General features: G+C 44.9%; 6 protein-coding genes across 8 annotated transcripts in view; 3 read left to right on the top strand and 3 right to left on the bottom strand.

The window, feature by feature from the left end:
* Positions 1–6,813, top strand: part of LOC149320317 (uncharacterized) — an 8,391-nt gene extending 1,578 nt beyond the window's left edge. Inside the window, exon 2 of the mRNA XM_089501113.1 lies at positions 4,976–6,813. Within this exon, the coding sequence (XP_089357239.1) occupies positions 4,976–6,813 (1,838 nt within the window). The remainder of the gene's footprint in view (positions 1–4,975) is intronic.
* Positions 6,814–16,847: 10,034 nt separating this feature from the next.
* On the top strand, positions 16,848–30,032 carry LOC149320316 (uncharacterized). Its single transcript, XM_089501402.1, has 3 exons — positions 16,848–17,001; positions 20,774–20,891; positions 26,948–30,032. The coding sequence occupies exons 2-3, from the start codon at positions 20,795–20,797 to the stop codon at positions 28,462–28,464; spliced, it is 1,614 nt and encodes a 537-aa protein (XP_089357528.1). The 5' UTR covers positions 16,848–17,001; positions 20,774–20,794; the 3' UTR covers positions 28,465–30,032.
* Positions 30,033–33,836: 3,804 nt separating this feature from the next.
* Positions 33,837–39,268, bottom strand: LOC149320315 (zinc finger BED domain-containing protein 4-like). The gene is made up of 2 exons (XM_089500857.1): positions 36,881–39,268; positions 33,837–35,828 (listed from the first exon to the last, which is right to left on the bottom strand). The coding sequence occupies exon 1, from the start codon at positions 39,227–39,229 to the stop codon at positions 36,908–36,910; it is 2,322 nt and encodes a 773-aa protein (XP_089356983.1). The 5' UTR covers positions 39,230–39,268; the 3' UTR covers positions 33,837–35,828; positions 36,881–36,907.
* Positions 39,263–48,196, bottom strand: LOC149320314 (uncharacterized; the record flags this gene model as incomplete). The annotated part of the gene is made up of 4 exons (XM_089499462.1): positions 47,909–48,196; positions 43,958–44,070; positions 43,456–43,582; positions 39,263–39,912 (listed from the first exon to the last, which is right to left on the bottom strand). Coding segments are annotated over exons 1-4 (924 nt in total), but the record flags the coding sequence as incomplete, so codon positions are not given.
* An 11,228-nt stretch (positions 48,197–59,424) lies between these two features.
* LOC149320312 (uncharacterized) lies at positions 59,425–126,870 on the top strand. Of its 3 annotated transcripts, XM_089500914.1 has the most exons (7): positions 59,426–59,523; positions 63,989–64,052; positions 66,394–66,508; positions 106,010–106,131; positions 107,328–107,454; positions 108,391–108,477; positions 120,545–126,870. In XM_089500914.1, exons 3-7 carry the CDS (start codon positions 66,415–66,417, stop codon positions 122,221–122,223), a joined length of 2,109 nt encoding a protein of 702 aa, XP_089357040.1. In that variant the 5' UTR covers positions 59,426–59,523; positions 63,989–64,052; positions 66,394–66,414; the 3' UTR covers positions 122,224–126,870. The 3 variants fall into 3 exon arrangements, with proteins under 3 accessions (XP_089357031.1, XP_089357040.1, XP_089357047.1); XM_089500921.1 differs by lacking the exons at positions 59,426–59,523; positions 63,989–64,052; positions 66,394–66,508 and adding an exon at positions 102,333–102,566 and having other exon boundaries at positions 120,542–126,870; XM_089500905.1 differs by lacking the exons at positions 106,010–106,131; positions 107,328–107,454; positions 108,391–108,477; positions 120,545–126,870 and adding an exon at positions 79,963–82,091 and having other exon boundaries at positions 59,425–59,523.
* LOC149320313 (uncharacterized) lies at positions 94,315–100,057 on the bottom strand. The gene is made up of 2 exons (XM_089501669.1): positions 99,875–100,057; positions 94,315–96,224 (listed from the first exon to the last, which is right to left on the bottom strand). Exon 2 carries the CDS (start codon positions 95,961–95,963, stop codon positions 94,674–94,676), a length of 1,290 nt encoding a protein of 429 aa, XP_089357795.1. The 5' UTR covers positions 95,964–96,224; positions 99,875–100,057; the 3' UTR covers positions 94,315–94,673.
* Positions 126,871–143,657: the final 16,787 nt, after the last annotated feature.

Here is a 143,657-nt window from a genome sequence, read left to right as displayed (position 1 = left end):
TGGACACAATGAGACCTACCCAAAGCAGCATAGAGGGCCAAAACATACTGCAGAAATAATCCACCTTGAGACCACTTTAACTGCCCTGGCTCAGTGCTAGGGAATTTTGGGAAATGTAGTTTTGAGAGGCATTGATCCTTCTCTGTTAGAGAGCTCTAATGCCACAACAAACTACAATTCCCAAAATTCCCTAGCACTGAGGCAGAGTAGTTAAAGTGGTCTCAAAATGAATTATATTCACAGTCAGCTTTGGCCCAGAGTGGTGCTATTACTTTCCTCAATCTAAATACTCTTTTATTGATGCAACCTAGAATCATGTTGGCTTTCTTAGCTGTCACATCACATTGCTGGCAGAATTCAGCTTATGGTCCTCTAAGACTCACATGTACTGCTATAAAGCCAGGTGTCACCCATCCTGTAAGTGTGCATTTCATTTTTGTTACCCAAGTTTAGCATCCTACATTATTCCCTGTTCAAATTCATTTTGTTGGTTTTGTCCAAGATTTATAATCTTTTAAGGGCATTTTGAATTCTGATCCTGCCCTCTGGAGTAATAGCTGTTCCTGCTAATCTACAGATTTAATAAGCATGTTCTCTATTCCGTCATTCAAGTCATTGATAAAGATGTTGGATAGAATCATAGAGTGGGAAGAGACCACAAGGGCCATCTAGTCCAATCCCCTGCCATGCAGGAACTCTTGATCTAAAGCACCCCCTACAGATGGCCATCCAGCATCTGCTTAAAGACCTCCAAGGAAGGAGACTCCACCACACAAATATATCACAGCTGTTGCAGGTGATTTCAGTAGGTCCCTCGCTGTCCATATTCAGTCAGAAGTAGGCACTGAAACAGAACTCTGGGTCTCCAAAAATGGTCTTCATACCCAACTCCTTTATCATGTACCTGGCAAATTTGGCCCAAAACAAGATGGCATCTTTTCCCATTTCAAGGATAGATTGGCATTCCAGTCTTAAATGAAGGGCACAGTCTTACACACTTTTAGGTATGCAGAGTTTGCCACTGGTTCCAGAGCACAAGGCCACCAGAGGCTGGACCCTCACTGTCAGGATGGCTGTGATACCCCTAACTTGAGGATCAGCTGGAGATGTTTCCATCCCATCATGTACAGGGATTTTATAGGGTAGAAAACCAGACTTTCAGCAGTACCCAAGGAAAGCTTTATGCAGAAACTATTGCTGTCTACCACAGATGTGTATTGTCAGGACTAAGGAACCAGCATTAGCAAGGCATGATTAAAGTATACACAAATTAACAATTTCAATGGGCTGACATTTTGTCATTAAACAAGCTGCTCTCCTTTCCTCACTTTTCCACCCCTCCTGCTGCTCTCACCCCATCAGTTATTGTTAGAGAAAAAGATCTTTGGGATGGTTGATGTCTCTTGTTACCGGTGGTTCTGGACTGGTACCAACTGGAACAGATGCAGTCTTCTCAGCTACTCAATATCAAAGTAACTTCCACACAGATTTTCACTCAAACGAGGGTTTATTAACTTTGTTGCTATTTACACTTTACAGCAGGCTACTTTACATCTATACTCTTTCAGAGTCCATGCTAGAAACTCGAATGTGACATCAGTCTTTGTTCTCTCAAAAGATCAACCTTCCCACCAGTTGGACACACCTCTTTCCCATGAAGTCACCACACTACACAAAACCATAACAATAATACATTTTGTTTATATTATGTCTCAGGCAATGTCCTTGAAGACTTGTTCTTCCAGGCCTAGTCTTTCTGGCCTGCAACAGGAACCATTTTAAACCTTAGTTAACCATTGACACATCTGAACATTTTCAATACTATTTAGAAATATATTTTAACAGTTATCATGAGACTGGTCTTGAGTCTCCAGGCACAGCTTCAACTCCCTTCTCACCTGCCCATTAACCACAAAGGAATCTGGGCAACAGTATCAGCAGTCAACAGATTACTACCCATCATTTAGCAGCAGAGCTCTAGAATACATTCTGGGCAACTAATAAATAATAATAAATAAAATCTTTATTTCTATACCGCTTTTCCTGGGAGATCAAAGTGGTTTACAAGTTCAGAAAAGATATATATCTCAACATACTATGATACAAGGTACAATCACAAATACACTTCCATAAAACATCATATAAAAATAGTTTAAAATCTCACAATCACAAGTTAAACATCTTGAGGTACACTTCAATTGGAGGATAACTTTCTCTATAAAGAATCAGGAGCTAAGCGGAAAAGATAGGTTTTCAACGCTTTCTTGAAGGCATACAGAGAAGAACTGAGTCGAATCTCTTCAGGGAGTTTATTCCAGTACACAGGAGCTATAGCTGTAAATGCTGGTTGGTGAGCTTTGACAAGCAAATCCAGCTCTCTTTACCATGAGAGGCAAGGTGATGGACTCAGCTCCTGACATTTCCTCTTGTCTTTTGGGATGGGTGGATATACAGTGGATACTTGTTATACGCAGGGGATCCGTTCCGGACCCCCCCACGTATAACAAAATCTGCATATGCTCAAAGCATATTTGTCCCAATGGCGGCGTGCGTGCACGCGCGCCGCCATTGGGACAAAAGTCCCTTCACCCACCCCTCCCTCGCTTCCCTCCTCCAGCAGCGCCAGAGGCCTGCGAAGCCTCCAGCACCGACACCCGCCCCTTCCGCGGCGCTGAGGAGGCCGGATGCTGGTGCTTCAAGGCCTCCGGCGCTGCTGCCCTCCGCGCCTCCTCTTCTCCACCTCCACGCCTTTTTTTGGGCATGGAGAGGGGGAAGAGGAGGCGCAGAGGGCAGCAGCGCCAGAGGCCTTCAAGGCCTCCGGCACCGACACCCGGCCTCCTCAGCACCGCGAAAGGGGCGGGTGTCAGTGCTGCAGGCCAAGAGGCCCCAGCACTGACACCCGCCCCTTCCGCGGAGGCCTGGAGGAGGCTGGGTGTCAGTGCTGGAGGCCTCGCAGGCCTCCGGCGCTGCTGCCCTCCGCGCCTCCTTTTCCCCACCTCCGCGCCTTTTTTTGGGTGCGGAGGTGAGGAAGAGGAGGCGCAGAGGGCAGCAGCAGCAGAGGCCTGCGAGGCCTCCAGCACCGACACCCGCCCCTTCCGCAGCGGCGGCGGCCTGGAGGAGGCCGGATGCCGGCGCGGGAGGCCTTAAAGGCCTCCGGCGCGGCAGCCCTCTCCCTCGCCACCGCTGTGGCAAAGGCCCGGTGGCGGTGCTGTTGGGGGCCAAGAGGCCTCCAGCACCGCCATCGCGCCCTTGCATGGCGGCGGCGAGGAAGCCGAGGCTTGGCCTCCGCCGCCACCCGGCTTCCCTGCAGCGGCGGCGGCGGAGGCCAAGCCGCTCCACCGAGCGACTTAAAGGTAAGGAAGGGAAGGGAGGGTGGCAGGGAGGAGAAGGAAATTGTCGCCAATGGCGGCGCGCGTGCACGCGCGCCGCCATTGAGGACAATTTCCCCATTTGCCATCCGTGGATGCTCAAATCCGTGTATGGCAAATCAGCGTATGGGGAGGTTCGACTGTAACAGCACACAGAAGTGGAATGCCTCAATATTTTATAGTAAAGAGTGATGGGTAAGCCTCTTCTCCCTGGAAGAATTTCCCAAACCAGATCATATATCTAAGCTATGAAGGGGGAGAAATTCAGCAGGTCTCTACCTCTGTGTGCATTTGAAGCTACAAAATGTTCATGGAGGAGGGTTCATAATGCTAGTGCCCAGAGGGAGAGGTACGTTATTTATAAACCATTAATTTACCTGTCAGTCTGAAAGGCCATTCCAAAACAGCCACTTAATAGTCAGGAGAGCAAGAATCAGTGACAGGAGCCAATCTGACAGGTATTGAGAATCAGTTGTGCAAAACTTTGATTGCATTTTCGAGTAAGATGGCCAAGATTGATTTCACGGGATGCTTTATTTACATCGGTGACTGCTTATGAGGATTACTCCCCATTTTTAATAGACCAAACCACCTTCAATGGAGTCTTCCTTCCAAAGGAAATTACTTTTGCAACATTTTCCACCAGTAACTTAAGTTTAACTTGGTTTAGAAGGATTGGATTATTTGTCCTTTGTGTGCAAAAGACCAAGACAAAAATGTCCCTGTGCTAATCTTAGAATCATAGAAGAATTGTTTTGCCATGACATAAATCAAAGCACCCCAAACAGATGGCCATCCAGCCTCTGTTAAAAACCTCCAAAGAAGGAGACTCCACCACTCTCCAAGGAAGCATCTTCCATTCCTTACTGTCAGGAGGTTCCTCCTAATGTACGCATTGCTCTGGGTCCTATTCTCTGGAGCAGCATAAAACAAGATTGCTTCCATCCTCAGCATGATACCCCTTCAAATATTTAAACAGGGCTCTCGTGGCACCTTTCAACCTTCTCTTCTCCAGGCTAAAATACCCAGTTCCCTATTTCCAGACTTTACACCACTGTGGTCACCGTTCTTTGCACACAGTCCAGTGTGTTAAAAGCTGTCTTGAATTGTGGTGCCCAGAACTGGACACAGTATTCCAGGTGAAGTCAAAGCAGAATAGAGTGACACTATTACTTCTCTTGATCTAGAAACTCTATGTATATTGATGCAACCCAAAATCACATTGGCTTTTTAAGCTACCGCCTCACACTTTCACCATTCCTTTTGTATCTGTCCAGGTAGCTTGGGGTTTGTTTGTTTTTTGTGTCCCAGCCGGGGCAGTCTTCTTCTCCTAGACTTGGTACAGCTGTGGTTTTTCTCACATAGACACACTTTTCATAATATTACAGAAATAGGTCCTACCTTGTATGACCAGGAAGAGAAAGAGACATGCATCACTGCCTAGTGGGATTAAGTGTGAAATTTACCCAGACAGAATGTATCTGCTATGTCATTAGCATACTCAAAAAGAAATGTAGATTTCACAATGGAATAGTAAGAGGAAAGGGGGAGTCTCTGAGATAAAGAAGGAATTGCTACTAATGAGATCTTTCCCCTTTTTCCTCAAGGAGATAATGCTCAGGAGAGTGAGACCTATCACAAGCCAGATGTAGCATCACAGGAAATAATTAAGCTTGTCATAGAAAAAGAGGAATTTGGAAATCAAAAGGGACCAAAAATGCAGAAAGGAAACCTATCAAGGGACAGAAAGAACTTTCCTTCTCTGGAAGCTGATGTTTCTGAACCTCTGAATTCACAGGCAAAACAGATCCAATGTCCTGTGTGTGGGAAAACATGCAAAGATACATCACACTTCAACATACACTTCAGACTTCACACAGGAGAGAAACCGTACAAATGCACAGAATGTGGAAAGACTTTCCGTCAGAGTGGACATCTTTATTCACATCAGAGAAGCCACGCAGGGGGAAAATTACATAGCTGCATGGAATGCACAAAGAGTTTCGGTGATTGTGACTCATGTACTCATCATCAAAGGACTCACACAGGAGAGAAACGATACAAATGCATAGAATGTGGAAAGAGCTTCAGTAATAGTGGACATCTACATTCACATCAAGTAACTCATACAAAGGAAAGACCATATACATGTATGGAATGTGGAAAGAGCTTCGCTCGTAGTAATAGTTTATATTCACATCAAAGAATACACACAGGGGAGAAACCATATCAGTGCATGGAATGTGGAAACAGCTTTAATCAGACTTCAAATCTAAATTCTCATCAAAGAACCCATACAGGGGAGAAACCATATAAATGCTTGGACTGTGGAAAGAGCTTCAGTGCAAGTGGACATCTACGTTCACATCAAAGAATCCACACAGGGGAGAAACCTTATAAATGCATGGAGTGTGGGAAAAGTTTCAGTCAGAGTGGAAATTTACGCTCACATCAAAGAACTCACATAGAGGATAAACCATATAAATGCCTGGAATGTGGAATGAGTTTTAGTGCTACTGGACATCTACGTTCACATGAAAGAACCCACACAGGGGAGAAGCCATATAAATGCATGGAGTGTGGAAGATGTTTCAGTCAGAGTGGAAATCTACGCTCACATCAAAGAACTCACATAGAGGAGAAACCATATAAATGCATAGAATGTGGAAAGAGTTACAGTCAAAGTGGACATCTACGTTCACATCAAAGAACCCACACAGGGGAGAAACCATATAAATGCATGGAATGTGGAAAGAGCTTCAGTGATTACGGAGCTTGTGCTAAACATCAAATAACACACACAGGGGAGAAACCATATAAATGCATGGAATGTGGAAAGAGGTTCTCTCGCGGTGACAGTTTACGTTCACACCAAAGAAGCCACACAGGGGAGAAACCATATAAATGCATGGAATGTGGAAAGAGCTTCAGTGATAGTGCATGTTTACATTCACATCACAGAACCCACACAGGGGAGAAACCATATAATTGCATAGAATGTGGAAAGAGTTTCAGTCAGAGTGGAAGTCTACGCTTACATCAAAGAACGCACATAGATGATAAACCATATATATGCATAGAATGTGGGAGAGGTTTCTCTCGTAGTCAATATTTACGTTCCCATCAAAGAACCCACACGGGAGAGAAACCATATAAATGTATGGAATGCGGAAAGAGCTTCAGTAATTATGGAACATGTACTAAACATCAAAGGACTCACACAGGGGAGAAACCATATAAATGCATGGAATGTGGAAAGAGCTTCTCTCGTAGTGACAGTTTACATTCACATCAAAGAATTCACACAGGGGAGAAACCATATAAATGTGCGGAATGTGGAAAGAGCTTTAGGCGGATTGGACATGTACATTCACATCAGAGAACCCACAGACGGGATAAAGCCTTACTGAAATCAGGGCAGACTACTTCTGCTGTGTTCCTTTGATCAACAGAGGATTTAAGTGTATATAATAATATAATAATAATAATAATAATAATAATAATAATAATAATATTTATTTATACCCCACTCTTCAGCCAAGGCTAAGTTTTGCGGGGAAGAGAAATTACTGACAGCTATAGAAAAAGAAGGGCTGTTGGCTCCTCTCCCAAACCAAGGCAACAAACTGGATGTGGGTTGGAATGGGAGTAAATGGGGCTGATTGTGAACAAGATGTAGGGAACTGGGGAGGAAGGAGGTATGAGAACTGTTTGGTCCTGTCCCTTGGGATATGTAGGAGCAAAGACACTGTAACCAGTCCTCTTCTCCCTCCCTTTGTCTATTTGGTCTTATGATTTCTCCCCTGTGCTGGGGCTTCCCAAACCATCTTGAAATGACTAGTAATACATTTCTTCAAAAGAGAGAGAGAGAAATGCTTCTCAGCACAAACACACTGACTCTTATGGCATGTAACTGAGGTCACCTGGTGCCTATATGAACCTATATATCCACCTATGTACATATATTCAGAACATATGTACATGTTTCTCTGTAAGACTGAAAATTCCCTCAGAATATACCTTATGCCCTGAATTACATGCACTTGTTAAAGGGGGTGGTGAGGATTCCCCTCATCTCCCTGAAAGGAATTTCCATTTTAACATGGAGGGACTTCCACTTGGATTACCTCCTGCCGTTTGCATGGCACTCAAGAATGAGGAGTCAAAGAGAAGCTCTTTCAGCAGAAGAGGTTTCTGGCAGGTTCATATATAAGAAATCAGACAAAGCTGGCCATCTGGTATGTACAATTTAATTGACACCTGGCCAACTCAATTGACACTGGCCAATTCAATACACCTCTGGACAATTCACTTGATCCCTGGAACCATACAAGTCTCTTTCTTTTATAGGCAGAAAACAAACAGGAAGAATGCAGCATGGCTGGTTAATCATCTGTGCCTCGACCTTTGGATTTGTATACTTGTAACAGTTAACCTGTTTTCATCCTCAGATGAGAAGCGCCAGATTAACTTTGCACTTCATGTCTAACTAGTAGGAAATTCTCCTGTGTTAATCTGAAAGACAAGCACTCTCATGTTTGTATGAGTGCAAAGGCAATGTCTGTGAGCACATATGGAAAAATTATCCTACACTCATATTCCTCTGATTCCATCTTAGTCCACAGTCCTGTGTCCATCAATGGGAGAGATGATGTGCCCAAGAAGCCCACTGGCTTCCTAAGTGAGATCCAGAGATAGGCTGCACCTGAAAATGGAAGTACTTCCATCCACATTTAATCGTAAATGAAATAGATAGACTATCTGGAATGTAGATCAGGAGTAAAGAACTTTCAGCTGAGCTACATAAAGGATATGTACAAGAAGTGGAGAAGGGGAAATGACCAAAGTGAAATTCAAACAAATAGCCTAGATGTGCATGGAGAAAGCCAGACAAGCCAAAGTGCAGAACAACCTCGGGCATGCTAGAGAAGTTAAAAACAATAAAAAGGCCTTTTTAGTTCTTTCCGTAACAAAAGAAATGATCATAGAGTTGGAAGAGACCACAAGGGCCATCAAGTCCAACCCTTCCTGCCATGCAGGAACTCGCAGCCAAATCACAAGGATAGGGCCACTGCATGGATAAGAGAGTGAAATGCTAACAGGGAATCAAGAACACCATCTTCTTTTATTATTTATTTATTTAATTAATTTTATTTCTATCCTGCCTTTCTCCCTGAAAGGGACCCAAGGTGGCTCACAAATAAAAATTCTAAAAACATATTATATTAAAACAATTAAAACATTATCTAAAAACAATATAAAATTACAAACATTAAAACCACACTGAAATCATAATATCCATCCTATATAACAAAGACGCAAGCCACCTAATGATTATACATTAAAAACCTGCCTGAATAAAGACATTTTTGCTTGCCGACGAAAGGCAAGGAGGGGGCAAGCCTTGCTTCTCACGGAAAGGCATTCCAGAGGACAGGAGCAGCCACCAAGAAGGTTCTCTCTTGTGTCCTCACCTGGCAAGGTTGTGATGGTGGAGGGACCAAGAGAAAGCCTTCCCCAGAAGATCTTACGGCTCTAGTAGGTGTCTCCAATAATCTGGACCTAAATTGTATAGGGCTTTATAAGTCGTAACCAGCACTTTGAATTGTGTCCGAAAACGAACTGGTAGCCAGTGAAGCTGTTTCAGCAAGGGAGTTATGTGGTCTCTATAACTGGCCCCAGTCAGCATTCTGGCAGCGCTTCACACACTGAAGTTTCCGAACTGTTTTCAAAGGCGGCAGCCCCATGTAGAATGTGTTATAATAGTCTAAATGGGATGTAATCAAGGCATGTGTCGCTGCAGCCAGATCTGAGCTCCTGCATGGCAGGGGATTGGACTGGATGGCCCTTATGGTCTCTTCCAACCCTATGATTCTATGAATGGGTGCAGCTGGCTCACAGGTTTTAGCTGTATAAATGCACTCCTGGCCACTGCTGAAACCTGGGCATCCAGGCTCATTGCTAGGGAATTCTGGGAACTAGCTTTGTGAAACATTTAGCCTTCTCTGTCTGGTTCCACAATGAACTACAGTTCCTAGGATTCTCTAGCTCTGAGCCAGGACAATTAAAGCGGTATCAAATGGCATTATTTCTACAGTGTGTTTTGGACCTCAGACCCACTGGCAATAATCTCTGAGAATTCCTGGAGAAGAGGAAAGACCCAGCAGACTGGAGAAGGGGAAATGTTGTCCCCATTTTCAAAGAAGGAGAAATAGGGACTCCGCAGCTCGGGTGCTCAGGACTAGACTCTGAGCCTGGATGCATAGGCTTCAGCAGTGACCAGGAGTGCTTTTGCACATTGAAAGCTAGTGCAACCATTCCTGGAGACGCTGGATCTAGCCACAGGAGTACACACCTTGGTTACATCCAGTTTGGATTACTGCAATGCACTCTACGTAGGGCTGCCTTCGGAAAGTGCTCAGAAACTTCAACTGGTCCAAAGAGTCGGAACCAGGTTGTTTACTGGGGCTGACTACAGAGAGCATACAACTCCTTTGTTGCAATAGCTCCACTGGCTGCTAGTGTGTTTGCAGGCACAATTCAAAGTGCTAGTTTTAGGTCCAGGTTATTTGAAGGATCGTATCTCCCTTTACCAGCCCACTAGAGCTCTAACACCATCCAGAGAGGCCCTTTTTTCTGCCCCATCTCCTTGTTAAAAATGCTTGGTGGGAACACAGGAGAGGGCCTTCTTGGTGGCTGCTCCCAGGCTCTGGGACTCCTTCCCTAGAGATGCCAGACTGGTCCCATCCCTGTTCTCCTTTCGGGAGTAAGTAAACGTATTTGTGGCAACGTGCTTTTTCAGACTGACAATGGTTGGGTTTTTATGAACTGTGCAATTCAGTTGTCAAGCTTTGTGTCTGTTTAATTTTTCAATTTTTTTTAAACTTTATACTTTTTAATGCTTTTGTATTACTTTTAATTTGTGCTGTTTGAAATCAGTTGTTAGCTACCTTGAATCCCTATATCAGGGGAAAAGTGGAATGAAGATGATGATGATTATGATGATGACGACGATAATAATAATAATCATAGAATCATAAAATCGTAGAGTTGGAAGAGACCACTAGGGCCATCCAGTCCAACCCCCTGCCATGCAGGAAATCCAAATCAAAGCATCCCTGACAGATGGCCATCCAGCCTCTGCTTAAAGACCTCCAAGGAAGGAGACTCTATCACCTTCCGAGGGAGTGCATTCCACTGTCGAACAGCCCTTACTGTCAGGAAGTTCCTCCTAATGTTGAGGTGGAATCTCTTTTCCTGGAGCTTGCATCCATTGTTCCGGGTCCTGTTCTCTGGAGCAGCAGAAAACAAGCTTGCTCCCTCTTCAATATGACATCCTTTCAAATATTTAAACAGGGCTATCATATCACCTCTTAACCTTCTTTTCTCCAGGCTAAACATCCCCAGCTCCCTAAGTTGTTCCTCATAGGGCATGGTCTCCAGACCCTTCACCATTTTTGTCGCCCTCCTTTGGACACGCTCCAGTTTCTCAATGTCCTTTTTGAATTGTGGCGCCCAGAACTGGACACAATATTCTAGGTGGGGCCTGACCAGAGCAGAATACAGTGGCACTATTACTTCTCTTGATCTAAACACTATACTTCTATTGATGCAGCCTAAAATAGCATTGGCCTTTTTAGCTGCCGCATCACACTGTTCACTCATGTTCAACTTGTGGTCTACTTGGACTCCTAGATCCCTTTCACACGTAGTTTCATTCAGCCAGGTGTCACCCATCCTATATCTGTGCATTTTATTTTTCCTCAATACTTCTCTAAGTTTACTGAAATTCGCTCTCCTAAAGTCTAGGATGCGTGTCTGACTCTGCCTGGCTTCTCCTTTCCACTGTATTACAAACTCCAGGAGAACATGGTCACTTCCACCTAATGATCCCACCACTTGCACCCCATTAACCAAGTGATCCTTCTTGTTTAGGATCAGATCTAAAATAGCTGACCCCCTTGTTGCCTCTTCCACCTTTTGGACCATGAAATAGTCTCCAAGGCAAGTGAGGAATTTGCTAGACCTTGAGGATTTTGCTGAGTTTGACTTCCAGCAAATATCAGGGTAGTTGAAGTCGCCCATCACTACTACATCTCTCTTTTCTGACTGTGTGGTCATCTGTTCTAGAAAGATACATCCAATTCCTCAGTCTGACTTGGGGGTCTGTAGTAGACTCCCACCGTAACATCCTTGTTGTTTCTCTCCCCTTTGATTCTTATCCAGATGCTCTCCACCTGGCTTCCAGGATTGATGTCCTGGATCTCTTCACTGGTGTAAATATCTCTGACATATAGTGCTATTCCTCCTCCTTTCCTGTTTGACCTATTCCTCTTAAAAATGTTATACCCCTCTAATAATAATAATAATTTTGCTGCTGCTGCTGTGTGTCTTCAGGTTGTTTCCAGTTTCTGAGAACACTAAGATTTCTTGGCAAGTTACTTCTGAGTGGGTTTGCTATCGCCATCCTCTGAGGCTGAGAGAGTGTGACTTGCCCAAGGTCACCCAGTGGGTTTCCATGGCCAAGCTGGAAATCAAACCCAGGTCTCCAGAGTCGTAGTCCAACAATCAAACCACTATAATAATACCATCTCCATAAGTAAGTGAGAAGGAATAATCTTATTTTCCCTTGATCTTGGAACAGCCCCTCGAGACAAGATTTTATGTATAGAAATCAGACAAAGCCATCTGCCATCGGGTATGGACAATTCAGTTGACCCTGGAATGAGACAAGTCTCTTTCTTTTAAAAGCAGAAACAAACAGGTAGGAAAAATGAGGCATGGCTGGTTAATCATCTGTGCTTCGACCTTTGGATTGTGTACAGTCAGCCCTCCTAACCCACGGATCTCAGATCTGCAACCTTGGAAATCTGCAGAGGAGCAAACTCCACTATTTTTAATGGGTTGCGCCCCTGCACATGTGCGCACAGGCATGTGCACAGGCACGCACCCCATTCAAGCCTATGGGGGCTTGAATATGCGCAAAGCTCCATTTTCGCAGGGGGAGTGGTTCCAGAATTGATCCCCCACAAAAATGGAGGGGCAACTATACTTGTAATTACTCAGATGGGAAGAGCCAGACTAACTTTGCAGTTTATGTCTAACCAGTAGAAGAGTTTCTCCTGTTTAATCGAAATAAAAGTACTGAAGTGGAAAACAGGACGTAAATGTCTATAAGACTTAGGTAAATCAAGTTCAGCAGTAACATCATTTATGAACATCTTGACCTCAAAAGGCCCAATATATTTTGGTCCCAATTTTTTAAAAGGATGGCGGGGTTTTAAGTGCTGTGTAGACAAGTACACTTTGTCTCCGGGCTTAATATCCCACCCTTCACATCTCTTTTTGTCAGCAAAATGTTTATATTCCTTCTTGGCCACTTCTAAGGCTGTCACAATCTTAGGCCATCCCTCTTTAATTTTAGCAATCCATTGCAACACCAAAACAGGATCAGAGGGTTCAGGCGACAGCGAAGGCAAAGTTTTAGGTGCATAGCCATATAGGACCTCAAATGGAGAGCTGCCACTGCTCTGATGAATAGCACTGTTAAAACAACCTCAGCATGTGGCAATAAATCAACCCAATCGTCCTGAAGGTAATTTGTGTAACACCTTAGGTACCTAGCCAACGAAGACTTCATTTTCTCACTCTGGCCATCTGTCTCTGGATGATGGGATGTGCTCAAGGCAACCTCTACTCCCAATTTTTTCTGAGGACACCTCCAAAACTGAGAGGTAAAGGTGCTCCCTCAATCGCTCACTATTTTGTCTGGTAAACCGTGGTGTGTGTGTGTGTGTGTGTATATATTTCAGCCAATTTGGGGGCGTTGGGCACTCCCTTGCAAGCAACATAGTAGGCTTGCTTTGAAAACAAGTCTACCACTAACCCAGATGGCATTTCTCCCCTTGCTCTCTGGCAAGTTAGTTATAAAGTCTATGGCTATGTGTCTCCATGGCCCAGTCGGTGGTGTAGTAAGCCTCTGGGTTTTCCAGTTAATGGTTTAGCTCTGGGGCAAGTTGAGCATCCTTTCACATAAGTGTCTACCTCGCCCTGCATTCCTTCCCACCAATACCATTGGCAAATTTTATGCCAAGCTTTTAAATATCCCCAATGTCCAGCAGCTTTGGAGTCATGACACAGGTTTAAAATCTTTGCTCTCAAACTAGCAGGTACATAAATTTTGTTGTCTTTAACCCACAACCCTTGAGTGTTTTGTTGAAGTTGTTCTTTGTGTTTACACAGCCACTCATTCGTGGCAGAAGCTTGTTTGATTTCTTAGTATCGCATCTAGGATGTCAGAGGAGTCTGGTCGTGTGCGTTTGTCCTGACTACGAGTCACCACCGCTAGACCCAGTTGTTCCGGGGTGAACAGCATCTGTACTGGAGGCTGATCTTTTCCTGCATGTTGGGGGAGCCTAGACAAAGTGTCTGCCAACACATTTTGTTTCCCTGGAAAAAAATTGAGTTTGAACTTATATTTGTAAAAGTCCTTGGCCTATCTGCGCTGTTTGGGGTTAAGTTTCCTGGGGGTCTGGAGGGCATCTAGGTTACGATGATCAGTCCACACTTCAAATGGGAGTGTGGTTCCCTCCAGGAACTGTCTCCGTGACGCTAAAGCCCATTTAATTGCAAAAGATTCCTTCTCCCAAACAGGCCATGAAATCTCACTTTTTTTTTAATTTCCTGGACAAATAAGTGCATGGCCTTAAAGCTCCTGATTTATCCCATTGTAACAGCACTGCCCCAATGGCATAGTCACTAGCATCTACCTAGTGTACCACAAAAGTTTTGTCCAAGTCTGGATGTAACAGGATTGGTTCAGAACTGAACAGGTGTCTTAGTTGTTCAAAAGCCTTTTTGGCAGCAGTCAGACCAAGCCACAGGATTGGAGGGTTTGGTTTAGTCCCTTTTCCTATGCCTCCTGGCCCCTTCTCAACTGTCACCCCCTTGGTTTTTACAGATCAGTGATGGGTAAGGCAATTTCAGCAAAGTTAGGGATGAAATGTCTATAGAAATTGGCAAATCCCCAAAATTTTTGAACTTGTTTTCGAGTTTTGGGGGCTGTCCAGTCTAACACGGTTTGTACTTTGGTCAGGTCCATCTCAGTCCCTTGAGCCAACACCCTGTACCCCAAAAATTAAAGACGCTCTGTATAACTGATTGTCAAATAGTCTTTTTAACACCTCTCTGACCACTTTTACGTGGGATTCCAAGTCCTGGGAATAAATCAGCACAACATCCAGGTAAACTAGAACTCCCTCAAACAGTAGATCATGTAGGATCTCATTAACCAAACGCATGCAAACTCCAGGAGCTCCCGGGAGCCCAAAGGACATCATCAGGTACTCAAATGCTCCTAAAGGGCAATCGAAAGCCGTCTTATATTCATCTCCCTCTCTAATCCGCACCCGGAAGTAAGCATCTCTTAAATCCAGTTTAGGAAATATCTTTCCAGTCGCCAACCTGCCAAGCATTTCTTTTATTAAAGTTTTGGTTTGGGGAGAGGGGCTTCTGGCCCTATTTCGATGGTACAGTCTGTTTGTCAGTGGGGTGGCAGCCCATCACTTTCACGCTCCTCAAACACCTCCTTGAGGTCTTGATAGCAGTCAGGGTAGGCTGCCTCTGCCTCTGTCCTTTCGATGGTTGTCCCTTCCGGGGAAGGGGTTCCTCTTGTCTTGGCTTTCTGGCATGGGCTCTACTGCCCTCCCCCACATTGGTGAGCTGGGGCTCTGGTGCTTCTCCCCCCCCAGCTTTGAAATCTCAGTGGGTTTAAGATTAGAGGTCAGCACATGTTCTTGGCATATTGGATCATTAAACACCAGTTGTCTGGGTCGCCACTTAATAGCAGGATAGGTGATATTTGTGGGTGGGTCCCACCACCAGCCAGATCTTTTCTAGATCTTCCGTCACCGCAAGCCACACAATTCTAGGCTACAACAAGAGAAGTATAGTGTCTAGATCAAGGGAAGTAATAGTGCCACTCTATTCTACTTTGGTCAGGCCTCACCTGGAATATTGTGTCCAGTTCTGGGCATGACAATTCAAAAAGGTCCAGAAGGCTGCTGCTCCCTGGAGATGTTTAGCCAGACACCTCACCTTGGCCATGTCATTGAAGAAGGTGCCCCCCCACTCCTGCTTATGTCCAGCTACCTGGGAGAAAAAACCTGGCCACATCCAAGCGTCCCCGTCATACCAAACGCCTAGTTTTCAGGCCTGTGGATCCTGTGTGAGGTCAGGTGGCAGTCTCACAGGTTGTGGTGCTGGCTGCTCTACCTGTCCTGGCGCTGCGGGAGGGGGGGCCGTCGTACCCGCCGTGGCCCTGTCAGTCGTAGCCCTTACGCAAGTTCCTTCAGAGGAGGTTTGCCATTGTGAGCCTCTGAGGCTGAGAGAGTGTGACTTGCCCAAGGTCACTCAGTGGGTTTACATGTCTGAGCCAGGATTCAAACCGTCCTGGTCTCTGGATTCCTAGTCCAGCGCTTAAACCACTACATTACATGCACCTACACTGGATACGATACAGCTCAATGCCACTTTGACTGCTGTAGCTCCACCCGATGGCCTATTGGGATTATACTTCTGCAAGGCGTTTACCTTTCTCTGTCAGGGAGCTCTGGTGCCTTGCAAACACTGGAAGTCCAGGAATTCTTTAGGATGGAGCCATAGCAGTTAAAGTGGTTTCAGACTGCTTTATTGCTACAGTGCAGATGCACACTCTCTCTTTCTCTCTTTGTGCCTTTCCCGGTTTCTTGGCCCCAAGAGAGACGAAGTCAGGAGAAGATGGCTTGGAGGTGAACACACACACAGGAATGAGTCTGGAGGGGAAGTGGCTAATGCTCTGAAGGCTAAAGGAGAGCAGATTTTGACTCAACATTAGAAGCAAGACTCTTCAGACATGACCTGAAGACGCACAAGAACAACAGCCTCAGTCTGACGCCTGTAAGGGAGGCAAATTAAAAGCTTGTCAGCTGGGGCAGAGGGAGGGCAAATAGAGGGGCGGGGAGAGGAGTTTCCTGCCCCTCAGTCCTCCAGGAGCAGCAAGTTCACGTTCCTAGAGAGCTCCAGTCCTCCAGGAGCAGTGAACCCACTTCCTAGAGAGGCCCATAAAATAAGTACGCAGGAAGGGAGGGGGTTTCCGCCTCTCAGTCCTCCAGAGGCAGCGAGTCAGCTTCCTAGAGAGCCCTGAGTCCTCCAGCAGCAGTGAGCCTGTTTTTCCTAGAGAGGCCACTAAGGTTAACAAGCATGGAGTGAACAAGGGAGGACTTTGCTGCCTCTCAGTCGCGCAGGAGCAGAGAGCGCGGCTTCCCAGAGAGACCACCGACGTTAATATGGAGGACGGCAAACCCATATTAGGCGGGGCTTTCTGCCCTTCAGTCCTCCAGGAGCAAAGAGTTCAGCTTCCTAGAGAGGCTGCCAAAACAGAAGGCAGGCATTTTCTGCCTTTCAATCAGAGTCCCGCTTCCTAGAGAGGCCACTAAAAACATGAGGCAGAAGGGAGGCGCCTGGGGCTCTCATTCCTCCAGGAGCAACGAGTAGAGCTTCCTAGAGAGGCCTAAAGGGTTAATATGTGGGGAGAAGGAGGCTAGAAGAAGCCATATTTCCAAGAGGAGGAGGTTTTGGAGCAGTGGATAAAAGGGTAAGGAGGCGATTTGGGGGGTGGATAGGGGGCTTAATGGGGAAGAAGGCATCCCAAATGCGCTTGGTTTTGGGGAGCAGAGGGGAGAAAGGGGACATTTTGGGGTCATGGGTGTTTTGGGGGGAGGTGGGTGCAGGGGAGAGAGATTTGCGGGTGTTATGGGGCGGAAGACCCCCCCATAAGCTCTGAGACTCTCCTTCCTCCCTCCCACCCCATAACCCTCAAGTCCCATTAGGATCAATGCATTCCCATGGGGGGGGGCTGCATGGGAAGCAGCAGTGAGATTTAGGCTGCATCTGCATTGCAGAATAATAATAATAATAATAGTATTAATACCATAAATAATATGGCACCTTTGAGACTAACTGGGATAAACAGGTTGGCAGTATTTCCTCAGATGATTTAGGTCTACGAAAGCTTATGCTGCCAACCTCTTTCTTTCAGTGCTACAAAATCTCTCTACATGCTTATTCTACAGACTAACATGGCTATGTGTTTGAATAAATAATGTGTGTGTACCTATAATGTGTATATATACTACACTCATCCTTCCACATTCGTGGGAGTTAGGGGCACAAGCCCCATGAAAGTGGGGAAAACGCGAAAAACACAAACAGGTGAAGAGATAACACTTCTCTAGGAATCTGTAGGTCCTTCAGTGAAACCTTTGGTTAAAGTTGATCATAGATTTGCGTTGGGTGACCTAGATATTCCTAAAGAGAACATAGTAATCAAATCTGTCAACAATCAAAGTCACAAAAGTCAAAGCTGCAAATATGGAGGGACGAGTGTATATCATAAATAATATCATGTCATAAATAATGTGTGTGAGAGAGAGAGACAGAGCATATACTCATATGTATATACATAAAATCTCATACATAATATATCATAAAGAGTGGGGCTTCCTTGAGATAAATGGACTTGCAAGCTTCTTGCAAACGTATTGTATATCCTGTGGTGGAAATTAATACTCCTGTGGATAAATACTACTGCAGATATTTTAAAAGGCAATATCTGGAGTTTTACAAACAAGGCAGGCAGAAGCCAGGGTGCAATGACTCTGTTTGCGGCAGCTCCTCAGTGAGACAGTTCAAGGAAATGGGTGCAGTTTTCAAGGGTCGTTGCCAGGAAGATAATTGGGTGGTTTCCCTGAAGAAGGTGGCAGTAGTGGAGGAGGTGGTGACAGTAAAGGGGGAGGTGTTTGGGGTGATTGAATCATAGAGCTATATAATTATAGAATTACAAGGGTACCCAAGCGGTCTTCTAGTCTAATTCCCTTTTGCCGTGCAGGAATACACAGGAATACCACCCCTGAAAGAGGCCCATCCAGACTTTCTTTAAAGACGTCCAAAGAAGGAGAGCATCCCATTATATTCCCCTGATTGGAAAGCTGTTCAAGGTTTCTTTTTCCAAAAAGAAAAAGGGCAGAGAAGAGGAAATCATCACATGCACTTTTTTTAAAGGGGGAAAGATTTGTGCTGCTGCCACACCATGCATTTTGACACCACTTTATCTCAAGGCTCCTTCCTATGGAATCCTGCGATTTGTAATTTGATGTGGCACCAGAACTTTCTAATAGAGAAGGCTAAATATCCCACTAAAACTACGAATCCCAGAATTCCATAGCATTGAGTCATGGCAGTTAAAGCAGTGTCAAACTGCATGAATTCTGCAGTGTAGATGCAGCCTCCATGGGTCTGGTGCATGGACATGAAACAGCCCCTGCCCTAATTGGCTTCTTGAACCTCTTGTCTTAATAACAAAATGGTTTAATTCTATTTTTATTGTCACTTTTGTACATTTTAATTGCACTGTGCTTTTAGACTGTAAGCTGCTTGGAGTCCCAATTTTGGGAAATAAGTGGCATACAAATAATATAATATTTATTAGTTAATTATATTATTATTATTATTATTATTATTATTTACAATTAATAATATTATACACAAAACAAGGATACCTGTATTGGGCGAACCAAAATGTACACAATACATGTTGCAAGCTTTTGAAGCTCCACTGGTCCTAAGCCTCCTGCATTTTGGCAAACGTTGTCTTAATTTTTCCCCTTCCGGGATGATTTTTAACACTATTGCCTGATAAAAAAGCCGGGTGAAACTTCAAAAGCTTGCAGGATGTATTTTCTTCATTTTGGTTGGCCCAATAAAGATAACACTGTTTTGTTGTCTTTTTGATAAAATTGTCCTGTACCACATGGGCAATAAAGCTATCCCTGGATATGTTTTCTAGTAATAACAGTGATTCTAATGCTGCTTTTGTGAAGATGAACCCACATGAGGAAACAATTGGTTGCAATACACACACACACACACACATATATGTATATGTATATTTTAAAAAAGGTCCCTTGCTGCCAAAAATGGGGAGGAAATCGGAGAGCTACCACTGTATCCTTTTCTCTTTACAACAGTCCTTTGAGGAAGGCTCAGCTGAAGGTGCATCTGTTGTTGTTGCTGTTGTTGTAAGTTGTTTCCGGTTTATGGCTACCCTCAGGCAATCCTATTTTGGGCTTTCCTTGACATATTTGTTCAGAGGCGGGGGTGGGGTTGCCATTGCCATCTTCTGGGGCTGAGAGGGTGTGACTCAGCCAGGGTCACCCAGTGGGTTTCATGGCTATGCAGGGATTCAAACCTTGGTCTCCAGAGTCGTAGTCCAACATTCAAAAAACTATACCACACATCTACATTGTAGTAATCATGCAGTTTGGCACCACTTTAAGTGCTGCAGCTCCATCCTACAGCATCCTGAGATTTTTAGTTTTACAGAGTTTTATCCTTCTCTGCCAAAGAGTGCTGGTGCATCACAAAACTACACATCCTAAGATTCTGTGGAATGGAGCCATGGCAGCTAAAGTGGTGTCAAATTGATGTACTTCTGGCCTTCCTCTAAGGCTGACAGAGTATTATTTGCCCAAGGTGAGTTTCCCTGATTGAGCTGGGATTTGCACGCTGGGCTCCTAGTCCAGCTCTCAACCCATTCCACTATGCTGCCTCTCAAGATTTACTCAGATGAGATCTGCCTGTCCCTTGAAGGTGTGCAAAATTAAAACCGTTCAACACCACTTGAACTGCCATGACTCTTATCCTACAGAATCCTGGGATTTGTAGTTTGGTGAGGTGCCAGAGTTCTCCAACAGACCAGGCTGAATACTTTGCCAAACTACAAATCCCAGAATGGAGCCACAGCTGTTAAGAGTGATGTCAAACTCCTTTAATTCTGCAGTGTGGATGCATACACAGTGTGACTTGCCGAAGGGTTTCTGGGGGAATTTGAACCCTTCTCTTCCAGTGTTCTAGTCCATTGTTGAAACCACTAGCCCACACTGCAGAGATGAAAGATGTGCTTTCCTGGAGGTTTCCTGGCTCTGGAAAAAGATCCATTTTGCAGGGATGGAATGAGTTTAGCAGGGATCTATCGGTCGTGGGAATCCATGTTGATTTCAAGGCATGGGGTACAAAGAGAGATTATGGGCCAAACCACACTGCAGAAATAATGCAGTTTGAGACCACTTTACCTGCCCTGGCTCAATACTAGGGGGTCCAAGGAATTGTAGTTTGTGGTGGCACCAGAGCTCTCTGACGGAGGCAGCTAAATGTCTCACAAAACTACAGTTCCCAGAATTCCCTGGCATTTAGCAAGGGTAGTTAAAGTGGTCTCAAACTGGATTATTTCTGCAGTGTGTTTTGGCCCTCTATCTCTGTCTTGATCTATTTCTGAATCACAGTATCTTACTTGCTTTCCTTCCTTTCAGCTCCAGGTCCCTCTTGAGGTAATGACCATGTATTTCACCGAGGAGGGGTGGGATCTCCTGGATCCTGCCCAGAGGACTGTCTGCAAGGAAGTCAAGGTGGAGGATTATGGGAACGTGGGTAAGGGATCTGTTGTGCCTTTGGTGAATTCATCTCCTTGGGGATTGTCACTCTGCTCTAGGTCTGGCAGGGTAGAAGCAACCATCTCTCCTGGGCTACTTGGGCATGTCTTCGGTGCAAGGCAGATGCCTCTTGTAAATTTATTTTTTTAGATGTGAAAGTAAAGGGACCCCAAGGGACTGTCCAATCCAACGCCCTTCTGCCATACAGGAAGACACAATCAAGGCACCTACAACAGTAGGCCTTCCAGCCTCCAAATAAGGGGACTCCACCACCCTCCTAGGCAGCAGCATCTTCCACTGTCCAAGAGCTCTTACCCTCAGGAGGTTCTTCTTAATGTTTAGATGGAATCATACAGTTGGAAGGTATTCTCAAGGGCCATCCAGTCCAACCCCCTGCCATGCAGGAACACACAATCAAAGCACCCTTCACAGAATGCTACTCGGCCTCTGTTTGAAAACCTTCACAGAAGGAGACTCCACCAGTCTCCAAGACAGCAGCGTCTTCCACTGTGGAACAAAAGTTCTTCCTAGTGTTTAGGAGGAAACATAGAGTTGGAAGGGACCCCCAAGGGCCATCCAGTTCAAACCACAGGGCACATTCAAAGCACCCCTGACAGATGGTCATCTGGCCTGTTTAAAGATCTCCAAAGAAGAAGACTCCACCTTCCACTGTCAAACAGCCCTTACTATCAGAAAATTCCTTCTAATGTTGAGCTGGAATCTCTTTTCCTGCAGTTTGAATCCCCTGGTCCGTGTCCTAGACTGCATTTCCACTGCAGAATTAATGCCGTTTGACACTGCTTTAGCTCCTATAGTGGCTCGATACTATGGAATTCTGGGATTTGCAGTTTTGCAAGAGATTTAACCTGCTTTCTTAGACTACAAATCCCAGGATTTCATAGCATGGAGCCTTTGCAGTTAAAGTGGACTCAAAGTGCATTATTTCTGCAGTGTGCAGATTAAGCCCTAGTTTCTCCTCATAGGGTTTTATGATTTCTGGACCCTTCACCGTGTAAAGAGAGTCTTGTACAGAGAGACACTGGTAAACTATTTTAGTTGAAATTGTTCCTCCTCCTTGTGAAGCCCAGTTGTTTCAAAGAAGACAATTTGGAGAAGAAAAGGTTAAGAGAGGACATGATAGCCATATTTCAGTATTTCATAGAATCATAGAGTTGGAAGAGACCGCAAGGGCCATCCAGTCCAACCCCCTGCCATGCAGGAAATCCAGATCAAAGCATCCCCGACAGATGGCCATCCAGCCTCCGTTTGAAGACCTCCAAGGAGGGAGACTCCACTACACTCCGAGGAAGGAGTGTGTTCCACTGTCAAACAGCCCTTACTGTCAGGAAATTCCTCCTAATGTTGAGGTGGAATCTCTTTTCCTGCAGCTTGCATCCATTGCTCCGGGTCCTAGTCTCTGGAGCAGCAGAAAACAAGCTTGCTCCCTCCTCAATATGACATCCCTTCAAGTATTTAAATAAGGCTATCATATCACCTCTTAACCTTCTCTTCTCCAGTCTAAACATCCCCAGCTCCCTGAGTCATTCCTCATAGGGCAAGGTTTCCAGACCTTTCACCATTTTACTCGCCCTCCTTTGGACACGCTCCAGTTTCTCAATGTCCTTTTTGAATTGTGGCGCCCAGAACTGGACACAATATTCCAGGTGGGGCCTGACCAGAGCAGAATATAGTGGCACTATGACTTCCCTGGATCTAGATACGATACTTCTATTGATGCAGCCTAAAATCGCATTGGCCTTGTTAGCTGCCGCATCGCACTGTTGACTCATGTTCAGCTTGTGGTCTACTTGGACTCCTAGATCCCTTTCACATGTTGGAACAATGGATGCAAGGTACAGGAAAAAAGATTTCAGCTCAACATTAGGAAGAACTTCCAAACAGTAAGGGCTGTTCGATAGTGGAACACATTTCCTCAGAGCAGGGGTAGGCAACCATTTTGAGCCGGGGGCCGGGTTGCTGTCCCTCAGACAACTGGGGGGCAAAGCCAAAAAATAAATATTTAAAAAAAAAAAAAATTAAATAAATAAATAAACCGGGACAGATGTAGGATAAAAATTTCAAATGGAGGACGCATTTTTTTAAAAAATGGAGGACACGCAAAAAAATTGGCTGATTTTAAAAAAATGTTAATATAAATGCATGTTTCGGAGGCTTCTATAGACAGTTGTCCCCCTTGCCTCCCGCTTGCCCCCCCTTGCCTGCCTCCTCCTGATAGGCCAAAGGCTCCGGCGGCAATCAGCGGCAGGACCAGGCTGAGGCCGGTCCCAAGGCCTTGCCGGGCCGCATCTGGCCCGCGGGCTGCAGGTTGCCTACCCCTGCCTCAGAGTGTAGTGGAGTCTCCTGCCTTATAGGTCTTTAAACAGAGGCTGGATGGCCTTCTGTCAGGGATGCTTTGATGGTGATTTCCTGCATGGCAGGGGGTTGGACTGGATGGCCTTTGCGGTCTCTTCCAGCTCTATGATTTTAAGAAAGGCAGTGGTTTTGTGCGTGCGACTCTGGAGATTAGGTCTCAAACCCCAGTCATGAAACCCACTGGGAGACTTTAGGCAAGTCACTCTCTCTCAACCCCAGAGGAAGGCAATGGCAAACCTTCTCTGAAGAAATCTTGCCAAGAAAACCCCATGGATGGCCTCATTACACCTCACTAAACTACAGTTCCCAGAATCCCATGGCATAGCAAGGTGCTTGTTTTCCAGCTGAAAGGGTCAGGACTTCCACCCAGAAGGGCCACGCACCACCCTTCCTTGTCACGGCTTGGTTTTCCACAGGAGAGCCTAGCCACGACAAGGAGCTGGGCCAGGTTTGTGTCCCCTGCCCCTACTTGCTGTGGCTGCCGTGTGCCCTCAGAGATGGCTTCACATGCCAGAGAGGATACATGTGCCACAGGTTTGCCACCATGGCCTTAGGTCCTCCTTATCCATGGATCCAACCATCCACAGCTTGAAAATATTTTTGAAAATCATAAATTCCGAAAAGCAAACCTTGATTTTTGCCATTTTGTATGGGCAACACCATTTTACTATGCCACTGTATAATAATAATAATAATAATTATTATTATTATTATTATTATTATTATTATTATTATTTACATCCCGCCTCTCCATCAGGATCGAGGCAGCATACTATATGCATCAAAATACAACAATATAAAATAAATCCATTGTCCCACGAACACAACAGTTAAAGCTCCCTTATAACAATAAATAACATCCTAGGCATAAAGAAAGGGGAAAGCAGGTTAGTTTGCCTCACCATGTTTCAAAAAGCATAGATCTATAGGCTTGGCCATTGAAAACAAAAATTAAGTAATTAAGATCATAAGTTTAGGCAAAGTCAGAGTAAAGCATTTCAAGGTTAACAATAGGAAGTAATGAATGACTGTCGATAGGAATATTATCTATACTCTTTTCTTTTCCTGCACAGTCTATTCCTTTTCTCTCCCTTTTCTTTCTTTCTTTCGCTTCTCTCTCTCTCTCTCTATTGCCTTTCTCTCTCTTTTTTTTACATTTCTTTCTTTCCTTTCCACCTTTGCTCACTTGAGTAAAGTTATGTGTATGTGTAGGATATGAATGTTTTATATTGTGTTTTTAAAATGCATTAATAATTTATTTTAAGAAAAAGAAAACAAATATCATAACAAAACTAGAGGCTGGTAACAGAAATAAATCCTCCTTGAATACATGTTTGACAAGGCTATCAAGTGGTTCAAAATATTTTTCTTTACTTAGGAAAGATTTTACCTGGCCTGGTTGTTTCATTATCCGTGAGGGTTTTGTTAGTTTTGCATTCAAATGTTTGTTGAAACATGTTCATTTTTAATAGGAAATAGGATCCTGTCTCTCTCTCTCTCTCTTTTCCATATTATTTCTGCCTCTAGTGCCTTTCCGTATTTGTTCTGTCCCTAGTCCCTAATTTTTTGTGATTTTTAATGCAAAAAAAGTAATATCCAGGAACATGTCAATAGCACCTGCATTGTTTTGTACAGTACATCTATTTCTACTGTAAATGTTGTTATTGTTGTTGTGTGTCTTCAAATCATTTCCGACTTAGGGCGAGGCTAAGGCGAACTATCATGGGGTTTCTTGCCAAGATTAGTTCAGAGGAGGTTTGCCAATGCCGCCATCTGAGGCTGAGAGATGTGACTTACCCAGTGTCACCCAGTGGGTTTCATGGCTGTCTCCAGAATTGTAGCCCAGCACTCAAACCACTGTTGGCTGCCTACTGTACATTCAAAAATAACAATTTGTTGTTGTTATTTGCCATCATGTCAACTTTGACCCTATGAAAGAGAGACCTCCAAGTCTTAGTTTATGAGCTGCTATTTTAGATATTGCTGCTGTTTTGTGCCTTCAAGTTGTTCCTGACCTATGGTGATCCTAACGTGAACCCATCATACGGTTTTCTTGGGATGTTTCTTCAGAGAGGGCTTGACATTGCCATCCTGTGAGGCTGAGAGAGTGTGTCCAGGGTCAGCCAGGGGGTTTCCATGACCTTGCCAGGATTCGAACCCTGATCTTCCAGTGTACTAAGTTCACAGTTCCAACCACTACATCATCCAGGATTTCATTTTATTACCCCATGGGGGACAGGTCATAGAATCATAGAGTTGGAAGAAACTTCAAGGGCCATCCATTGCAACTCCCTGCCATGCAGGAACTCACAATCAAAGAATTACCAAAACATGGCCATCCAGCCTCTGTTTAAAGACCTCAAAAAAAGGAGGCTCCACCAAAATCTTCATTAAGGGAGTGTGTTCCACTGTTGAACAGCCCTTACTGTTAGGAAGTTCCTCCTAATGTTGAGCTGGAATCTCTTTTCCTGTAGCTTGCATCCATTTTTCCGAGTCCTATTCTCTGCAGCAGCAGAAAACAAGCTTGCTCTTTCCTCAATGTGACATCCCTCCAAATACTTAAACAGGGCTATCATATCACCTCTTAACCGTCTCTTCTCCAGGCTAAACATCTCCATCTCCCTAATTCTTTCTTCATAAAACATGGTTTCTGGTTTCCATGCCCTTCACCCTTTTGATGGCTCTCTTTTGGACATGCTCCAGCTTCTCAACATCCTTTTTTAATTGTGGTGCCCAGAACTGGATACAGTATTCCAGTAGTCCTTGAACCAAACCCCAGCACATACCAAGGGCCCACTGTATCAGTTAGATCGGCGCAGGAGAGACTGCCTGAAAAGGGTGGCCTGCTGGTGGCCTAATTTCCTCTGGAGGGAAGCCTCAGCTGCCAAACCGCGCGGCTTCCCTACGGAGGAAAAAGAACCCGGGGAAAAATGGGTTCTTTTTGAGCCGCAGGGGCAGAATAACCAGTGCGCTGCTGGCGCACTCATTATGTGAGCGCTGCGTGGCAAAGTGCAGGTGCTGCACAGCACTTACATAACAATGACAGCGCCCTTGTACACAGGGCACCGCCATTGTTACACCGCCCGCACAAAGAAGGGTTAGGGGCCGTGCAGTTGTCGCACGGTCCTTAACCCTAGAATTGGCACCGGTATGCTGCTTGTTGGCGGTATGTACCACACCATAGTTACTTAATATCAGTTAGCAAGTTGTGTTGCATTTATTTATTTATGTATTTATACCCCGCTCTTCAGCCCTAAAGGCTCTCAGAGCAGCTTACAGATAGTTATTCAGACATAGTTTTTTGTGGGTTTTTCAGGCTATGTGGCCATGCTGTAGAAGAGTTTATTCCTGACATTTCACCAGCATCTGTGGCTGGCATCTTCAGATGATCCTCTGAAGATGCCAGCCACAGATGCTGGCGAAACATCAGGAAGAAACTCTTCTAGAACATGGCCACATAGCCTGAAAAACCCACAAAAAACTATGGATGCCGGCCATAAAAGCCTTTGACTTCCCATTATTTAGACAGTTCCCTGCCCTCAGGCTTACAATCTAAAAAGACTTGACACAAATGGACAAGGGAATGGCAGTGGGGAAGGGGATCAAGTCCAGTGGTTCTTCTCTCCCTCTGAGGCCTGGATTTCTGCTTCTCTGTTGACCACTTGGTGTTCTCCCTTCAAGGTGGAGATGGACCGGAGGATGATGATGGAGGAGATTCATATACAACATTGCTTGAAAGAGCTGCGTATGAAGCGGATGAAGGGCAGAGAACAAACACCGACCTTCAAGAGGGGGAAAGCCCCACTTTCCATGAAGCAACTCACACAGGGGAGAGACCGTTCAAATGCCTCGAGTGCGGGAAGAGTTTCGTTCAGAAGACCCACCTCACCCGCCATCACGCAATTCACACTGGGGAGAAACCCTTTAAATGCCTGGAGTGTGGGAAAGCTTTCAGTCAGAAGTCACACCTCGCCAGTCACCAAGCAACTCACACCGGGGAGAAGCCGTTCCAGTGCCTGGAGTGCGGTAAAGGTTTCAGTCAAAAGACCCACCTCACCCGTCACCAGACAACTCACACAGGGGTAAAGCCGTTCGTGTGCTGGGAGTGCGGGAAGGGTTTCAGCCAGAAGACACACCTCACGGCTCATGAAGCCACTCATACAGGGGAGAAGCCGTTCAAATGCCTCGAGTGCGGGAAGGGCTTCAGTTGGACGACGGACCTCATTTCCCATCAAGCGACGCATGCAAGCGAGAAGCCCTTCGTATGCTTGGAGTGCGGGAGAGGTTTTAGTCAGAAGAAAAACCTCACGTCCCATGAGGCCACACACACTGGCATCAAGCCCTTTCAGTGCCTTGAGTGCGGGAAGAGCTTCAGCTGGAAGTTGAACCTCAACCGTCACCTCGCGACCCACACGGGCGAGAAACCATTTCTGTGCCTCGAGTGCGGGAAGAGCTTCAGCTGCACGACGGATCTCCTTCGCCACCAGGCGACCCACACAGGGGAGAAGCCCTTCAAATGCCTCGAATGCGGGAAGGGCTTTGGTTGGAAAAGCAGCCTGCGCTCCCATGAAGCAACACACACTGGGGAGAAGCCGTTCAAATGCTGGGAGTGTGGGAAGAGTTTCAGCCAGAAGTCGCACCTCACCGCTCATCAAGTCACTCACACCGGGGAGAAGCCGTTTCAGTGCCTCGAGTGCGGGAAAGGTTTCAGTCAGAAGTCACACCTCGCCTCTCACCAAGCGACCCACACGGGAGAGAAGCCATTCCAGTGCCTTGAATGTGGGAAGAGCTTCAGTTGGAAGCTGAACCTCACGCGCCACCAAGCCACTCACACGGGGGAGAAGCCGTTCAAATGTCTTGAGTGCGGGAAGAAGTTCAGCTGGAAGACAGACCTCATCCGCCACCATTCAACTCACACTGGGGAGAAACCCTTTAAATGCCAAGAGTGTGGAAAGTGTTTCAGTCAGAAGATAAACCTCACTCACCATCAAGCCACTCACACAGGGGATAAGCCGTTCAAATGCCTCGAGTGCGGAAAGTGCTTTATCTGCACAACGGATCTCATCCGCCATCAGACCACACACACAGGAGAAAAACCATATAAATGCCTGGAGTGTGGGAAATGTTTCAGTCAGAAGGTAAACTTCACTCATCATCAGGCAACTCACAAACGGGAAAAATCGAATAAAGGGCCCTAAAGATGAAACAGGTTTTATTCAAAAGACAGATTTCCGCCATCATCAGCTCAACTCATCCAGGGGAGAAGACATTTAAATGCTTGGAGCATGGGGAAGATTTCAGTCCAAAGAAATGTCTCACTTATTATCTATCAATTCATACTATCAAACTATATTATTTCTACAGTGTAGATGCACTATCAGACTTTGAAGGGGCAGAGTTTGATGCAGTTTGACACCATTTTAAATGCTGTAGTGCCATCCTGGGAAATCCTAGGATTTGTTGTTTTGCAAGGTCCCAAAAGTGCTGGTGCCTTGCAAAACAACATATCCCAGATCTGTGGGAAAGCACCAAGCGCCATATGTTATGACATTATCCATACATTCAAGATTCCAGCAAGAAAATCATGAAGGGGAAAAAAGGAGGAAAAAGTGTCCTGTGGAAAAAAATATTGAAATCATGTAAATTGCAGAATCCACATGAGGAGAAACCATATGGATGCTTAGAATGTAGAAAGAGCTTCAAGGAGAGTGAATATAGTTTTTCTTATTAAAGAAAACGACACGGAGAAACCATACAAATGTACAGAATGTGGAAAGAGGTTCTGTGATAGTGTATCTCACACTAAACATCATTAAACCCACATAGGATAAACTATATACAGTACAACCAATGTATCCATGAGGGATATATTCCCAGACTTACCGTAGAAACATAAAAGTGCGGATAGCAGTGAACCCTATTGAAATGAGCAACTTTTGGCTGATGTTGACCATAGAGTTGTACTGGAGGACCTAGAGATTCATAGCAAGAGCACCTTTCTAGGCATTTCTAGGTCCTCCCAAATGATTATGGTCAACTTCTGCTGGAAGCATACCATAGGATTGTGCTGGAGGACCTAGAAATGCCTAGAGAGGGCATTTTGGGGGTATGCAGGTAAGTGAAACGATGGGGATCAGTCCCACGGATACTGGAATTGTACTGTAAAGCCCTGAATGTGGCAAGAGCCTCTATGAGAAGGGGGGAATCTATGTTCCTTGTAATGCCTAGATGGGTGTTCTGTCAAGGAATCTCTAGGTCCTCCAGAGCAACTCTTAGGAATCCACACCAGGAGACATGGCAAGAGATTAAGTCAGCATGGACATCTATGTAGACATTAAAGTACCCACATGGGGCAGTAAAAGAATACAAATGTATGGAATGTGGTGAGTGCATCAATGATGCAAATGAACTATCATCACAGGGGACAGACATTATATATGCATTGAATATGGGAAAGATTTGAAAGCGCAAAAGAGCCCACAAAGCAGACAAGCCATATAAATATTTGGAGTATGGAATTTGCTCTAGAGTACAGAATATTGACTAACCATCCAATATCTCCCTCAGGGTGACAAAATAATCCTTACATATGGAATGTATTAATATAATATAATATGCACAATGCATAATCGAGCTTCAGTCTGAGAACTTGGTTAGACCTCGACTTGGTTTTGCATTTGCTGCTTTTGGGATGAGAAATTTCTTTAAAAATGTGCTTCTCAAATAAAATGTTGCATGGAACTAAGCAAAAAATAAAATAAATAGTAAACAGTTCTAGTCACAAGTGTCAGTTCAGTTCTGTCCAAATGTGTTGTTGAATCATAGAGTTGGAAGAGTATTTACTGCAGAGAGCAGCAAACATCTGTATTTCTCCCAGCCTCCTTCACCATCCTCCCAGTGCTGATGCTGCTTTAAAAAATCCAGCTCTGTGGGAAGAGGAGGAGGAGGAAGAAGTTGGGCTCAGTAGGTGTAAAAAGACTGTAAAAAGGAGCTTCTTTGTCAGGTATTGTACAAGTTAGCCCTCCAATCCACAGACTCAATGCCCATGGCTTGAAAAAAAACAATTTATTCCAAAAATATACTTTGATTTTGCAAATTCAAACAAAAATCTATCACAGAGTGGTACTTTTATTGGCCAACCAAAATGTATAATATACTTGTTGCAAGCTTTTGAGGCAAGATACCAAATGGGAGAAAACAAATGTTTTTTTATTTTGCTAGTTTAGATAATGGACACAATTTTACTACACCACAGGATTTGATGGGCCTTGACCATTGACAGATTTTGGTATCCACAAGGGGTCCAGGAAGCAAACCCAGCAAATACTAAGGGCCACTGTTGTCATCGTCATCACCACTTGTATATTATGGGACTTGAGCATCCCATGGAGTTTGCTATCCAGGGGGATTCCTAGAATCAAACCCCGGCTTATACAAAGGGCTCATGTCTAGAGCAAGAATTCAAAGAATAAGAGAAACAAATGGAATTGAGGACACACTTAACAAATTTGCAGATGGCATCAAGCTTGCTCCTTCCTCAATATGACCTCCCTTCAAATATTTAAACAGGGCTATCATATCACGTCTTAACCTTCTCTTCTCCAGGCTAAACATCCCCAGCTCCCTGAGTCGTTCCTCATAGGGCATGGTTTGCAGGCCCTTCACCATTTTAGTTGCCCTCTTTTGGACACGCTCCAGTTTCTCATCCTTCAGTTGTGCCCAGAACTGGGGCCTGACCAATAGAGTGGCACTATTACTTCCCTTGAACTAGACACTATACCTCTATTGATGCAGCCTAAATGCATTGGCCTTTTTTGCTGCCACATCACATTGCTGATTCATGTTCAACCTGCAGTCTACTAGGACTCCTAGATCCCTTTCACACATATAGGTCTCCAGGTGAATTTGATTAATATATTCTCTCCAGGTCCCAATAAGTCTCTGTCACTGCTTCCTCATAAAGAATTTCCTGGTGCTGATCCAGAAAATGGGACTTGCCCAGCGCCACCCAAAAGGTTCCCATGGCCGAGCGAGATTCAAATTCCGGTCCCGTCATAGTCTAACACTCCAAACCACTATGCCAGCACGGTTTTGTGTATAGCCAGCTCTAAATTGACACAACTGGCCTCGTCCACCCAGTGTTGGCTTTAAAGGGGCCTCTTCCTTGCCATTTACAGCTGACTCTTAGCAATGGCCTAAACAACAGTCTGACTTAGACAACCATGTTGTAAGTGATCGCTCACAGAACATCTCCTTCCTAAAAAGGCTGTCTTGGGCCTGGCTTCTGTTGTGGTATTGCCTCAGTAAAAAGTGAGGCCAAACTCAGGTTTCCGCTCCCCTCCTTGCAAAGGCAGAGAAGTTGCACATGTAACTCCTTGCAAACATGTTGTTTTCCACAGCTGTGGAAGTGGCTCCTGTAACTCCTTGCAAAGATGGTGGTGGAAATCAGAAACACAACTGTGTTAGTCTGGATGAATATACAAAGGGATCTTGCAGCACCTTTGAGACTCATTGAGAGAAAGTCAGTAGTGTAAGCTTTCATATATTTAAGTCTGCTTCAAAATCCAGGCAATCTTTCTTCCTCAGTGCAAATACACAGAAACCTCCCCAAAGGAGACCAGGTACTGAAAGGAAAAAGCAACAACCCTTCTGTCATTTGAAATCATCTCTGAATTGTTTTCTTACAAACTGAGAAGTACAGTCAGTCCTACATTTGTGGCTTTGATTATTTGAGAAATTAGAATCATAGAGTTGGAAAAGTTCAAATCTCAGTCTTAGAGGAAGGCAAGGGCAAACCCTCTCTAAATAAATATTGCCAAGAAAACTCCATAAGAGATGCCCCGTAAGTCAGATATGACTTGAAGGCACATAGCAACCATTAAGTACGCACCTGTAGATTTTATTTTTAAAAATCATTTTTATTGAATAAAAAGTACTTGACATATAAAAAAATAAGCAACCCAGTTAACACAAATACACTACACATTGCAAACTACAGACTACAGCTAGCAAAGAACAAAAGAAAATGACTTCCAACTATCTTTTCTGCAGGTGCATTTAGCCCTTAAATTCAACCCCTCACTCTCTTACCTAATTATTACATTTTCTTTATAGATTTGTTCATTTAACTCATATTAGTTAATAAAACCAACAAACATGAAACCACCCTTTATTTTTTCAAAAAGTCAACAATTTCCATTCTTTCAAAAAACCTTAATAATGAAATTTCTTTAATGAAAATAGATCATTTATCCATCTCCGCGAAGTTCTTCAGTTTTGATAGTCAATCTTCTTTACTAGGAGCTCTCTTCTGTTTATCAGCACATACAGGTTGAATCTCCCTTATCCAAAATTATACACATAGCCTGATGGCAAGTTTATACACAATATTTTGTGCATGAAATAAAGTTTATGTACACTGAACCATCAGAAAGCAAAGGTATCATGATCTCAGCAAACAATGTGAACCATTTTGGACTTTGGGGCGTTTCAGATTTTGGAATTTCGGATAAGGGCAATACAATCTAATATTTTTGAAGATGCTACCACACACCTGCAAATTTTAGAGCATCTCCCTCAGCTATAACCACTTTAGTTCGGCACCTTCAAAACACGAGACACCTTGGCCCAATGCGGGAGCAGTCCAGGACTCACCGATAAGTTCTATAGTTTTGCACATTCAATTGTGACCTTGTTAGCATTTTGCCCCTCTGGAGACTGAGCCAGGTGGGCATTTACTCAGAGCATCACTAGAGGGGTGCACAAGGAAGGCACTGGGTGGCACCTCAGAGCACACCTGCACCATTTGCCAGTAGGTAAGGGCCAAAATTAAAATAGGCTAAACTTCTTCAGGCTGCAGATAGGTTTTACTTAAATATTAATTAATATTTATTATATTAATTAATGTTAATTACAACCTCCTCTGCCCAGCCCTCTCTTCAGGAGAAAGCTGAGTGGCAGATGAGCTTTGCCGGTCCTCCTCCTCCTCCACCTGGACCTCTCCTCAGGAGAAGGCCAAGCGACAGAGGAGCCTTGAGGATCAAATGTTCACCCCTCTTCTTTCTCTGCTGCTCGGCCTTCTCAGGAGAAAGCTGGGCAGCCTTGCAGGCTAAGCATTTGCCCATCTTCCTTGGGAGAAAGCCAAGTAATGGAGGAGGCTTGCAGGGCAGAGTGCTTGCCTGTCATCCTCCTCCTCCTCCTTGGGAGAAAGCCAGGCAGCAGAGAAGCCATGAGAGGCAAGCATTTTCCCGTCCTCCTCCTCCACCACCCAGCCTTCTCCCCAAGAGAAAGCTGAGCAGTGGAAGAGCCTTGCAGGGCCAGTGTTCACCTGCCCTTCTCCCCCTCCTCTGGCCAGCCTTCTCCTCAAGAGAAAGTCAGATGGTGGAGGAGCCTTGCAGGGCAAGTATTCCTTCTCCTCCTCCACATGGCCCTCTCCTCTGAGGACTAGTGGTGGAGCCTTTAAGTTGTTCCCCATCCTCATGGGCTGCCTGAAATCCTGTCAGGCCACATGCAGCCCTCAGGCCATATGTTGTGCAGGCCTGCCTCAGAGGGAGGTGAGACGTTTGTTTCTTTCTATCCCAGGACAATCCTCCTGGCTGCCCACCTCTTGCCAACCAGGGTGCCTCTGTCACCCATCAGGTGCAAACACTGGTAGGGTAGGAGTGTTGCTTGTGCCCAGTAGCTCCTTCTGGGTCTGGTACGGCTGCTGAGTGAGCAGGAACAGCCGTTGGCGCTCTTTCTTGCCTGCCTAGCAGCAACACCAGACCCAGAATGGGCTTCCAGGTGGCAGCAGGACCACACACCCCATTAGCAGCTGCTGATCAGTGTGTGGTGCCTTCTGGATCTGGTGCAACTGTTGTGAAAACAGTCGCAACAGACCCTGAATGGACTGCCATACATACCATGCCATATTATGGCAGCCACCTGGCTTGTGGTGGAGGCTGGCTCAGAGGTGTGCCAACCAGACAGGAATGACGTAGAATCATAGAGTTGGAAGAGACCATAAGGGTCTTCACGTCCAACCCTTGACATGGAGAAATACCCAATGCACATCCACGCTAGTAGTGCCACTGGGCTTACCACAAGTAGTACAGTGCTCCTTCCCCATTGTAATTCCTATTCACCGTTTTGCTGCTTTTATGGTCATGCAGGACAAAGGCACTAGGGCTAGAAAATCTAGCGTTGGACTTTTGGCGCTGATATGTAAACAGAACACTCCCGCAATTTGCAAAATGGAAAATTACTTTCTTCATCCGAAGTGCTGAGAATTGACGTTTCCTAATATCAATCTGAATTCTCAAGTGTTATGGTCCAACTACTGCACTGCAACCATAGAAGCCAGCCCTTGGGATTGTCATTCAGTGTGTGTGTGTGAGAGAGAGAGAGAGGGTGTGAGAGAGAACACACTTTTTCATCTCATAGAGCCTTGTGCTATTTTGAAGGGGATTTATGTGATTATCTGTGCTACTGAGAGTGGGGGTGATGGGAGACATAAAACCTGGAGATCACAACATGCAACTCAGTGAATTATAGAGTTGGAAGGAGCTTCCAGGGGCTATTGAGTCAAATGCTACCTCAACTATGCAGGCACTTTTTTTAAATCAAGAGATTAGAAAGCTGGGACAAAATGAATTGCTACAAGGGGGAATGTAAGGTACTACACTTGGGCAGCAAAAATGAATTGCACAAATATAGGATGGGGGACACCTGGTTTAACAACAGTACATGTTGAAGGGATCTAGAAGTCTTAGCAGATCACAAGCTGAACATGAGGCAAGAGTGTGATGCAGCAGGTAAAAAAAGCAATATGACCGTAGGCTGCATCTATGAGGGTACAGTGTCTAGATTGAGGGAAGTAATAGTACCACTCTGTTCTGCTTTGGGAGACCTTACCTGAAATACTATGTCCAGTTCTGGGCATCACACTTCAAAAAGGATATGGACAAACTGGAGCGTGTCCAGAGGAGGGTGACCAAAATGGTGAAAGGTCTGAAAAGCATGTCCTAGGGCCTATGAGGAAAAAACTTAGGAGGCTGGGGATGTTTAGCCTGGAGAAGAGAAGGTTATGAGGTGAGATGATAGATTTGAAGGGGTGTCACATTGAGGATGGAGCAAACTTGTTCTCTGCTGCTCCAGACATTCAAACGTGGAGCAATGGATTCAAACTACAGGAAATGAGATTCTACCTCAACATGCGGAAGAACATGTAGATGGTGCAAGCTGTTTGGCAGTGGCAAATGTTGCCTTGGAGAGTGGTCTTCTTCTTTGGAGACTCTTAAGCAGAGGCTGGATGGCCATCTGTTGGGAGCGCTTGGATTGTGTATTCCTGCATGGCAGACCCAGGTTGGACTCTATGGCCTTTGAGATCTATTTTCCAAATCTGTGATTCTATGAAAACCTACAGTTCTAAAATCCTTCTGGAATAAAAGAGAAGTCTTTGCCTATGGTAACAGAAAATGAATGGGTTTGTGCATGATTAAAGGAGATGGATGATGACTGGTTAAGTTTAACATGGTATGGCAGGCCTATAGGGTGTCCAGACAGTCCAGGTATTGCCGTTGAGCTGTGGGGGGAAAAAGACAAATAAATGAAAGTTTTGTGTGCATTGTTTCCACATATACCTTTGGAGCCGACCCAACCTCACCCAAGTTTTTGATCCAGGTCAGTGACTACTACACTTGATCCGCTTTGGCAATCTCCAGGCTTGCTCCTTCTCTTCACGCTTACCTAGTGCTTTGAATATTCATTACTTCGGATCTTTTCTTCTAGCAGACTACAGTATAGACTCATGTATAAGTTTAGTAATGTGTTGGCCCCCCACATTTGCTGAGGTTGGGGGAACAGGCCCCCCCATTGAAGTGGGAAAATCACAAATAAAAACACTATTTTTTTTAACATGAGAGAACATCTCTCTAGGAATTTCTAGGTCCTCCAGGGCAACTCTATGATGAACATCTGCCAGAACATGACCATAGAATTGCACTGGAGGACCTACAAATGCCTAGAGAAGTGTTCTCTCCAGGAATCTCTGGGTCTTTTAGTAAGACTTTTGGTGGAAGCTGAACATGCTGGAGGACCCTGAGATTCCTTGAAAGAACATATTTAATCAAATCCGTGAATAATCAAATCTGCAAAAGTCAAAGCCATAAATGCGGATGGCTGATTGTAATTTATTTCGTCTGTGGGTTTATGTGTTTTTAACTGTGTTTTCTATTTAACATGCTGTACCCTGTCCCAAGCCTTGAGGAGAGGCATAAAAGAACTATCATCATCATCATCATCATCATCATCATCATTCCTCATCTGTTGCCAAGTTCTTGTCTAGGTAATTAAGATTAGAGAGAAGGAAACTCTCCAGGCTGACCAGAGTATCTAAAAAATTTTTTCAATGTGTATGCCAATTTTATTGTGATAACAGAATGTTAAGTTGTACCTTATTTAATACTGTACAGTTTTTTGTCATTTACATTAATGGGTCTATGGACTGTGACAATGCTGTTACATGCACCATTATCTTACACAATCTTGGCGTTGGAATGGCAGGTACCACTACCCCCTCTCCTGCAACGTGACCCTAGACATTGCTCTGTGTCCAAAAGCAAGTATCATACCTACCCAAACCAGCCTCGGCAGTGTTTGCCATCACTCACATTCGGTGTCTACCAAGGCAAACTCTACTTCAGTGTCCTCCTCCTCCTCATCTCCAAGGCTCTTTGATCTATCTTCTGCAGTGTCCATCTCAGGGGGAGGTGATAGATTTGTGCCGGGGATCCAACTTCTATTGGCCTGGATGAATGCCATTCTACAGACATTTTCTGGAGTGAGTCTGGTGCGCAGCTTGGTGACAATATTCTCAGTGGTCGAGAAAACACGTTCACTGGGAACGCTAGTTGGTGGGCAAGAAAGCAACCAAATTGCCGTTCTAGCTAATGAAGGCCAAATGTTGAGCTTCTGCTCCCAATATGATAGAGACTTAGTGTCTGGATTCATGTAGTGCTTGGGGAGCATCTCCCGGAGATATGCCTCCAGTTCAAGGCGAACTAGGCAGTTAGCCTCAGAGTCAGATGTTCTTTGCAGATATCTGGCTGTTTGGTTTGGAACAAGCCCTTGTGAAAACATAATGCGCATATAATTTGGTTGACGCAACACAGAATTCCCACTGGAAGGGCTGATGGTTGGCCTTGCCACCTCTGCAATTTGTTGCTGCTGTGACAAAACAGGATCCATGCTCCTCTTGTCAGTATCAATGCTTGCATGAGAAGTCTCTTGAGATCTGTTAAGTTTTCTGTAGAATTGCAGCCCACACTGCAGTATGTAGTCCTCAACGTCTTTGAGCTGAATGTCTGTGGAGGAGGAGAGGGCACCTGAACGGAGTTTCGCTATGGTGCTGTCCCTGTACAACAGCTCCAGGATGCTAGCTGCATAGAATTTCTTGTCCTTCTTGATTCCTGAGATGTGCCTACTTGACCGCAATGCTTGCAGCAGGTTCTGCGCAAAGACAATGGCAGGGCTGTCACTATGAATTCTTTGGCTTTGCGCACGGTCCAAAAACTCCACCAAGGAGTGCTCCATGATGGCAACAGATGGCAGGACTTGGCCAATGGTTGCATCTTCTGCACTGAGGACAGCGGTGGTTTCATCGAAAATCACCAAGATATCCACTAATCCTTGCATCACATCCCACTGCTCAGGATTCACATACAGGTTGAGTGCCGTGTGGTCAAGTAGGTACTCCATGACAACTCTCTTCTGCTCCACCAAGCGCTGAAGCATGTGCAGAGTGTTGTTCCACTTCCCTGGTGCATCAAACATAAACCTGTGCTCTGAGAGCCCATGCTTCACTTGCAGGCGATGGATAGCTTCACTGGCAGCTCGGGAAGTTTTGAAATGATGGCAAATACGGCGAGCGAGGTCAACCACCTTCTTTAATCCTGCATTTGCGCCATCCTTCAGGGCATTCCTGACAAGAAAGCTGATGCAGTGCGCCATGCATGGAATGTGGCTAACCGATCTTTGGCGTGCATATCTAAGGAAGCTGGAGCCACTGTAGGTGACCAGACATCCCAGTTCAAGTTTCTGGGGAGCAAGCCATTCCTGTACAACAGCCTGCAGTTTGTTGTCTATATTTGTGGCGCTGTGTGTCTCAGAGAAATGGGTCAACATGAGTGTGGCAGCCCGTCTTACTAATGTTCTCTTCCTGCGTGCCACACAGTGGGCTGTTACACATAGGTATGATTTACTCTGACTGCTTGTCCAGCAGTGACTGGTGAAGTGGACAACGCCAGCCACAGCACATGTAAAGTCTTTCCTTATCTCTGTCCGGATGTCTGTCTCGAGTGCAGGAAAGGCTGTCTGAATGAGATACTGTCTACCAGGTACCTCCCAACGGGGACACAGCTTGCGCACAAATTCCAGGAACGCCTCATCTTCTACAATAGAGAAGGGCACCATAGATATAGCTATATACTTAGCCAGGGCCTGGGTGCAGCGCAGGGCAGTACTGCTGTTGGGGCTTAAACCTGGTGCAATCATGAGGGACTCCCCAATCGGCAACTGTTTTTCAACAGCAAGATTTGTGGGCCTGGGTTCAGTAGCAGTTGGCACCTGACCTCCCATTCCACAATAGCTGAATGTGGACTGCAAAGAACCCAAGAGGGGACTGGTGACTGGTGGTCTCTCTGGGCCCATTTTCCTCTTGGCATTATAGAGAACAGGGTGCCGATGTTCGAGATGTCTTATCATGGAGCTCGTCCCCAAGCGCTTGCACCCTCCAGGCTTTCCAACTTTCACTTGAGCGTGGCAGTACCTGCAGATTGTCACGTGTGGGTTATCTGCAATGCGGTCAAAGTGGTCCCACACAAAAGAGTGGCGTCTGCCTGTGGCAGTAGATTTCGAATGCCCTTCAGTTGGTTCCTGTCCGGCCAGGGGTGCTGGCATTAATTCCATGAATGGACGGCTTGGCATGCTTGTCGGATGCGTAACCCCTGAAAGCCTCCATTCGTCTGCTGGTTCTTCTGGACAATTACCAATGATTTTTGGGGGAATATTACTTACTTTGGTAGTGGGCACTATGGGGCTGGTGTCATGATCTACAAGAATATGGTCCTGCTCTTGGTACTGTCTCCGAAAATGTGCATGCGAGTCAAAAGGAACTGCTCCTGTTCTGTTTTGTATTGCATTGCGGGAGTCTTGATCCCAGAAGGGGATGTCACCATTGTAAATTTTTCCCTGGGATTCCAGCTGCAATAGATTTCGGCACTCCAACACTGCCACAGAGGACTCTGGAAAATTGGCATTATACCCATTGGAGCACCAGCCAGATTCACTGACAGGGCCAAATTGCCAAGCAGCTTCTTCTGCGTTGTAGTGCAGTTTACAGTCAGGTAGACCTTCGCTTAGTGCCTTGCGCTTCTTTCTGGCTTTAGCAGGTGAAGATAAGGAAGCGGCAGCACCGGTTTCTTTGCTAGCATCTGGTTTTTCAGACACAGCTGAACGATTTGAAAAAGGCTTCCTACAAACAGATGGATTTGGCCGAATGCTTTCTGCAGACAGGTAGACCGATGTAACACGATGTGTCCCAGCATAGGCCATTGCAGGGCTTTTTTTCCTTGTTGGAGAGCAGGGCACAGAGGGTGGTAGAGGGTACACTGTGGGAAAATATGATAAAGAGAAGAAGGAAAGGGTTAGATTGGTGATGGTGGTGGCTACTGAAAAGTCTGGGCCTGAGATAGAATCATAGAGTTAGAAGAGACCAGAAGAGTCATCCAGTCCAACTCCCTGCCATGCAGGAACTCATAATCAAAGCATCCCTGACATATGGCCATTCAGCTTCTGTTTAAAGACCTCTAAGGAAGGAGACTCCACTACACTCTGAGGGAGTGTGTTCCACTGTCGAAGAGTCCTTACTGTTCATATCCTTTATCATATCACCTCTTAACCTTCTCTTCTCCAGGCTAAACATACCCAGTTCCCTAAGTCATTGCTAAGATTTTAGTATTGGCTCAGAATAATAGTAAGAAAAAGAGGGAGGAAGAGGAAGAGGTGGTGGGAAGGAAGGAAGGAAGGAAGGAAGGAAGGAAGGAAGGAAGGAGGGGGGGGAGAGAGTTTTTAAAAATGTGTTTCATTGCCATGTTTCATCCAAATCAAGTAACTGAAGCAGCTTGTGTGAACTGGGATGGCACCTGTTCTGAATTAAAGCTAGAGGAATAACAGAAAGAATGAGGCCCAAAATGAAGCCTGAGCACTAGTGATGTAAAGGATTCTCGTCAAAATTCGATAAACACACAAAATATATGTTATTCAAAGATTTCATAAGCTTTTTAAAGAGAATAAATTATTAGCACTTGTTGATCAACAGCAAGACTTTTGGTTTTTAATCCTTTCCAAATGAAGTGAACTGACTGGACCTTTCAGCTGACAATTCAATGGCCAGGATTTGCCTATTTTGCCTAAGCAAAGCTACCATTCATACTGGGTTTTACCAGAGGCTACTTCCTTTGTTAGGGTGAAGTCCCCCCCATCTTTGCCCACAGCTTTGCTTTGAAAAACAAAAGAGTACAAAAGGAGAGAGCATTTTGTGTGTAGGTGGTGGTGGATACTTTCAGACCTTCTCCCCTTTAGGTCATGTTCTCTCATTCAAATTCTCACAGAAGAGAAGAAGGGGGTGGGGGTGAAATCTTAGCATTGGAAGGGATTCCCATGGGTCATCTAGTCCAATCCCTTTCTACCATGAAGGAATACCTAGGATTTTAGTGTTGGACTTGGAGGCTGAGAGCATGTGACTTTCTATGGTACAGTGGGAGGATAGAGTTCTAATCCCAGCTCATCATGTAAATCCACCGGGTGACCTTGGGTAAGCCACACACTCTCAGACTCAGGGACATTCTAAACTCTCCTTGCCAAAAGAAAAATCATGAGAGGTCTGCCTTAGGATCACCATGAGAGAGTGAGTGTGCAGAGGTAGGTTTGTCGTGTCCTGCCTCTGAGGCTGAGAATTCTAGGTATTCCTTCATGGTAGAAGGGGGTTGGACTAGATGACCTCTGGGATCCCTTCCAAATGCTAAGATTTCTCCACGGCAGAATTCCTGCTTGGCAGAACAGCATTGCCATTTGCCACCCCACCCTGCCCCCTTCTTCTCTTCTGTGAGGATCACACTCTCTCAGCCTCAGGGGCAGCCCACGGCACAACTCCTCTTTATGCCAAGAAAACCCTGTGATAGGTTTGCCTTAGGATCACATCCTCCACTGCCATCGTGATATTGAACAGGGGGTCAGACTACATGTCCTCTAGGATCCTATGTATTCCTTCATAGCAGAAAGGGGTTGAACTGGATGGTCCTTGAGGGTCTCCCCAACTCTACCATTTCTTATTGGGACTGTAACCAAAGTTTATTTGCTGAGATTGGTGTGTGGGTGTGTGTTTTGTGCCTTCAAGTTTTTTCAAGTGGAGGGATGTTCTTTAAACCTCTGCCAAACTTCCTTTTGATACGCTAATTGAGTTTGAAATGCACCAATTAAATTATCACCAACACTTGTCATTGGGGAAATCTGTGACAATATAACCTTATGAAAGTGGGACTTTTGAAACGAATATTTTATTTTATTTTGAAATCGCATCTAGGTCTCAATGGACAAAAAAATTGGTTTGTCACAACACTACAGAGCCCTCTTAGTGATGTAAATTTGCTTTGCGAATTGTGGATTTCTTGGCCCCTTTGATTGCTTTCTGTAAGAGCTGAGAGATGTGTCACCTGATCCCCTGGATGTGAGAATTTACAGATGGTTTCCTTGCAAATGAATGAAAGGGGTGGGAAATTCCTTTTGAAGCTAGATCTTCTGGAGAAGAAGTGACCAGTGGGGTCCCACAGGGCTCTGTCCTGGGCCCAGTGTTATTCAACATCTTTATCAATGACTTGGAGGACAAAATTGGGGGCATACTTATCAAATTTGCAGATGACACCAAATTAGGGGGAATAGCTAATACTCCAGAGGACAGGATCAAGATTCAAAATGACCCAAACAGACTAGAAAACTGGGCCAAAGCTAACAAAATGAAATTCAACACAGAGAAATGTAAGGTACTGCACTTAGGGCAGAAAAATGAAATGTGTAGATATAAGATGGGGAACACCTGGCTTAAGGAGACATATATGTGTGAAAGGGATTTAAGAGTCCAAGTAGATCACATGTTGCACATGAGTCAACAGTGCGATGCAGCAGCTAACAAGGCCAATGCAATTTTAGGCTGCATCAATAGAAGTATAGTGTCTTCTAGATCAAGGGAAGTAATAGTGCCACTCTATTCTGCTTTGGTCAGGCCTCACCAGGAATATTGTGTCCATTTCTGGTCCCCATAATTCAAAAAAGATATTGAAAAACTGGAGTGTGTCCAAAGGAGAAAGGCCTGGAAACCATGCCCTATGAGGAATGACTCAGGGAGCTGGGGATGTTTAGCCTGGAGAAGAGAAGGTTAAGAGGTAATATGATAGCCCTGTTTAAATATTTGAAAGGATGTCATGTTGAGGAGGGAGCAAGCTTGTTTTCTGCTGCTCCAGGGACTAGAACGGGGAACAATGGATGCAAGCTACAGGAAAAGAGATTCCAGCTCAACATTAGGAGGAACTTCCTGACAATAAGGGCTGTTCGACAGTGGAACAAATTCCCTCGGAGTGTAGTGGCGTCTCCTTCCTTAGAGGTCTTCAAAGAGAGGCTGGATGGCCATCTGTCGTGGATGCTTTGATTGAGATTTCCTGCCTGGCAGAATAGGGTTGGACTGGATGGCCCTTGTGGTCTCTTCCAACTCTATTATTCTAAAGGCATGAGTCCCATAAAAATGCAGGGGTGCAAAAGGGTGTGAATTTTCACACACTAGTGAAGGTAAAGTTGTCTTCCCAATGAAGTGTTGAAATTGTGTGTTGTTACTCTTTTTGCAATGACTGGATTCAAATTTGACAAGCTAAAACAGAAAGTGTCCCACAAAGGAGGGGGAAGGGGAGGTATCTTCGTATAGTTTGGTCTACAAGTCTTATTGCTAGAAGGAAGATTGTGGGAACTGCAGTCTAAAAATTTTCCAAGCTCTTATTTTCTTTCTTGACCCTGCTGTCTTCAACACAGGCCCTGGTGGAATAGAAAATGTATTGGAAGTGCATTGCTTCATTACATATTGTCCTAATTGCAGAGGGATCCCTTACCCAGAGAAGCCACATTTTCGTAATTGTCCAGCATGACATCCTCATAAAGAGCCCGCTGGTTTGGTTCCAGGAGGTCCCATTCCTCATCAGTGAAATACACGGCCACCTCCTCAAAGGAGACCAGGGGCTGAAAGGAGGGAGAAAAGTTTAACTACAGCCTCTCTTACATGTCCCCCATTACAGAGAGAAACAATCCCAGTTTGACAGGGGGTGAGATAACCAATGACTCTGTGTACACTCAATGGGGCTTGCCATCCCAGATCAGCCTGCGGATACAGAGGTCTGACTGTACTGTGCTTTTAAACTGTAAGCTCTTTTGAGTCCCAATTTGGGGGGAGTGGGGGGTGGGGGGTGGGGGAGTGGGATAGAAATAAATATAAGAATAAAATAATATGATGTCACTATCTCATGGGGGCAATTTTGGAGTATTTCGGAATTTCGGATAAGGGAGACTCAACCTATATGAGAGATTAATGGAGTGAAAGAGAGAAGTCCATCTTACTTGGCCAACTTGATCTCTCCTGCCACTGTCAAGATTCAGGGAGACAGCAGCTTGTTCTGTTCCACCTCCAAAAAGGAATGGTTTCAATCCAGCCTCTAATGCCATTGGTCTTCCTGTGGGGGAGACAGAGAGAAGAGGTATAAGCAATACCAGTTTTAGGGGGCACTTAGAATACAGGGGAACCTGAGACTCATAACTGAGAAATGATGCCTCTGTGCAGCCTGTTGTAAGGGGATTAGTAAACTATTGGCATTTGCACCACTTGGCTTTCGTGGTTTAAATCAGTTGTTTGGGGAGCAGGGGTCCATTTTACCTTCTGGTCCCTCTTCCATGGGCCACAGCCCCATCTACAGCAAGCCCCAAATTCTTCTGCTTTCATTTGCTTTTGAAGCCCTTCTCAAAATGGCAACAGGACATGGCCTCCCATCATTCTCAGGCATTTTGGATAAAGGAGACTCATCCAGAATTAGGACTAGGCTTTTAAAAACTCCCCGCTCCCAGGTTTGTTTTCAATAGGAGCAGCTGGATTAGCCTTAATTCCAGCAAAGAAAGAACAAAGAACAGAAACAATAACCCAAAGGGGAGTGAAGGGAAACCCTGACATGGCTTCACATCACACTGCTGTTTCTTATCTTTCCTGGTGCTATGGAAATTCCTCCAAAAGTACTAGTTGTCATGCTGAGGATTATGTAGTATATTTTGTTCTCTACAACACCAAGAACCTGGGGAATGGGTGATGTGACAAGAACTAGGGAGTGGTTGTTTCCCTTACAAGAGGCTGCACATAACTAACAGACAGCTAGAAGTTTTGACTTCATTATTAGTTTCATGGAATTGAGTGTGTGCTTTGCAACAGTGACTTGGCAACTTTGGCAAACTATATTAGAAAGTACAATCCCGTGGCTCAGGGCTCCTGTTATTTTTTTGGATTCTGGTCTGTCAGGGTGGGAGACGTAAGTGCATCTCTTTCCCTAAATAAAGCTGGATCTTTCATTCACTTGCATGGGCTGCTCATCTTTTCTGGTGTGGCTGTGTAAAATGGAGTCTGGTGAAAGAAAAAGTTGTCCCTGGTTTTATTTTAGAGGGAAGCCTTCAAGTGGTCCCAAGGGTGTTCAAAATAGTTGCTTACTTCTGCAAGACTTATCTGGCCTGGTTGTTAGAATTTGCATGTGCATATTGCTAGTTTTGGATAAAACGTTTGCCCAAACACACAGAACTGCCTTTGGCTTTTTGCAGAGTGGGAAAGTATCCTTCATTCCATGTTATTCTGACTCTGGTCCCAAAGTTTCTGTTAAGGAAGCGATGCCCTGGGACGGCTCTTGTTCATGAAATGAAGTATGCCTGTGCTATGTAAAATGGGATGGGAAACCGTAAACCGGCTTATTGATACTTTCAGAAAAAGAAATAATGGTGTGAAGCTGAAAAAGTGTTTACCTTTCCTCCTGGGAACTGTCTTGTCCTTTTTATGGATGAAGGAATCTTCAGGAATGGTAAGGGAAGAGAGAGGAAGGAAGGAAGGAAGGAAGGAAGGAAGGAAGGAAGGAAGGAAGGAAGGGGTGGAGCGGGAAGGGCAAAAATGAGAGTGCTTTAGGAATGAACTGAAGAGATCCCTAAAAACCAGCAGCTTCCACAGACCTCCCAGTATGGGACTGAAAGAATGTCTCACAATACAAGTGAAAACAATATTTAGCCTAAACAAATAAAGATTTTTTAAAAAGCCATCAAACAAACAAATCCAAGTAAAACATTGATTTAAAACCATTTGAAACACAGATTGCCATGGTGTTTTTAATTAACTAGGACAACCTTTCGATTCTTGCGTTAACAGAAATAACAATGGTTATTATCCTCCCATCCAGACACTGCAATTTACAGAAGTTGTTGTTCCTACAACTGCTTTTGTTTTTTAAAAATATGTAAGTAGTAATACGCAGAAGGCTTTTATATGCAGTATGTCCTCCCTTATAAGCAGGACTAGTACCCACAATTTCACTTACCTGCATCCAAAAAACTAAGGTCTTTTGGGGCATTTGGAGATCCTCTAGCACAACTCAATGGTCAATTTCCAGGGGATACGTTCTCAGACTTACAGTGGATAATGAAAATGGCAGCTAATAGCGAACACTATGGCCTGTTACAGACTGCCAAAATAAAGCTGCTTCGGGTCTCTTTGGAGGTATGCTATTTAAATGATGTATGGGTCCTAAGAGTCCGGAGGTCTCACCAAAGCCACAATCCATTCCTAAGCACTGGAGTGCAGCTTTGGTACAGCTTCCGGATTCTTAGGATGCATGCATCATTTAAACAGCATACCTCCAAAGAGACCCCAAGCAGCTTTATTTTGGCAGTCTGTAACAGGCCAAAATTTCTGCTGGAAGTTGACCATAGAGTTACACTGGAAGACCTCCACATGCCTAGAAAGAACACCCCTCAAGGCATCTGGAGGTCCTCCAGCATGACTCTATGGTCAACCTCCTCCAAAATATAGGTTTTGCTATTATCTGTAATTTTCACTATCTACAGTATGGGAACATATTCGCTGGGAATATGGGAGTCGTAATAAACATATAATTTAACATTTCCAATATTCTGTTTTGCTTTTTATGAGTTTGATTGAATTTTACTGAATTTTATTGTATTTTACGGGATTTGGGGTTTTATAAAAAAATACCCACTGAGATGTATCATGCCCATTAAGAAGCTTCCTGATCCAACCAATGAAACCTGAAGGCCCGCCTAATAAACATGCAGAACACAGAGAGAGCGGACTGAGTTCAATAGACATGGGGCAGACACCCAGAAGGCCCTCTCCAATCTCCTCACCTGATAAGTCTGTGAGGCTGGTGGGATGGAAAGCAAAGCCCTCCACTGCGGATCACAAGACTTGGGTGGATTCATATGAGGAGTTACAGGTTTTCAGACTTTCTTGGGGAGGAGGCAGTGTGGGGGGGGGGGGAAGAGTCTTTGACATCTCTTGCCCTTCCAATGTGCAAGGAAGGGAAAGGCTATCTCAGGAAAACTGCATTAAAATTTAACTATTGATTGAATCAAGTCAACTTCTGACTTTATGAACAAGAGACCCTATTATACAAGTCTGCAGAACTGAGGGTCATAAAAACTTTTTTTAAAATGTATGCTGGGTTGTACAGGAATTTGGTATTCTAAATCCAAAAAAATGGCCTCAGATTTGACTTGCTTTGACATTTCTGTGTTGTAACAAATGACTGAAGGAAATTATTCTGCCAAGAATTATCCTGCAAAGGGTAAGAAAGGGGTTAAAGTCTTCTCAAAGACTTTTAAAAGATGTTAATCGGCTGATACGTTCAAAACACTCAAAGAAATCTCACTGGGACATTAGAGTCAAAGATGAATCACAACAGAATCAATTTTTAAAAATTGAATTTGTAAAAGAATGGTGTGTGGTACGACATTTGCATTGTGTTTTTCAAATTCCGCACCCCCCAAAAACATTAAAGCAGCTACAATATTAGGGAAAAGAATTCCCCTTCACAGGCCTGTCTCATGTAAACTCAGGGCTGTGGCTCCCTTGATTCAATCAATCAATCAATCAATTAAACTGTGAGAAGTCGAAGGCTTTCATGGCTGGCATCCATAGTTTTTTGCGGGTTTTTTGGGCGATGTGGCCATGTTCTAGAAGAGTTTATAACTGACGTTTCACCAGCACTGTGGCTGGCATCTTCAGAGGATGCTGACCTGGAAGAGGTTGACATGGGAATCACGTCTCCTTACCCAGGAGCACACAGTATATATACCCACTCTCTTCCAGGTCAGCACTCTCTGAAGATGCCAGCCACAGATGCTGCTGAAATGTCAGAAATAAACTCTTCCAGAACATGGACTCATAGCTTCTGACCGTTGCCCATGCCTGGTGTAGGGGGAAATGCCAGAAAGGAACTTAATTGCTTCATTATGTACTTTCCTAACTCTTACCCAGAGATGCCGCATTTTCATATTTCTCTAGCATGACCTTCTTGTAAAGAACCCTCTCCTCTGGATCCAGGATCTTCTACTCCTCCTCCTCCTCGGTGAAATTCCTCCTCAGGGTAGATCAGATGCTGAAAGGAGGGAGAAAAGTCCTTGTTTAACTAGTCTCTCCTTTACATATGCTCCCTTACACAGAGAAATAATCTCCTCACACCCTCCCAGTTTGTCACAGGACGGGCCAATGCCGTCCCTAGGGTCAGTGTATTATGGCTGATCTCAAGTAGTGATGTGAGCAAAAAATGTGCCACCTGATCACCTAGATGTGAGCATTTACAGATGGTTCTCTTGCAAATGAAATAAAGGAGCCAGAAATTCTTTTTGCTTTTAAGGCATTAGTGCCATAAAACGGCAGGGGTGCAAGAGGCTGTGAATATTCACACACAAGTGAAGGTAAAGCTCTCTTGCCAATGAGGTGTTGAGATTGTGTGTTGTTGTTTTTGCAATGACTGGATTCAGATTTGCCAAACTAAAACAGAAAATGCTACCCAAGAGAAGGGGGGGGGGTGAGGGGGAGGTAGCTTGGTACAGTTTATGAGGGAGATAGAAAAGCTGCAGCCCAACAACATCCTGATCTTGGAAGCTATGCAAGATCAGTCAACTTTGCCTCAACTTTAGGTGGTGTTGAGGTAAACTTTACCTCAAATTTATGCAGTGTTGAGATAAAACTTTACCACAACTTCAGGTGGTGTTTTACCTTAACTTTATGTGGTGTTGAGGTAAAACATTTTCCCTTAACTTTAGGTGGTGTTGAGGTAAAGCTTTACCTCAACTTTCACTAGTGTTGAAGTAAAACTTTACCTCAACTTTTGGTAATGTTGAAATAAAACTACCTCACTTTAGGTGGTGTTGAGGTAAAACTTTGCCTCAACTTTAATAATAATAATAATAATAAATTTTATTTCTACCCTGCCCTTCCATGGAAATGATCAGGGCAGCTTACAAAATTTATAAAACATATCAATACAGGATTAAAAATTCAATATAACAGTTAAAACCATTACTACAAAAAACAGGAACAGGAAACAGTAAAATAGGAAAATACACATATCAGGGGCAGAAGAAAAATGCAAAAAAGGTACATCGATCCAGGGTCAGAAGGGAAAGAAGGGGCAGGAAGAATAGACAAACAAATTAAGGTGGGAAGGCCAGCCGGAATAGATATGTTTTCAGCTGTTTTTTAAAAACAGCTAATGAGGCGGCGGAGCGAAGCTCTGCAGGGAGCTTATTCCAAAGTAAAGGGGCAGCAATAGTAAAAGCCCTCTGTGAGGTCCGGGTAAGGTTAGACCTAGGGACCTCCAACAATTTAGTCCCGGATGTTCTGAGTGTGCGGGGTGGATTATATGGGGAGAGGCGGTCCTCCAAGTACCCTGGGCCCAAGCCATTTAGGGCTTTATAGGTCAAAACCAACACCTTGTATTGAGCTCGGAAGCGAATAGGCAGCCAGTGAAGGTCTTTTAAAATAGGTGTTATATGGTCCGACCTGGAGGTACCAGCGACCAATCTGGCTGCCATGTTCTGCACCAATTGCAGCTTCCGAGTTTGGTACAAGGGTTGCCCCATGTAGAGCGCGTTGCAGAAATCCAATCGAGAGGTTACCAAAGCATGTACAACAGATTCTAGGTCCTTTCGGTCCAGGTAGGGACGCAGCTGGCGTATCAGCCGAAGCTGATAACAGGCACTCCTGACCGTCGCATCCACCTGAGAAGTCAGCTGGAGCGAAGAATCAAGGAGTACTCCCAAGCTGCGCACCGAGTCCTTCAGGGGGAGCGTGACCCCGTTCAGGGCCGGGTGACGGATCTCACCACCAGAAACCGGGGAACCTATCACCAGTACTTCCGTTTTCCCTGGATTCACACTGAGTTTGTTCTCCCTCATCCAGCCCATTACCGATGCCAAGCAGGCATCTAGAGGAGAGATGCCATCCTTAGTTACTGCATCAGTCGGAGACATAGAGAAAATTATCTGGGTGTCATCAGCGTACTGATAACACCGCGCCCCATGTCTCCGGATGATCTCTCCCAGCGGCTTCATGTAAATGTTGAATAGCATAGGGGACAGAATCGCTCCCTGAGGGACACCAGATGTCAGGGCCCTCGTATCGGAGCGACAGTCCCCCAGCTCCACCATCTGGGATCTGCCCGAGAGGTAGGAACGGAACCACTGTAAAGCAGTGCCCCCGATTCCCAACTCCCTCAGGCGTCCCAGAAGGATACCATGGTCGATGGTATCGAAGGCCGCTGAGATGTCCAAGAGCACTAACAGGGACACGCTCCCCCTGTCCATGCCCAGATGGAGATCATCAACTAAGGCGACCATGGCGGTCTCAACTCCATAGCCCGCCCGGAAGCCAGTTTGAAATGGGTCCAGAAAATCGGTGTCGTCCAAGATCGACTGAAGTTGGAAGGCGACTGCTCTCTCGATCACCTTCCCTAAGAAAGGTAGCAGCGAGATGGGTCTATAATTATTATGAAGCAGGGGGTCTAAGGAGGGCTTCTTTAGCAGGGGTTTAACCACTGCTAATTTTAATTTAGATGGAAACTGACCCTCACTTAGAGATGTGTTAATTATGTGATGTAACATTAGTCGCACCACATCTCCCCCCTGAGCTGCCAACCATGAGGGACAGGGATCAAGAGAGCAGGTCGTCCTCCTAACACTTCGGAGGATCTTGTCCACTTCATCGGTACTAACAAACTCAAAGTGATCCAGTATAACAGGGACCACGGACGCTTCGGACACCTCTCCTATAGGATCTGCACAAAAACTGGCGTCGAGATCAGCCCTTACCCGAGAGATTTTATCCGCAAAGAAGTTGTTAAAATCGTCGCAGCAGGCTTTAGATGGCTCCAAAATAGGGCTCAGGGTGGGAGGAAGCCGAGTTAGCTCCCTCACAACCCTGAACAGCTCTGCCGGACGCGACTCTGCGGATGCAATACGTGCAGCATAGAAGGAGTTCTTTGCTGCACGTATTGCCACTCCATAAGCTCTCAAATGAGAGCGAAGGAGTGTCCTGTCAGACAAGCGCTGATGTCTTCGCCATTTATGCTCTAGTCGCTGCACGACCCGCTTCCTTGCCCTGAGATCTTCCATATACCAGGGTTGTTTATTGGAAGCAGGCCGGAAAGGACGCTTGGGAGTGATACTGTATATAGCCCTAGAGAGATTAGTATCCCAGATGTCGGTTAGGGCATCAACAGAATCGCCGTCAGAGCCAGTCATATATCCCTCTAGGGCTTCTTGGAACCTTATGGGTTCCATCAGCCTTCGAGGGTGGACCATCCTAATAGGTCCGCCACCCCCGGGGGGGTTAATGGTAGGAGCCTTGATTCTAGCCTCAACCAGGAAATGATCCGTCCATGACAAGGGAGAGACATTAGAAATCTCTACCCACGGAGCCTCCATGTCCGTACTGAAGATCACATCAAGAGTATTACCAGCACAATGTGTTGGCCCTGAGACTAATTGAGACAGGCCCATGGCTGCCATGGTAGTCATGAACTCCCGAGCCGCACCTGTTGGAGTATCACTGGCCTCGAAAGGGATGTTGAGGTCCCCCAGGACAAGAAGCCTAGGGGACTCCAACACCAGTTCCGAGACCAGCTGTGTCAGCTCGGCCAGGGAGTCTGTTAGGGCACGAGGTGGTGTTGAGGTAAACTTTACCTCAAATGTATGCAGTGTTGAGATAAAACCTTACCTCAACTTCAGATGGTGTTTTACCTTAACGTTATGTGGTGTTGAGGTAAAGCTTTACCTCAACTTTTGGTAATGTTGAAGTAAAACTACCGCAACTTTAGGTGGTGTTGAAGTAAAACTTTACCTCAACCTAAAGTTCCTGGTGCAAAAGCATGAAGAGTTCTTGGGAAATTCAGTGTCATCCGCCTAACAAAAGGGGCCTGTGGCCTCACAAAGGATGGAGACATATTGGATAGCAAAGGATGTATCTTTATTGTGTTGCAAATGGATGTTAAATTTCCTGGACTTCTGAGAATCTCCCATTTGCCACATGGCCAGAAGGAGGAGGTGCCTGCCTGAAATAAATACCCCTTGATACCATCTGAATTGAGAACAGAAACAGCAAAATGGAGGCCTCCACCTTCAGACTTCTCCATTTTGAGACTGCTGTGGATGCTGGGCTTTGCTGCTTAAGAACAAAGAGGAGGGAAGGTTAGGGAGAGGAGCTTTTTGCAAATCCCATTCATTCCTCCCCCTCCTCCCACATTCTTTTTTCCCTTTCCTGAGGAAGAGTCCTGTGACACTCCAAAGCTGGCACAACTCCCAGGTCCTCTTTCTAAGAAAGTGCTGCCCTGCTGTGGATGCTGGGTATCCTATCCTATCTCTGTTCAGGGAGACAGGGGAGCTTTTTGCAATTCCACTCCATTTCTTCCCCCCCCCCTCTCCCATTTGCTTCTTTCCCTTTCCTGAGCAAGAGTCCTGTGACACTACAAAGCTGGCGCAACTCCCAGTTGCCCTTTCTCAGTGCTGCCCTGCTGTGGATGCTGAGCTTTGCAGTATTCTCTCTCTCCTTAGGGGCTAAGAGATAAATTCTTATTATTATTACAATACCCATTTATTTCTTCCTCCCTCCACCCTCTGCCTTGGTCTCCCCATGCCCCATGGAGACAGTCCCAACAGGACACAGGGGGGTTTCCAAAGGAAAGCAGGGGTGATTTTTTTTTGGGGGGGGAGCTTGCCAACATATAATCTCTCCCTTCAAATTGCATCCCCTTCTCCCCACATCTCCTGCCCCAGATCTCTGCAAAACTCACCAGAGCTTGCAGATTTACCTCTTCTTCATCCATGCACCAACCCTTTTGATGCTATTTCTCTCTAAGGAAGCTGAAGAGACCCTCCCCCTTTCCTGCCCCTTCTCTCCCCCCCAAATCCGCCCCCCTATATTTCCTTACTACGGCTCCTCCCCCCTTTTCTCTCTCTCTTTCAAATAGCATATTCCTTGCCATTCGTGGTTACTTTGACCTTCTTGTTGTTGGGTGCTTTCTATTAATTTCTGTCTGCCTGAACATGAGCCAGCGGTGTGATGCCGCAGCAAAGAAGGTGAATGCAATTTTAGCCTCGATTAAAAGCATAAGTTTCCAAATCGAGGGAAGTCATAGCCTTATGGTTAGTAGTCCAGGAGACGAGTGGAAGGAATCCTTATCTAAATATGGGAGTGGTGGCCAACACATTGGAAGACAGGAAAGAAGACGAAGGACCTAGAAAACTTTAAATTAATAAAATTGTATTTAATAAAGATAAATGCAAAGTTCTACATTTCAGCCACAGAAACCAAATGTGCAATTATAGGATGGGGATACTTGGCTTAGCAGTACTACATGGGGAAAGGATTTTGGGGTTGTTGTTGGTCATATGTTGAACATGAGCCAGCAGTGTGATGCTGCAACAAAGAACCCTAGAATCCTAAAGTTGGAAGAGACCACAAGGGCCAGTCCAACCCCCTTCTTCTGCCATGCAGGAAATCACAATCAAAGCATCCCCGACAGATGGCCATACAGCCTCTGTTGAAAGACCTCCAAGGAAGGAAACTCCACCACTCTCCATTGAGGGAGTGTGTCCCACTGTCGAACACCTCTTACTGCTCAGCATCCCTCCCATCCCCTAATTCCATGTGCTCCATGGTCCTGACGTGGCCTTGCCTTCTTTGCTTGAACGCTCTTTCCAATGCTTGGCCTTAGCATCAAGAGACTTACACCTGTCCTCACCATCCTCTGAAAGCACCCTCTGCCTTTTCCTCCCCATCTGCATCCTGTTCTCTCTACATCTCTGTTAGATCAAGAGTTACACAATCCCCATGGAGTTCTCTATTCTTTCTTCTGAACTGGCTGGTTCAAGACAAGGCTCCCTGGATTTGGGGCTTTTTAAACAAAGGTTGGATGGGCATCTGTCACAGGGAGGGCTTGGATCGTGTCTTCCTGCAGGGCAGAAGGGGTGTTGGATTGGAAGGCCTTTGGGGATCCCTTCCAACACTAGGATTCTATGTATTCCTGCATGGCAGAAGGGCAACCCCATTCTGCATGGCCCTTGGGGCTCCCTAAAAACTGTAGGGTTCTATGTATTCCTGCATGACAGAAGGGGGTTGGACTGGATGGCCCTTGGGGCTCCCTTAAAACTGTAGGGTTCTATGTATTCCTGCATGGCAGAAGAAGGAGATGGGACAGGATGGCTCAAGTCAGCTAAAGCTATCAGATCAGCATTTGAATTTCTGGAAAGGAACCTTTAAGGAAGCCTAATGATAATGACGCTTTATACTTATATGCTTGTTTGTTGTAGACCCTCATGTATCCCTCCTTAGTGGTATGTGCCCTTTCTTTCACCTGTCTGTTTTATTGCAAGTTCTTCCAAATTCCAATAAAGGGTTTTTGTTTTTTTAAAAAAGGATGGCCGTTGGGGGTCCCTCCAACTCTAGGATCCTAGGTATTCCTGCATGGCAGAAGGGGTGGGACTAGATGGCCCTTGGGGGTTGGGAGTCCCTTCTGACTCTAGAATCCTAGGTATTCCTGCATGGCAGAAGGGGGTGGGACTAGATGGCCCTTGGGGGTTGGGAGTCCCTTCTAAATCGAGGATCCTAGGTATTCCTGCATGGCAGAAGGGGGTGGGACTAGATGGCCCTTGGGGGTTGGGAGTCCCTTCTGACTCCAGGATCCTAGGGATTCCTGCATGGCAGAAGGGGGTGGGACTAGATGGCCCTTGGGGGTTGGGAGTCCCTTCTGACTCTAGGATCCTAGGGATTCCTGCATGGCAGAAGGGGGTGGGACTAGATGGCCCTTGGGGGTTGGGAGTCCCTTCTGACTCTAGAATCCTAGGTATTCATGCATGGCAGAAGGGGGTGGGACTAGATGGCCCTTGGGGGTTGGGAGTCCCTTCTGACTCCAGGATCCTAGGGATTCCTGCATGGCAGAAGGGGGTGGGACTAGATGGCCCTTGGGGGTTGGGAGTCCCTTCTGACTCTAGGATCCTAGGGATTCCTGCATGGCAGAAGGGGGTGGGACTAGATGGCCCTTGGGGGTTGGGAGTCCCTTCTGACTCTAGAATCCTAGGTATTCATGCATGGCAGAAGGGGGTGGGACTAGATGGCCCTTGGGGGTTGGGAGTCCCTTCTGACTCCAGGATCCTAGGGATTCCTGCATGGCAGAAGGGGGTGGGACTAGATGGCCCTTGGGGGTTGGGAGTCCCTTCTGACTCCAGGATCCTAGGGATTCCTGCATGGGAGAAGGGGGTGGGACTAGATGGCCCTTGGGGGTTGGGAGTCCCTTCTGACTCTAGGATCCTAGGTATTCCTGCATGGCAGAAGGGGGTGGGACTAGATGGCCCTTGGGGGTTGGGAGTCCCTTCTGACTCCAGGATCCTAGGTATTCCTGCATGGCAGAAGGGGGTGGGACTAGATGGCCCTTGGGGGTTGGGAGTCCCTTCTGACTCTAGGATCCTAGGGATTCCTGCATTAGGATGGCCCTTGGTCCCTTCCTACTCTAGGATCCTGTGTATTCCTGAATGGCAGAAGGGGGCTGGACTGGATGGCCCTTGGGGCTCCCTTCCAAAGCCAGGTTCCCAGGGTTTTGCCCTAGAGGGGAATTGCAAAATCCCCCCAGCCACCGATCTTTCCCCTCTCCCATCAGCACATTTGGGAGGGCCTTTCCCCCCACCCCATCACCCCCAAATCTTTTCCCCTTCACCTTTTTCCTCCACTAATATTTGTTTGCCGAAATCTGCTTCTGCCCACTGGCCAAAGGAGGGTCCTTTTGTTGCTTTTTGCCTTGGAGAATGCCAGGAAGAAATCCCTTGCCCAAATGTTGCCCTTCTAGGAAACGCAGCCCAGTTCTACTCCTCTCTTCTTGGCTCCTCCAATGGGAAAAAGAAATAAAGAAATGAATAGTATCTTTCTCTTGCAGGCTTAGAGGGTGCCCCAGTGGTGGCAAGGAGAGGTGCATCCCTGGCTCCATCCCCACAACCTTAGTTACCTGTCCAGATGCATAAGCAGAGGGGCACCTTGAGAAATGCAAGGTCTTCTGCCCAAGGAAAGGGATCTGCAGTCCTCCCAGGACAGATATAGCCTATTAGAAGACTTTAATCCTTTTCTTATTCTTTGCAGGATGGTTTCCTTTCAGTCACATATTGCAAAATTGTTATTACTGTTATGATTATTTGTATTACTACCTTTGAACAGTGTTTCATATGAGGGAAATTTAAATTGTTTGGAAAGCCTTTTAAGAGACTTTAACCCATTTCTTATTCTTTGCAGGATAATTCTTTGCAGGATTGTTTCCTTCATTCACATATTGCAAAATAACAACAACAACCTATAAATCCCTTACAGTGTGTCCAGGAAGGTGGAAATGTTCTCTCCCTGGTCTTTGAGTGTTACCATTTCTAAATGTCAGGTTTGTGTCCATTTATCTTCATGAATAGGATCATAGAGTTGGAAAAGAACCCCAAAGATCATCCAGACATTCCTCTTCATCCTGGAAAGAAGTGACCAGTGGGGTCCCACAGGGCTCTGTCCTGGGCCCAGTGCTCTTCAACATCTTTCTCAATGACTTGAATGACAGAATTGGGGGCATACTTATCAAATTTGTAGATGACACCAAATTAGGAGGAGTAGCTAATACTCCAGAGGACAGGATCAAAATTCAAAATGACCTGAATAGACTAGAAAGCTGGGCCAAAGCTAACAAAATGAACTTCAAAACGGAGAACTGTAAGGTACTACATTTAGGGCAGAAAAATGAAATGCACAGATATAGGATGGAGGACACCTGGCTGAAGGAGACATATATGTGTGAAAGGGATCTAGGAGTCCAAGTAGATCACATGTTGAACATGAGTCAACAGTGCGATGCAGCAATTTTAGGCTGCATCAATAGAAGTATAGTGTCTTCTAGATCAAGGGAAGTAATAGTGCCACTGTATTCTGCTTTGGTCAGACCCCACCTGGAATAATATTGTGTCCAGTTCTGGTCCCCACAAATTCCACAATTCAAAAAGGATATTGAGAAACTGGAGCCATGTGTCCAAAGGAGGGCGACTAAAATGGTGAAGGGTCTGGAAACCATGAAGCCTTATGAGGAACGACTCAGGGAGCTAGGGATGTTTAGCCTGGAGAAGAGAAGGTTAAGAGGTGATATGATAGCCCTAATTAAATATTTGAAGGGATGTCATATTGAGGAGGGAACAAGCTTGTTTTCTGCTGCTCCAGAGACTAGGACCTGGAGCAATGGATTCAAACTTTTATTATTGTTATGCTTTATTTATATAGTGCTGTAGATTTACATACAAACAATAAAATGGATAAAAGTAAACCTGCCCATGGCATACAATCTAAGAAATAATAGCATTATACAGATAAATAATACAACTACAGGAAGAGAGATTCCAGCTCAACAGTAGGAGGAACGTCCTGAGAGTAAGGGCTGTTTGACAGTGGAACACATTTCTTTGGAGATTTTGGTGGAATCTCCTTCCTTGGAGGTCTTCAAGCAGAGGCTGGATGGCCATCTGTCACAGGGGATGCTTTGACTGAGAGTTCCTGCATGGCAGAATGGGGTTGGACTGGATGGCCCTTCTTAGGGTCTCTTTCAACTCTAGGATTCCATGGTTCCTCTTTTCCTCTCCCCCTCCTTTAACTTTTCAGCAGGAGAAAAGGGGAAAGTGGGAGAAAGCGAGAGAAACCAGGACATTTTAAAAGCTGCTGAGAAGGCACTATTAATCACTCTGGTTAATACCCAGAATAGGTATTATGTATGTATTATGCACAGAATTGGTGATTAGGGGAAGATGTTTTAATTAATGCTTTACAGTCCATTAAGAGCCCCCCAACCCCCCAATCCTGCACCAAGGCCCCCTCCCCTCCCATTGCCATGCACCTGACCCCCCCCCCCAGCTATGATGTCAAAAAAGAAAGCAGCCTTCCTAACCCACATAATAAAAGCCCACTTGGGGGCATCTTCTTTCAGCTCAGACTCTTGGCCCTTTTTCGACCCTTTCGCCTTTAAGCCCCCCCTCCACCCCACCACTGCAGCCGCTCTAGGAATTATCTGAGAGTTCGTCTCTCCTAACCCTTGCAGGACTGAGTGGAAGGTACCACTCTAGGAACCCCAACGCCCCTTTCGCTAACCCTTGGAGGACTGAATGAGGGAAGCCACCGCCCTCCTTTGCCGCTCTAGGATTCTAAGGGGCGTCTCGCTAACCTTTGGAGGACTGGTTGGGAGACTCCGCTCTGGGAACCTGAGAGCTGGTCTCGCTAACCCCTGAGTGACTGGAAGACGCTCTAGGAATCTGAGCGCATGTCTCGTTAACCCTTGGAGGACTGACTTGAAGATGCCGCTCTAGGAAGCTCAGCGCTCCTCTCTCTGACTCTTGAAAGCCTTCTTTCTTTCTGTCAGTCTCAAAGGTGCTACAAAGACTGATACTGTATGGACCTTGGAATGAAATTCTTTATTGCGGCCAAAGACCAGCATCAATATAAGATATAACACAGGAAAATAAAATAATACACAATACAAAAAGATTGGGATAAAAACCTGCCAACGAGAAATGTAAATAATTCGTTTCCGTTACATTTAAAATAGCTTCAACTAAAATAAAATAAACCTTTATGGGCTTCTGCCCTTAAGAAATAATAAAAGTAGATTAGCGATATCAGATTTTTACCAGACATGACACAATATTATGTATTTAACTTTGATCAGTTGTTCTTTTCCTACAAGTGGTTGCTAGTGCAGAAAACTGTCAGTCCTGCCATGCAGGAACTCTCCATCAAAGCATCCCCAACAGATGGCCATCCAGCCTCTCCTTAAAGGCCTCCAGAGAAGGAGCACATTCCACCTTGAACAGATCTTACTGTCAAGAAGTCCCTCCTAAGGTTGAGGTGGAATGTGCTCAGTCCTGGAAAGCAAGCATAGGACCTTTGGTGAGTCACAGCCTCTCAGCCTCAGCAAACCCTGTGACAGCTTCGCCTTACATTTTGGTGGCCCTCCTCTGGGTATGTTTAGCCTGGAGAAGAGACGATTAAGAGGTGATGTGAGAGCCTTGTTAAGTATTTGAAGGGCTGAGGATGAAGCAAGCTCCAGGCAAGCTGCTGCTCCAGGACCTGGACCAATGGATGCAAGCTCCAGGAAAAGAGATTCCAGCTCAACATTAGGAGGAACCTCCTGACAGTGAGGGCTGTTCGAAGTGTAGTGGAGTCTCCTTCTTTAGAGGTCTTTAAGCAGAGGCTGGATGGGGATGCTTTGATTGAGAGTTCCTGCATGGCAGAACAGGCTTGGACTGGATCAGGGCCCTTGGGGTCTCTTCCAAGTCTAGGATTCTGTTCTGGGGGGCTGGAAGAAAGAGTTGCACATTTTGGAATGCATTGCAAGGCAAGACCAAAGAAGCGGAGAGAGAACAGCTGGAAGGCAGTCCTCCAAGAGTTAAAGGCACAGATTTCTGCTTCCTAGAGAGGCTGAGAGGTGGAAATAAAGGAATGGTGAGATTAGTATTTCATTCCCAAGTTTGGACAGAGATTCCAAGCAAGGAGACAGTCCAAGGGTGGAAGAGAAACCCTTTGGAAAGAGGTGGGTTTGCGTTCTTGGATGGATATAGGTTTCCAGAGAGAGGGAGGGAAGGGGGAGGCTGCCTTGCAGAAGTGGATTCTGTGCACTGATTTTTTTTGGGGGGGGTTGAATTAGATCCCCCCACCCCTTTCATTTCTAGGGCTGCATCTGCACTGCAGAATTAATGCAGTTTGACCCTGCTTTAATTGCTCTGGCTGTATGCAATGGGATCTTGGGATTTGTAGATTGTTGTGGCCCCAGAGCTCTCTGACTAAAAGTGTAGCTGATCCATACTGCAGATATAAAGCAGCTGGACAATACTTTAACTGCCACAATTCTATCCTACAAAATCCTGGGATTTGTAGTTTGGTAAGGCACCAGGGTTCTCTGACAGACCAGACCGAATACATCACCAGACTACAAGTCCCAGGATTCCACAGGATGGTGTCATGACAGGTTAAACTGATGTCAAACTGATTTATTTCTGCAATATGGATTAGCTCAGGGAAAGGCTAAGTATCTCACAAAATTGGAAATCCCAGAATTCCATAGCACTGAGCCATGAAAGTTAAAATGGTATCAAACTGCATTATTTCTACAGTGCAGATACAGTCTGTGGGCTTCACTGAACTCCAGTAATGACTCAGTTTCAGAAACCAAAGGGAGAGAGACCTAAAAAGCAGCGGTCAGTGTATGCAGTTTGACACCACTTTAAGTGCTGCAGGTCCATCCTATGGAAATCCTGGGATTTGTAGTTTAACAAGGCCTTTAACCTTCTCTGGGTGCATCTTCACAGTAGAAATAATGCTGCATGTAAGGGCTGTGGCTCCATCCTGTGGACATCCTGGGATTTGTAGTTTCACCAGATCCAGCCTTCTCTGCTTGCATTTTCACTGTAGAAACCATGCTGTTTTTAACTGCAGTCTCCCTGTCCTATGGACATCCTGGGATTTGGAGTTTCACTAGGTCTTTAGCCTTCTCTAGTTGCATCTTCACTAGAAATCATGCTGCTTGTAAATGTTGTCGCTCCGTCCTATGGACATCCTGGGATTTGTAGTTTCACCAGATCTTTTGCCTTCTCTGGTTGCATTTTCAGTGTAGAAAAAAATGCTGCATGTAAGTGCTATTGCTCCATCCTATCACTGTGGACATGCTGGGTTTGTAGTTTCACAGGGCCTTTAGTCAAAGATGGCTGGTGCTCACACAACTACAAATCCCCAGGATTGAGCCATGGCAATTAAAGTGATGTCGTTTATGACACGAGACGAATCCTGTGCAGAAACTAAATTTAAACTGAAAACAACCCGCATTTGTGGATTGTTATTTGGGCGACATTTAGGGTTAACCCAAACAAAAAGTTGAAAAACCCCTGCATTTGCTTGTTTGATGTTTTTCAGACGACGTTCCTGTGAAAGAGAAATAACCCGAACACAAAGTCGTCAAGACCAGCTCCTTTTTACTTTCACTAAATTCCGAAAGTACAAAGGCACTTTCCATTTGGATTATTTTCGCGTTATTTCTTTTTCACGCCAATGCACCTGACAAACAACACCCGGATTTTAAAATCCCATTTCTGCACGGGATTTTACCAATTCGCTCTCTGTGTGATAAAGTCCTGAGTTATTTTTGCAGTGCAGATGCAGCCTAAGAGAGAAGAAGACATCTTGCAGATGGAGGAGGTGGATGGAAGAAGCAAATCTGCAGCAATGAAGTTCTGATTTTTGTGGTACCTTCAAAAGAATAATAAAAGATAAAAGATAAATAAAGATAAGATGAATAAAAGTGGGGAAAGGGCTTCTCAATTTTGGCCTCCTCCCCAGAATTGCCATTTTCTAAAAAATGCATAATGATCCAAATCCGTGGAATAAAATAAAATAAAGAATATCCTTGACTGTCCTGTTTTGACAAGGAGAGTCCCAAAGAATCCTCTGCCTTCCCACTTTCGCAGCTGCTTTTTAAAATGCCTTGGTTTCAGTCTCCTCCACCTTTTCCTCAGCTTACTTCAGTTGCTGCAAACTGAGCTCCAAATGCCCAAAGTCATTTTCACTCATCAAGGTGCATCCACACTGCAGAATTAATGCAGTTTGACACTGCTTTAACCACGCTGGCTCAAGGCAATTCTGGGATTTGTAGACATCTGTGAGACATTTAGCCTTCCTATGTCAGACGCTCTGGTGCCACAACAAACTCCAAATCCCAGGCTTTCCTAGGATGGAGTCAAGACAGTTAAAGCAGTGTGAAACTGAGTTAATTCAGCAGTGTGGCAGCAGCATCACTTAACTCAGAAGAGAGGCAAGGAGAGGAAGAAATCTAGCTTTGCCCTTCCCTGTTTGTTCAGGCAAAAGCAAACTGCTGCAGCCTCTCCTAGCTTTTGCCCCCTTCTTATTTAATAACTTTTGCCATCTTGACCATATTCTGGATTCTCCTCTGTGAAAGTTTGGCAGGTGTGGTGATCTGGGAGTTGTGTCGTGTAAAAATTAAGATGGTTGTGTGTGCGTGTGTGTGTACAGTTGTTGTTGTTGTTGTTGTTTGGCTTCAAGCCATTTCCGACTTATGGCAACCCTAAGGTGAACTTATTAAGGGGTTTTCTTGGCTAGACTTGTTCAGAGGGATTTGCCATTGCTTTCTGAGGCTGAGAGAGTGTGATTTACCCAAGGGCACCCAGTGGGTTTACATGGCAGAGTCAGGATTCGAACCCTGATCTTCCAGTCATATTCCATTGCTCAGATCACTATACCATGCGGACTCTTACAGTATTTTTTTTTAAATGATTTTTAAATTATGAATAATGAATTTTAATGTGAATTGTTTTTAAGATGTGTATATGTTGTCTGTCATTTTAAATTGATGTGTCTTTTAACTTTAACTTTTAACTGCGTTTTAATTGATGTTGTTTATCTGTTCATTCTTGGTTTTCTAAGGCAAGGAATCCTAAGTGGTGATTTTGCCTGTTTTGTCCTCTGAAATATAGCTAGGGCAATGGCAAACCATTCTTGATCTCCCATCCAAATACTAACCAGGGCTAACCCTGCTTAGCTTCCACAATCAGACAAGGTCTGGTGCATTTAGGGTACAGTGGTACCCCGGGATACGAATTGACCGCGTTACGAAATTTCCGGGGTACGAAAAAGTTAGATTTAAAAAAACTGTTCCGGGTAACGAAAGATTTTTCGGGTTACGAAATTAATTTCGGCGCGAAATTCAAATCGGAAGCGCAGCTAGTGGCTTTCCAGCGCCTTTTCGGGTTGCGAAATGTATCGGGTTACGAACGGCGCCGCGGAACGAATTAATTTCGTAACCCGAGGTAGCACTGTATTTAGACTCATTGTGTGTGTGTGTGCCTTCAAGCCGCCTATGGACTTATGGTGGCGTCATGAGTTTCATAGGGTTTTCTTAGGCAGTTTGACATGGCTGTAACTGCCATGGTTCAGTATTAGGAGATCTTGAGAACTGTAGTTTATTGTGGCACCAGAGCTCTCTGATGGAGAAGGCTATGTATAGTTCAATTTATTCATGACAACCATATACAGGTTATAGCCATCCAATTACAATCTTACAATTATTATTATTACTATTACTATTATTATTTAATTTCTAACCTGTCTCTCCCTGTGGATCAAGGTGGGGGACAAACAACACCACCAGTTAAAACACTGGTTAAAACACATATCAGTTTAAAAGGACAAATAAGATGTGCTCATATTAAAACAATCCCCTTCTAAAATTCATTATTGAAGATTCACAAATAATAATTTAATGATAATTAAAACCTTTAGTACTTCTGCTAAATATCTCACAAAACTACAGATCCCAGGATTCCACAGGATCGAGCCAAGGCAATTAAAGGGATGTCACACTGCATCATTTCCGCACCTTCAGGCAAGGAATCCTCAGAGGTGGTTTTGCCAGTTCTTTACTCTGAAATACAGCTTACAGCACCTGGTCTTCGTTGGCGATCTCCCATCCAAGTGCTAACCAGGGCTGACCCTGCTTAGCTTCCAGGATCAGACAGGACCTGGTGGTGCCATTAGAGTATTTGGGCAAGATAAATGATTTTTTAAAAACAAAGTTTATTGAGAATAGAAAATATACAAAAACAAACTTTAAACAAACTATTACAAATCTTATATAACAATAAACAGACAGACAAATAATAAGACAGTACAATACCATACTATACATTCAGAGTTTGACTTCTTGGAGTTGTTCTGATCTTCCTTAAGAACTATAGATTATTCTGAAGTCTCTAAATAAATTGATTAAAAAGAAAAAAAGAGACGCAAGAACAATGACTTGGAGAATGAAGCCAGAAAGAGCTTCCATAAAATCCATATATAAATTTCTAAAAAAATAATAATTTAAGCTTCATGATTTTTCCAATTTTTATAAATAAACTATTTGTTATAGATACAGTATTTATCAATGTAGTGGAGGATTTCCCTCACTTTCACCTTCATACTTTTAATATTTCTCCTTTTCCCTCTAGGTAATCTATCAATGGTGCCCAGTCCTTTTTAACTTCATCCCAGCTGGAATCTTTTAACATACAAGTGAGTTTCTTTGCTTCTTTGCATTATATTAATTTTGTTAACCAAGTTGTTTTCTTTTCCAGCATTTTTTGCAGACAATCCTGATTTTTTAACAGGAAAGAAAAAATCCAAACCCAACCTATCACCGTGACAAATAGTATCATGTCATAGAATCATAGAATCGTAGAGTTGGAAGAGACCACAAGGGCCATCCAGTCCAACCCCATTCTGCCATGCAGGAACTCTCCATCAAAGCATCACCGACAGATGGCCATCCAGCCTCTGCTTAAAGACCTCCAAAGAATGAGATTCCACCATCCTCCATGGAGGAAGTGTGTTCGACGGAAATGGCAAACTCTTGCTGAAGAAACTTGGCAAAGAAAATCTCATGATTGATCCACTTTAGGGTGGCCATGAGTTAGAAATGACTTGAAGGCATGCAACAACAAATCAGGAAGGAGAAGAGATGGTTAAGAAGTAATATGACAGCCCTGTTCAAGTCAGAATCATAGAATCATAGAGTTGGAAGAGACCACAAGGGCCCTGATCCAGTCCAACCCCATTCGGCCATGCAGGAAATCCAAATCAAAGCATCCCTGACAGATGGCTATCCAGCCTCCCTTTGAAGACCTCCAAGGAAGGAGAGGGAGTTTGTTCCACTGTCGAACAGCCCTTACTGTCAGGAAGTTCCTCCTAATGTTGAGGTGGAATCTCTTTTCCTGCAGCTTGCATCCATTGCTCCGGGTCCTAGTCTCTGGAGCAGCAGAAAACAAGCTTGCTCCCTCCTCAATATGACATCCTTTCAAATATTTAAACAGGGCTATCATATCACCTCTTAACCTTCTTTTCTCCAGGCAAAACATCCCCAGCTCCCTCAGTCATTCCTCATAGGGCAAGGTTTCCAGACCCTTCACCATTTTTGTCGCCCTCCTTTGGACACATGGCTCCAGTTTCTCAATGTCCTTTTTGAATTGTGGCGCCCAGAACTGGACACAGTATTCCAGGTGGGGCCTGACTAGAGCAGAATACAGTGGCACTATTACTTCCCTTGACCTAGACACTATACTTCTATTGATGCAGCCTAAAATCGCATTGGCCTTGTTAGCTGCCGCATCTCACTGTTGACTCATGTTCAACTTGTGGTCTACTTGGACTCCTAGATCCCTTTCACATGTATAAGTCTCCTTAAGCCAGGTGTCCCTGATCCTATATCTGTGCATTTCATTTTTTTGCCCTAAGTGCAGTACCTTACATTTCTCCCTGTTGAAGTTCAAGTATTGGAAGGAGTGTCATATTGAGGATGGAGCAAGCTTATTTTCTGCTGCTCCATCCTCAATATGAGCAATGGATGCAAGCTCCAGGAAAAGAGATTCCACCTTGACATTAGGAGGAACTTCCTGACAGTAAGAGCTGTTTGACAGTGGAACACACTCCTTCCTCGGAGTGTAATGGAGGCTCCTTCTTTGGAGGTCTTAATAATTTAGTGAGTTAAAAAGAGAGGTCAAAACTGACTAAAATTGGGCCCCATGAGTTGGAGATGAGGGCACACAGCTACAACAAGTTTTAAGGAATCAACAGGATAGGAAGAGTCAATATATGTATGTATGCTCTATTGAGAGAGTATTTCCTTTCCTTTTTAACCTGGGAGTGATGAAGGTGATTATCTCCTCTTTAACTGCCTCCTGGGTTTAAAGATAGGCTTTTAAAACAATGTTTTTAAGGCATGTGACAGGATGTTGTTATATTGTTTTTAGTTTTAAGCATTTTAATATTTTTTCAACTTGATTTTAGCACTGAATTTGTTTTAATTATTGTAGTAATTTAATTATATTTTAAAAACCTTTTTTTATATATGTTTTTAACGGTGTGGTGTTTTTAATGTTGAAAGACACGCCTTGAGTGAAGAGTGTGATATAAATAAATATAATAAATATATCAAATAAATAAAAAATAACATCTATTTTAGGCTGCATCCGCACTGCAGAAACAATCTTGTCTGACACCAATGCTATACAATTCTGGGAACTGTAGTTTGTTGTGGCAACAGAGCGCTCTGACAGAGAAGGCTAAATATTTCACAAAACTGCCACTCCCAGAAATCAATAGCATTCAGCCAAGGCAGTTAAAGTAGTGTCAGACTGGATTGTTTCTGCAGTGTGGATGCAGCCTGTGTCTGGATTACAGGAGACCCATTGAATCCATTAGGTTTATCTGCTTGTTGAGTTCCTTATTCAGTGGACTGAATGGGCTTCTGGTACTTGGGAGTTACTAACAAGATGATAAGCTCTGTGTGCAGTGGGGATGTCCACAGAAGAGCTGGTTACTGGTTTTAAGAAGTGGGTACTTTCTCTTTCTCTTTCAGCTCCTGGTTTCCCATGAAGAGATGGCTGAAGGGGAAGGGGAGCTCCTGAATCTGGGTCTGGGGGAACTCTGCAAGGAAGTCAAGATAGAGGATGATGGGAATGTGGCCTCTCAGGGTGAGGGATCCTGACCTGTCATGAAAGGGATAAAGGGATAAAAGTATTTGAAGGGGTGTCACATTGAGGATGGAGCAAGCTTGTTTTCTGCTGCTCCAGAGACTAGGACATGGAACAATGGAGGCAAGCTAAAGGAGAAGAGATTCCATGTAACATCAGGAGGAACTTTCTGACAGTAAGGGCTGTTCGACAGTGGAAGACACTTCCTTGTTCTGTGGTGGAGTCTCCTGCCTTGGAGGGCTTTAAGCAGAGGCTGGATGGCTATCTGTCAGGGATGTTTTGATTGAGAGTTCCTGCATGGCAACTCTATGATTCTATGTCCTCTTCCGGGCCTTTGTCATACCAGTGTTGGGATGCCAGGGTGAAGCCATGCTTTAAATCCGGGGTGGACAAAGTGTGACCCATGTGACCCCCGGACATTTGTGGAGGCCCCCAGTCCTCCCCCCAAAAACACAACGATTTCACCTCCAAATACTTTCTAAGAGATATAAGGACATTTTCACCTTATTCCTGGTCCTTGCTGGGCCAACTTAATTTCAGGAGGGGCTTTTTTAAATAGGAAACAGATGTGGCAGAGGGGTGCAGTTAGGGTTGCCATAAGTCAGGACCTCCAAACCAGGACAAATGTAGGACAACATTTTCAAATGTAGGACACTTTTATTAAAAATGGAGGACACAAAAATTTGCTGGTTTTTAAAAAAATATATAGGGTTAGATAGAAGTGGGGTTAAATAAGGGGGGCTATAGAAGCAGGGCTAGATGGGGTACCTAGAGGGGCTTAGGGTTAGATAAAGAGGAGTAAGATAGAGAGGGGTTAGAGGGGGGCTTAGAAGAGACTTAAATAAGGGAGTTAGATAGAGGGGGTTACAGAGGGCTTAGATAGAGGGGGGTTAGATGGGCTTAAATTCTAAAGCACCAGAGTTGTTCTCTCTGCAGGGCTCTCAGACTACATACACACTGCAGAAATAACCCAGTCTGACAGTACTCTAACTGCCCTGGCTCAATGCTATGGAATTCTGGGAAATGTAGTTCGTTGTGGCTCCAGAGCAGAGCTCTGCTTGTTCAGTGCCAGGAGCTGATCTGCCTGTGTAGTTTGGCTATCTGTGAATTTCACAAACCGCTCGGATTCCCAGTGATTGGGCGGTATATAAATAAATCCTGTTATTATTATTATTATTAAATAAGGGGGTTAGAGCAGTGGTTCCCAAACTGTGTCCTTTAAGAGATTTTGGACTCCCAGAAGCCTCAGACATGTTACTCAATAGTCTGAGATTCTGGGAGCTGAAGTCCAAAATTACTTAAAGAGCACAGTTTTGGGATCACTGGGTTAGAGAGAGGGGGGAGTAGATAGAGAGGGGTTGGAGGGGAGTTTAGATGGAGAAAAGGAGGTAAATAGAAGGGGGTTAGAGAGGGCTCAGTTAAAGTGGGGTAATGGGGGAGAGGGAGTCAGAGAGAGGGTTAGAGAAGAGAGGGGTGTGTGTTTGGGGGGGCCTTGGGGAGGGGGCTTCCAATGTCTGACGGGGGCGATCCTGGGGGGAGCCTGGGGCCCAGGAGGGGCCTGGAAGGTGCCCTCTTGCCTCTCCCGGGTGCCAGCCCCTTCCTCCTTTTCTGAGCCTTGCTGAGGCTCTTCCTCCTCTTCCTCTCCAACGGCTGGGTCCCTGAGGCGCCCCTCCCCTTTAGTGAGGCAGCTCTCCCGGCGCTTCAGAGCTCCTTCCTTGCAAGAGCAGGAGGAGGCGGAGGGCTGGGGGGCAGGGGTTCCAGGAGGGCCCTTTCCTTCCCCAGGCCGGGCTGCCCCAGAGGCCAGGGCCCTTTCCTCCTCTTTCCCAGCGGCCTGCCTGGACGGGCAGGGGCCACTGCTACTGCGACCTGCCTGGCCCTGCTCCTCCTCCTGGCACCTTGTTGCCCTGCCTGACTAAGCCTGCTCCTTGGGAGGGCTGGCCAAGAGGGGCAAGGCAGAGCAGCAGAGCCCTCCCCTGCCAGCTCCAGCCCTGGCTGTTGCGCTCATCACATTATAGGGATGCAGCAGGGCCAGGAGCCAGGCAGAATTGAAGAGGGCCTGACGGGACCAGAAACGCCCCCTAGAAAGTGGGGGAGTCACGCCTCCCACCGGGTTATGGCAACCCTAGGTGCAGTGAGAGATTTAGCCCTCCAAAGTCTCCCGTGGGGCTAATGTAGGCCCCTAGCCTTCCCCAGTTCATAGAATCATAGAATCGTAGAGTTGGAAGAGACCACTAGGGCCATCCAGTCCAACCCCCTGCCATGCAGGAAATCCAAATCAAAGCATCCCTGACAGATGGCCATCCAGCCTCTGTTTAAAGAGCTCCAAGGAAGGAGACTCTATCACCTTCCGAGGAAGTGCATTCCACTGCCGAACAGCCCTTACTGTCAGGAAGTTCCTCCTAATGTTCAGGTGGAATCTCTTTTCCTGTAGCTTGCATCCATTGTTCCGGGTCCTGTTCTCTGGAGCAGCAGAAAACAAGCTTGCTCCCTCCTCAATATGACATCCTTTCAAATATTTAAACAGGGCTATCATATCACCTCTTAACCTTCTTTTCTCCAGGCTAAACATCCCCAGCTCCCTAATAGGGCATGGTTTCCAGACCCTTCACCATTTTTGTCGCCCTCCTTTGGACACGCTCCAGTTTCTCAATGTCCTTTTTGAATTGTGGCGCCCAGAACTGGACACAATATTCTAGGTGGGGCCTGACCAAAGCAGAATATAGTGGCACTATTACTTCTCTTGATCTAGACACTATACTTCTATTGATGCAGCCTAAAATTGCATTGGCCTTTTTAGCTGCCGCATCACACTGTTCACTCATGTTCAACTTGTGGTCTACTTGGACTCCTAGATCCCTTTCACACGTAGTTTCATTCAGCCAGGTGTCACCCATCCTATATCTGTGCATTTTATTTTTCCGCCCTAAGTGCAATACCTTACATTTCTCTGTGTTGAATTTCATTTTGTTAGCTTTGGCCCAGCTTTCTAGTCTATTCAGGTCATTTTGAATCTTGATCCTGTCCTCTGGGGTATTAGCTATTCCCCCTAATTTGGTGTCATCTGCAAATTTGATAAGTATGCTCCCAATTCTGTCATCCAGGTCATTGATAAAGATGTTGAATAGCACTGGTCCCAGGACAGAGCCCTGTGGGACCCCACTGGTCACTTCTCTCCAGGATGAAAAGGAGCCATTGTTGAGCACCCTTTGGGTTCGGCCGGTCAACCAATTACAGATCCATTTAACAGTTACTTTGTCTAGCCCACATTTTACAAGCTTGTTTGCAAGAATGTCATGGGAAACCTTGTCAAAGGCCTTACTGAAATCAAGATATACTATATCCACAGCATTCCCTTCATCTACCAAGCTGGTAATTTTATCAAAGAAAGAGATCAGATTTGTCTGGCATGACTTGTTTCTCTGAAACCCATGTTGACTTTTTGTGATTATGGCATTGCCTTCTAGATGTTCACAGACTCTCTGTTTAATGATCTGCTCCAGAATCTTTCCTAGAACTGATGTCAGACTAACTGGACGATAATTGTTGGGATCCTCTTTTTTCCTCTTTTTGAAGATGGGGACAACGTTTGCCCTTCGCCAGTCTGCTGGGATCTCTCCTGTTCTCCAGGAGTTTTCAAATATGATTGCCAATGGCTCCGATATTACTTTTGCCAGTTCTTTTAATTTTGCTGAGTTTGACTTCCAGCAAATATCAGGATAGTTGAAGTCGCCCATCACTACTACATCTCTCTTTTCTGACTGTGTGGTCATCTGTTCTAGAAAGATATCATCCAATTCCTCCGTCTGACTTGGGGGTCTGTAGTAGACTCCCACCGTAACACCCTTGTTGTTTTCCTCCCCTTTGATTCTTATCCAGATGCTCTCCACCTGGCTTCCATGATTGATGTCCAGGATCTCTTCACTGGTGTAAATATCTCTGACATATAGTGCTATTCCTCCTCCTTTCCTGTTTGGCCTATTTCTCTTAATAAGGTTATACCCCTCTATTTCCACATTCCAATCATGAGACTCATCCCACCAGGTTTCAGTGATGCCTATTATATCATATTTGCTTTGTTGTACTAGGAGTTCGAGTTCATCTTGCTTATTTCCCATGCTCTGTGCATTAGTGTAGAGACATCGCAGACCATGGTTCCCTTTTACTTGCTGCCTGTGCAAGTTTTTTTGCCTCCCACTTTTGGGTCCTTGCAATGTTTGCCTTGTTTCCTCTATGTCAGTTTCACTATTTTCGCCATCCCTTTCGCCTTCCTTAATATTGTCTCCCTTCCCCTCGGAACTCAGTTTAAAGCTCTCCTGATCAAGTTCTTGAGACTGTTGGCAAAAACATTTCTTCCAACTGGCGTAAGATGCAACCCGTCTGTTGCAAGAAGTCCCTCCTCATGGAACCGCAGCCCATGATCGAAGAATCCAAATCCTTCTCGGCGGCACCATCTGCAAAGCCAGTTGTTCACATCTGCTATTTTCCTCTCCCTTCCTGGACCATGCCCTTCAACTGGCAGAAGAGACGAGATGACAACCTGTACATCCATTCCTTTCAGCTTCCTACCAAGCGCCTCGTAATCCCTTTTGATGTTCTGAATGCTGTGTCTTGCAGTATCATTAGTTCCCACGTGGACCAAAAGGAAGGGGTATTGGTCAGTAGGCTTGACCAGTCTTGTCAGCCTCTCTGTCACATCACGGATCTTTGCACCTGGAAGACAACACACCTCTCGAGACATCTTGTCAGGCCTACAAATCACTGCTTCTGTACCCCTCAGCAAGGAGTCCCCCACTACGACCACACGCCTCCTCCGAGGCTTAGGAGCGACTGTTCCCTCGGGTGGGACTCTAAGGCTCCCCTGCTCTGTCCCTGAAGTCTGTCCATGCTGCTCTTCTTCATCCTCCTTGATAAGGGAAAGAGCTTCGAATCGATTCTCTAGCTGCAAGCTCCCCGAACAATTCCTTCTTGGCTTACTTCTCTTTGTGACATTCCTCCAGCTGTCTGCCTCCTCTGTTTGGCAAGTGACCTCTTCCACCCTAGCATCTTCCTCTGCGTGGTACTCATCTAAGATGGTTAGTTCTATTGTGTCCAGGAAATCCTCTTGTTCCCTAATATGCTGAAGTGTAGCTACTCTGGACTCCAGCTGCTGCACTTTCTCCTCCAAGAGTGCTACCAACTTGCACTTGGTGCATGTGAAGTTCTCCACTTCTGTAGGCAAGAAGAGAAACATCCCACAAGAGTTGCAGGTGACTGCGGCAGATCCCTCGTTGTCCATACTGCAAAGTCTTTAGTAATAAATATAACAGTCAATCTACTGGGAATACTTCTTTAAAGGTAAGTACTGGCTGCTATCTTACACTTAAAGGGAAGGTTCTGTTTCAATATCTGATTCTAACCTGATGTCACTTGAGCAGAGTTGTTGAGTTAAAGAAAGTGAAAATTCTGGAAGTTGGTATATAAAGCTAGTCTGCTAGCTCCGCCCCCTTGTGACTCACAGATGTGACTCACAGAAGCTCCGCCCCTTCAGCAACGAGCACACGTTCTCGAGCACACGGTCTCAAAATGGCTGCCAAGCAGCTCCTCTCCTTCTCCTCTCTCTGGCCGGACTGTTCTGGAAGGCTCTGGAAGTTGGTATATAAAGCTAGTCTGCTAGCTCCGCCCCCTTGTGACTCACAGATGTGACTCACAGAAGCTCCGCCCCTTCAGCAACGAGCACACGGTCTCGAGCACATGGTCTCAAAATGGCTGCCAAGCAGCTCCTCTCCTTCTCCTCTCTCTGGCCGGACTGTTCTGGAAGGCTCTGGAAGTTGGTATATAAAGCTAGTCTGCTAGCTCTGCCCCCTTGTGACTCACAGATGTGACTCACAGAAGCTCCGCCCCTTCAGCAACGAGCACACGGTCTCAAGCACACGGTCTCAAAATGGCTGCCAAGCAGCTCCTCTCCTTCTCCTCTCTCTGGCCGGACTGTTCCATTGTCCATCTCTGCTTTAAATGTAAAGCATTTAAATACCTGATGGTATTTCATAACAGTTCCAGGATTCAGGATAGAGGATTGGTTTGCAATTGCTTCTTTCCCACCACCTTCTGACACTCATTTGGTGGGAACAAAAGGGAGGCAGGACCTTCTTGGTGGCTGCTTCCCAAATTGAAACCCCTCCCCAGAGAGACCAGCTTCGCTCCCTCCTTGTTCTTGTTCCACCGACAAGTTAAATATTCTTGTACTATCAGGCTTTTAGAAGCTGAATGGAATTCTCTTTTATCATTTTGATAGCCTTTTAGTTAATTTTAATGTTTTAAATTCTTTTAAATAACTTTTTTTTCTATGTTTTATTTACGTTGGTGTGTAGTTTTTAATGTGCATTGTTTTAAAATATCTTGTCATGCTGCCTTGTGTCCCATTATTGGCAGAAAGGCATGTCAGGGATGATGGGAGTTGTAGCTCTTCACCTCTGGCTGGAACTCACCACCTTGTTACGCACCGGCGCTGACCAGTTTTGGCCAGTGGATAAAGCTTTGCTCTAAAGCAGCAGAGTTACAGAGAATAGGCTGAAGACCCTGACAAACTCTCCAAGCCTTCTCACTCTTGCTTCCACAGAAGTCTTCCCACTTCTTCAGGATCCAGCTGGCTCTTGTATCTTCACCCAAGACACCAGACAACTCAGTAGTCTTAAATAAAAGATCTACTTTATTCTACTCTATACAGCTCCAAAACTATCCAATACAACAACAATACTCCTCACTACTGCCCACAAAATACATTGGGATTCATAGCCATTATTATAGTCATTGGAAAATACCACCCACTGTTGTCTGTTTCCACCCAGTGGGCGTGTACATCCACTCTCATTGGCTCTCTTGGTTCAACCCACAATTAATGATTTCATCATCTCACCTTGTCCACTTAACAATTCTCAGGTGTGTTCAATTATCCACTTTGCATTTCTGTCCTTGGCATTTAGGACTTGCTAATTCCATTACCTTTTACACCTGTGTGGCTTCTAATTGCTTTTGCTGAGTCATCCTGACTCTCACATACATGTTTTATTTCTTTCACTGTATATCCCATGTTGCTTTTTCCTTAACAAGGCAAGATATAAATGAATGGATAAAATGAATTAAATAATATTAATATTAATCATCATCATAATTATCAATAATCGGGCCAATAAGTGTTTCCTCAAAAGCTGGCCAAGATAGATTTCATGAGATAACTTATCTGTAAAAAACACTGCTACCTTCCTTCCTTCCTCTTTCTTCTTGCTTTCTAGCTTTCTGTCTTTCATTCATTAAGTTTATACATTGCTTTTCTCCCAGCATGAGACATAAGTTACTTTCAAACATTTAAAATAAAAAAATTAACTAAATTCTTATTTTACATTTTAAAAAATTAACAGCAATTCTCTTTAAAAAGCTCATTGTTCAAAAGATTTTCACACTTTATCTAAATTCCCGCCTTTCTCCCAGCACAGGATTTAAGGTGGCTTACAGCAGTTAAAAACAGTGTATAACTCCAAGCTATTAAAAACATATTTAAAATGGATTAAAATAAAACAAAAGCATACAGAGTCATTAAAATCTCCATCGGCTACGAGAAATTAAAAACCAAAGGCCTATCTAAATAAAAATGGTCTCTGCCTCCAATGGAAAAACAGGTGAACCTTCCTTTTTTATTTTATTTTATTAATAACAGACATCACATTACAAACATTGCAAGCATATAAACAAACATATATAAAACATTGGTTTCAACACCAAATCACAAAACAAAATAAACATACAAAATAACAACTATGTAAATCTAAAACATTATATTATATTATTTAATTCTAATATATATAGTAGCTTCCTCAAAGTAAATGCATATTTTACATTACTAATCATATCATATCTCCTAGTTATACATCTTCAAATAAAAAGTTTTTTTTACTTCTTAATTAGTTTTTTACTTCACAATTTTTTAGGTATTCCTATTTCCTTTCTGTCTTTTCCTTATCCAGATCCTTTAGCGATGCAGTCAATATATCCATCTCCATTGCTGCTTCTAATTTATTTATCCAATCTTCTTCTCTTGGAATTCTTTTCTGTTTCCAGTAACTAGCATAAACAATTCTAGCTATTGTAACCATATATAAAATAATACATCTATTTTTTCCACTTCTTTTTCTGATAATCCTGTCATATTTAATAAAAATAATAAAGGACTAAATGGTAATGTTATTCCTAACATGTTTGACATCAAAGTGTGTATTTCCCCCCAGTATTTCCCCGCTTCTGTACACTTCCACTAAAGGTGGTAAAAAGTTCCTCTTTGTTTACAGCATTTCCAACAACTACTGCTTCCATTCTTGTACATTTTGCTTAGATTATTTGGGGATATATACCAGCGATACATCATTTTAATATAATTTTCTTTATAATTTTGACAAAGTGTGAAAGAATTAGTATCTCGCCAAGATTTTTCCCATAGGTCAGTTTCTATCGTATTTTTTGTGTCCTGAGCCCATTTTATCATACAATGCTTCACACTTTTATCATCAAAGATTATAGCATCCAGTTCATTTTTCCTATCTGTAAGACCATGCTCTATTTTATCAATTTTATATCTTTCAAAAATTTGTCTAAACAGAAACCAATTCTTATTTATCTTTTTCTCATTGATAGGTTTCATTATTGAAGAATTTTTTTCTGTTGTTAACAGGTCCCTGTGTGTTAACCATTTCTGACCCTCCATTTTTGTTCTTCTATAGAAAGCTTCTTGAATAGAGACCCATGATGGTTTCTGACTATAAAATTGTTTTTTTACTGTAACCCATACTCAAGGAATGAATTTCATATAAAGTGATGGCAAAAATCTGTATTAGCTTTCATTTTGTCATACCACAAGAGGGTGTGATATCCAAACCTCATTTTTGTGCTTTCCATTTCCAACAACTTATCATTTCTTAATAATATCCATTCTTCGATCCACTGTAAACAGACCGCATAATAATACAACTTTAAATTAGGTAAACCACAACCGCCTTTTTTCTTTTCTTCTGTTAACAACTTCCAACCAATCCTAGCCCTTTTACCTTGCCAAATAAAATCTGCTAAATATTTTTGCCATTTTTCAAAACAGGACTCTTTCTTTAGAATACAGTAGTAGATTTTGAAATAAATACATGAATCTAGGCAGAATGCTCATTTTCAAAATTTCCATCCTTCCTAATAAAGAAAATTGCTTCTTTGACCATTGCACCAAATGTTTTTTCACTTCTGTGGTGATCCCTGGGGGAATTAGCCCTGTGCGTGACTATTACTCCCAGGGAGTCCCTTTTTCTTTCCTTCTAGGACCTCTTGAGGTCCTGTTTCCGCTGCCACCACTCAGTGAATTTTCCAAACAACCTTCCCCCCAAGCACACACTGAGACTTGCTAGGGATCTCTAGATTCCTTCCTTGCTAGCTTATAGCAACCAGTAGACCGAGCTTAAGACACGTGTCCAGGAGCAGAGAGAGAGACAGCAGATACTTTTAAAGAAAGATGTTTATTTCAAAGAAATAGATTAGGATAGGAAGGTATCATTCATGCAACGCCTCCTTGCCTTGCAGGTATAGAAGCATAGTTACAAAGATGTTCATTTCAGGCAAGCTATTTTGATAAACATAATAAAGGCCTAGATCAGGGGTCGGCAACCTACGGCCCGCGGGCCGGATCCGGCCCACGGGCACTGTAGGAGCGGCCCCAGAGGATGGAAGCTCCACCCCTGGCATGCGGCCCCGCCCCCGGAGGGTGGAAGCTCCACCCCACTTCGGCCCCCCAGTTGTCTGAGGGACAGCAACCCGGCCCCCGGCTCAAAAAGGTTGCCTACCCCTGGCCTAGATGCACTAACACCTTCCCTAGCTACTCACACAGTGATGGGATTTGCAGTCCGTGTTGAGTTCTTGGGTGCAGAGAGCTGGCTCCTTGCCAACTCCACCTGCATTCCTGAGCCTGTTCCTCACAGACCCAGAGAACAAAGAAACATCTGGTTCCCCCAAGAGAAGGGAGGGAGAGACAAAGAACCACATGGCCGCAAAGGGCCTTTTAAAGATTTCCCATAGAATGTTCTTGAATCTCGCGGTCCTACTCTCTGATTGGTCAGTTAGACCTTACATCAGCGATGATGTCACAGCTCATTAGCATGTGATGTCAGCTCTCATTAGCATGTACCTCCCCCTAGATTAACCCTTTGTGGTTCAGGGGAAGTCCCTAAATGACAGGAGGGCCCAGTCATTACAACTCCCCTCCATAGTTTCTCATAATTATTGTCATATAAGTCAATATTTCTTTTTGTAAGGTATATTTCCAGGTATTTAGCCTTTTTTTTCTATTTTAAATCCTGAGATTTTAGCAAGTTCTTGATCTTCCACTTCCGTCATATTTTTAGTTAAAATTGAGGTTTTATTAACATTAATTTTTTAAGCCTGAGACATTTCCATAATCTTGAATCACCTTTGTCAGATGTTCTATAGATTTTCTTGGGTCTTCCAGAAAAAATATTAAATCGTCTGCAAACGCTTTACGTTTAATGTTGAACTTATTGATTCGTGCACCATCTATCCCGCCATCACTTCTTATCTTATTGTTAAGTACCTCTAACACCAAAATAAATAGCATGGGTGACAATGGGCACCTGTCTAGTTCCTCTTTCAATTGAAATACACTCCGTTATTTCTTGGTTAATAAGGATCTGAGCTTTTTGCTCTTTATAGATTGCAGATATCCATTTTATAAATATTTCTCCCATCTCCATCTTTTTAAGTATTTCTAACATAAAGATCCAATCCACTCTGTCAAATGCTTTGTCAGCATCAACCATAATCATAGCAAACTTACGCTCATTATGTTGTTCATAATACTCTGTTAAATTCAACACTGTCCTAATATTGTCTTTTATTTGTCTACCTGGTATAAAACCATTTTGATCATCTTTTATTATTGGACTTGCGAATGTCTTTAATCTGTTTGCTAAGATTTTATAATCCGTATTAGTCTAAAATTTCTAGTCTCTTTTTTTCACAGCCTTCCATGGGCAGGCTGCCAATATTTCAAGCATGGCTTGTTTTACAAAGGATGGATTGTCACTGAAGAGCAGCTAGGACCAGGCTAGTGTTGGTTTTAGGTAGGGTTGCCATATCCCGCCTGGGGGCGGGACTTTCCCAGTTTGGGGTGGGGCCACACGGTCCTGCCCCCGTTTGGCCCAACCCCCGGTATTCCCCCCCAGCGAGGCCCTGGAAGCAGCTCCACCCCTCCCCATGGCTGTGTGCACCCTTCCCGCCTCCCTGCATGGCACAGCCTAGAGAGCAGGTCTTCAGGACACCTGCCACTCAGAGCTTTTGCCCACCCACGTTGGTATATATGCCCTGCAAGATGCATTACTTTCCAGGTTACAGTGAGAGAAAAAAAGGCCATAAATGGTTCCTGTTTCACTGGGAGTCTAAATGCCTCATCTTTTAAATGTCTACCGCGTCAGTATTCTTGTAATTCTTTATCACAGGATCGTTTTTGAGTCCCTAAACACCTTTACTTGTAATATGCAAATTTCTCCCGAAGCTGACCAATGAGAAAGAAGCAATCAGCCCTCCACTTGGGTTGGTTTTCAATGGCTTGGTGAAGGAAGAAATTTTGCCTTGCTTGTAAATAGGGGTAGCTTTAGGGTAGCAAAAGGCTGCAGAAATAGTTTGACCCCCCCCCCCCCTTAAACATCCATGTCTCAGTGCTATGGGATTCTGGGAATCATAGTTTCTTGTGGCACCAGAGCTCTCTTGACAAAAGGAGGCTGAATGGTCCACAGAGCTACAGTTCCCAGGATTCCATAGCCTTGAGGAGGAGGAGGAGGAAGGGTGCCTTGAAGGGCAGAATTGGGGCAGAGGAGGAGGAGTAGGAAAGCTGAGTCAGTGGCCATTAGGTCTGTCTTGGATTTTTGGGGTTTTTAAATTATTTTTAAAAACATAAAATACTTATTTTATTTTATTTTATTAATTTCATTATTGCTTTTTATTTTTTTATTTTATTAATTTTTATTATTGCTTGTTTTATTTTATTTTATTAATTTTTATTATTGCTTGTCTTTATTTTGTTTCATTAATTTTTATTATTGCTTGTTTTATTTTATTTCATTAATTTTTATTATTGCTTGTTTTTTATTTTATTACATTAATTTTTATTATTAAGTATATACACCCCTGCCTTGTTTTTTTTCCATTATTTTTTATTATTAAATATATGCAAGTGCATTTTCTGTGTATTTATGGCGCTTTGAATGCTAAGAAGTCTGCCTTTCCTGGACAATTATAATGATGATGATGATGATGGTGGTGGTGGTGGTGGTGATATTGATATCAACAAGCCTCTGAGGCACGGCCAATGTAACTTGCTGTGATTTTTACAAACTCATGCGCAGTGAAGGAAAAACCACAGTCCCTTGCCCAAGTACACACTTCTGAGAAGTACAGTTGAACCCGAGGACAAGTACATTTCTGCCTTCTGTCTAGGAATAATGCCAAAATGTCCTCCATTTTGATCATGCCTAAAAAACATGCATTTATATTAACATTTTAAAAAAAAACCTCAATTTTTTTGCACATCCTCCATTTTTAAAAAATGTGTCCTACATTTGAAAATGTTGCCCTACATTTGTCCTACATTTGTCCCGGTTTGGAGGTCCTGACTTATGGCAACCCTAGTTTTAGGCCACCATTTCCTCTCAATCTGACCAGGGACTTGTTTTAACTGGGGACTGATTCCAAGGAATCACACCAGGCAAGGAACACTTTCTCAGTTAGGCCAGTCTTTCCTTCTTCTCCTAGGACTTTATCTCATGCATGGCAAAATGTGGTCGAAACGTTATCCAAACTCTGCGGAAGCATCAGGGTCTGATAATGCCTGGTGCTTCTAAAGTGTAATTGAGGTTTCCCATTATGGAATCATTCGTGGGGAAGTCATTTTCTGAAAATGGCTCCTCCTGGCTTCCCCGTGAATGATTCCTGCATGGCAGGGGATTGGACTGGATGGCCCTTGTGGTCTCTTCCAACTCTATGATTCTATGATTCTATGATTCCATGACAATTCCATATTAGAAAGCCTCAATTGCAGTTTAGAAGCGCCAGGCATTATCACATCCCTGGTGCTTCCACAGCGTTTGGATGATGTTTCGACCCTGCTTGTGATAGGACTAGTCTTGCGATGGTGGGGAGCTGTCTCCCACTTGTCATAAACATGTGGAAATGGATGCCACTATTGTATGAGGAAAGCTACAGATATCATTTGAAATTCTTGGCAGAGGTAGCAGCATATTTGGAAGTTAATATAAATGTCAGCATTGTTGTAACCAATGGAACTTTTAATACCTCTTTCAAAGGAGACTCTTGGTTTGCATCTGTGATTTCCCCCCCATTCATCTCCTGACAGGATCTCCTTTTTCTTTTTCAATTAGATAACAATGAGAATTTTAGAGAATCACCGATAGTGTCACAGAAAACAAGAAAACCCATGATGAGGGGGAAAGAGTGTGAAAATGAAAAGGGACCAAGACAGCAAAACCAGCCAAAGCATGAAGGGAAGAAATCCCTTATTTCTCAGGGAGCTACTATGCATGAATCCCTGCCCTCATTGTCAAATCATGAAGAAGAAATCATAAAGTGTCCTATGAGTGAGAAAATATTAAAATGTGAATCATCCTTAAATATGGAGATCAGAATTCACACTGAGGAGAAACCATATCAATGCAAGGAATGTGGAAAGAATTTTATGAGAAGCAGTTACATTACTTTGCATAATGGAATACACACAGAGGAGAACCCTTATAAATGTAAGGAATGCGAAAAGAGCTTAATTGAGGCTGGAGCACATACAACATATCAGGGAACTCACACAGAGGAGAAGTCATACAAATGCCTGGAATGCGGAAAGAGCTTCAGTCAGCGTGGAAATCTAAATTCACATCAAAGAACACACACAGGGGAGAAACCATTTAAATGCATAGAATGTGGGAAGAGCTTCTGTCAACGTGGAAATCTAAATTCACATCAAAGAACCCACACAGGAGAGAAACCCTATATGTGCATGGAATGTGGAAAGTACTTCGGTCACCAGGGAAGTTTAAATTTACATCAAAGAATCCACACAGGAGAAAAACCATACAGATGCATGGAATGTGGGAAAAGCTTCATTAGAAGTGGACATCTACTTTTACATCAAAGAACGCACACAGGAGAGAAACCATATAGATGCATGGAATGTGGGAAGACCTTCAGTGATACTGGCAACCTATATTCACATCAAAGAACACACACAGGGGAGAAACCATACAAATGTGTGGATTGTGGGAAAAGCTTCAGTCAGCGTGGAAGTCTGAATTCACATCGAAGAGCCCACACAGGAGAGAAACCGTATAAATGCCTGCAATGTGGGAAAAACTTCTCTCATCTTCAGGGACTACATTCACATCGAAGATCTCACACAGGAGAGAAACCATATACGTGCATGAAATGTGGAAAGAATTTCAGGGAGAGCAGACTATTACACTTACATCAAAGAACCCACACGGGAGAGAAACCACATGAATGCTTAGAATGTGGAAAGACCTTCAGGCAGTATGCACATCTGCATTCGCACCAGAGGACCCACACAGGAGAGAAACCACATGAATGCACAGAATGTGGAAAGACCTTCAGACAGCGTGGACACCTACATTCACATCAAAGAACCCACACAGGGGAGAAACCATTTAAATGCCTGGAATGTGGGAAGAAGTACAGTGAAAATGGAAAACTACATTTACATCAAAGAACCCACACAGGAGAGAAACCATATGCATGTCTGCAATGTGGAAAGCGCTTCAGTGAGAGTGGGATGCTTCACATCCATCAAAGAACCCACACAGGGGAGAAACCCCATAAATGCATAGAATGTGGAAAGACTTTCAGACAGCGTGGACATCTACATTCACATCAAAGAATTCACACAGGAGAGAAACCACATAAATGTATAGACTGTGGAAAGAGCTTCAGTCAGAAAGGACATCTACATTCACATCAAAGAACCCATACAGGCGAGAAACCATTTAAATGCTTGGAATGTGGAAAGCACTTCAGTGAGAATGGAAAACTACAATTACATCAAAGAACGCATACAGGAGAGAAACCGTATACATGTATGGAATGTGGAAAGAGCTTCAGTGCAAATGCAACACTTCACTTACATCAAAGAATTCACACAGGGGATAAACCACATAAATGCATGGAATGTGGAAAGACCTTCAGACAACGTGGACATCTACATTCACATCGAAGAACCCACGCAGGTGAGAAATTGTATAAATGCACGGAATGCGGAAAAAACTTCTCTCATCATCAGGGTCTACGTTCACATCAAAGAACCCACACAGGGGAGAATACATACATATACATGTGTGGGATGTGGAAAGAGCTTCAGACAGAGTGGACAGCTACATTCACATCAGAGAATCCACACATGAGAGAAACTACGTAAATGGATGGCATATAAAAAAGATTTATGAGGAGCGATAATTTTAATTCACTTCAAATAACCCACATAGTTGAAACCACATAAATGTATTGTCTGTGAAAGCATAAAATGCACAAAATGTGGAAAGAGGTCAGAACACAAAAGAACTTATAAAAGCAAATGAATAAGTGGAATCATAGAATCATCGAGTTGGAAGAGGCTGCAAGGGCCATCCAGTCCAACCCCCTGCCATGCAGGAAATCCAATGTGGAAAGAGCTTCTGTAATGGCCACACACATCAAAGAACCCACAGGGGGAGAAACTGTACAAAATCATGAAATGTAGAAAGTACTTTAGGGATGGCTGAGTATTCACTGAACACCCAGATGCCCTATTAATTTCTAACCTATGGAACTATGTAAATATTTAATTTAGTAATATGCAAAATATGGCAACAATATTCAGTAAGAGAATATTGTTAGATGAAGAAACTTGATTCAACATTCACTGTATTTGGGAAAGCCAAATTTCTGTGCTAGTGGGAAGTTTGACATCGCCCAAGAGAACAGTCTTATCTTTTATCCAACTGAAGGATTTGGATAGAATGATCTGAATCTTGTTCATAATTTTGGGGAGATCTCACTACATTCAGTGATGGGTCTGAGGTACAAAGATTTTTTAAAGGCTTCCCTGTAGAAGCGTGAATGCTTGAGGTTTCTCATCCATGGGTTTGCATGTATTGTGTGGCATTCCAGCAACGATAACGCTGCTGGGGTTAAAATGTACTCTGTGTTTAGTGGATTCAGGTTGGGCCAAGAAGAACATGTGTGGAATTAGTTATACTTCTTTGTCTGAAGATTGGATGAGCACCTCCTGTTCCTTTGTCCAAAGTCATATCAAGAAGTTTAATTAATCAAGATGTTAAAATTCTGCAGCACTCCACTTCTAACTTTGCTGGATGGGTTGGAACTGCTGGTGAGCCCTCTTAGGGTTAGATCCAGCCACACATCCACTGGACAGTAGCATTGTTTAATGTTGGACATGAGATAGAGCCCTATGGCACCCCATACATTATTCTTCTACAGCTGGACAGTTAACCATTGGTGAGGACTTTTGGAGTTCATTCTAACAGCCATTGAAGGGATTTTCAAGTGGCCTTTTATTTTTTGCAAGGAAGAAGACGTTTGTGGGAGTTTCAGACTGACTTAGCAATAGCTCTTGAATAATAGATTGGAGGAGGAACATACATGATGCAAGTAGGGCAACAAGCTTCTTGCCTTAGGAGCTTCTAGGTAAGGAAGCAAGAAGTATCTTGCTTTTGTCCAAACATTTTCATCCTTTCTTCCTTACCGTTGATGCCTGGGCTGCTTTGCGTTTTATTGGGAAAAGGCAAAGATAATAGGAAAAGCAGAAGACTGTATTATAAGTAACTCAAAGAAGCCATGGAGGCTGCCTTGAGTTTGCAGAACCTGAGTGTGGCTGCCAATAAGAGGGTTTTTGGAGACTTCTCATTCACAGGGTCACCATAAGGAAAGAATAACTGAAAGCACACTGACTTCACCAACTGAGGTCTACCTCAGTGGTAGAATTCAAAGACATAGCTGTATTAGTCTGAAAAACCAAACTCTACACATCTGAGGAAGTAGACTCAAGTCTACAAAAGCTCATGCCACCAGCTAGTCTCAAGGGTGCTACAAAATCCCTTTGGTCTACCTACGGTTGAGGATGATAGCAATCACAGTGGTGGTTGTCCTCATATGCTGCTCCTTGGCTTTCCATTAGGGCACTGGGTTTGCCACTCTTTAAAAATGTAGCTTCCAACATTTCAGAAATGAAAACCTGGACACATGCCTTTAACCCTCCTCTTCTCTCCATTGGTGAGTTCATTACAACTACCTTTGTGTTTTGAACTTCACTTGCAGCACTGAAGTAAGCTGAGGACAAAGTGAAAGTAGGAAAAAGAGAGTGAAACGGACGCTTTAAAAGCAGCAATTAGTGTTATTATTAGTAGTATTGTATTAGAATCAGTATTAGTATTATATGGAAGAAAATGTCCAACATTGGTGAGGATGTGGGGAAGAAGGAAAAGCTATGCCCTCTCTCTTCTCCTTCCCTTTCCTCCTGGCATACCTCCATTAACAAAGGCATCTGACTAAGGCCTAGAACAGAAGGGCCAAAAGGAGCAGCTGGAGACCATTCTGGCTGCAATTGCGCTGAGACTGTTTAGTTTTGATGTCAGGTTGCAGCAGCATATCTGCAGCAAACAATACAATAAAGGTTAAGCTGGAAAAGAAAAGAATGGGGTGCTATTCTATCCATGTGTTTGCTTACACTAGGCAAGGCAAGGCAAGTCTCAGCTGTTTCTAGAATGCTTTACTGATCATGCGTGAACAGCAAAACAGAGAGAAAGCGGGGAAGCAGGTAAACCTTCCTCACCAGCTCCCACTAACAGACAAAGAAAATCATTTAAAAATCTAGATGGAAATCAAAGGAAAAGTGAAAGCTGGTGAAAGATAAATCTGTCCTTGGATACATTTTGAAAGAAACCTTGAAATGATCTCTGGAAGGTTCAAAGTTTTGGTTTACTTTTGAAAAGCTTACCTTTTCAAAACCTGGGAATGGAGTCACATTTCCCCTGAAGGACTCTGTCCGCAGCTTGGGGCTGCTCCTCGACTCCTCGCTTCAGCTGACAGCGCAGGGGGACGCGACAGGCAGGAGCACCTGTTTTCAGCTTCGGCTGATACGCCCCTTCTTGGAAGCAGGAGACCTTGAGACAGTAGTCCATGCGCTGGTAACCTCTCAATTGGATTTCTGTAATGCGCTCTACATGGGGCTACTCTCATGACAAGTTCAGAAACTCCAACTGGTACAAAACATGGCAGCCAGACTGATCTTTTACTTCTCATAATGATCATATAACATCGGTTCTGAAGTCCCTCCACTGGCTGCCAATTAGTTTCCGGGCAAAGTACAAGTTGTTGGCGATTACCTTTAAAGCTCCACATGGCTTGGGACCAAAATACTTAAGGGAACACATTCTTCCATACTGTCCATCCTGCACACTGAGGTCCTCAGGGAAGAATTTACTTCAGCCTAAAAAATCCAGGCTGACTTCATGTAAGACCTAGCACTTTCACAAGAATCCACACAGCAACATGCATAAAGCAGTGAAGTTTATTGGAATACAAGTGATGTAGCTGGACAGACTTTTTTGTCAGGAATTAAGATGCATAGGTATAAATGGGTTATATAGTCCCATGAGAAGACCCACCCCCATAAAGAAATAAAGGTGGGATACAAACCGCCGCTTTGCGGCGTTCCCCCATCGGCGCCATTTGCTCCGTGCGGGACCTGCAGCAGCCAAACCGCGCGGCTCCCGTGCGGAGCAAAAAAGAAGCTCCATTTCGGAGCTTCTTTTTGAGGCGCACTGATGATGTCATGAGGCGCCGCTGGCGCATTCGCGATGTCATAGGCACCGCGACACGTCTGGACACTATGCGTCCAGTACGTAAAGATGGCAGCGCCCATGTGGAAGGGGCGCCGCCATCTTGTACGTATACAATATGTACTATATGGCGGTGTGTATCCCGCCAAAGTTAGTTAATTGGATCAGTCTTTCCCGCACAATGAGAAATCGCCTCCCCAATGACGTAGTGTCCTCTCATCCGGGATCTCTGGCCAGTTCCCAAAACAATTAAGTTCTCACCAGACGTTATCTCCTCCTCGCACCTGTGGCCTTGAAGCACGGCCAACTTTTACCACCAGACTAAGCAATAAGAACCTTAAAACCTAGAAACAAATTTGTATATCCCATCATCCCACAACCCAACATACATGGCAGCACTTAAAATATAACTCATAGAACATCATGAACATATTACTATAGCAGCTTATAATTGATTAGCATTAACACTTAAAGTTTAACTCCCCCTCCCAACACAGGAGCAGTCTCTGCCTGGCTGGGCTGGGTAACTCCTTCACAATGTAACATTCCAATCCTACTAAGCAAGCGCAGAAGCTAGGCATCTATCTATCACCTTCTAGCACATTCTAACTAACCAATACATATCAACCCAATTATATCCTTATTTAAATAATATCTAACAAACCCCTAAACTAATAATCCCTTTGGCAGAATCCCCAAATGAATAATATATATATGAATGCTGGGGCGTTCTGACACTTCAGTTACGCAGAGCCTTCTTTACTGCTGCTCCAAAGCTATGGAATGACCATAGCCACATTTCCACCCTTGCAGCCTTTAAGAAGGCCCTTAAGACGGGTCTCTTCCGGCAGGCCTTCCCAACTTAGCTTTCCCTCCCTGAATATGAATATGAATACATGTATGTGACCGTTAATTGTGCGTCTCTCTGTCCATCAAATTTCCCCCCAGTTTTAGCCATTATATTTTAATGTTTTATAATTTATATTGTTTATTAATATTGTTTGTTTTAGCATGGGGATGGGGGGTTGGGAAAGGGATTATTTTGAATCTCTTTGCATTTTTAATTGTATTTTTTACTGTTGTAATCCATCCAGATTCCCTGTGATTGGGCAGGATATAAATAAATCTATTATTATTATTATTATTATTATTATTATTATTATTATTATTATTGGGTGGTCTCCTTTCTTATTTGTTTTGGATAAAAAGTTTGCTGGAACATGTTGGCCTGCTCTCCTTTTTAGTGATGTAGGGACCTCTCCCTATTCTTTCCATGTTATTTCTACTTCTAGGTTCACATTTTCTGTTAAAGTCATGCCCAGAAATACAGTGGGCCCTTGTTATACGCTGGGTTTGGTTCCAAGATCCCCCGTGGATAACAAAATCTGTGGATGCTCAAGTCTCATTAAATATAGTGACATAGCAAAATGGTGTCCCTTATAGAAAATGGAAAATCAAGGTTTGATATTTGAAATTTATACTTTTTTTGAACAAACCATGTATGCTTGAATCCAGGTTAAAAAAAAATCTGTGTATAAGAAGAGCTGACTGTACATCTGTTATGTTAATTGAGCTGTAACTGTATATGTGACGACCTATTCCTGTGTTTAATATACAGTAGCGTGTTTTTGTGTTTTGAAACTCAGGCCAAGCAGTTTTTCGAACAATAATAAAAGTTTATTATCAAACAGAACTGTAAAATGTATAATAAAGTTGTTATAGTAGGCTTTCTTTGTTATTTAGCTACATTCGTACTCTTGTAATCGTAATCCTGTTACTAACTCAGCCACTCAGGCTCTTAAATCCCGCAGGATATCAAGGAACCCAACCTTCTTCTTTGAGTGTTGTTTATTCTGTCTCTCTCTCTTTCAGACTCCAAACATATTAAGATCCCTTTTCTGGACCTAACAAACCCTAACTGGCTGTTCCCTCTGGAACTACTGAAACTCTGTCCTCACTGGGACTCAGCAGTTCCCAACCCACAAAAGGCTCCCAGCTGTCAGCCAACTGCCCTTTGACTCCCAGTTCAGAATTTTTTAAACTTAAGCAACCCTTAATGTCACTATTTTATACAAGGGATGCTATTTTACTATGCTGTTGTATTTTACAGGATTTGAGCTTCCATGGATTTTGGTATCTGTGGTGGATCCTGGAACCAAATCCCCAGTGGATCCCAAGGGCCCATGGTACAAACCAAGAGAAGAAAAGAAAATAACAAAAAGAAAGAAATCTATCATTCTAGCAATACAGATCTAACTAAATAATCCTATTAGAATAGCTGACAGCCACACAGACTGGCTATTATTACATCACTAGATCTATTACTGCTCAGTAAGTCCATAATGATGCTAAGAAATGCATAAACAGATTTTGAAGCTAGAGATGGATGATGAACCTGTAAAAGAGGACTTGATAAGGTGGGCCCAAAATTTGGAGCATCATGTGCAAGTGGATGTATGGGGGGAATTGTGGCTCAAAGATATAAAAATTACTTTGTGCGGAAATTGAAAAGAAAAGCTGTAGAAGAAGATGTACAGGGTGTACTTAATCCCAAACAAGTTGTTGCAAATATTTAACCAGTGTTGGGATATCAACTGTCATCTTCCAGCCTGAGAGGGACCCAGCTCCACCAGGGATAGCCTGAAGGAAGAGACTCAGGTCATATGGAAGAGGGAGCATATTGTTTTCTGCTGCTGCTCCAGAGACTAGGACCCAGAACAATGGATGCAAGCTCCAGGAAAAGAGATTCCACCTCAACATTAGGAGGGACTTCCTGACAGTAAGGGCTGTTTGACAGTGGAACATACTCCTTCCTCGGAGGGTGATAGAGTCTCCTTCTTTGGAGGTCTTTAAGCAGAGGTTGGATGGCCATCTGTCGGGGATGCTTTGACTGAGAGTTCCTGCATGGCAGAGGGTTGGACTGGATGGCCCTTGTGGTCTCTTCCAACTCTATGATGAATAGTTTCCCATAGAGAATCATTGGAGAATACTTGCCCATAGGGATGCAGGGTCAAGCCTTCAATGTTTCCCTATGGGCATGTATTCTGCAATGATTCTCTATGGGCAAGTATGGTTTCTCTATGGACAAGGTCTATCCTGAAGAAACAGAGCCCTCCCTCCAGTCATCTCTCCTCAGAGGAGACTTGATCCCCTTCCCCATCACTATTCCCTCCTCCTTTTTTGTCATGTCTTTTAAGATTGTAAACCTGAGGGCAGGGAACTGTCTGAATAACTATCTGTAAGCCGCTTTGGCAGCCTTTAGGGCTGAAAAGTGGGGTATAAAATACCATAAATGTGATTTCCCTATGGACAAGTACTGTCATTTGTTTTAGTATGTCCTGATTTCTTCTCTGGAATGGGGTTGGACTAGATGGCCCTGGGATCTTGCCCAATGTTGTAGCTCTATGGTTCTGTGAGCCACAGCCCAACAAGACAAAGTGGTCCCTTGTTGGAGAAGGACAAGAAAAGTGTGCGTGGAAGAATGCTTTGCAGCCAGCTCAGCGTTAAATTAATTTGGTGGGGAAGATCATTCTTTTGTCTGTCCCCCACCCCACAATCCAGCACCAAGCCCCACTCATTTCTTCTTCCCCAATTTGACGGGGAAAGTGGGAGGAGAGAAACCGGGACATTTTGAAAGCAGCTGAGAAAGTGGATTGACCTGGACGGTTTCTATTTCTGCTCCTCCAGAGACTAGGACCCAGAGCAATGGATTCCTCCTACAGGAAAGGAGATCCCACCTCAACATTAGGAGGAACTTCCTGACAGTAAGAGCTGTTTGATGGTGGGAGATGCTGCTGCCTCAGAGTGTGTATGTGTGTCCTCCTTTGGAGGTTTTTAAACTGAGTCTGGATGGCCACCTGTCAGAGGGGCATTGATAGTGTATTCCAGCATGGCAGGGGGCTGGACTGGAAGGAGGATCTTGTCTCCACCAACTCTATTTTTCTTTCTTTCACCAAATGTAGTACCAGAGGGAGAAATAACATGAACATAATAGAAATAAATTCACAGGTCTCTTCCAGATAAAAAAAGACAGCTTCCAGACTCTCCAGTCAAAAGAACAGCTTTTATTTACAGTGGGGAAAAACACATAACAGACAGATGTGTGACTTTTCTGTCAGGTCTGAAGTTTAAGCACACAATAACACTTTTATAGGTGTACGTTAAAGTCCCTCCCCATGTGTAACATGACAATTAGCTATAATTTCCCACGTTTTACTATGGCCATAATGTAATGCCTTAATGTCTGGCATTTGGCAGAAAGCCTGGGAATCTCTTCTTTCTAGTCCCAACAGCCTTGGCTTCAGAATTGCACCAGTAGTTGATATATAACCATATTGCTAACAACTAAGCCTCTATCTAACAAATTTAATAATATAGAAAACTCTATTAACCATCTGTACATATCTAAATATATATCTGTATAAAACTATATAACAAAATAATCACATATCACATTACAGTCTTATAACCTATCTTAAATTACTACTACTACTACTACTTGGGCTTTTCTTAGCTTTGTAATATTAGCATTCGTTCTATCTTTTTAATTATTCTTACTGCTTTCTTTACATTTATATTGTGCTTGTCATTATTGATTGATTGATTGAAATTTTATTTATATACCACCGTTCCTATGATCACGGCGGTTTACAAACAGAATAAGATACAATACGATACAGGTTACAAATATAATACAATACAAATCACAGTTTAAAAATCAAAATTAACAGCGAAAGTCTTTCATAAAAAACCATATACTACTATATATCATTAAAATCCATCATTAACCAATCAAGATAATAAAACAATCTAAAAATACAATAAATAGTATACAGGAGCAAAACAGTCAGGACATGTGAGGGAAAGCTTGACGAAATAAATGAGTCTTAAGGTTTTTCTTAAATGACTCCAGGGAGGGGGCTAAGCGGAGCTCCTCAGGGAAAGCGTTCCAAGACTGCGGGGCCACCACAGAAAAAGCCCTTTGCACAGTCACTGCGTATCTTGTCTTGGGAACACTCAAAAGTTTTTCCCCACGAGATCTGAGAGTGCGGGGCGGATTGTATGGGGAGAGGCGGTTCTCCAAGTACTCTGGGCCCAAGCCATTTAGGGCTTTATAGGTAACAACCAACACCTTGTATTGTGCCCGGAAGCGAATTGGCAGCCAGTGCAGATCTGCTACTACAGGTGTTATGTGGCTGGCCCTGGAGCTACCAGTGACTAGCCTGGCAGCCATATTTTGAACCAACTGCAGCTTCCGAGTTTGGTACAAGGGTTGCCCCATGTAGAGCGCATTGCAGAAATCAAGTCGAGAGGTTACCAGTGCATGCACCACTGTTTCAAGGTCCCCCCGGTCGAGGTAGGGACGCAGCTGGCGTATCAGCCGAAGCTGATAACAGGTGCTCCTAACTGTCGCATCCACCTGAGGAGTCAGGTGAAGCGAGGAGTCAAGAAGCACTCCCAAACTGCGAACTGAGTCCTTCACGGGGAGCGTGACCCCGTTCAGGACTGTTGGACAAACCTCCTTCCCAGGACCAGGGGAACCTATCACAAGCACTTCCGTTTTCTCTGGATTCAGGCTGAGTCTGTTTTCCCTCATCCAGCCCATTACCGACTCCAGACAGGCACTGAGCGGAGAGATGCCATCCCTAGTCACTGCATCAGTCGGAGACATAGAGAAGACTATTTGGGTGTCATCAGCGTACTGATAATACCGCGCCCCGTGTCTCCGCATGATCTCTCCCAGTGGCTTCATGTAAATGTTGAATAGCATAGGGGACAAAATCGCTCCCTGAGGGACCCCAGATGTAAGGGCCCTCCTATCGGAGCGACAGTCCCCCAGCTCCACCATCTGGAATCTGCCTGAGAGGTAGGAATGGAACCACTGCAAAGCAGTGCCTCCGATGCCCAACTCCCCCAGGCGATCCAGAAGGATACCATGGTCGATGGTATCGAAGGCCGCAGAGATGTCCAAGAGCACTAACAGGGACACGCTACCCCTGTCCATGCCCAAATGGAGGTCATCGACTAAGGCGACCATGGCAGTCTCAACCCCAAAGCCCGCCCGGAAGCCGGTTTGAAATGGGTCCAGATAATCCGTATCTTCCAAGACCCCCTCTGTAGCTGGGAGGCAACCGCTCTCTCGATCACCTTCCCTAAAAATGGCAGCAGAGATACAGGCCGATAATTGTTTCGAATTAGGGGGTCAAGGGAGGGCTTCTTTAGTAAAGGTTTTACGATGGCCGTTTTGAGATTAGATGGAAAAAGGCCCTCCCTGAAGGATGAATTGACAATACGACGCAACATTTCTGTTGTTGCTGTTCCCCCTTGAACTGCTAGCCATGAAGGACAGGGATCGAGAGAGCAGGTCGTCTTCCTAACGCTACTGAGGATCCTGTCCACATCCTCGGTACTAACAGACTCAAACTGATCCAGTACAACTGAGTCCACGGAAGCTCTGGATGCCTCTACTCTCGATTCTGAACTAATAACAGCGTCGAGATCGGCTCTTAGCCGAGAGATTTTATCCGCGAAGAAGTTGTTAAACTCGTCACAGCAGGCTTTAGATGATACCAATAGTGGGTTCAGGGGGGGGAGCCGATTGAGTAAGCTCTCTCACAACCCTGAACAGCTCTGCCGGACGCGACTCCGCGGACGCAATTTGTGCAGCATAGAACGAATTCTTAGCTGCACCAATTGCCACTCCATAAGCCTTCAAAAGAGACTCGAGGAGTGTCTTGTCGGATAAGCGCCGATGTCTCCGCCATTTTCGCTCTAGTCGTTGCACAGCCTGCTTCCTTGCCCTGAGATCTTCCGTATACCAGGGCTTTTTATTGGAAGCAGGTCGGAAAGGACATTTGGGAGCGATACTGTGTATAGCCCTGGAGAGATCAGTGTCCCAGGTGTTAGTCAGGGCGTCAACAGAATCGCCGTCAGCTCCAACCAGATAGCCCTCTAAGGCTTCCTGGAACCTATTGGGTTCCATTAGCCTTCGAGGGTGGACCATTCTAATAGGTCCGCCACCCCCGGGGGGGATCTGGACAGTAGCCTTGATACTAGCCTCAACCAGGAAATGATCTGTCCATGACAGGGCAGAGATATTGGTTACCTCTGCCCACGGAGACTCCATGTCCGTACAGAAGACAACATCGAGTGTCCCACCAGCGGAATGCGTGGGCCCTGTGACCAGTTGGGACAGGCCCATGGCAGTCATGGTAGCCATGAACTCCCGAGCTGCACCCGTTGGAACAACACCGGCCTCAGAGGGGATGTTGAGGTCCCCCAGGACAAGAAGCCTAGGGGACTCCAACACCAGCTCCAAGACCAGCTGTGTCAGCTCGGCCAGGGAGTCTGTTAGCGCACAGGGTGGCCTGTAAACCAACAGAATCCCTATACTGTCCCTGGCCTTTAGGGTCAGGTATAAACACTCGATATGGTCTGTCTGGCGGACATGGTTCCTGGTCAAGGAAAGGGTGTTCTTATAGATCAAGGCAACTCCCCCCCCCCCCCGCCCACTTGCCCTGATCTGGCCCTTCACTGAGTACCCGGCAGGGAGGGCCTGTGCCCACACCGCTTCGCTCTCAGGCCCAAGCCAGGTCTCAGTAATGCAAGCCAGGTCACAGTTCTTATCCTCCACGAGATCATTTATTATGTGGGACTTGTTCTTAACCGACCTGGCATTGCACAGGAGCAGAGAGAGGGTTTGTGGTATAGCTGGGCTGACCCTCAGACCTCTTTGGCTAGGAGAGTGGATGGAAGGTGGGATAGATATTACACATCGATCCCGCCTTCCCTTACGACACAACTCCTCTCCTACCGCTATATCTCCCCTTGCCCCACACTACTCCAATGGGAGCCCCACTTGACACAGTTGCACCCCCCTCTCCCTCATCAAGCCAATTACAAATCATGTCCAACAAACTCCAGTTGGAGCTCTCCTGCCTCTCTCTCCCCTTCCAGATGGTGGCTGAAGGGAGGGCTGGTCTTCCTTGAATCTAAATTATAAATCTAAAATGATTGTAATTTACTTTCTTTCTTGTCCTACTTTAGCTTTACCTTCTGAGTACACTTTTATATTTCATCTTTAACTCTTTATCTTATACATTCATACATAATAATCTTTCTTGTTTGATAAGCCTGCCTTTTTCTTCACATCTCTATCTGCTTCAACTTCAAATTATCATCTCTTTCCAATATTTTCCTAAAAATTCAAAGAGGAGTGTTTTCCGAGGGTCTGTGAAAGGGCTTGCGACCCACAGGTTGAGAACTGCTGCACTAATGGGTCATCCCAAGTCAGTTTTGCCATCATCAGACCACCTTTCACAATCCAATGCATTGATATCATTTCTCTCTGTGGAGGTTCTTTGTGGTGTGTAGCCATTATAGAAGCTCTTTCAACATACGATGCTTTCATATGCTGTGATGATCCTTGGTGTCCAGCAGCCACACAGCCACCCTGTTCTTGGCTCTTAACCCCAGGGGATCCCTTTACCTTCCCTTGCTAAAGACTCCTGGTTTCCTTTCCTTGCTAACTTAAGCAACCAAGTTAGGGACGTGTACAGGAGCAGAGACAGCGGGTACCTTTAAAGAAAGTTATTTATTCTAAATAACAAAATAGAGCAAGAAGATATCATTCATGCAAAGCCTCCTTGCCTTGCAGGTACAGAATGCATAGTTACAAGCTGTTCATTTCAGGCAAGCTATTAGATAACATAACAAAAGCCTAAACGCACTAGCTAACACATTTCCTAGCTACTCACACAGTGATGGGATTTGCAGTCCTGGTTGAGTTTTAGATGCAAGGAGCTGACTCTCATCGACTAGCTCAACTTTCATCCTTTAAGCCTGCTCTCCACAGGCTCACAGCTGGTTCCCAAAACAAACACAAAAATGGAGAACAAAGAACACATGGTTCCCCCCAAGAGATGGAAAAGGGAGACAAAGGACCACATGGAGCCCAAGGCCTTTTAAAGGTTTCTCATGGAATGTTCTTGAAAAGCCCGGTCCAGCTCTGCTGATTGGTCAGTTGGACCTTACGTCAGCTATGATGTCACAGCTCATTAGCATGTGATGTAAGCTCTCATTAGCATGTACCTCCCCCCAGATTAACTCTTTGTGGTCTGGAAGGAGTCCTCAAATGACTGGAGGCCCCAGTCGTTACATATGCCCATGCAGATTCTTTGATGTTTACTACAGGTTCCATTCTAACAGAACCGCTTCTCATTTTCTGTGCAACTTTATGGTTTCTCTGCCATGTGTCTTCTTTGATGGGAAAATAGATTGCCACTCTGACTGAAGCTCTTTCCGCATTCCAGGCACTTATATGGTTTCTCTCCTGTGTGGGTTCTTTGATGTACATGTAGACTCCCGCTATAACTGAAGTCCTTTCCACATTCCATGCATTTATACAGTTTCTCCTCTGTGTGTGTCCTCTGATGTACATTTAGATGTCCACTTTGACTAAAGCTCTTTCCACATTCCAGGCATTTATATGGTTTCTCCCCTGTGTGAGTTCTTTGATGAGAACGTAGTTTTCCATTGTTAGAGAAGCTCTTTCCACATTCCTTGCATTGGAATGGTTTCTCTCCTGCGTGTGTTCTTTGATGTGAATGTAGAGTTTCACTGTGACTGAAGCTCTTTCCACATTCCAGGCATTTATACGGTTTCTCCCGTGTGTGGGTTCTTTGATGTGAACGTAGATATCCACTCTGACTGAAGCTCTTTCCACATTCCAGGCATTTATATGGCTTCTCCCCTGTGTGCGTTCTTTGATGTGAACTAAGAATATCGTTCCTTGTGAAACTCTTTCCACATGTCATGCATTCAAATGGCTTCTCCCCTGTGTGGGTTCTTTTATGTGAATTAAGGCGCCCACTGTCACGGAAGTTCTTTCCACAAACTATGCATTTATATGGTTTCTCCCCTGTGTGTGTTCTTCGATGCAAATTTAATTGTCCAAGGAGTCTGAAGCTCTTTCCACATTCCAGGCATTTATAGGGCTGCTCCCCTGTGTGAATTTTTTTATGTAAAGTAAGAAGGTCTTTCCTTGTGAAACTCTTTCCACATTCCATGCATTCATATGGCTTCTCCCCTGTGTGTGTTCTTAGATGTAAACATAGATGTCCACGTTGACTGTAGCTCTTCCCACATTCTATGCATTTATATGGTTTTTCCTCTATGTGAGTTCTTTGATGTATATTTAGAGTTCCACTCCGACTAAAGCTCTTCCCACATTCCATGCATTTATAGGGCTGCTCCCCTGTGTGAATTTTTTGGTGTGAACATAGATGTCCACTCTGACTGAAGCTCTTCCCACATTCCATGCACTTGTATGGCTTCTCACCTGTGTGGGTTCTTTGATGTACATGCAGTTTTCCATTCTCACTGAAGCTCTTTCCACATTCCATGCATTTATACGGTTTCTCTCCTGTGTGGATTCTATGATGCAAAATAAGTTGATTTCTAAACCTGAAACTTTCCCCACAGTCCATGCATTCATAGGGTTTCTTCCCCATGTGAACTCTCATGTGTACTTTGAAGGGTGATGTACATTTGAATATTTTGCCAGACAGGATACTATATTTTTTCCTTCAGGATTTGTCTGGGAGGGCAAGAGTTCTACCACTGCTGAAAAACAGGCTGTTTCTTCCTCCCACACTTTAATTGGTTTCTTTTTTACTCTTTTGCACCTCTTTCATTTCCACACTCTTTCTTCCCTACTAAGGGCTTGGTTGTTTTCTGTGACACCACTGCTAGCTCCCTACAATTCTCATTCTCCTGATTGTGACCTGATTAAGGAAAAGAAAGAAGAAGCCATTAGGAGTCGAGCCCCAAAACCCAGGAGTATGATTAAAAAAGAAGAGCTATTCAATGTGTACAGCAAATATTTTATCTAAAACTAACAATAAGCACAATAAGCACATGTGAAATGAAACAACCAAGTCAGGTAAAGAGAAACACATTGAACCTTCCAGAGACCACTTGACAGCTTCTTCCAAAATGCTTCAAGGAATGAGATTTTCTTGCACTGCCCTCAACCTTTCTTATGATTTCCAATTTTGGTGGCTAAACATATGGATCTAGGCTGTTCAAAACATGCTGTGGGTAGCTGATGAGTGAGGTATATCTCTCATTTCTGTTTGCTTGAACAGTTCATGAATGCTCAAGCAGGAATCCTGGAGGCAGATGCTGCTTACCTTGCCAGTTGTAGGAAGGCCCACACGGCTATAGCAGAGCCAACCAGAGCTAAATCCCACTTTTCCACAACTTACATGCATTGCTTAAAGCAGATAACACTGCTGCTACACAAAAGGGAGAGCCTGGCCCTATACAGACTGCCAAAATAAAGCTGCTTCAGATCATTTTGGAGGTATGCTGTTTAAATGATGCATGCGTCCTAAGAGTCCAGAAGCCACGCCAAAGCCACAATCGAGTCCTAAATACTGGAGTGCAGCTTTGGTGAAACTTCCAGACTCTTAGGATGCATGCAACATTTAAACAGCATACCTTCAAAGTAACTTGAAGCAGCTTTATTTTGGCAGTCTGTATAGGGCCCCTGTGTCCTTTTTTGTAATCCCCCCCCCCAATGCTGATGCTGCTAAAATATTTTCAGGTACTCAGAGAAAGAGGATGTAAAGAGTCATAATTTTTATTAAGGAACTGGATGAAAAAAACAGAGCAATAACAATAGCAAGTACATTTCTATACTGCTTATCAATGAACTCTTACAATGCATAAGCCAATTGGACTCAACAAGCTGTGTACTAATTTTACCAAGCTATGAAAGGATGGAAGGCTGAGTGGACCCTGGAGCCCTGCAGGATCAAACTCACAACCTTATAGCTGTGAATGGCTGTAGTACTGCCCCACCAGGGCTCCATTCAGAGGGCATGCTTATCAAATTTGCAGATGACCTTAATAGATTAGAAAAAAATAAAAGGCATTCCCTTGATATGAATATTTAGTCATAACTGGCTGTACGGGGCGAAGCTTATCTCTGTTTCTAAGGTGTTAAGACGCTACACTTGGGGAGAAAAAATAACATGTACAGATATAGGGGACACCTGGCTTGACAATAGTACAGTGCGCCCACATCATACGCGGGCACACAATACGCGACTTTCAGCTTATGGTGAAAGCTGCATGCCAGTAGTGGCAATGGCGCATGCCCATGGCACATGCACTGCGTCACACTGCAATGAGGCTCAAGCATTCATGGTATTTTCTTTGCATAGGGTGAGGGGGGGGGGGGGGTCCAGAACGGATCCCCTGTGTAAGGGAAGGGCCCACTCTACACACAAAAAGTGGTCTAGGAATCCAAAGAGACGACAAGCTTAAATATGAGTCAACAGTATGATGCTGCAGCTAAAAAAGCCAATATGAGTCTGAATCAATAGAAGTATACTTTCTAGCTCAAACAAAGTAATTGTACCATTCTATTCTGCTTTGATCAGACCTCACCTAGAATACTGTGTCCAGTTCTGGGTATCAAAAAGCTTGTTGACAAGTTGGAGTCTGTCTAGAAGAGGGTGACCAAAATGGTTAAGGGTTTGGAAGCTATGTATTTCTGCATGGCAGAAGAAGGAGACTGAGGAACTGGACAATGTCTTTCTAGAACAGATAACCAAACATTCAGAAAAGAGATATAATAGTGATGGGCGACTTCAACTATCCTGATATTTGCTGGAAGTCAAACTCAGCAAAATCCTCAAGGTCTAGTAAATTCCTCACTTGCCTTGGAGACTATTTCATGGTCCAAAAGGTGGAAGAGGCAACAAGGGGGTCAGCTATTTTGGATCTGATCCTAACCAACAAGAATGACTTGGTCAATGGGGTGCAAGTGGTGGGATCATTAGGTGGAAGTGACCCTGTTCTCCTGGAGTTTGTTATACAATGGAAAGGAGAAGTCAGGCAGAGTCAGACACGCATCCTAGACTTCATGAAAGCCGATTTTAGTAAACTAAAAGAAATACTGAGTGTGATCCCATGGTCAGCAATACTAAAAGAGAAGGGAGTTCAAGATGGATGGGAGTTTCTTAAAAGGGAGATTCTGAAGGCACAATTTCAAACAGTTCCAACAAGGAAGAAAAATGGGAGATGTCTCAAGAAACCAGGATGGCTGACTAAAGAACTTTCAACTGAGCTAAGTTTGAAACGGAACATGTATAAGAAATGGAAAAAGGGGGAAATCACAAAAAAGGAATTCAAAGAAGTAGCAGGCATGTGTAGGGGTAAAGTCAGAAAAGCTAAAGCGCAGAATGAACTCAGGCTTGCTAGAGAGGTTAAGAACAATAAAAAGGGCTTTTTTGGATATGTCCGCAGCAAAAGGAAGAAGAAGGAAACGGTAGGGTCACTGCGTGGAGAAGATGGCAAAATGCTAACAGAAGACAGAGAAAAGGCAGAATTACTCAACACCTTCTTTGCCTCAGTCTTCTCAGAAAAGGCAAAGGGTGCTCAACCTGAGGATAATGGAGCAGAGGACAGAATAGGGGAATTTCAGCACAGAATAAGTAAAGAGATAGTACAGGAATACCTGTCTAACCTAAACGAATATAAGTCTCCAGGACCAGATGAACTACATCCAAGGGTATTAAAAGAACTGGCAAATGTAATATCGGAACCATTGGCAATACTCTTTAGCCAGGAGAACAGGAGAAGTCCCAGCAGACTGGAGGAGGGCAAACGTTGTCCCCATCATCAAAAAGGGGAAGAAAGAGGATCCCAACAATTATCGTCCAGTTAGTCTGACATCAATACCAGGAAAGATTCTGGAGCAGATCATTAAACAGAGAATCTGTGAACATCTAGAAGGGAATGCCATAATCACAAAAAGTCAACATGGGTTTCAGAGAAACAAGTCATGCCAGACAAATCTAATCTCTTTTTCTGATAAAATCACCAGATTGGTAGATGAAGGGAATGCTGTGGATATAGTATATCTTGATTTCAGTAAGGCCTTTGACAAAGTTCCCCATGATATTATTGCAAACAAGCTTGTAAAATGTGGGTTAGACAAGGCAACTGTTACATGGATTTGTAATTGGTTGACTGACCGAAGCCAAAGGATGGTCAGCAATGGCTCCTTTTCATCCTGGAGAGAAGTGACCAGTGGGGTCCCACAGGGCTCTGTCCTGGGCCCAGTGCTATTCAACATCTTTATCAATGACCTGGAGGACAGAATTGGGAGCATACTTATCAAATTTGCAGATGACAGCAAATTAGGAGGAATAGTTAATACTCCAGAAGACAGGATCAAGATTCAAAATGACCTGAACAGTTTAGAAAACTGGGCCATAGCTAACAAAATGAAATTCAACACAGAGAAATGTAAGGTATTGCACTTAGGGCAGAAAAATGAAATGCATAGATATAGGATGGGAGACACCTGGCTGAATGAAACTACATGTGAAAGGGATCTAGGAGTCAAAGTAGACCATACGTTGAACATGAGTCAACAGTGCGATGCGGCAGCTAACAAGGTCAATGCCTTGGCTTGGGCCCAGGTTGCTTGAAGGACCACTTCTCCCCATATAATCCACCCCACACTCTCAGGTCAGCCGGGAAGAATCTGCTGGTAGTTCCAACTGTGAAATATATGTCTACCTCACAAAGGGCCTTTTCTATAATGGCCCCAAAAATCTGGAACACTCTTCCCAATGAGCTCCGCTCCATCACCTCCCTAGATCTCTTTAAAAAGAGACTTAAGACCTTCTTCTTCCATCAAGCTTTCCCCCATGTGCTCTGATATCATGTGGTCCCCCCCCCCCTTTATATATATGTGCATCATGGATTGGATCATCAGCTTAACTGGCTTTAACTTGGTTAATTGATTTTAATTGTTAATTGTATTTGTAACTTATATAGTTTTAATGTTATGTATCGCATTGTCATTTTATTGCTGTATTGTTTTTATTGTTGTATTTTCCTAGTTCTGTATACTGCTGTGATCAATGCGGAAAAGCGGTATAGAAATAAATTTTATTATTATTTATTATTAATGCAATTTTAGGCTGCATCAATAGAAGTCTAGTGTCTAGATCAAGGGAAGTAATAGTGCCACTATATTGTGCTCTGGTCAGGCCCCACCTGGAATATTATGTCCAGTTCTGGGCACCACAATTCAAAAAGGACATTGAGAAACTGGAGCCATGTGTCCAAAGGAGGAGGACTAAAATGGTGAAGGGTCTGGAAACCATGCTCTATGAGGAAAGACTTAGGGAGCTGGGGATGTTTAGCCTGGAGAAAAGAAGGTTAAGAGGTGATATGATAGCCCTGTTTAAATATTTGAAAGGATGTCATATTGAAGAGGGAGCAAGCTTGTTTTTTGCTGCTCCAGAGAACAGGACCTAGAACAATGGATCCAAGCTGCTGGTAAAGAGATTCTACCTCAACATTAGGAAGAACTTCTTGAACTCCCTGGGAGTGTAGTGGAGCCTCCTTCTTTGGAGGTCTTTAAGTGGAGGCTGGATGGCCATCTGTCACAGGGGACGCTTTGGCTGAGATTTCCTGCATGGCAGAACAATGGGGTTGGACTGGATCAGGGCCCTTGGGCTCTCTGTGATTCTATGGCTGAATGGCCCTTAAGGGTCCCCTCCATCTCTAGGGTCCTCTGTCTTCCTTCAGGGCAGGAGGAGGAGTGGGGCTGGAAGGCCCTTGGAGCTGCCTTCCTGCTCCGGGGTCCTAGGGTTCTGTGGGGTTCAGTTCTCCTGCCTTAAGGGGAGGACCATGAGTCCTTCGTTCTTTCCCAAGGGCCCCTCGCTGTTCGTTTCCAGGGACCGCCTGAGGCCTGGCTCCCTGCTCTGATTCCAAATGGTTAGGTTTAGAATCATAGAATCATAGAGTTGGAAGAGACCCCAAGGGCCCTGATCCAGTCCAACCCCATTCTGCCATGCAGGAAATCCAAATCAAAGCATCCCTGACAGATGGCCATCCAGCCTCCCTTTGAAGACCTCCAAGGAAGGAGAGGGAGTTTGTTCCACTTTCGAACAGCCCTTACTGTCAGGAAGTTCCTCCTAATGTTCAGGTGGAATCTCTTTTCCTGGAGCTTGCATCCATTGTTCCGGGTCCTGTTCTCTGGAGCAGCAGAAAACAAGCTTGCTCCCTCTTCAATATGACATCCTTTCAAATATTTAAACAGGGCTATCATATCACCTCTTAACCTTCTTTTCTCCAGGCTAAACATACCCAGCTCCTTGAGTCGTTCCTCATAGGACATGGTTTCCAGACCCTTCACCATTTCAGTCCTCCTCCTCTGGACACATGGCTCCAGTTTCTCAATGTCCTTTTTGAATTGTGGAGCCCAGAACTGGACCGCCGCTGAAGCCAAGATCCCTCAGAAAGTGCCTTTCTTCCTCTTTCTTGACCCCGGCCTTTTCAATCCTCTCCTGGAAGAAGGGGCCAGGCCTCCTGCGCCACCATTTCATCCTCTCGTTGTTGGACTAAAGTAACACTACCTACCGCTCTAGGAATTTGAGCGCGACTCTATTATACCCTTGGAGGACTGAATGGAAGACGCCCCGCCCTCCCCTTCGTTGCTCTAGGAATTCCAAGTGCACCTCTTGCTAACCCTTGGAGAATCGACCGGAAGTCATCTCATATGCGCTTTGGCGCTCTAGGAATATGACCTCATCTTGCTAACTTTTTGAGGAAGGTGTCTGTCCCGTTGCCGCTCTAGGGCTCGAATAACCTGCCTCTCGCTGATCCTGACCGGAAAATGCCCCTCCCTTCGACGCTCTAGGAATTTTAGTCGTCGTCTCGCTAACCCTTAACTAAGTTGAGGCTTTCTCTTGCCGCTCTAGGAATGTTAGTGTTCTTCTCGCTTACCCTCCTTCGCCGCTCTAGGAATCTGAGCGCTCTTCTCGCTCTTCGTTAGACGGCTGTCCGGGATACGCCTCTCCTCCTGGCCGCTCTAGGAACGTGAGCGCGCGTCTCGCTGTCCCTTGGAGGACTGAAGGGAAGCTGCCCTCCGCTCCCTGGCAGCCTTTCTTCTTCTTCCTCGGGTGAAATCCTTTGAGGGGAATCTCTGGCGTCGCAGCCTTCCTTCGAAGCGGGCCTTGCTTTTTAACGACCCCTAAGCGCCTCTCTCCCGACTGAGCTCCGTTTCGTCCGCGCTGCGCCCTCGCTTCTGAGAGGTATGCCTCTGTGTGTATGGATGCGTGTGTGTCCCTGCACACAAACTCACGACACGCGTCTTGGTGTGAGGTATATTCTGAAGTAACCCCCCCCAGGGCCCCCCCAAAGACAGCAGATCTCTCCCAGGAGACGGTCTTCTGCGCTACTCTGAGGTAATGCTATGAGGGAGCCCCGTCTGTCTCCTGACGCCCCTTTGAGGAGGAGAGTGTGCCTCTTGTGTCAGTTGTAGCTGTGTGAGAATACCTCTCTTGTTCTGAGGTAATTTCATGGCAAGACATCCTGAGGCATTTCTTTCCAGGGAGCCCCCATTTCCCACATCTGCTTCGGAGGCAGAGCGTCTGTCTCTGTTGCCTCTGTCATCAATGTCTGGGTCATACATATCCAGAGGCAACCTTTCCCAGGTCATCCCTCCCTCCCAGATCCGCTCAAGAGGAAACGTGTGTATCTTTATGTTATATGTAGATGTACGTGTCATATCTATTATGAGTTCATTGTATCAGGAGATAGCTTCTGAAGTAATATTTTCCAGGTGAACCCGGAGGCAGAGCGTCTGTCTCTCTTGCATCTGTCATCAATGTCTGGGTCATACATATCCAGAGGCAACCTTTCCCAGGTCATCCCTCCCTCCCTCCCTCCCTCCCTCCCTCCCAGATCCTCTCAAGAGGAAACGTGTGTATCTTTATGTTATGTGTAGATGTACGTGTCATATCTATTATGAGTTCATTGTATCAGGAGATAGCTTCTGAAGTAATATTTTCCAGGTGAACCCGGAGGCAGAGCGTCTGTCTCTCTTGCATCTGTCATCAATGTCTGGGTCATACATATCCAGAGGCAACCTTTCCCAGGTCATCCCTCCCTCCCTCCCTCCCTCCCTCCCTCCCAGATCCTCTCAAGAGGAAACGTGTGTATCTTTATGTTATATGTAGATGTACGTGTCATATCTATTATGAGTTCATTGTATCAGGAGATAGCTTCTGAAGTAATATTTTCCAGGTGAACCCGGAGGCAGAGCGTGTGTCTCTATGGAGCCGCTGCATAATCTCTCTTATCAGGAGGTGATTTTCCCCCAAGTAACCCCCTCCCTACTCCAGACCGACATCAGAGGCAGCATATCTATGTTATATCTCTATGAAGGGTTTGTGTGATACACATTCTGAGGTCAGTTATGAGTGATCTCCCACTGGACCACATCCACTTGAGAAGCAGGGTCTGTATCTTACATGTACATGGCATCTATGCGTAATATATATTACCAGGTAATTTCTATGGGGCAATATATTGGGAAGCAGAAGGCCTTCATGGGCGGCATCCAGAGTTTTGTCTGGGTTTTCCAGGCTGTGTGGCCATGGTCAGAAAACGTCAAGAATCAGCTCTTCTAGAGCATGGCCACACAGCCTGGAAAACCCAGACAAGACGATTGGGAAGGCATTTCCCCAGCTCCATGCCCCTCTCCCACATCCCCTTGAGAGCTGGGTCTGCATAATATCTGCATGAAGTGTGTCTGGATGATACATGCTCAGGCAATATATTCTCAAGTATGTCTTTTCCAGTTTCATCCTGCCCCCGCCTCGCCTCTCCCTCCCACACAGAGCCACTTAAGAGGCAGGGTGCCTGTCTTGTATCTGCATGAAAGGTATGTGTAATATATACAGTGGATCCCCCAGCATCAGGGGAAATCGGCATATGCTCACACCTCATAGGAAACAAGGGGGATCTGGAATGCATGGCACATGGCGGCGCATGCCATAGCTTTTATTGTTACATGGCTTCTGTGTAAGGTGGAAGCCGCGTATAGTGTGCCCGCGTATGGCATGGGTGCGCTGTATTATGAGGTAATTTTATGAAATAATAATAATAATAATAGGATTATTTACATGCTGCCCAATCACTGGGAACAGAAGGGATAATAGATGGTTCCCTGCCCTTAGGCTTACAATCTAAAAAGACACGACACAAAAGGAGAAGGGAATGTTGGTGGGGAGAGGGGATCAGGTCCAGCATTCTTCTTTCCTCTGAGGCCTGGGCCACGGCAGATGGACCGGAGGGAGGGCTCTTCTTCTTAATCCAGGCCGGGCCTGATGGCGTTGGGCCTGTCCTTTCACTCCCTCTAAGGCCAGAAGATGACAGTTGGAAGGAGGGAGGGGAGGGTAATCTATTCAGAGGTAATTTTCCCCAGGTAATGCTTTCTACCTCACATCTACTTGAGAGGTAGTCATGTCCAGTTTTTTAAATTAAATTCCTTTTCCAGAGAGGGAGGGGGAGTTTCCTTTGGAGCTCCTTTTGGGGAGGAGGAGGAGGAGGAGGAGGAGGAGGAGGAGGAGCAGCCTTGTGGGTGGAGGAGGCAGCAGAGAAATAGCAATTGCAAGTACATTTCTATGCCACTTTTCAGTGAACTAGCACTCCTTAAGCGGTTTACAGTCTGTAAGCCATTTGCTCCCAACAAGCTGCATACCCATTTTACTGACCTATGAAAGGAAGGCTGAGTCAACCTTGGAGCCCTCCTCTAAGATTGAGCTCACAACATTGTGGCTGCAGGATTGGCATTTAACCACTGCGCCACCAGGCTTCCTTAGAAAGAGGCAAAGGGGAGAATGTGCTTTTTCAGGGGGAGAAAGAGGAGGTGGGGAAGAGACCATGTTTGGTGCCATGTTGGAATGTATGGGCAGGGGTCCTGATTCATTGCACCCAAAAGAAAGGAAGATCTCTCCTTGCCCCAGGAAGCAATTCAGACCCTCTCCCAGTTTACAAGGTCTTGCAAAAATTGTAAAACGGCCTTGTTCATACTCCACAATGATCTTGTCTCCAAATCTGGGAGCTCTCACAATCTCCAAAGAGGCCACAGTAGGGGTGCAGAGGGGAGACTCCTGCAACGGAGGCGCAGTGAGGCAGTGCAGCCTAGTGGGAAGAGCTGTCTTGCTATTTGTAGGCTGGGGAGGGGGCTGAGAGGAGGAGGAGGAGGAGGGGAGTTCAAATTGTTATCTGCTCCAGTCCTTTCTATCCGTGTCTGCTGCCTGCTATCGTCATCTGCTCTAATCCCTTCTATCCATATTCCTAGATCTTCAGTGAATTGCATTCTCTTGATTTTTCACAGCTTTTGGTGCAAGAGACAAAAATTAACCCGTATTATTATTACCTTTATGCTGTTGTTGTTAACATCCCATTACTATTAATATTTCACCTTTCTCCCAGAAGAGGGACTTAAGATGTCATACAAATTGAAACAAAGCAACGAATGCCCTCTAGAAAATAAAGGAAAGAGACCTTGAAAGGCTGAATTGAGGAAATCCAAACGTGTGGAGAGGGCAGTAGTTTCCCCATCATCCCCTGAAGGCTGAGCAAGGATGCCAGTTCTCAACATCACATAAACATGGGTCCTCCTTTCTCTGTTCTCCAGAGAGTCAGGAGACATAGAGGTGGCCTCATTTTCCTCTCTTTTCTCCAGGTACCAAAATGGCATTGGAGCCGAGCTCAGGATCCTCTTGGCTTCAGGATGGAGGAAAAGGAACTGCCATGAAGCCTCCAGCTTCCTTTAGTTTGGGTGTAAGAAGATCTCAAGGGAACCAGGTAAGAAAGCGGAAAGTTCTCCTTTTTCTCTCATTGTGACTCATGGTGATACTATTAGTGAGGGAACTGACTACATTTTGGGTGGTCCCACCACAAGGTCTCAGGAGTAGTTTCTTATTGCCTTGTAGGAATCCTGGTAAACAACAAGTTGAACAACAGTGTGATGTGGCAGCTAAAAAGCCAATGCAATTCTAGGCTTCATCAATAGAAGGATAGTGTGTAGATAGAGAGAAGTGCCACTCTATTCTGCTTTGGTTAGGCCTCGCCTGGAAGAGTCCTTGTCCATTTCTGGCCAATACAGTTCAGTAAGGATGTTGACAAGCTGGAGCATATCCTGAGTAGGTTAACCAAAATGGTGGAAGGTCTGGAAACCACCAAACCCATTGCAGAGTGACTTAGGGAGTAGGTGTGTTTAGCCTGGAGGAGAGAAGATTAAGAGGGGACAAGATAGAGTAATATTTAAATACCTAAAGTGATGGCATGTAGAAGGTTATTTTTTTTGCAGTTCCAGAGAATAGAACATGAACCAATGGATTCAAACTGCAAGGAATGAGATTCCACCTGAACATTAGGAAGGAACAGATTGCCTTGGAGTGGCGGACTCTCCTCCTTTGAGGGTTTTTACAGAGGTTGGATGGACATCTTTTTAGGAGGGCTGCAGTTGTGTACTCATGGGGTTGGAATAACAGCAACAACAATAAAAGCTGAGTCTCCCTTATCCAAAATGCTTGAGTCCAGAAGTGTTTGGGATCTGGGGCGTTTTTTGGATTTTGGAATATTATAACCTTGGAGATAGGGCCCAAGTCTAAGCATGAAATTGATTGATGTGTTGTATAACCTTATGCCCATAGCCTGAAAGGTAATTTTATATACAGTATTTTGAATAACTGCATGAAATAGAATTTGTGTATATTGAACCATCAGAAAGCAATGGTGACACTATCTTAATCACCCACATAGGCAATTTTGGAGTATTTCAGAGTATTCAACTTGTAAAAATAAGGATGCTGATGATTGATTATAGGTTGAGTCTCCCTTATTATTATTAGTAGTAGTAGTAGTCGTATTGATGGACCTTATGGGTCCTTCCAACTGTAAGATTTTGTGATTCCATAACCTATTGAAGCAGTGGAGCATGACTGTTTCTGTGTGGAGAGAATCCTATCTGGAAGACATTGTGGTTTTCTCTTTTCCAGGACTGGGTCTCCTTTGAGGAGGTGGCTGTGTATTTCACCAAGGGGGAGTGGGACCTCCTGGATCCAGGCCAGAGGTCTCTCTACAAAGAAGTCATGCTGGAGAATTACAGCAATGTGGCCTTTCCAGGTAAGGATTGGGTCCATGTGCCATGGACGCTGCGCCACCAAATTGCATCACCAAAAGGCAAAATTCCATTTTGAGGGGAGATTTTTGCAGGGTTCATCACCCGGAACAGATAGGAGCATAAGGCTTTAATTTTTGCTACACTGAAGAGGAACACTGTTTTTGAGAACTCACAAACCAATGGAGGAATGATTTGTAGATGGAAATAAATCACAAATTGATTGTGGATTCCAGCATGGGAGGGGGGTTGGGTTAGATGGCCCTTATGGTTCCTTCCAGCCCTGTGAGTGTATGATTCTGTTATGGAAATAACCTTGTATACATTCAGCTCTCCATATTTGTGACGTTGATTTTTGCGGATTTGATTATTCATGGATTTGATTAATATGTTCTCTCTAGGAATCTCTAGGTCCTCCAGCATAACTCTGTGGTCAACCTCCACAAAAGAAATACTGAAGGACCTAGAGATTCCTAGAGAGAACAGTCACCTAGGCATTTGTAGGTCATAGAATCATAGAGTTGGAAGAGACCCCAAGGGCCATCCAGTCCGACCACCTTCTGCCATGCAGGAACTCTCAATCAAAGCATCCCCAAGAGATGTCCATCCAGCCTCTGTTTAAAGACCTCCAAGGAGGGAGACTCCACCACACTCTTCTGTGGTCAGCTTCTGGCAGATGTTGATCATAGAGTTATCCTGAGGGACATGGAGATTCCTAGAGCAGTGTGCTCTCCGGTTAAAAAAAAGTGTTTTTGTGTCTGTGTGTGTTTTTTTTCCACTTTCCTGGGGGTCCTGTGCCCCTAACCCAAGCAAATGTGGAGGATCCATTTTATTTCTCTGCTCTTGGGAGAAAATTTTGGGTAGGGAGGCAAATCAGGGAACGGATGTGGAATGCTTGAATATACGGAGTATTAACTAAACCCTTTCTGTTTCTTTGGTAGACTATCCGAAGCCGGACCTGATTTCTTGGCTGGAACGAGGAGAAGAACCCTTTGACCAGGGCTTTGTACAAAGGGAGAGATCTGCAGGTACCTGTAAACATGTCTGGTGGGGATGGTTCTGCTCAGGGGCAGTGGGGTGGCTCTGAAGACAGTCCAACGCACAAGTGAAGTGTGAATTATTCCAATGGATCAGACATACTTGGTGGGTTCTGGCCCAAGACAGAGTTTTGGGAGAAGGATGACATATAAATACAGGACGAACAGTACTGTGGAACAGACATTCTTGGCCGAGGGGAAAGAGGCCTCACCTGGAATGCTGTGTCCAGTTCTGGGCACCACACTTCAAAAAGGATATTGAGAAGCTGCAGCATATCCAGAGGAGGGCAACAAACTGGTGAAGGGTCTGGAAACCATGCCCTATGAGGAGCCACTTAGGCTGCTGGGTATATTTATCTTGGAGAAGAGAAGGGTCAGAGGTGACATGATAGCCATGTTAAAAGATTTGAAGGGATGAGAATGAAGAAAGAGAAATCTTGTTTTCTGCTGCTCCCAAGACTAGGATATGGAGCAACAGATTCAGACAACAGGAAAAGAGATTCTAACTCAATATTAGGAGGAACTTCCTGACAGTAAGGGCTGTTTGACAGTGGAACACACTCCTTCCTTGGAGGGTAGTGAAGTCCCTTTTTTGGAGATCTTTAACCAGAGGCTGGATGTCCCAATGTCAGGAGTGCTTTGATTATATCTATCTGCATGGCAGTAGGGGTTTCACCTGATGAACCTTTGTATCTCTTCCAACTCTGTGATTTTGTGACATCTCTGCCTAGAGCAGATGATGGGTGTGGAGACTGAACAAAATGGAACAGATATTCTTGGTTGGAGAGACAGAGGAGAATCACTATCGGGACACTACATTCCTATTGAAATACTGTAGAACTCTATTGGCTTTTTTGGCCATTACATCACACTGTTGACTTATGTTTTGCTTGTGCTTTACTAAGACTCTTAGATAGTTCTACATATACAACTTTCAAGCCAGGTATCACACATTTTGAGCCAGTGTAGAGTAGTGGCTTGGGTGTTTGGTTAGGAATCTGGAGTTGTTGTTGCGTGCCTTCAAGTTGTTTACAACTTATGGCAACCCTAAACCTGTCATTGGGTTTTCTTGGCAAGATTTATTGAGAGGAGGTTGGGTTTTTTTGTTTTGTTTTGTTTTGTTTTTTGTTTTTGGCATTGCCTTCCTCTGAGGTTGAGAGCATGTGACATGACCAAGCAGATTGTTGTTTGTCGCTTTCAGGGTTCAGATCTCCGCTCTGCCATGGGAACCTTTTGGGTGACCTTGGGCCAGTCATACTCTCTCAGCTTCAGAGGATGGCAATAAAAGAAAATCCCCTCTGAATAAATCTTGCTGAGGAAACTCCGGTGGTGTTGCTGGAGACCATGCCCTATGAGGAACGACTTAGGGAGCTGGGGATGTTTAGCCTGGAGAAAAGAAGGTTAAGAGGTGATATGATAGCCCTGTTTAAATATTTGAAAGGATGTCATATTGAGGAGGGAGCAAGCTTGTTTTCTGCTGCTCCAGAGAACAGGACCCGGAACAATGGATGCAAGCTACAGGAAAAGAGATTCCACCTGAACATTAGGAGGAACTTCCTGACAGTAAGGGCTGTTCGGCAGTGGAATGCACTTCCTCGGAAGGTGATAGAGTCTCCTTCCTTGGAGGTCTTTAAACAGAGGCTGGATGGCCATCTGTCAGGGATGCTTTGATTTGGATTTCCTGCATGGCAGGGGGTTGGACTGGATGGCCCTAGTGGTCTCTTCCAACTCTAAGATTCTATGATTCTATAAAAAAAGCTTCCAGCTGGACAGAAATCAAGAAGAAAGGACGGGAGGCTGGTTAAGCCTAAAAGAAGTTAGTAAAAAGGAGCTTCTTTGTCAGAGGGTTTGTTAAATAATAGCATACACTTTCATGGGCTGCAGTCCATTATCTCTTTACATAACAATATTAAAACAGATAAGTCGTAAACAGAATAAAATACAGATGCAGGTTGTCCTGGACTTGAACAGCTTCCCTGGAGGTGGAAAGGAAAAAACATTTGGAGGTCATCAGCCTACCGGTGGTGTTTCGGCCCAGAACCTCAACTAGCATTTCTAGCACAAGTTAAATAACTAGAGGACAAAACAGGACTCCCCCAGCATCGCCACCACCCTCTGAGTGTGCCTATTCAAGAAGGACCAGAACTCCCAGGTCCCTCTTGGAGATGGGGCAGAGAAGGGTACCATAGTAATAATAATAGTAGTAGTAGTAGTAGTAGTAGTAATAATATAACCATAACCTTTTAACCATCCATCAAGAAGCCAAGCCCTTCCTCCAGTCCATCTGCCTTGGTCCAGGCCTCGGAGGTGGAAAAGATCTGCTGGACCTGATCCTATTCCCCACCACCACTCCCTTCTCCTTTTTTGATGGAAAAACTGCCTGAAGGAAGAGGCCCCTCCCTCCTCAACTGTCATCTCGGCCTCAGAGGGAGCCATCAGGCAGACCCAGCAACATCAGGGACTGCCTGAAGGAAGAGGCCCCTCCCTCCTCAACTGTCATCTCGGCCTCAGAGGGAGCCATCAGGCAGACCCAGCAACATCAGGGACTGCCTGAAGGAAGAGGCCCCTCCCTCCTCAACTGTCATCTCGGCCTCAGAGGGAGCCATCAGGCAGACCAGCAACATCTTGGACTGCCTGAAGGAAGAGGCCCCTCCCTCCTCAACTGTCATCTCGGCCTCAGAGGGAGCCATCAGGCAGACCCAGCAACATCTTGGACTGCCTGAAGGAAGAGGCCCCTCCCTCCTCAACTGTCATCTCGGCCTCAGAGGGAGCCATCAGGCAGACCAGCAACATCTTGGACTGCCTGAAGGAAGAGGCCCCTCCCTCCTCAACTGTCATCTCGGCCTCAGAGGGAGCCATCAGGCAGACCCAGCAACATCTTGGACTGCCTGAAGGAAGAGGCCCCTCCCTCCTCAACTGTCATCTCGGCCTCAGAGGGAGCCATCAGGCAGACCCAGCAACATCTTGGACTGCCTGAAGGATGAGACTTCTCCCTCCTTTAACTGTATTTTTATTGTATTAACGATTTTACTGTACACCGCTATGATCATCGCGGAATAGCGGTCTATAAATAAAACATATTATTATTATTATTATTATTATTATTATTATTATTATTATTTTGTTATGTTTTTTAGATTGTAAGCCTCAGGGCAGGGAACCGTCTGACAAAAAAAATTATGTACAGCTCTGTGTAAATTTACAGCGCTTTATAAATAAAGGTTAATAATAATAATATAGTTTATTTATACCTCCCGCCTCTCCTACGGATCGAAGTGGGATTACAACATTAAAAGACACTTAGTACAATTTACAATCAGTACAACAATAAAATACTAACACTGAATTTACCAAGAATTCCTATTAGTTCTCTAAAAATTACAATTTGTCCATTAGCCAACAATCAGAGTCAAGGAAGAGCAGTCGTCATAACCTTTTTATATGGAATTCAATGGATAAGCCTGCCAGAAGAGATCCGTTTTGAGTGCCGCCTTAAAGGCCTCTAAGGTAGTCATGAGACGGATCTCTTCTGGTAGGTCATTCCATAATCTTGGGGCTACGGCAGTGAATGCCGTATGTGAAGTTGTCATTAACCTGGTCTTATAATATTCTAGTAAGAACTTCCCAGATGTTCTAAGAGTGCGGGGCGGATTATGTAGGGAGAAGCGCTCCCGCAAGGAACTTGGGCCCAAGCCATGTAGGGCTTTAAAGGTAATAACCAACACCTTGTATTGCAGCCAGTGAAGAGATTTCAGTATTGGTGTTATATGGTCAATTCTAGATGTTCCGGTGACCAATCTTGCTGCTGCATTTTGAACCAATTGAAGCTTCCAAATTTGATACAAGGGTAGCCCCAAGTAGAGCACATTGCAGAAATCTAACCGAGAGATTACCAGTCCAAGTACTACTGCTTCAAGGTCCTTTCAGTCCAGGTAGGGACACAGTTGGCGTATCAACCGAAGCTGATACCAAGCACTCTTGGCCATCGCATCTATTTGGGATGTCAATTGTAAGGACGGTTCCAGGAGTACTCCCAAACTGTAAACCTCGTTCTTTAGGGGAAGTGTCACCCCATCCAGGACTGGGTGCCAAAACTCCATCCCTGGACTTGGGGTACCTATTTCGAGTACACTGGTGCCTCGGGATACGAAATGATCGGGTTACGAAATTTCCGGGATATGAAAAAGTTGGATTGGCAAAAACTGTTTCGGGTTACGAAATATTTTTCGGGTTACGAAATACATTTCGGCGCGAAATTCAAATGCTGCAAAGTGCAGCTATAGGCTAACGGAAAAGTGCTAACGGAAAGCTTAGCTAAGGGGGCTGGGTTAGGGGTTAGCTTTGGTGCGAATTTTGAATTTCGTTAGCAGTAGTGATTGGCTTGAGAAATCAAGCTGATCATCTGGATTGGCTAACGAAATTGGGGGGGGTGGCCTGGCTTCAGAAACAAAAGCCGGCTTCCATTGATCTGCGCCCCTTGTCTGGCCTTGTGGACTGGAGAGGAAGAGTTGCTTCTGAACTCTAACTCTTTGTTCCAGTGGAGGTTTGGACTTTTTCTGGCTTTCTGCCTTTGGACTTGTTCTGGCTTTGTACTGTACGTGTACAGTGCCAGGTGTACACTTCGGATCAAGACCTGCCATCAGGAATTTCTCTACAGGTAGGTGGATGGATTTCTACCTTCTTCTTGTGGGGTGAGACAGTGTGACCATGCTTTTGCTGTGGGGTGGTGGGGTGCTTTGCTCATGTTTTCAAAGTGTGGGGTGTGAGTTTTGCATGTTTGGCCTTGATTTGATGCGGGCCAGAGAGTGTGACCATGGGGTTGCATTTTCAGATTTGGGGGTTTTGGCCTTTGGGTTTGGGTTCTGGGGTGGTTTGGTCATGGCTGTGATGATTTCAAAGTGTGGGCATCGATTTTTGCAAGTTTGGCCTTGATTTGATGTGGGCCAGAGAGTGTGACCATGGGGTTGCATTTTTAGATTTGGGGTTTCTGGCCTTTGAGTTTGGGTTCTGGGGTGGTTTGGTCATGGCTGTGATGATTTGAGAGTGTGGGATGTGAGTTTTGCATGTTTGGCCTTGATTTGATGTGGGCCAGAGAGTGTGACCATGGGGTTGCATTTTCAGATTTGGGGGTTTTGGCCTTTGGGTTTGGGTTCTGGGGTGGTTTGGTCATGGCTGTGATGATTTGAGAGTGTGGGATGTGAGTTTTGCATGTTTGGCCTTGATTTGATGCGGGCCAGAGAGTGTGACTTTGGGGTTGCATTTTCAGATTTGGGGGTTTTGGCCTTTGGGTTTGGGTTCTGGGGTGCTTTGGTCATGGCTGTGATGTTTTCAAAGTGTGGGGTGAGAGTTTTGCATGTTTGGCCTTGATTTGATGTGGGCCACAGAGTGTGACCTTGGGGGTGGGGGTGGTTTCCAATTGTGGCTTTTGCTCAGTGCCTGTGCCTTTTGTCCTTTTTAGGCACTTTTCCCAAGAAAGCCACAGATAAAAGCGGCGGTGACAAAAAGAAGAGGGCTCCCTTGTCCTTGGAGGACAAGAAGGAAATCATCGCCAAGCATGAGAGGGGCGTGCGCTTGGTGGACATTGCCAAGGAGTATGGAAGAAACCCTTCGACAATTGGCACTGTCCTCAAGCAGAAGGAGGCCATCAGAGCCGTTGTGGCTCCTGCGAAAGGCGTGACTACGATTGCCAAGCAGAGGACACCAAAGCACGAGGAGATGGAGCGCCTGCTGCTCCTCTGGATTAAAGAAAAGGAGCGAGCCGGGGACACTGTGACCACCTCGGTCATCTGTGAGAAGGCCACCACCATTTTTGAAGACCTGGCCAGCAAGGAGGCAGGCGAAGGAACTTCTTCCCAGGAGGAGCCAGCCACCCCGGAATTCAAAGCCTCACGTGGCTGGTTTGAAAGGTTCAAAAGGAGGACCGGGATCCACTCTGTCGTCCGTCACGGCGAGGCGTCCAGCGCAGACCACCAGGCCGCCGAAGCATTTGTCATCGAGTTCAAGGCCATGATGGAGGAGGAAGGCTACGTCCCGCAGCAAGTGTTCAATTGCGACGAGACGGGCCTCTTCTGGAAGAAGATGCCTCGCCGCACCTACATCACCCAGGAGGAGAGGAGATTGCCAGGCCACAAGCCTATGAAGGACCGCTTCACACTTGCGTTGTGTGCGAATGCCAGCGGGGACTGTAAGATCAAGCCCCTGTTGGTGTACCACTCGGAAAATCCAAGGGCCTTCAAGACACACAACATTCAAAAGGACAGGTTGCCAGTGATGTGGCATTCCAATGGCCGCGCATGGGTCACACGCCTCCTTTTCGTGGAGTGGATCAACAGTGTCTTCGCCCCGACTGTGAAGCGGTACCTGGAGGAAGAGGATTTGCCCTTGAAGTGCCTCCTCCTCTTGGACAATGCTCCTGCGCACCCGCATGGCCTGGAAAAGGACATCCTTGCTGAGTTCTCCTTCATCAAGGTCCAGTTTCTGCCGCCCAACACGACCTCCCTCTTGCAACCCATGGACCAGCAGGTCATTGCCAACTTCAAAAAGATCTACACCAAGCACCTCTTCAAGCGGTGTTTTGATGTAACGGAGAGCACACAGCTGACCCTGCGAGAGTTCTGGAAGCAGCATTTTGATATCGTCGTGTGCTTGAAGATGGTGGACTTGGCCTGGCAGGAGATCACCAGGCGCAACCTGATTGCTGCGTGGAGGAAGCTGTGGCCTGATGCTTCTTCCTTGGAAGGGTCACAGACCGAGGGTGCTGAGCCAGGTGAAGAAGAGGTGACTGAGATTGTCTCCATCGCAAGGTCCCTGGGACTTGACGTGGACGACGAGGACGTGGAGGAACTCATTGAGGAGCACAGTGAGGACCTCACAACAGAGGACCTGAAGGCCTTGGCAGCCATGCAACACTCGGCCGTGGATGAGGACGTGCTCCATTTTGACAGGGGCCAGGAGGAGGAGGCGGCGGGGGCATTTTTGCCAACGGCAGAAATTAAAGACATTTTGCGGCAATTCCACAATGTGTCTTCTTATGTTGAGAAGCATCACCCTGAGAAGGTGTTAACCAGCCATGCCATTGCCCATTTTGATAATGTCTGCCTTAGCCATTTTAGGAACCTGCTTAAGGCCCGGCAAAAGCAGACATCCTTGGACCAGTTCTTCACAAAAGAGGGAGAACCGTCATCCAAGAAGGGCAAAGGTGGTGATGACCCTTAAAAAAAACACCAAATTTTAAAAAAAAATGTTGTTAAAATGGTTAACTTTGTTAAAATGGTTAACTTTGTTAAATTGGTTGAATTGGTTGAATTGGTTAAATTGGTTGAATTGGTTAAATTGGTTGAATTGGTTAAATTGGTTTAAATTTGGTTTTTTGGCTGCCACCCCCTCCTCCTCCTCCTCCTCCTGCCTCACTCTGAGATGCCAGGACCAGCAAAGATAAGTCAAAAACTTTTTTTCTTTATCCTTTAGAAACTTTAGAATGGACCTGCAAGTCATTCTTAAGCTCTTTAGTGCCTCAGGCAACTTTGCATTACATTGTATTGTAGGGTACTTAGCTTAATAGGCCTCTATTGTACCTTTGTTTTCACTTGCAGGTTCAGTCTGAGGTCATAAAACGCATTAGTTATTTTCAATGGAAAAAGTGTTTCGGGTTACGAAATTTTCGGGTTACGAAAGGAATGGCGGAACGAATTAATTTCGTAACCCGAGGCACCAGTGTACCTCCATTTTCTCTGGATTCAGTCTGAATTTGTTTTCCGTCATCCAGCCCATTACCGATCCAAGACAGGCATCCAGAGGAGAGATGCCATCCCTAATCACCGCAATAGTCGGGGACATAGAGAAATACATTTGGGTGTCATCAGCGTACTGATGACACCACGCCCCATGTCTCCAGATGATCTCTCCCAGCGGCTTCATGTAAATGTTGAAAAGCAAAGGGGACAGAATGGCGCCCTGAGGGACACTAGATGTCAGCTCTCTCTTGGAAGAGCAGCTGTCCCCCAGCATCACCATCTGGAATCTGCCTGAGAGGAAGGAATGGAACCACTGGAGCAGTGCCCCCAAAACCTAACTCCCTCAGGCGTTCCAGAAGGATACCATGATCAATGGTATCGAATGCCGCTGAGATGTCCAAGAGCACCAGCAGGGTCACACTTCCCCTTCGATGCCCAGATGGAGATCATCGACTAAGGCGACCATGGCGGTCCCGCTCTGAAACCAGTTTGAAATGGGTCTAGATCAGGGGTAGGCAACCTTTTTGAGTCGGGGGCCAGGTTGCTGTCCCTCAGACAACTGGGGGGGCCGAAGCCGGGGGGTGGAGCTTCCACCTTGTGGAGGCGGAGCCACATGCCAGGGTGGAGCTTCCACCCTCCAGGGGCGGAGCCACACACTGGGGGTGGAGCTTCCACCAAAGCATTATCATCATCATCATCACCACTACCACTATCATTGTTACAGCAGACGTTTGTTACATCACTTTGGAAAGTCACACTGTCTCACCTTCATAAATAATAAAAATAATGAAATACAATAAAAAGCAATAATAAAAATAATGAAATAAAAAAACAAAAATAAGTGTTATATATTTTTAAAAATTAATGGAAAAAACCCAAGGCAGACCTGAAACGACTCACCTTTCCACCTCCTCCCCCTCTTTCTCATCCTCCTCCTCCTCCTCTTTGTCACTGAGAGGGCATTTTGCAGAAAGAACACCCAGGGCAAGTAGTAATAATAATAATACTAATAAAGTTGCAAGCAAGGAAATTACTAAAATGCAATTGAAAATAAACTGCAGCAAGCAAGCACACAGTTTCAACCCAGAAAAGCCACAAGTTGGTGAGCGGGCATTTTGCAGAAAGAACACCCAGGGCAAGTAGTAGTAGTAGTAGTAGTAATAATAATAATAATAATAAAGTTGTAAGCAAGGAAATTACTAAAATGCAATTGAAAATAAACTGCAGCAAGCATGCAGACTGTGTCAACTTTTTACTTTTTTCAACTTTTTTCTTCTTCAACTGTTTTTACTTCAGCTAACCCCCTCCCCCAATGAACCTTACCAATCTCTCGCTGTGGCTGTGGCTGCAGCTGCCACTCTGGCTCCCTTTCTCCCTGGCTCTGCACTCCTTCTGCCTCTCCTCCTTTCCCTGCTCTTAGGGAGGAGGAGGAGGAGGGCGGAGGGCAAGGTGGAGCCTGCTGCAGGCCCACTGCAGCCCCTGGAGCCCTGTTGGAGTGCTCCAGGGGCTGCACTGGGCCTCCTAGATGGGCGCCGCCATTTTGTCTTTCAAAATGGCGGCCGAAGTCTCGCGTGACCTTTGCCATCCTGAGGTCACGTGAGACTTCGGCCACCATTTTGAAAAACAAAATGGCGGCCGGAGCGGCGCGAAAACGGGGGAAATCGGCAGCAATCGGAGGCAGGACTGCGCAGGGGCTGGCAGGAAGGCCTTGGCGGGCCGGATCCGGCCCGCGGGCCGCAGGTTGCCGACCCCTGGTCTAGATAATCAGCTTTATCCAAGACAGCTTGGAACTGGAAGGCAACTGCCCTCTCGTTCGCCTTGCCCAAAAATGGTAAAAGAGAGACGTGTCTATAATTGTTTCTCACCAGGGAATCCACGGAGAGTTTTTCAAAAGCGGTCTAATGATTGCTCGCTTTAATTGTGATGGAAATCTTCCCTCCCTGAGGGATGCATTGATTATAGATTGTAGTAATGTTTTTGTTGCATCCCCTCCCTGGGCGGTCAACCATGATGGGCAAGGATCAAGAGGGCACGTCATCCTCCTGACACATCCAAGAATCTTGTCCACTTCATCAGTATTTACAAACTCAAAATGATCCAGTCTAACAAGGTCCACAGAGTCACTGGATATCTCTCTTCCCATCTCTGCTATAATGCTGGCATCCAGATCAGCCCTTATCCGAGAGATTTTATCTGCAAAAATGTTATTAAAAGCATCACAGCAGGCTTTACTTGGTTCAAATAATATGTTTAGGGTGGGAGACGGTTGAGTTAGCTCTTTGACCACCCTAAACAGCTCTGCTGGATGAGACTCAGCGGATGCAGTACGTGCAGCATAGAAGGAATTCTTTGCTGCATCTATGGCCACTCCATAAGACTTCTATAGAATCTCATGGAGTGCCGTTGGATAAACACTGATGTTTCTGCCAGCGGCACTCTGGTCGTTGCGCAGTCGGCTTCCTTTTACGAAGATCTTCAGTGTACCATGGTTTTTTTTATTAGGAGCGGGCTGGAAAGGATGCTCAGGAGTGATGCTGTTTATAGCCCTGGTAAAATCATTATTCCAGGTATCAACCAAGGCATCACTAAAGCTTTCTAATGGATTTTCAAAACATAGAATCATAGAGTTGGAAGAGACCCCAAGGGCCATCCAGTCCAACCCCTGCCATGCAGGGACTCACAATCAAAGCATCCCTGACAGATGGCCACTTTAATTGTTTTTTGTGGGGGTTTTGGGCTATGTGGCCATGTTCCAGAAAAGTTTCTTCCTGACGTTTCGCCAGCATCTGTGGCTGGCATCTTCACTTTAATTCACTGACATGAAACACAAAAAATTATTTAAAGCACTAAAAGAAATTGCACTGGAACATCAGCATGCACATATAACCAAAACAGAGTAACAACTGATTTGATTTTTTTAAAAATACTTAATTTGTAAAAGAACTGTGTGGTACAACATCTTTGTTGTGTGTTTTTTTCTAATTTAGCATTCAAATACATTGCAGACCTTTGTATGCAATAAAGTTTAAAATGGGAAAGAATGGGATATTCCTCCTGCCAATTCTACTGTACCTGTGTATGTCTGCCGACAAAAGGCAAGGTGGCCCCTAGAATCCCATAGTGAGTATGCATGAACAGCAAAACAAAAAAAAGCAGATAAGTCTGCCTCACCAGTAACTAGCAACACACTGTCCCCTTCACACTATGGTCTGTTACAGACTGCCAAAATAAAGCTGCTTCGGGTCTCTTTGGAGGTATGCTGTTTAAATGATGAATGCATCCTAAGAATCTGGAAGCTGCATCAAAGCTGCACTCCAGTGCTTAGGAATGGAGTGTGGCTTTGGCGCGACCTCCGGACTCTTAGGACCCATGCATCATTTAAATAGCATACCTCCAAAGAGACCCGAAGCAGCTTTATTTTGGCAGTCTGTAACAGGCCTCAGACTCCATTGGGCCACTGCCACATATGTGTTACTGCCATCCTAGGCAAAAAGGCAAGATCATTTTAAGCAGCTTTCAGGTGGTTGGTTAACCTTGTAAGTTCCTAGTAGATAAATAAACAAAGTTGTTGTTGTTGTGTGCCTTCAAGTTGTTTCCAACTTATGGTGACCCTGCCAAATCTTTCTTGGCAACATTCGTTCAGAGTAGTTTTGCCATTGCCTTCCCCTGAGGGTGAAGAAAATGTGGTTTGTACAACGTCACCCAGTGGGTCTCATGGCCAAGCTGGGAATCAAACCTTAGTCTCCAGAGTTGTAGTCGAACACTCACACCACTATGTTATGCTGGTTCTTAGATATACAGATAGGTTGAGTCCAAAACAGCATAATAGGTTGTTTCAGAAAAACTGTACACCTTCATAACAGAGCATATTCTGTACATGTCTCTTTCCTTATGAAACTAAAAGGAAAATGATCCACAAACGAATTCCAGGTATTGCTAATAAAATAGTATTTTCTGAAGGAAGCAGAAATTTTGTGTACGAAGAACCAGTGTGGCACAGTTGTTTGACTACAACTCTAGAGACCCTGGCTTCGATTCTTTGCTTAGGCATGAAACCCACTGGGTCACCTTGGGCAAATTATATTCTCTCAGAGGAAGGCAATGGCAAACCACCTCTGAATAAATCTTGCCAAGCAAACCCCCTGATAGATTTGCCTTAAGATTGCCATAAATCAGAAATGACTTGAAGGCACATAACAGACACACACACACACTGAGATGAACCTCACCCAAGAAGCAGCTAATTCTGCTTAACTCCCAATAAGATTTTCTGCTTCCTGTGTTCAACTACTAATAAGATTTTCTTTTTGTTTTCTGTCAAGCAGGTAATGAGCAAGACGACAGGGAATATAAGGAGGCTGCTGTGATGTCGTCAGAAACAGCCAAGCATGCAGCAGGAAAAGAGAGTTTTGGAAATGAACAGAGAGAACGAAGGGAACAGGGAAACCAACCCCAGAAAGGAAAGAAGAAATCCTCTGCTGCTCAGGGAGCTGAAACCTGTGAAAGCCAGACCCTCCAGGAAAATCACAGTGAAGTGTGTCCTGCCTGTGGGAAAATCTTCAGATTTAAATCACAGTTCATTATACACTGGAGAATCCACTCAGGGGAGAAGCCGTATCAGTGTAAAACATGTGGCAAGAGTTTCAGTCAGCTTTCGTATCTACATTCACATCAAAAACTCCACACAGGGGAGAAACCATATAAATGCCTGGAATGTGGAAAGGGCTTCATTAAAAGCTCTGCCCTTACAATCCATGAAAGAATCCACACAGGGGAGAAACCGTATCAGTGCATGGAATGTGGAAAGCGCTTCACTGCCAACTCTGCTCTTATGGTACATCAAAGAAAACACACCGGAGAGAAACCGTACCAGTGCACGGTATGTGGAAAAAGCTTCAGTGATAGCGGAGCATGTAGCAATCATCATAAAATCCATACAGGAGAAAAACCATTTAAATGCCTAGTTTGCGGAAAGAGCTTCCGTAGGAATGATGCTCTTAATGCACATCAGAGGAAACACACCGGGGAGAAACCGTATCAGTGTACAGAATGTGGAAAGAGCTTCCGGGATACCAGTGCATTGAAGATCCATCAAAGAACCCACACAGGAGAGAGCCCTTATTTCACCGGGGAAAAACCATATCAGTGCATGGAATGTGGAAAGGGCTTCAATAATGGCAGTGCATTGACTGTTCATCAAAGAATCCACACCGGGGAGAAACCTTATAAATGTTCAGAATGTGGAAAGAGCTTTAGTCGGAGTGAACATCTGAAATCACATAAAAAAACTCACACGGGGGAGAAACCACATAAATGTACGGTATGTGGAAAAGGCTTCGGTGATAGTGGATCATGTATTAAACACCAAAGAACTCACACGGGGGAGAAACCGTATAAATGTATGGAATGTGGGAAGAGCTTTACTAGTAGTGGATCATGTATTAAACATGAAAGAACACACACTGGGGAGAAACCCTATAAGTGCATGGAATGTGGAAGGAGGTTCACTCAGCGTGAAGGTCTCTATTCACATCAAAGAACCCACACAGGAGAGAAACCATTTAAATGCATGGAATGTGGGAAAAGCTTCAGCCAGAGTGGAAATCTGATTTTACACCAGAGAACCCACACAGGAGAGAAACCGTATCAGTGCATGGAATGTGGAAAGAGCTTCAATAATGGCAGCGCGTTGACTGTGCACCAAAGGACCCACACTGGGGAGAAACCTTATAAATGTATGGAATGTGGGAAGAGCTTCAGTGTTAGTGCATCATGTAGTAGGCATCAAAGAACGCACACAGGGGAGAAACCGTACCAATGTATGGAATGTGGAAAGACGTTTATAGATAGTGGCTCATGCATTAAACACAAAAGAACTCACATAGGGGAGAAACTACAAAATGTTGACTGGTTGCCAAAATCAAGCAGCTCTTCTGCTTCAACACCTTCATTGGCTGCCAGTTTGTTCCCAGTGACAATTCAGAGTGCTGGTCATGAGCTCTAAAGCTTTGGTCCAAACTCTCCAACAAATCATTGCCCGTATCTGTTTCTGCTCGGAACCTGCGAATCTTAGGAGAGGCCAGATAAATGGATGGCATGTAGGTCAAGATTTGTTAGAAAAAGAAGCTTGATTCAAATACAATTTGGCATTTGTTCCTTTATGGGGAAAAGTCCCTCTGCTAACTGGGGATATGATATTATACCTTCAAGCAGGGTGTGTTTTTGTTATGAGTTCTGCTGGATTTCATAAACAGAAAAAGATTGAATTTTTTAAAATGGCAGTGATTTTTAAAAATCCCTCCACATTCACTGGGTTTGGGGCACAGGACCCTGTTAATGTGAAAAAGCCACAAATAACAAAAACACTATGTTTTTACCTAAGAGAACACCTTTCTAGGAACCTCTAGGTCCTCCAGTGCAACTCTGGGTCAACGTCCGACAGACATTGACCATAGAATTATGCTGGAGGGGCTACAAATGTCTAGTGAAGTGTTCTCTCTAGGAATCTCTAGGTCCTTCAGTGCGGCTTTTGGCTAAAGTTGGCCATAGAGTTGCACTGGAGGACCTGGATATTCCTAAAGAGAACATATTAATCAAATCCATGAATAATCAAAGCTGCAAATGTGGAGGGATGAGTTTATTTTACTTCTCAAAGTAAAACATGAGCAATAGGACTTGGTTCTATGATTCCAGATTATGTTCATGATGCTGTGTTAACAGTTAGCAGAATGATTTCCATGGCCACGGTTGCAATAGAAAGTCTGGCTGAGCAATAGTTTCAACAGCAAATACTCTGCAAAGAACTCATCCCTACATCTTAGCAGTTATCAGGGAGGGATGTTTGAACATGATTCATGCTGAGTTTGAGGGAGAAAGAGGATTTTAAAAAAAATAAACATGGCTTCTGTATAGGAGCATAAAATACGAGACGCGATTGCTAGCAGTTTCAGAAATGCCCCCACCCCTTTCTAAATGGGCGCAAGAAGGATGTCTAATGAAGGATGATAAAGGCTGCACTGCAAACTTTTACTCTGTTAAAATATACTTTAAAACTGAGAGCTTATCTATTAACATCTCTCTGGCTGAAAACATACAGAACAAATATATCGGTCAAGGACTGATTTTAAAACATATTTTGTTCTTGATGGTACATAACTTTATATTTTGCTGCTTCGCATTCTTTCATGAAACAATGCTACAACTTGATTGCAAAGGGGTACAAGCTGAGAAAATATAGAGGGAAAATAATAAGGGTACAAGAGAGGAGAAAGAATTATGGATAATGAACATATCCAAGAAGTCTTTCTTATATATTACTCTTCTCTATGGCTTCACCTACACTGCAGAATTAATACAGTTTGATACCACTTTACTGCCATGGCCCAGTACTATGGAATTTTGTAGTTTTTTCAGACATTTAGCCTTCTCTGTCAGAGAACTCTGGCGCTGCAACAAACTACAAATCCAAGGATTCCATAGGATAGAGCCATGACAGTTAAAGTGGTCTCAAACTGCATTAACTCTGCAGTGCAGCAGCAGCCAAAATCATAGACTCATACAGTTGGAAGAGCTCTCAAGGGCCATCCAGGCCAACCCCTGCCATCCAGAAATACATCAAAGCCCTCTTGGCAGCTTTTATTTAACAACCTCCAGAGAAGGAGAGTACCACCCATCATGAACTTTGTTTTCCTTTAGTATTCCTGACTACAGGAACACACCCAGTATTTCCCTATCTTTACTGAAATATAAAAGAAAACTTTACTGGAAAAAGCAGAGACTATTTAAGCAAACAAACCCTGCCAACTCTTTCAGTTTTTCAGTAATACATACTGAATGCCCCTCTTGCTGTGAAGGGAGATAGTTGAGGTGTTTAAGAAGACTTCAGCCTGGCCACATACTAGGGTTGTTTGGGGGTGGAGTTTGTTTGCTTGCCCTGCAACCCTCGTACGTGGTGGCGGTGTAATCATGGCGATCTGCTGTCCATATGGGGGCTGCCATGATGACATCACGCACGCGCTGCGTCCAAGCTTATGGTGGCCGGGCTCCAGTGCGGGAAAGAGCTCCGAAACGGAGCTCCTTTTGGCTGTGTGCATCATTCCTGCAGCAACCAAACAGCTGCGGGAACAATGCCAGGGAGAAAGGGGCCAGGGGACTCTTTTCTCCCATGGCTCTGGCTCCTGGGGTGGCCAGGGGCGTGAAGCCCCAAGGACACCCCTTTTCTGCGCCACAGAGAAGTGGCATTTTGCCGCTTCTCCGTGGTCCAGAAAAACTCCAGATTGGGGCCACAGGGCTGCTGGTGAGGCTGCCTTGCCCCCAATCCAGAGTGAAAAGGAGCGGCTACAGGCCACCCCAAAGGGGCGGTGTGTACCACACCTAAAAGTTGTAAAGTACTTGGGGCAGATGGGCTATTGGCAGGTTAAATGCTTCAAGGGAGAGCTCTTATTTCCTCTATAGCAAACTTTGAATTCATATTGAGGATGGAGGGAGCTTGTTTTCTGATGCTCCAGAGAACAGGATCCAGAGCAATGGATGCAAACTACAGGAAAAGAGATTTCAGCTCAACGTTAAAGTAAGAGCTCCCTGACTGTAAGAGCTGTTTGATGGTGGAACTCATTCCCTCAATGGAGAGTGGTGAAGTCTCCTCCTTTGGAGGTTTTTAAAGAGACTGGATGGCCTTCTGTCGGAGGTGCCTTTGATTGTGAGTTCCTGCATGGCAGGGAGTTGGATGTGGCCCTTGTGGTCTCTTCTGAATCTATGATACTATGAACTTTCATGGAGGGAAGGTGCCTAAAACTTGCAAGAGCTTACCATAATCCCATAAGGGGCTCAGAATTTGCCTATGACAATTGTTATTGTTAACTGCCCTTGAATCAACCTCGACTGATGTCAAGACTGTGAATGACATCTCCATCGGGCCTGTGGTCTTCCTTTCTTTCCACTTCCCTTTACCATGTCTAGTCTTTTCTAGTGAGTTGTGTGTGTCTTCTCATGATGTCTTTGAAGTACGACAGCCTCAGTTTCATCAACTTTGCTTCTGGGGAGTGTCCAGGTTTGTTCTGCTGTAGGGCCCATTTGTTTGTCCTCTTGGCTGTCCACAGTGTGCTCACTGGTCTTGTCCAGCACCACATCGCAGGTGGATTTATTTTCCTTCTGTCGGCTTTCTTCACTGTCCAGCGCTTGCATCCATACATGTTAATGGAGAATACAGTGGACTGGATGATTCCAGTTGATTCTAACTTTCATGCCCAGTGGTTTTTCTTTACTTTTTAGGATCTTACAGTAACAGCATGTACATTTTTGTACGGCTTATCCGTGAACTCAGCACTCTCTAAGTGGTTTACAGTCTTTAAGACAGTTGCCCACAACAAACTGGGGGACTCATTTCACTGACCTACAAAAGGATGGAAGGCTGAGTCAACCTGGGAGCCCTCTGGGATCGAACTCACAAGATTGTGGCTGCAGGACTGGCATTTAACCAGGTCTCCCTCTTGCCTAGTTCTTTCATGCCAGCCGTTACTTATAGGCCTACTTTGTTATTAAACAATGGCTACAGTCCTCCCTCCATTTTAGCGGTCTTCTGACTTGTGTCCCTTGCTTATGAGCGAAGGTCAAACGGGGAATGAATGGGGAGTGCGCATGGGGTGGTCACGGGATTATGGCAATCTCTTTCAAGCCAATGAAAATAAGCGAAACTCTGTTTTTGTGAGGGCCTCCAGAATGGATTCCCCACAAAAAAGGAGGGGTGACTATAATGACAAATGGAATTAAATTTACATGGTATTATGATCTTAAAGAGATTTTTTATGACATGATGTATCATTGGTATTTGACCAAAATGTATAAATTGGCCAAAATCTATAAAGAGACTTCTAATGTATGTTGGAAATGGGAGCAACAGGTTGAAACTCTTTATCCTGTGTGAAGGACTTTTGGGGAGGTTAAGAAATTTTGGACTCACTTGCATGCGCTGATCCAGAAGATTCTGGGGGTTTACTGTATTTGTAGGGACTGATCAATGATCAGATGGAGAAAAAATGTGGAAGACTACTGCAGCAAGATGATTGTCTGCACAACGTTGGAAGAATATTACAGTAACATTGATAGACTGGTTGTCAAAGGGAATTAACCTGACAGAAGTGGACAAATGATCTCCTTTGATTCGAGAAAAATCTCTGGTGACGCTCTTGAAAGACTGGGAACCTTTGCTTCTCTCTTTGCAGCATAATGAGAATAATGTGTTAACTGTAAATTTTGACTATTGGTAGATCTAGGCTGCATCCACACTGCAGAAATAATCTAGTTTGACACCACTTTAACATGGCTCAATGCTATGGAATCCTGGGAACTGTAGTTAGTTATGGCATGATAACCAGGGCAATTAAAGTGGTGTCAAACTGGATTATTTCTGTAGTGTGGATGCAGCCATAATTTAGAAGAAGTGTATGACTAGTGTCAGATTTGAAGAAATAAAACCTTATATATTAAATTTTAGAGTCATCAATAGGATAGTTGGAGATACAGTAAATGCATATTTTCTCTTTTTATCTGTTTCTTTGCAGTCTGTTGCTTTTTATCATTTTTCTTTTAAGTGGATGTTTTCCCTGCTTTTAATGTACTCTAAATTTATTAATAAAATATTTATTAAAAATCAGTGGTGCAACTTTAGCAATGAGTAAGAATAAAGTTTATGTTAAGATGAATGTTACTTTTGATGTTTAGATGACTTTGGTCTAATTGTGTGTCTGACAATTTCATTGCACATTTTAAGGAAGTAATCTGGTTAATCTGTAGCAGCTTTATTATTATTATTATTATTATTATTATTATTAAAAGTTTCTAGTAGTACCTTGAAGATTGATTCATATTCTATATTTATTTATATTTATAAAATATAGATCAGTTAGTTTTAAAGGTGTAGACAGGGTCCATTTCTTTCTCCTTTGCAGAATCATAGAGTTGGAAGAGACCACAAGGGCCATTGTTTGTTTGTTTGTTTGTTTGTTTCATTTGTATGCCTCTTTCTCCTGAAAAGGGACCCAGGCCGGCTTGCAAGATAAGAACACTTTAAAAACATTTTTTTAAAAAAAGCAATTAAAATAACCTAGTTAAAACAGTATTAAAATTAAGATAAAAACATACAGAAGTTTGAAAAAGCATCACCTAAAACAAACACCTCATATAAAAGCCAGCCTGGCATGATTACAGGGCCTCAAATGTTTAACTCTTAAAACTAAAGATCTTTGCGTTAATTAAAATTTGGGTGTCTGATTTAGAAACATGGAGGAACACTCAGGAGACTCTTTGGAGACTTGGCTCCATGTCTTTGTATCCTTTTGCTTCTGCAGGGACACTCCTGGTTCATCCTTTGCTGTCCCACTTTTTCCAGCTGCTTTTAAAAATGTCCCAGGTTCTCGTTCTCTCTCTCTCTCTCTCTCTTCATGCTTTGTCTTCAGCTGGCTTCCATTGCTGCAAACTAAGTTCAAAACTTTGCTTGCACTCCTTTATTTCAGTGGAGGGGAAGGAGTCTTGCTCTTCTCAGGAGGCTTAGAGAAAACCAAACTGCTGCAGACCCTCCTAACTTGTGTGTTCTTCCTTAGGCACAATTTTGGCCATCTTGACTACATCCGTTACTACATTTAAAAACAGGGATGGGGACCTATGGCCCTCCAGGTCCTGAGGAACTACCATCCCCATCCTGCCTCACCAACAGCCAAGCAGAAGGAGGTTTTAGCCAGGCTCATGATGAAGTAGCCAATTGCTTATAGGCATAAAATGCACTTTTAAAACGACTGTCAATGATTGCCATTCGGGGTCAGACTAGACTATGCTGGCAAACTATACGTCCCACTCCCAAGTATGCTTAGCATTTTAAACAGAGCAGGCAGTCCTTTGTGGCAGCAAACTACATGTCCCCCTCCCAAGCCTTCTTAGCAATTCCCCCCCTTCCTCCTTCTCCTTGCCCCCTGCAACCTCCCCCCAAAAAAAACCCCTCACCCCCTCTTTTCCCCCAGGTAGATTTGTGGGTCTGCTCTCTTGCAAAATCTTTTTCTTGTCTTTTGCATGGGGGCAAAGCCTTGAGAAGCCCTGGATCCCTGAGAAGAAGAGGGAAGGGGGCTTAGAGAGAGGGAGGTAAATAGATAGTTAGATAGAAAGGGGGTTAAATAAGGGGGTTAGAGAAAGGGGGGCTAGAGGGGGTAGCTAGATGGGAGTTAGAGGGGGTTAGGGTTAGATAAAGGGGGATTAGAGAGAGGGATTAGAGGGGGCTTAGATAGAAGAGACTTAAATAAGGGAGTTAGATAGAGGGGGGTTAGATAGAGGGGCTTAAGTAAGGGGGTTAGAAAGGGGGAGTAGATAGGGGTTGGAGGGGGGCTTAGATGGAGAGAGGGGGGGTCGATAGAAGGAGGTTAGAGAGGCTTAGCTAAAGAGGGGTAATAGGGGGAGGGGGAGTCAGAGGGAGGGTCAGAGAGGGGAGGGGTGTGTTTTTGGGGGGCCGGGGAGGGGGGCCCACATGAGACTTTAGAGAAGCAATAATCATCATAAGTTCCCATTTTGCACTAGGTCTTAACGTTCACCCTGAGAAGACTTCCTGTTCCATAAACGTTTCCTGTCTTCTTATGACATTCCCTGTAAACAACTCGAAGTGCTCAACGTTGTGAATCTAAACGCAAAGGGAGGGAGGATAGAAGTGCTTTTTGAGCCTGTCGGACTGCATAAAAGATGATCAGAAAGCTTTGTTGGAGGTTTGGGCCGACTGGCATGACTTTTGCAATAAAAGAAACTCCTTTTCCTACTCTGAAAGATCTCCAGTCCCATTGATTTCTGCTACAATGAGGGCTTTGCTGGAGCTCCTTCCCTTTTGGTGATGCTACATGTAGCCTCCCTTCTGGGGATGCTCTAGTGTAGAGGGTAGATTTAAACTGGAATTTAACTTATGCTGAAGATTGTAGTACTGTACTAAGATGTGTTGGGAGCAAAAGGTTGCTAGGATGATGAATGGGGGCCCTGTGGTGTCCTTTGTTTGGAAGGTAATGTTATCAAGTCTGGAATTTTATAAAAATACCCCCAAAATCCCTATCCCAAAATGCATCTGTGGAGGTAATCAGGTGGCCCCTTTTCCCTGGCATCACTTATCATAGAGGCCTCCAAGCAAGCTCTGCATCTATAGGGTGAAGTATGTCTCTTGATGACCCTAAGGGAAAGGCATTATGGGAGCTGCCCCTGGCTGCCATGACCTGAAAGCGGAGAGACCACGTAGGCAGCAGCCTTACTTAGAAGTTGCAAACAGGAAAGATTCCTTCACACCTAGGAGACAGATTTATGACAGAGATGTTTCACAGACACAAGCCATTCCGTTTTCCCATGGCAAAGAATGCCTATAGATCAAGTGATGTGTAAATTTGGTTAATTTGATGTAGGACAAGAGCCTCCACTGACTACGTGACTAGGAACCTATAAAAAGTCCAGTTTTTCCTTTGTTCGAAGTTCCATGTTGGTGGCAGGCAGGCACTCTGTCAGTCTGCTTCTCCTGGTTCCACGCACCCCTTTCCCCATTTTCCTTCAGTGTTGCTGCAGCTACCTTGATTCCGAGGGAAACCATTGCAGGCAAGTATTTCCATTAGAAGGCCTTGTGTTCTCTCTCCATTTTTCCTCCCTTTCCTTCTATTAGCCTTGAGTGATTGCATGAGTGAATGTATGTGTGTGAGTGTGTCCCTCTGTGCATCAATAAACTAGATTAAAATTCAAAGACTTTGCCTTTGCGTCAGTTCCTGGAAGTTCTGGTCCCTTCGTAAACACTGCTGGGATTCGATCCAAAAAGGGTACTTGTAAGGAGCCCTATATTGGTATGTTGAGCTAATTAATATTCCCCAAAATTTGAGCAGATATCCTTACAGTAAAAAATTTGGAAATGTCCCTAATTCAAGATGCTAACCCAAATAAAAGGAGACAGTGAAACGAAATATATACATCACGATTTGATTGATGGATACACCACGAGGGACAGTGATGTATGTTAGGTGTAGGGTGTGGAAATCATGGTTTCTAATACATTTCTTCAGCTAACTTATCTAAGCAATAGAAAAGTCCTACATGTCCTACCTAAATGTCCTATTTTCCCTCTTCACAATGAATGTGATCTTTAATTCTAATGTAACCAATGAAAATGTGATTTGTAGTTTCTTTGTTCAAAATACTATTAAAAGCTTGGCTCACTTTGGAATGGGGTTCCCAGTCATTTGGAAGTATTTGCTACTGGGAACGGCTGTAGCAAAAATAAACTATGTTTCCTTGTCAAACAGGCTCCTGAGTCTCACTGTCTCTGGCTTTAAAGTAAATTCTAAAAGAATGCTATTACAATGCTACATGCAGTGTCCCTTATAGTGATGCTACATGCATTATTATTATTATTATTATTATTATTATTATTATTATGCTTTATTTATATAGCGCTGTAGATTTACACAGTGTCCTTTATGGTGATGCTACATGATGCTACAGAGAGTTAGAATTTTAGAGTTGGAAGGCCATCCAATCCAACCCCCTGCCGTGCAGGAACTCACAATCAAAGCACCCTTAACAAATGGCCATCCAGCTTCTGTTTAAAGGCCTCCAAGGAAGGAAACTCCACCATCCTCCATTGATGACAGTGGTCACTGCCACTGTTGAACAGCCCTTACTGTCAGGAAGTTCCTCCTAATGTTGAGGTGGAATCTCTTTTCCTGGAGCTTGCATCCTTTGCATGATGTTCCTTCAAATATTTAAACAGGGCTATCATATCACCTCTTAACCTCTTCTCCAGACTACACATACCAAGGTTCCTTACTCCTCGTAAGGCTTAGTGGTTTCCAGACCTTTTACCATTTTGGTCACCCTCCTCTGGACACATATCCACATCCCTCTTGAATGTGGTGCTCAGTTCTGACCAAAGCAGAATAGAATGGTACTGTTACTTCCCTCAGTCTAGACACTGGGTTCCCATTGATTCATCATGGTATCATATTGTGAGGGGTTTTTTGTAGCTGTTGCATCACACTGTTGACTCATGTTTAGATGGTGGAATACTAAGACCCCTAGTTTCCCCTGGCAAGCCTTTCTTTTTCTTTTCTTTTCTTCCTGAGCATTGTACCTGATCTTTTTCTTAGCTGAAATTCATTTTGTTAGTTCTGGCCCAGCTCTCTAATCTGCTAAAGTAATTTTGAATTCTGAATCCTGGGATATTACCTATCCCTCTTAATTTGTTTGGTATTAGCATTAGGAGGAACTTCCTGACAGTAAGGGCTGTTTGACAGTGGAAGACACTCCCTCAATGGAGAATGGTAGCGTCTCCTTCTTTGGAGGTCTTTAAACAGAGGCTGGATGGCAATCTGTTGGGGATGCTTTGATTGAGAGTTCCTGCATGGCAGAATGGAGTTGGACTGGATGGCCCTTCTTTGTTTATTTGTTTGTTTGTTTCATTTGGATGCTGCCTTTCTCCCAGTAGAGACCCAAGGCCCCAGATAAAACCATGAAAACATTTCAATAAAATTCAAAGTAATTAAAATAATCGATGAACAATAAAATCACATAAAAATACACAAAAGTTAAAAACATAACTTAAATCCACCTGCTCCATAAAAACTACCTTGATATGAATTATTTATCAAATGTCTACTTAAATGAAAACATCTTGGCTTGCCAAAAAAAAAGCAAGCAGGGAAAGGGCCAGCACAGTATTCCAGGTGGGGCCTGACCAAAGCAGAGTAGAATGGCACTATTACTTCTCTTAATCTAGACACTATACTTCTATTGATGCAGCCTAAAATCGCATTGGCCTTTTCAGCTGCCACATTGCACTGTTGACTCATGTTCAACTTGCGGTGTCCAAGTACACCATAAGTTGAACATGAGTCAACAGTGTGATGTGGAAGCTAACAAGGCCAATGTGATTTTAGGCTGCATCAATAGAAGTATAATGTCCAGATCAAGGGAAGTAATAGTGCCATTATATTCTGCTTTGGTCAGGCCCCACCTGGAATATTGTGTCGAGTTCTAGGCCCCACAATTTAAAAAGGACATTGAGAAACTGGAGCGTGTCCAAAGGAGGGCGACTAAAATGGTGAAAGGTCTGGAAACCATGTCCTATGAGGAATGACTTGGGGAGCTAGGGATGTTTAGCCTGGAGAAAAGAAGGTTAAGAGGTGATATGACAGCCCTGTTTAAATATTTAAAGGGATGTCATGCATGGAACAATGGATACAAACTACAGGAAATGAGATTCCACCTCAATATCAGGAGGCACTTCCTGACAGTAAGGGCTGTTGGACAGTGGAACAAACTTCCTCGGAGTGTAGTGGAGTCTCCTTCCTTGGAGGTCTTCAAACAGAGGCTGGATGGAGAAGGGACTTGCGTTCCAGGGGAAGGCGTGATAGATGCATCATATCTATCTCGCCTTCCTGTCCCCCTCCTGTCCCCCTCCCAACCTGAAGGACCTGAGGGTCTCTCCAACCGTGCCACAAACCCTGTCGCTGCTCCTGTGCAATGCCAGGTCTCTTAACAACAAGACCCACATCCTCCAGGATCTGTTGGAGGACTCTAAGTGTGACCTGGCTTGCATTACCGAGACCTGGCTGGGGCCTGAAGGGGACGCTGTGTGGGCTCAGGCCCTGCCTGCTGGGTACTCGGTGAAGGACCAGCGCAGGTTAGGTGGGCGGGGGGGGGGGAGTGGCCTTGGTACATAGGAACACCGTGCCCCTCTCCAGGAACCACATCCGACAGACCTCCTATATCGAGTGTATTTACCTGACCCTAAAAGCTAGGGACAGTCTAGGGATTCTGTTAGTGTATCGGCCACCCCCTTAACGAGCTGACACAGCTGGTCGCTGAGCTGATGCTGGAGACACCCAGGCTTCTTGTTCTGGGTGACTTCAACATCTCCCTCACGGCCAGCCATGTTCCATCTGGTGCGGCTCGGGAATTCATGGAGACCATGGCGGCCATGGGCCTGTCCCAGCTGATACAGGGTCCTACGCACTGTGCGGGTAATACTCTCGATTTGGTCTTCTGTTCGGAGGCGGAGAATCCGTGGGTGGAAATAGTTAATGTTTCCCCCCTGTCATGGACGGATCATTTCCTGGTAGAGGTGAAACTCAAGGCCTCTACCCAGATCCCCCCCCGGGGGTGGCGGACCTGTTAGGATGGTCCACCCTCGAAGGCTGATGGAACCTGAGAGGTTCCAAGAAGCCTTAGAGGGGCTCACGGTTGGAAATGACTGCGACTCTGTTGATGCCCTCACCGGTATTTGGAATACCGGACTTTCTAGGGCTATACACAGGATCGCTCCCAAGCGCCCTCTCAGGCCCGCTTCCAAACGTAAGCCCTGGTACACGGAAGATCTCCGGGCAAGGAAGCGAGCTCTGCGACGGCTAGAGTACCGTTGGCGGAAACACCTTCGCTTAGACGATAAGACTCTCCTAGACCAACTGTTAAAGGACTACGGAGAGGCAATACGAGCAACAAAGAATTTGTTCTATGGTGCTCGTATTGCGTCCGCTGAGTCGCGTCCGGCAGAGTTGTTCAGGGTGGTTAGGGAGCTAACTCAGCTCCCTCCCGCCCTGAACCAGATCCTTGAACCTTCTAAGGCCTGCTGTGACTTGTTTAACGACTTTTTTGCGGATAAAACTTCTCGTATAAGCGAAAGTCTGAACGCCGACATTAGTGCAGAACCTAGGGTAGAAGTGTCCAGAGCCTCCGTGGACAATGTTAAACTGGATCACTTTGAGTCGGTGAGTACCGAGGATGTGGACAAGATCCTCGGAAGTGTTCGGAAAACAACCTGCTCTCTTGATCCCTGTCCCTCGTGGTTAGCGGCCCAGGGGGGACCCGCGGTAACATCATTGTTACGCCGGATAATTAATTCATCTTTGAGGGATGGGCTATTTCCATCGGATCTTAAATTGGCCATTGTAAAACCGATCCTAAAAAAGCCCTCCCTCGACCCCCTGGTACATAATAATTACCGGCCTGTCTCGCTGCTACCATTTTTGGGAAAGGTGATCGAGAGGGCGGTTGCTGTCCAGCTTCAGGCGGTCTTGGAGGAAACGGATTATCTGGACCCATTTCAAACTGGCTTCCGGGCGGGTTACGGGGTTGAGACGGCCATGGTCGCCTTGGTCGATGATCTCCGTCTGAGCATCGACGGGGGAAGCGTGTCCCTGCTGGTGCTCTTGGACATCTCAGCGGCTTTCGATACCATAGACCATGGTATCCTTCTGGGGTGCCTGGCAGAGGTGGGAATCGGGGGCACTGCGCTCCAGTGGTTCCGCTCCTACCTCTCCGGGAGATCCCAGATGGTGCAGCTGGGAGACGTGTGTTCCGACGAGAGGCCCCTTAAAACCGGGGTCCCTCAAGGGGCCATTCTGTCTCCCATGCTATTTAACATTTACATGAAACCGCTGGGAGAGATCATCCGGAGACATGGGGCGCGGGGTTATCAGTATGCTGATGACACCCAAATTATTTTCTCTATGTCTCCGACTGATGCAGTGACTGAGGATGGCGTCTCTCCTCTCGTGGCCTGTCTGGAATCAGTAATGGGCTGGATGAGGGAAAACCGACTCAAGCTGAATCCAGAGAAAACGGAGGTACTAGTGATAGGTTCTCCTGGTCCAGGAATGGCGGTGGTTCCACCTGTCCTGAACGGGGTCACGCTCCCTGTGAAGGACTCCGTCCGCAGTCTGGGGGTGCTTCTTGACTCGTCGCTTCACCTGACTGCTCAGGTGAATGCGACGGTCAAGAACACCTGTCATCAGCTTCGGCTGATTCGCCAGCTGCGCTCATACCTGGCCCAGAGGGACCTAGAAACTGTTGTACATGCTCTGGTAACTTCGAGACTGGATTTCTGCAACGTACTCTACATGGGGCAACCCTTATACCAAACTCGGAAGCTGCAAATGGTGCAGAACATGGCAGCCCGGCTGGTCACTGGCGCTCCCAGGACCAGCCATATAACACCGGTTTTAAAAGATCTCCATTGGCTGCCCATTCGCTTCCGAGCTCAATATAAGGTGTTGGTAATTACCTATAAAGCCCTAAATGGCTTGGGCCCAGGATACCTAAAGGACCGCCTCTCCCCGTACATTCCGCCTCGCACCCTCAGAACGTCTGGGCAGCAGCTACTGAAGGTGCCTGGGGCTAGGTTAGTCTCCACTACTCGGAAGACGTTTTCCATAGCTGCCCCAGCCCTTTGGAATGCGCTGCCCACAGAGCTCCGCTCGTCTACTACCCTGGCCCAATTTAGGAAGGATCTCAAAACCTTCCTATTCCAACAGGCATTCCCCGAATAAATATCCTGTGGGCCTCCCTCCTCTTCCGTGGCCAAGAGGTTGGGCTATGGGACTTTTTTGCTTGTTGGCTGATTTTAATTATGTATTTGTGTATTTTTATGGAATGTATTTTAATTTGTTGTAAGCCGCCCTGATCGTAGGAAGGGCGGCATATAAATAAAATTTTTTTTATTATTATTATTTATCTGTCAGGGATGCTTTGATTGTTAATTCCTACATGGCAGGAGGTTGGACTGGATGGCCCTTGTGGTCTCTTCCAACTCTATGAGTCTATGATTCTATGGAGGGCCATTCCAGAGGATGGGAGCACTACCCTCTGGAATAATCTGCAAATCATCTCTTAATCGCCTGCAAATTTGATAAGTATGGTCCCAATTCTGTCATCCAAGTCCTTGATAAAGATGTTGAATAGCACTGGGCCCAGGACAGAGCCCTGTGGGACCCCACTGGTCACTTCTCTCCAGGATGAAAAGGAGCCATTGCTGAGCACCCTTTGGCTTCGGTCAGTCAACCAATTACAAATCCATGTAACAGTTGCCTTGTCTAGCCACATTTTACAAGCTTGTTTGCAAGAATATCATGGGGAACCTTACTGAAAATCAAGATATATCCATAGCATTCTGCTCAAGCTTGTAACTCTAGCAAAAATCAAAACAAAAACCCAGCCCAAAGATTAATCTGAGGTGATTTATTTTTCAGAAACCCATTCCTTTGTAAGTGTTTACAGACTGTTTCACGATCTGCTCTAGAATCTTTCCTGGTATTGATATCAAGCTGGCTGGGTGACAGTTGAGCACGTTTCTCCTTTGGGGAAAAGACCAAGGCAAAGAAGGTGTTGAGTAGTTCTCCTTTTTCTCTGTACCCTGTTACTAGCCTTTCTCCTTCTACACTCAGAGGCACTACCATTTACTTCTTCTTCTTCTTGCTACTAACATAACTAAAAAGCCCTTATTGTTGTTTTTAACAGGGAGGGAATGAGTTTCAAAGTATGGGATCAGCCATCAAGAAGGCCCTCTCCTGTCTCACAGACATGAAACGGCAGCACCTAAGCAGAGCAGTGGAGGGCAGGGGCTCTTGGAGGCTCTTATCTACAGGGTTGCCCTGAGTCCGGTCCGACTCCACAGCACTTAACAACAAGGAACTTCGGAAGTTTGTAGCCTTAGGATGTCACCTGGTGGGGTTGCACCCCCTGCACCCTCCTTGTGAGGCCCCTATTCACAGGCATGTTTGCCAGAACTGAACACGAAAGAGGGTCTCCTTGGTGGCTGATCCCAGACTTTCATGGGTTAGAAAATTTGAAAATGATTTCTTATATTAAATTACTATCTCTCATAGAAGTTTTTAGTGGAGACTGGCAGGAAATGCTTTAGTCTAACCCAGAGGAAACAAGCAACAGCCTGCTTTTCTTGTGAGAAACAGCTGAATGAGATCTGTGCCTGTGTCTGGAGTGTATCGATTAGATCAGATTTCTGCAACAGGAACTGTTGTCTACTTGACTGACAGCATGACCTGCCTTCTGTTTTTCCATACATTCTTTAGTGACTTGTGTAATGTTTGTAAGCAGACATCTGTTGGATTCCAAAGGAGTGACCAGCACTATAGCCAGATCCCTTTTGATCTTGGAGGCAAAGCAGGGTCAGCCTTGGTCAATACTCGGATGGGAGATGGCCAAAAAATACCAGGAGCTGTTGGCTCCGGTTCAGAGGAAGGAACTGGCAGAAGCACCTCCGAGGATTCCTTGCTTAAGAAAATCTTATGGGATTCATGGGGAAGCCATAAGCCGGCAGGTGGCTCGAAGGCACATATACATACATGTGTTTATTTTAAAATATTTTATCTACTGTCTATTAATTATGCCGGGGGCCTTGGGGGCCAGTTGTAGCAAGCTAGTGCTTCCCTAGCTGAGCTGGAGGTTTGCACCTGGCCCTTTTAGCTTCTTGCCCACAGCTGGGCCCAGCAAGCACCTTCTTCTCCAGAAAAATGACCCACAAAAACTGGAGAAAAGTCAGGGGCTGAGGTCTGGCCACCCTCTCCAGCCCCCTCCCCTTCCTCCTGCCCCCCCCCCCAAGCAGCAGCACAGCTCTTCCCATTAGGCAACACTGTGCCACCCTCCCCTCCCATGGTGACCCCACAAAAAAGATCCTAGGAGTAGAAAAAAAACAAGGTGGTTTCTGAGCTGTGGGTCTTTTTTTTTTTTTTTTCCTTTTTTGCAGCCCTTGGGAGTTTATCACACGAATGAGATGAGATCAGGGATTTATCCCGTGAATATCCTGGGGAAACGTGCGAAAGGATTTCACATAACGTCGCACAAAACCATTAAAGTGATCACAAAGAAGCACTGATGCGCATCTTTCTACTTTCTGGATTTCAGCAACAATGAATTTCTGATATCACTTTATTTGCGCAATTGTGTGTGATAATCATTCGTGCAATTACTTCCCATTTCCACCTCATCTCTATAGGATGCTTTAAATGCACTTTAATCTCTCTTTAGTGCTGAAATCAGCCCCCATGTGATAAACCCCTTGGAGGAGGGAGCTTCCTTTTTCATACATGGCTCAGGAGGACTCACCCTCTTCCCACCTTGCCACCAAAGAGAGGCTCTTCCTGCTCCTCCCTCTTTTGTCTTACCTTCCAAAAAACACATGTGGGGTGTCTCTCTGTTTCATCCCCATTCCCAGTTCCCACAAAAACAAATAAACAAGGCAAGACATGTACCCAGGACTGATCTATTACAGAAGAAATTGAAGAGAGAAAATGACAGAACCTCACTAGTGGTCACATACAGCTCCCAACTGGGACCTCTCAGGCACATCATCAATTTACTACAACTTATTCTGGACAATAATGCCACTCCTTTATGTGCCTACAGACAGCCTCCAAAGCTCAAATGGCTACTCACCTACAAGATGACATACAGTACAGATGGCGACACAGGTATTGAGCCTTGCCACAAACTAAGACGCCAACTCTGCCCAAACATTTATCCAGGACATGTCATCACAAGACCTAATGGCATCACCCACAATATTAGGGGAGCCTTCACGTACTCATTCGCCAATGTGATCTATGCCATAGAGCAGAAGCACACAGACTACAGTGACAAACTGTGCACAACCCTGTCCAGGAAACTACTTACACAAAGGACTTGTAATTTGTATCGACATCCTCACATACCGATTTTATATGTGTGTGTGTGTGTGTGTGTGTGTGTGTGTGTGTGTGTGTACCTGGCTTCCACTCCACCAAGTGCACCAGAGGAAGTAGACTGAAGTCTACAAAAGCTCATGCTGTCAATTTCTTTCTTTCAGTGAGTCTCAAAGGTGCTACAAGATCTCTCTATGTACTGATTCTACAGACTAGCACGGCTATGTAGAATCATAGAGTTGGAAGAGACCACAAGGGCCATCCAGTCCAACCCCCTTCTGCCATGCAGGAAATCCAATATTAATAATAATAATATTTTTTATTTGTATACCGCTTTCCCTTCAGATCAAAGCGGTTCACAAATCAAAGCATCCCCGACAGATGGCCATCCAGCCTCTGTTTAAAAACCTCCAAGGAAGGAGACTCCACTACACTCCGAGGGAGTTTGTTCCACTGTCAGACAGCCCTTACTGTCAGGAAGTTCCTCCTAATGTTCAGGTGGAATCTCTTTTCCTGTAGCTTGCATTCATTGCTCCGGGTCCTAGTCTCTGGGACAGCAGAAAACAAGCTTGCTCCCTCCTCAATATGACATCCCTTCAAATATTTAAACAGGGCTATCATATCACCTCTTAACCTTCTTTTCTTCAGGCTAAACATCCCCAGCTCCCTGAGTCGTTCCTCATAGGGCATGGTTTTCAGACCCTTCACCATTTTAGTTGCTCTCCTTTGGACACGCTCCAGTTTCTCCACATCCTTTTTAAATTGTGGTGCCCAGAACTGGACACAATAATGTCTTTGAGTTCTACCATTGCCCTTGGGTTTTACCTCTTTCCCTCCAGCCTGCTCCAGCCACTTAGCCTCTCTCCCTCCTCCTCCTCCAAAGAGGCTCCAGAGCAACTCCTCCTCCTCCACATCTCCCTTCCAAAAATGGGATAAGCTGCTCTATCTGAACTTTCAAGTCCTGCCTCTCTAAAGGTGGAGCCCAGGGCCAGCAGCATGGTCAGGGCTCTAAAGCACCCTCTAAGGCACCCTTCCACCTCTGGAGCCTGCACTCAGGCAGATCCTTTGTTTCCATTATTGCAATGTTAAAACAGATAGCTATTAAAATAATAAAATACATTTTGCGAATATAAAACTGTGTGCACATCCCCTGCACCTAGGCTTGCCATATCCCACCTGTGGGCGGGACTTTCCCGGTTTTGGGCGGGTCCACACGGTCCCGCCCCGGGTTGGCCCCGCCCCCGGGATTTCCCCCGCCCCCGGGCTTTGTTGCAAAGTGTGCAACAGCGGTGGCGGGGGAAAGAGAGAGAGGCCTCTGTAGGCCTCTCTCCTTTGGCGGGGGGCTTCCCTCCCCTCTTTGGCTCCGCTGGAGCCGAGGGAGGGAAAGAAGCCTCGCCTGCCGAGGCCAGACTTCTTTCCCCGCCTGAGCTCCGCCGGCAAAAACGGAGCCCAGGCGGGGAAAAGAAAGCCTCCCTGAGGGGAGGATTCCTTCTCCGCCTGGGCTCCATCCTTGGTGAGAACGGAGCCCAAGCGGAGAAGGAATCCTTCCCTCAGAGAGGATTCTTTTCCCCCTGGGCTCCGTTGGCAAAAACGGAGCCCAGGGGGAAAAGAAAGCCTCCCTGGGGGCTGATTCCCTCTCCGCCTGGGCTGCCTCCAACGGAGCCCAGGAGGAGAAGGAATCCTCCCTTCAGCGAGGCTCTTTTTCAAATGTAGGACCCCCCCCCCAAAAAAAAGGTCCTACATTTGAAAATTTTGTCCTACATTTGTCCCGGTTTGGAGGTCCGGACTAATGGCAACCCTACCTGCACCCAGGTAGTGATGCCACCGGGCAGGACCCAAAATGGGAAACTGCCTCTGCCCAGGCTGCACTAAGGCAGCTCCTTTGGCCACAGGGGTGTCACCCCCATTTCAGGGTGCACTTAGTGTGGTGCGCACCCCACACACCCAGGTACTAAAACTGAAAAAGAAGAACAGCTCTTACCCTCAGGAAGTATTTCCCTACCCAGTGTTCAGGGAAAATCAGGGAAATGATAATAAAGACCCAGCCTTAGAGCGGGTGTGCAAGTTAATGCCTTAGCCATTAATTCTATTGTTACCTTTGTTTCAATAAAGAGAAAGAGTTGCAAGGCCCATAATCGAGCGGCACAGCTGGGAATCTTTCAGAATAACTGGACTGTCTCTGCCTCTGTCTTACTAGCAAACAAGCTTGCTCCATCCTCAGTAGAACCTCACTCCAAATATTTAAACAGGACTATCATATCATACAAAGGTAATCTTCTCTTCACCAGGCTAAACATGACCAGCTCCCAGATGGCCCTTTGGGGGCGGGATGGTCTGTTTCAAATCTAGGATCCTATGCATTCTGCATGGCAGAATGAGGTTTCAACTGGATGGCCCTTGGGAGTCCCTTCCAACTCTAGGATCCTATGCATTCTGCATGGCAAAAGGGGGCTGGACTGGATGACCTTTGAGAACTCCTCTAGGATTCTGTGTGCATTCCTGCATGATAGAAGTAAAGCAGTAAATTGCTTATAGCTAAAAATAGAATTTTAAAATGACTGTCTATGGTTGTTATTCAGGGTCAGACTAGATAGTTACATGAGACCTCAGATCAACAATATTAAGAACGAATTTCTTCCTCATCTGCTTTCCTAGGTTCTGCATATGGAGCAATGTGCCCTAATACTTCCTGTTCTCAAAATATCTGCTTTGTACCAAAACATTTCCTGTAAGGTAAACAGTTTGCTGAAAGCATAGCATGTTATTTATATAAAATGAACATTAGGAAGTTAACTGAAGGGAGGGAGGGGGAATATGGTTTCCTATAGTGGTGTGAATTTCTATAAAAGCTTAGCTGAATTTGTGTTCGGGGCTGTTGGCACCTTTTGCTGCCTGAGTCCCAGCTAATACTGTGCAAATAAAATCTATTTGTTTTCTTTACTCCGTGGGTATCTATGTTTTTCTGCTACAGAAGGGTGATGGACTGCATGACCTCTCAATGTCCCTTCCAACTCTGGTTCTATGATTCTATGTTGGGTCTTTCTTGCATGGCAGAAGCGGGTTGGACTGGATGGCCCTTGGGAGCCTTTTCCAAATCTAGGATTCTACGTCTATTCCTGCATGGAAAACAGGGTTGGACTGGGGGTCCTTCAGGGGTCCCTTCCAAAATCTAGGATTCCCTGTATCTTCCTGCAAGATAATTCGTCCTGCAATTGTAGAGCCCTCTCTCCATGCCATCTTTCATCCTCCGGCCTGGAAGGGAGGGAAAAGGCAGGCCCAACTCCCTCAGGGCTAGCCAGGGCAAGAAGCAGGGCCCTGCCTCAGGTCCATCTGCCTTGGTCCAGGCCTCAGAGGGAGAGACGAACCACTGGACTTGATCGCCTGCCCCACCACTATTCCCTTGTCCTTTTGCATCATGTTTTTTTAGATTGTAAGCCTGAGGGCAGGGAATCGTCTCATTAACCTTTTTGTAAGCCGCTCCGAGAGCCTTTAGGGCTGAAGAGTGAGGTATAAATACTGTAAATAAATGTTCGCAGAGTAATGATCTGCTCTAAAATCTTTCCTGGTATTGATGTCAGACTAACTGAGTAATAATTGTTGGGATCCTCTTTTTCCCCCATTTTGAAGATGGGGACATTTGCTCTCCTCCAGTCTTCTGGGATTTCTCCTGTTCTCTAGTTCTCAAAGATTATTGCCAATGGCTCTGATGTTACATTTTACTTCGAAAGAAGGGTGCTCTCCAAGGGAATGTGTTCCACTGTCAATGTAGCTCTGTTTGCTCTATCAGAAGCCTGGCCTTGACACCTAAAATACCTTCCTCTCTTGCCTTCCCTCCCAGTATTCCTAATAACTGGTTGGACTGACTCATGTTCTATAGGTGACAACTCCTAGCACATTCCAACTAAGCACACAATGTCATGGGAGTATTCTGGATAGAATGCTGGGCGAGGAGAGAAGTGACCAGTGGGGTGTCCAGGGGCTCTTTCCTGGGCCCAGTGCTATTCAACATCTTTATCAATGACTTGGATGACAGAACTGGAAGCATACTCATCAAATTTGCAAATGACACCAAATAGGAGGAGTAGCTAATACCCCAGAGGACAGGATCAACATTCAAAATGACCTGAATAGACTAGAAAGCTGGGCCAAAGCTAACAAAATAAAATTCAACACGGAGAAATGTAAAGTAATGCACTTAGGACGGAAAAATGAAATGCATAGATAGGATTTGGGCAACACCTGGCTGAATCAGATTATGTATGAAAGGGATCTAGGAGTCCAAGTAGACCACAAGCTGAACATGAGTCAACAGTGCGATGCGGCAACTAAAAAGGCCAATGTGATTTTAGGCTGCATCAATAAAAGTATAGTGTCTAGGTCAAGGGAATTAATAGTGCCACTCTATTCTGCTCTAGTCAGGCCCCACCTGGAATATTATGTCCAGTTCTGGGTACCACAATTTAAAAAGGATGTGGAGAAATTGGAGCATGTCCAAAGGAGGGCAACTAAAATGGTAAAGGGTCTTCAAACCATGCCTTATGAGGAACGACTCAGGGAGCTGGGGATGTTTAGCCTGGAGAAGAGAAGGTTAAGAGGTGATATGATAGCCCTGTTTAAACATTTAAAGGGATGTCATATTGAGGAAGGAGCAAGTTTGTTTTCTGTTGCTCCAGAGACTAGGATCAGGAACAATGGATGCAAGCTACAGAAAAAGAGATTCCAGCTCAACATTAGGAAGAATTTCCTGACAGTAAGGGCTGTTCGACAGTGGGACACACTCCCTCAATGGAGAATGGTGGAATCTCCTTCTTTGATGGCCATCTGTCAAATATGCTTTGATGGAGAGTTCCTGCATGGCAGAATGGAGTTGGCCTGGGTGGCCTTTGGGGTCTCTTCCAACTCTATTATTCTATAAGAGGGGACCCCCTACCCACCAACAATCTCTGGGTCCATTGATGTTATGTGTCTTCAA

This window comes from Sceloporus occidentalis, unplaced genomic scaffold (assembly GCF_023333645.1).
Source record: "Sceloporus occidentalis isolate IW3139 unplaced genomic scaffold, rSceOcc1.0.p SCAF_1, whole genome shotgun sequence".
In the NCBI taxonomy this organism is placed as follows: Eukaryota; Metazoa; Chordata; class Lepidosauria; order Squamata; family Phrynosomatidae; genus Sceloporus; species Sceloporus occidentalis.
Note: the sequence above shows the minus strand (reverse complement) of the source record. Positions and strands in the feature narration are given on the sequence as shown.

Coding starts and splice junctions, on each gene's coding strand:
- LOC149320316 (XM_089501402.1), top strand. CDS start 20,795: ATGACCATGTATTTCACCGAGGAGGGGTGGGATCTCCTGGATCCTGCC. Junction 20,892..26,947: donor GGAGGATTATGGGAACGTGG/GTAAGGGATCTG, acceptor TCTCCCTTCAAG/GTGGAGATGGACCGGAGGAT.
- LOC149320315 (XM_089500857.1), bottom strand. CDS start 39,229: ATGCCAAGCCGTCCATTCATGGAATTAATGCCAGCACCCCTGGCCGGA.
- LOC149320312 (XM_089500905.1), top strand. CDS start 66,415: ATGGCTGAAGGGGAAGGGGAGCTCCTGAATCTGGGTCTGGGGGAACTC. Junction 66,509..79,962: donor TGGGAATGTGGCCTCTCAGG/GTGAGGGATCCT, acceptor TTTTTCAATTAG/ATAACAATGAGAATTTTAGA.
- LOC149320313 (XM_089501669.1), bottom strand. CDS start 95,963: ATGAGAGTTCACATGGGGAAGAAACCCTATGAATGCATGGACTGTGGG.